General features: G+C 52.9%; 5 protein-coding genes and 1 long non-coding RNA gene across 6 annotated transcripts; all 6 read right to left on the minus strand.

Annotated features, from left to right (window-relative positions):
• Positions 1-1,071: 1,071 nt before the first annotated feature.
• Positions 1,072-51,089, minus strand: LOC100902320 (uncharacterized). The gene is made up of 9 exons (XM_029111999.1): positions 50,994-51,089; positions 35,073-35,129; positions 34,459-34,934; positions 3,185-3,344; positions 2,773-3,022; positions 2,479-2,667; positions 2,234-2,377; positions 1,478-1,976; positions 1,072-1,330 (listed from the first exon to the last, which is right to left on the minus strand). Exons 1-9 carry the CDS (start codon positions 51,087-51,089, stop codon positions 1,114-1,116), a joined length of 2,088 nt encoding a protein of 695 aa, XP_028967832.1. The 3' UTR covers positions 1,072-1,113.
• Positions 51,090-52,254: 1,165 nt separating this feature from the next.
• LOC114828327 (pinin-like) lies at positions 52,255-55,814 on the minus strand. Its single transcript, XM_029112000.1, has 7 exons — positions 55,693-55,814; positions 55,055-55,117; positions 54,551-54,908; positions 54,260-54,454; positions 53,863-54,139; positions 53,015-53,696; positions 52,255-52,441 (listed from the first exon to the last, which is right to left on the minus strand). Exons 1-7 carry the CDS (start codon positions 55,812-55,814, stop codon positions 52,255-52,257), a joined length of 1,884 nt encoding a protein of 627 aa, XP_028967833.1.
• Positions 55,815-60,055: 4,241 nt separating this feature from the next.
• On the minus strand, positions 60,056-61,003 carry LOC100902462 (cAMP-dependent protein kinase catalytic subunit gamma-like). The gene has a single exon (XM_003745186.1). It carries the CDS (start codon positions 61,001-61,003, stop codon positions 60,056-60,058), a length of 948 nt encoding a protein of 315 aa, XP_003745234.1.
• A 2,847-nt stretch (positions 61,004-63,850) lies between these two features.
• LOC100900458 (HIG1 domain family member 1C) lies at positions 63,851-65,238 on the minus strand. Its single transcript, XM_003745171.1, has 3 exons — positions 65,131-65,238; positions 64,593-64,714; positions 63,851-64,318 (listed from the first exon to the last, which is right to left on the minus strand). Exons 2-3 carry the CDS (start codon positions 64,702-64,704, stop codon positions 64,116-64,118), a joined length of 315 nt encoding a protein of 104 aa, XP_003745219.1. The 5' UTR covers positions 64,705-64,714; positions 65,131-65,238; the 3' UTR covers positions 63,851-64,115.
• A 5,000-nt stretch (positions 65,239-70,238) lies between these two features.
• LOC100900599 (uncharacterized) lies at positions 70,239-71,165 on the minus strand. The gene is made up of 3 exons (XR_001951206.1): positions 71,036-71,165; positions 70,575-70,801; positions 70,239-70,473 (listed from the first exon to the last, which is right to left on the minus strand). It is a non-coding gene; the product is annotated as an uncharacterized LOC100900599 (long non-coding RNA).
• A 2,049-nt stretch (positions 71,166-73,214) lies between these two features.
• LOC100902603 (chondroitin sulfate proteoglycan 4-like protein) lies at positions 73,215-107,878 on the minus strand. The gene is made up of 22 exons (XM_003745187.1): positions 107,812-107,878; positions 107,527-107,696; positions 102,065-102,230; positions 96,503-96,679; positions 96,271-96,396; positions 91,941-92,207; positions 84,459-84,596; positions 84,234-84,373; positions 83,509-83,628; positions 82,994-83,196; positions 81,358-82,657; positions 79,904-80,098; positions 79,519-79,709; positions 79,176-79,312; positions 78,829-79,071; positions 77,439-77,597; positions 77,007-77,192; positions 76,521-76,684; positions 76,235-76,391; positions 76,027-76,149; positions 75,637-75,879; positions 73,215-75,466 (listed from the first exon to the last, which is right to left on the minus strand). Exons 1-22 carry the CDS (start codon positions 107,876-107,878, stop codon positions 73,215-73,217), a joined length of 6,924 nt encoding a protein of 2,307 aa, XP_003745235.1.
• Between the last annotated feature and the right edge of the window lie 34,079 nt (positions 107,879-141,957).

The following is a 141,957-nucleotide window of genomic DNA, read 5'->3' on the forward strand; positions in this document are numbered from 1 at the left end:
CCGGGTTGATCGATAAGAAGTCCGCTGAATGCCGATGTCCAACGCAGTCTCGAGCCTCAATGTGAGGTGGCTCGCTTGAGCAAGAAGAAACCAATGACATTATTCGTTCGTTCGTTCGTTCATCCATCTCGTACAAAAATCATATTCCTGCTCCGTAGAGATTATCTGTGGGTGATGTCAGCACGATAATTGGCACTTCGGCCCTCAATGTTGCATGCACGGGACGAGGAGAATAATCCGTGGGTAAATAGAAGGTAAGAAGGTGGGAGCATTCCGTGTCAGTTTTCGCTCTGACAGCCGTCAAAAGAGCTCCGAGAACTGTTCTCCGGAATAGGGCTCGCGCCCGACGGAGGGTTTCTCGGGGGAAAAAAACGGTATCGAATATATGTAACTACTCGGTGGGCGCGCTGCTCTCATGGGACTTCCAAGTACGTTTTGTATAAATAGGTGCTGACCGCGATTCGTCAATCAATGATCACGGTCGACGCTTCTCAAGACGATGAGTATGTCAGCAGATATCTTCACGAATCGGCTTCTGTAGTCGTGCAGCAGATGCGCAAAAAGTCCTCGCTGTTGGGAACTACGGAGATTCTACGTGGATCCAACTTCGCGAGCGAACGTGCGGCCATAATCCGACTGACCGGCCGGCCGGCCGACAGTCCAATCAAGCTAGCGGACGAGCTTGGGATAACCTGGTAGTGGATCAGAGAACGAGAGAACGGACGCTTACGCGTAACCGCAGTAGGTACGTAGAGGTACCTCCTGCGTCGTTTCCTCACGAGTCCATTCCTCTGAGCCGCTCTGCGGGCTCACACTACTTTCCCGCGAACGCTCTCTCTGCTGGAGTTTTTTGGGCAAATAGAATGTGGTTGTTTCGTTGCTGGTCGCGTCCCGCATCTGCAGGAAGCGTCTAAGCTTTTTGTAGGGATGAACTACTGCTTCTGGGGAGGAGGGCTGGGACTCCGGAGGACCGACGCTCTCCTTGTCTTCCTCCTCCTCCTGCGATCGCTGTTGCTGCTGTTCATTGGGAGTGGTTGAACCCGTAGTTTTCTTGATGGTTGACAGCGTTGCACGAACATCTACGTTCTGGTTCTCCACCGAGTTGAGTGTAAGTCACCTCTCCGAGTTATATGGATCGGGATGGCTGTGATCACGTTGGCGCCGGGCAAGCTGGCAGAGTGTCTCGACTGTGATGGGACCTGCTTCTCCTTGAATGGAGCCGTTTATGGCAGCGACGGATTTACTTGAAACGCCGTTGAACGTGCTGGATTTGGCGCCATGGTCGCTGTCTGAGATTTCGTCGACGCCTCCACCGCACTTCGCGCACAATCTGGAAGGGAAAAAGTCCTCTGTTCATCTCCAGCTCGTCGGCAGGGATAAGCATCTGCAGACGAGGAGCGTGGAATTTTTTTCATCTGCTAAGTCGCTGCTGGAGGACCAGCTGTTCCCCTGTTTAGTCTCTTTGTTCTCCACCCACCTGAACAGGGATTCGAGCTGTTCCCAACGGAGTTCGTACTCGCTTGAGCCCGTTCTCACAATTATCGAAACTGGTTGTTGGTTTGTCGGGGGGTCTTGATCTTCGGGACCAATGGGCGACGAGGCGGACGTTCGCGATACCGGCGAAACGGGGACTTCCACGGGAGACGAAGCGCTACTCGCGCGTCTCGACAAGCCGCTCTTAGTACTGAGATCTTGGACGAGCGTAACCTCCTCATCGTCAGCTCCCCGCGTCCTCGGAGAACGACGCGAAGCATCCGAAACGTCGATGTCGGCTTCGCCATCGAACGAGCGGGTCTCAGCGAATCCATTGGACGTGACGACATTCATACTCGTTGTTGTCGACGTCTCGCTTCCGCAGGGCGAAAGCCGCTGACGTTTTGCTTCGGTCGTTCTCAGCAGGCACTCTGGCTCCAGTACACCGCTGGCAGTTGAGTTCGGATTGGAGCCGTTGCTTACACTTCTCGGAGGAGTAATGCCTGCGAGAGGAACGATATAATGAGCGTCGTGGCTCGAGGATCAGGGACGATATCCCCGTGAATACGTGAAATTGAATAATAATTATCCGCCGACGTCTTTCCGAGAATATCCACCGTCGACTTTCCGAGAATATCCTCCGTCGACTTTCCGAGAATATCCACCGTCTTAGGAAACAGGATCAGCAACTCGCTCGTGTCGTACATCGACAACGTAACTCGTGCGTAACCGAGTCAAAGAATGTAACCGAGTCACTTACCATTTTGCACATTATGAGAGAAATGAGATTGCAAGTGCGGAGGCAAGCTACCTGGCGAAAAAGCCCTGCTGGTACCAGCACTCTCGTCGGGCAGAGGGGGAGCGTGAGCCCCCACGAAAGGACGGAATGAAGAAAGACGTTGCCCTGCGAAGAAAAAAATTCTAGCTTCCGAGGCCAGCATCGAGCCGATGGTCATGGGGTGGGAACTTGTTTGATAGGTGAAATGATAATCAATGAGCGCCCACCTAGGAGACTGTCTGGTGAAAAAGGAGGAACAAGCCCGCTACCGTGGAGAGGGGAACCGACTCGCATTTGCGCGAGGAACTCGCTCGGACTTGTCGATGAGGGAACAACTCCGGATAGAGCTCCGGAAATTCCTCCCTGTGCCTGGATGAGCCGAGACAGAAAAGCGTCTGAATTGAGATGGCCCGCCCCTGGAAAAAAAGGGCGATTCAGCGATAAATATGAGTTTTCCGTGACCGTTATCGTGAACAGGTCGAGGAGCTCGATGTTACGCCGTAGGAAAATTCAATACCCACCGGGTAGAAGGAAGGGTAGTCCGGAGAGAAACGGATGGCTGAGTACTCCTCCGGGCACACTACCCGCACGCAAATCCAAAGGTACGGGTGGGGATGCTGAAGGCGTGGACAGCACTGTTTCTGGTGGCGAGTTCGACGACAGCCCGAAGCTTCGTCCACGACCAACGAATTGAGATGAGTGCGGAGGCATCACCGAGGACAAGAGAGGCTTCGAGCTCCGAGCTCCCTTGCGCCGCGGGGCTAATCGATCCTGAAATTCATCATGCTCGTACCGCTCCTGCCGAACTCACTTAAACTCGGAGTATTGTCAAGGAAATCATTCGTCTGGAGATACGAGCCGCTCTGCTCCGGAATCGTCTCGACTCGTCGGCGGTCAATTAGGTAATCATCGGAGACTTCGAACCCGACTTACCTGTCTGCCGAGCCGTTCGGTAACACATATTCTGGTGTTGAGTGAAGCGCCCTCTTCCTGGGGATGATTGTGGATATGCGTGGCAGTCATGATTGCCAATCGTCTTGTCTGAGATCGATACCGCAGGTAGATGTGCGCCTTGCACTGGCCCGAACGGTTGCTGCAAGGAGAAGTTTAGCTCTCTGAATAATTTGAACGAACAAAGCTCAGAAGAGGCTGTGAGCGAAAATGGGCTGTTCAGCAATTCGAGGAGCGGAGCATGTCGAGAGGGCAGTCGCCCTGTCTACCGCTCGCCAACCTAAGGTCATCAACCTAATGGGGAAAAGGAACGGCGTGGAAAGACAGCATCGACGGACACGGAAATCTACGACAGTCCCAGCGTTATGACAGCGAGGCCGTCCCGCGGCCAGACGGTTCTCGAATTGAATACATAGTAACTACATGCTATAGCTAGGCTCGTCGTGACAAGTCATGAGAATCGATTCCTCCGACTACTCGAGACGGATGAGTGGAGGAATTATAAAAATGTTCTCAGACAGAGGATAAAACTTCTCAGGAGCTAGCATATTGAACATCCTCCACAGAACAGAGACTCCCGAGTTGGAACTTTGTTGCAGCTTACGCAACCCTCTTCCCCCGGCACCGCTGAAGCCGACGCTCGATCCCTAACCCCGTCTGGTGAGTGGGACCATGAATCCAGTCCCCCTTCTCCCCTGAGCGCTCGGTGGGCTGGCTGGCTCGCTCGCTCGTGCTGAGTTCGTTTCCTTCCTCCCATCATCCCCGTCTTCCACGTCTTCTCTCGTTCCCCTTGGGCCCTGCCGACGTCCAGAACGGGCTTCCCTCCTCCTCCTCCTCCTCGCTGCTCTCCTCTTATTCCCTTCCTCCCGGACTGCCTCGTGCCGCCTCTGGTGTGGCCGCTGCTGACGCTGCTGCTGCCGCTGCGCCGCCGCCGCGTTGCCGCTGCCGCTGTTGGAGAACACTACCATAACTTCCGTGTGTCTCGCTCCGTGTCCTTGAACTCCGGGACACGCGCAAACCTGACCAACTACCTCCGCTAGCGCCGAGCGAGCGAGAGAGATTTCCCGAATGGTGCGGCGTTTGAGGACGCAAATGGAGCACACGTGCGGCGATGGCGAAGCGCATACGCGAGGGAGGCCGGATAGAACCCCGGCACGTGGCACAGCGTAAACAAATGGTGGGGCTGACACTTTTTTCGCCTCATCGGAGAACACGGCCGATCGATATCGACGTGTGGCGGACCCGACTTCAGACTTCTCCGAGCAACCGCGACGACATGAAAAAATTATTCTCTGTCCAAAAACTTGGCGGGGCGGCATTTGATGAAATGCAGATGAGACGTCAGAACTCAGATCCGCTGTTGCCGAGGCAGCGCTTCCTCGTCAGGCTTTCCTCGGTTCTCTCACGCCGAAAACTCCCCGAAGCTCGCACCGATGCTCCCTGACGTGGTCTGCAGAGCTCTCGCTCTCCCACCCAGAAACCCCACCCAGCGACCGGGAGTCGGGAACCTTTCGCTTCCTCCCTCCCTCCCAGACCTTCCAGGCACTCGTTCTCTAGCGACCCCTCCAACCTGTTATCCATCCTCCCACCTACTCATCCGATACATTGTAGCAGCCTGCAGCTCCCGGTCCCGCTCCCTCTGCTCCCTCCTATTTGCACTACACATGTGTATATCAAGCCAGAGCGCTCCGGAGCAAGCGACCGCGAGCGCTCCCACCCCATTCGAAGACCTAGATATTGCGAGGATCTTCAACGATTCGTTCGAGGGAAATGGAGATGGCCACGAGAACTTCAGAAACAATTCCAGCCCTGGCAAAGTCTCTCCAGCTGACGCTCCGTTATTAGTTCCCGTCCTATTTTCTATCGTCCCGACGTAGATCATGATGGAGAGATAGAGAGCGCTTCCGTCCATCGCCCCGTTTTCGCGCTGCAAACGTCATCGTTACCAGGAGAATTATCCTTCTTCTGAACCGAAAGGACTCTCTCTCAGAAAATGAGCTCCGAATATCCCGCTCGGAGAAGCGCTGTGGGAACCGCGGTCTGGGACCGGCGCATTTCCCTCTTCTCTTCGGAAATCAGCGTAGGGCTTTGTTCACCTGCTTCCACAACACTGAACGCCGGCAGAGTCCACCGCCGTGACGTAACGTGTCGTTCGCGTAGATCGCGCTCTTAGCGCTCTTGGGAGGATGACTCACTTTGATGGAAAACGTAAGAACGAGATGGGAAAGAGTTCGGAGCTCGTAGATCTCTAGGTAAAGAAATTGTACAAGTTTGGTGCGGGAGAGACGACACGCGCAGACGCAAGGTCATTGCCGGGTCTCTCAAGAATGTCATCGAGCTCCCGGGCGGCGACTGAGAACACTGGAGACGATCCTAAGCGCTAGAGTAAACAGTCGATCTTGAAAGGTCAACGAAGTCTACGATCTGAGTATTTGGTGAGATGTTGAGCGGCCAAGCATCGTTGGCGATCAAAAATCGAGTTGTTAACTTCGAAATAAGGAACTCAGCCAGGATCAGAGCCCTATCATGGCGCAGAGGTTCGACCCGCAATACTCCGACCTTCAGCTCCAATACAACGCGGGGAATACTGCTCTCATCCAAGCTGTCTATGAATACATGGGATCAATTCCGAATATTCTGCACAGCAGGTGTTTCTCAGATTAGTCCTGACCGAGTTTCTCTCAGTGCGAGCACCGAGTTGGCACTCAGGACACCGATGGGAATCAGAACGGAGCCTGTCGCGGTTTTCCGTAGCGCATCCAATAATCATAAGGAAACCGATGGAGCAGATCGGAGCTGTCAGAAGTCAGAGAACACTCCGGAGCTCGGGACGAGACTTTTCGGCCGGAATCGAGGCCAGCACTGGGGAGCGTGATAATTTCTCTCGCGAGATCGATTCGAGAGTTTGTTTGTGCAGGCGGGGTCGGCTCTATTACTACCTGTATCTATAGGGCGTTCGAATCGTACGGAGCAAACTTGAAAAAAACGTCAGTACGCATACTCGGAAATCTCCGGCGCGTGTTGTGTTGTTGTGGCAGCCGTTCCGTGGAGGTCTCTAAAGATACACGTATTGTCGATCTTCGCTCGCACGGCATTTCCCCGCAGGATAGCTCACAATTGACAGCCGTACCAGGAGCGGCGGCGGAAGCGGCCGCGGACAGGGGTAGAAGCAGTCTTGGCGAGATGGAGGAGGAGGGTCGGCACGTGTATCGCTCTCGGCCGCTGTAGCGCCAAGGTCGCCACGCGCCTCAGTATTTCCATTCTCAGCCAGGCGGAGGTCGATGAGCTCACGGCAACAGGGAAACGCAGAGCTAGGCAGATGATGACAGTTTGCCGTCGGCGCTAGATATTCCGTGAACGTTTGGAAGTGCAGGATGGGAGACTGCCGCCAGACTTGTACCGTTGCTTAAAACAAGTTTCCGGGCGAAGTATAAATTATAAAATGACAAACGAAATTTACTAGGCGATTTGGAAATCGCAAATACTGATCATAGTCTTTGTTCCGGTAATTATTAGGAATCCATCAGTTACGGTGCTTGATTGAATCCGTTAAGGACTTCAGAATTCGAAATGTGTCAGAAGAGATTGCAAACATCGGTTGCCGTTTCGTGGCGCCGCTCACGCGATAACCATCCCGAACCTGCCTGGCGTGAAATCCGCAGGCGGATCCGATGGACCCCAGGCGTAGTCGGGAGCTCTCAAACAGGAATCGGAAAGAGTCCGTTCGATGCGGAAAAAATATCCTGGTCGAATAGGTTTTGCGAAAATTTCTCGTGAGGTCAAGAGGGGCAGACACCGACGTCATCTGCAGACGGTACTCCCGACGGCTCGTAGTGTTTACAAGAGCCAAACGAGAAGGGGCACATGACTACTGCACTCTGTGAGTCTCCCATGGAAATTCAGTGAGTCCCTTGGGGACAGGGTAGCAGTAGAGAGCGCGTGCCCTCGTTCACAGAGCGATTCAAAGTTTCTTCCCACTTCTCCCTCCGTGTTCCTGAGCGCGTGTCTCGCCCCCGTTGACCCTGGCATTCCAGTGCGGAAGTTCCGCAGGAAGTTCATCGTCTGGCCTTGGAGAAGCCTCAGCGTCCACCCGTGTAGAGGAGGGATTCCACGTGCTCGAGGTCAATCCCTCTCCCGGCTCGAAGAGAACACTGTGAATGATTCTGCGAATAGAAGTAGAGGAGGAGGGCGATAACGGCGTCGCGTCGTCGTCAGCAGCAAGATCGGCCTTTCGTTCCAGCCAAACCATGTATCGGGAAACAGATCCGTTCCAGGATTCGCGAGCGAGGAGTATTTCACAGGTCGGGGCGGAGGGGAGGGGGAGGAGGGGGCGGTGGTTCGAGGGCGAGGGGTTGAACTCCCTCCCCAGCGGGGAAATCCGTGTCGCTTCGTAAACCACTAATACGTGAGTGCAAGAGATGGAACTGTGCGAGCTCAGCAATGCGCTGCGCACGACGGAGCACGTGCGAGTTTCCCTGGGCCGGGGTCCTTCGATCGCGACCTTGTCGGGTTGGAAATCGAAAATCTCGAGCCTGGAAAAGCGCGTGATATCGCGCTTCTGGACCCCATTGGAAGACCGCATCTCGCCGGAGGAATCTTAATCCGGATCGAGGCTCTCCGCTATGCAACGCTCTTGATACTTCCGCGCGCGCTCTGGGCACGTCGTCCGGCGCTCGACACCGACCCACCACGGGAGGCGGGCACGTAATCCCTCTCTCGCATATGAAATACAATGTTGAGAGCGCTGCCCCTGCTGATTACAAAGTTCGATGGCAGGTGAAACCCTCTTTCGTCACCGGCTTAAGTTCAGCATTTGGCTCCAATTCGTCGCGATGGAGTCCACCAGATGTGTAATCGAATGACGAATCGAGTGCCTCGCAAGGCTCGAATATTCATTTTTAGATCGGGACATCCGAGTATGAAAAAAAAACGTCCAGAAAGGGCAGAGCAATACTGACAGAGCGGTCCGAGCCAGAAGCGAAACGAGGGTAGGCTGTTACGTTTCCGCGTTTTTGGAGATGAAGGGCAGCGCCGCCGATGGCTTACCCTCTCTCCTCGACACTGAAGCAATGTGCAACACTGTAGCGGAAACGGAGCGAGCTCGAGCGGGTACGAGTCACCTCAACTGCTACCTCTACCTACATATCCGCCACTACCGAGGGCTCTGGCTGGATCTCTCAATTCAATCCTGGTTATTATCGATCTGCCAGAGATTACGTTCCTGACGGAACGCGCAGCGCAACTATCACTGCAACACCGTTTCTTCGTCAGGATGGCTCTATGACACGGATCAGCTGTCACGTCGTTCAGTCATGTGACGCCCCCAGAAAGACATCGATATACTCTCGATTCCGCCGATCAGAATATTGATCGTGAGTGGGGTTCAGAAAGATGAATGGGGAAATGAATGGCAAGAGTCAGATCAGCTCAGATCTTGTATGAGACGGAAACGAATATTTCGTTCGAAACCTCCGAAAAAAACAGATCTGCGGTAAATCAATCAAGTCTTTAATTCAAGTGGGAGTCGTGGAATGGATCAGGTTGACTTGTACGATACAATACCGGGAAGGTCGGGACAGTAGAACAATTCTGTTCGACAAAGCCTCAGGAACAATATATATATATCGGTGTTCCCAACCTTTACAGAAATGACCTTGAGAGAGCAAGAGGGTTTAGTAAGCGATAGCTCCCGCCGCCTCCATGTCGGCCCTCAATCTACATCAGTCGGGACTGTCTCTTCGAGAGACGTTCATTCAGCAGACTTCTATCCGGAATCTACACGGAGGAGCGGGAAGAGAAACACAGTCTCAGAATTCCAGAGTAATCCCCGGGGATGTTCCTCGTTTAATAGACTCTTGCTCTCACTCGTTCTTTTTTTCTTCTGGTACAAACGTATAGCAGCTTCACACTGCAGCATGAGCCCGAAACGGCCAGGCGAAGGAGCAACGTAGCTGTTCCGGAATTTCTAAATGCGAATCAGCATAGCAACAGCCGCGAATGGGGATCACGGACTCTTTCGCAAGAACGACCCTTCTAGCCCTCTATTCCCCACCTCGACCCCCGTCGCCCCTGTCGAGTTTATGGCGTTTCTCCAGCCAGTCAGAAAACCGGACGCGTGAGTGAGCGGGCGGCTGAGCCTGAGTTGCTGCTGCCGTTGCCTGGTTGGATACAATGTATCTAGTCTGGCCCAGCCTAACTGATAGCGGTGTTGCGAAACAGCCATCACGTTCAAGGACCGCCGTCTTCCTTCACCCAGCAGGCCGACGGGCGGGCGGGCAGGCAGCTACCCTCCAGCCCGCCCGCCCGTCTGCCGGCCACGCTGCAGCCCCGACAAGCGGCTTACCCACCCACCCGCCGCTCGCTGACTCTTTCGTTCGGTGGTTGGTTCGGAAAGACGGACGGACAGGCGGGCAGGCGGGCGGGTGGTTTCTTCTGGACCCCTTCCAACTGTTCTGGACCCTTTCCCACCCTCCCTTGAGCCTACTGGCCGTTGGATGGAACAACACGTACGAGCTCTGTGCGTCTGGTCCCTCTGGCCCGATGGCTGCTGCTGCTGCCGCCGCCGCTGCTGCCCCAACCACCACCGCCGGCGCCGTCGTCTGAGTCCAAGACTCTTACGACATTGAGAGCAGAGCCGCTTTTCGAGACAATGTGACTAGAACTTCTCCCTGGAAATCGCATGACGCGCGCCCTTACAAAACTTAATATAGCGGTTTCTATGTGCGGACGAGCCGCTGGCGGCTCTCTTAGCATTCATGATCGGCTGGTCGGAGCTTTATTTGTCCTTAATTTCCTCCGGATGTTCCTTTCTCAGCCTCGGCGTTCTGGCTCGGCTTCCGCTTTCGCCTATCTTCGGCTCTGGAACAAATTGCGCTCCTTGCGGCGACGCCCATCTTAGTTCCTGACGCTCGATCGAGGCGCGAAAACGAAGCCGAGACAGACTGTCGCGACTAGCTTCTCAGGGGGATTTCTGGACCTTTCGGTCCCTCGCTTTGCGTAACGCTCACGAGCAATCGAGACGTCGGGAGATTCGACCAGAGCGCTCCTCCTTCCCCCATCCTCGCTCGCTCGCCCGTTCGCTCGTTCAATGGGCCAGAGAAGAGCGGGGGTAAGAGGGAGGGCGACGCCGACGGGAGATCCTACAGAGAACGATACTTTGTATCTTCTCGACCTCTGGCTTGCCAAGGCTTCTCCCCGGCAGCCGACCGTCTCACACCGAGATCTCGGCCGGAGAGACCTTGAGACGCGGACTTTCTTCCGGTGCGGGATACACTTTAGACAGACCGAACGCCATTCCGGAAAGTCACCCGACCATTCCTATGCCCGTGCTCTGGATAGACTAGAGTCTTCCCGAAACCCTCAACATTGAGCTTCCACCGTGTGTGCAGGGGAGGAACGCCCGTGCCGCAAAACGAGACACCACAACCAGCTCGTCAGAGCCACGACGGCGGCCGACCCTCCCCACCCTCCGAGGCTTGGGAGCTTTTGGAGGCCATTGGGGGCCGAGTGGGATCGGCGGCGAGGGCACCAGACGGGGTTCTGGCGGGGCCTTGAACGACGTCGAGGAGGGTGTCGAAACTGTGCTGACGGGACTCCGGCAACAAACGGGGTCTCGGGACGTCGGGCGAGATAGAACGTTGCAGAGGAGGCGAAGGGAGGGTGGGGTGGCCAATCCGCTGTTGGGAGTCTATTGCGAAACTCCTGAAGACCGCCTCCCGACCGACAGACCGACCGAAATGGGGGAGGGGGCGACGAGGGCTCTTAGGGAATGGCCAGGACCAGGGCTTCGGCAGCGGTGGGTAAGAGCGGGGACGCGAGCTGGGAGGAACGCGTCCGCTACGAGAGGAAACGTAGGCTCAGAGCGGGGGCCTGGCGGACGGAGGGGTCGACGTCGGGCCGCCCCGTCGGGGGTAAGCTCGGAAAGTTGCGAAAGACGCACGTCACGCCCGAGGAGCTGATATTGGAACTATGTTGAAACTGTGTCTCGGCTACTTTATTGCGAAAATGCAACAATGAAACAAACCAGACACCTTGGTGGGGTGGAAGAGTCCCCTGAGACGTCCGCCATATTGTCCGGATGCGCCCGCCGTTGGCTCGGTGAGCTTACGGCCGCTTCGGAAACGGCTGGAACAATTGAGCGGGCTCCCACCCACGAGTATACTCAGAGCATTCACGTTAGTCCTCTTGAGATCTGAGAGCGGTGGACTGAAACGAAACGAGGCAGCGTCCGGACCCACATGAAGGTTCAGCATAACCCACAACGGTGTCCTTCCACGCGATGCCAACCGTTGACTTCTAGCGACTAAGTATTCAAAATGAACTCAACCGATGAAAATTGATTCGAGGCCCCACGATCGATATATTATTGTTGTTCATCACAAGAAAGTGTGACAGGTTTCTCTGACGTATTCAGACTTTCCGACGTCTAACGTTCGTTCACGTGGAGCCCGGAGTCCCATGGTGTTGGCAAGCTTCTGTATGGAGGCGGACGTGAACGTTTTCGGGAGCAGGGGGGCGAATCTCCCCCTCACGAGAGCCCCCGTCCAGAGCTTTCGAACAGATTCTGGCCCACCGCGGCAAGGGACGTATATCGTACGTGAACAGATCAAGTTCGTGCGGCGCGAGTTCAGCGGGGAATGCGGCCCGTTCGGACGGCTAGAACTGACGTATGCTCTTACCGAGTATCGATAGAGTCTTTTCTCGGGACAAGTAAACGATTGCGTTACAGTGGACTAGCTGAGGCCGATCCCAAGGAAACGCCAGGACCGTGGGGAGCTAGAGGAAGCCTTGGTTGCTTCAGCCGGACGGCTGGCGGGAAAGGATTCGAAGGTCTTCTTGCGCAAGCCGCCTGTTGCTGCCGCCCTATTCGTCGCTGTTGCCGTTGCTACCGGCACCGCCGCCGCCATCATCATCACGTCCGTCCCCGAATGAAACATTGTATAGAAATTGGGAGAGGGCAGAGAGTCGGCTTGCATAGCCTCATCGTGCATCCGGTTCTGTGACGTGAAGAGATAAGAAGCGGCAAGGATTTCAGACTCTGGACGGGAGGGAGAAGCCCTTGATCTAAGGCTTCGATGTGAGCTTACGCAGAGTTTTTGACGGACAACTCAGAGGGAAGGATACGACAACGACGACGAGGTTTTAAGGTCAACTCCGTCGTCGAGGTCGCTAGAAGAAGATCCACAATATTAATTTCCCCCGTCTTCACAGTGGAGGATCAACGGATAATCCTTCCCTCTCTCCGAGAGTTGCCGGCACCGTCTCCATTGTACGTCGTTCCAATCATCATCGGGGATGAAGGATCATTCGGGCTGAAGCTTCCGTTTTCTCCGACAAGGACGAAATGGCGTCGAATCGGAGGCAAGATGCATCGCACATTGAGTTTAGACTGCTGCTCCAGAGTTCCTTGAGCGGGGATTGAGTCATTTAGATTTAGATCATCAGTTCGACCACACTGCGTGGAACCTCTCGTTTGAAATTCGCAAGCGGCGCGGCGCTGTATTTCACAGACTTGGAATTGGACGATGGAGGTTACCGCGAGCCCCGTAAATCTCACTCAGTCAGTGAATCAGTCCCCGATCCGGTCAGAAGAGCGGTCAGAAGATTTAGCGATGGCTCGTTACGATTGCGCGAAGAACTCGGCTGCCGGGGTATGAGAGTTGGCTTCTTGTAGCATCGCCGTTTGACGTTGTTCTTTGATGTCTAACATCGACTTATCAGAGATGGAAGACTCTGCAGAGATTCAGAAACACCGGGGAGTCCCGCGTCTCCAGCGACCGAGATCAAAGGCTGGAGCCTGTGCGTCGATTTTAATTCTCGATGCGATAATTTCTAAAACGATTCGAAAACTCCGAGACCTCGGACGATCATTTGAGGCTTCGCTGAATCGCCCGAGCCCGAAAGAAAGCCGAATAGCGCGGTTACTGAACTGGCTGCGTCAAGATCTGCATTCCATTCTGGTTCTTGAGCTCATCAAGGAACGACAGTAAAACTAACGAAGGGTCCAAAGCGCAGGCGTTCCACCAACATGGGATCCAAAGTCTGAAAGTTCAGATTTGAAGACTAACACCGTAACCGCCAACACTACGGACGCCACACCGTTGCTGAGCCAAGTACGAGTACTGCGTTCTGCGGACAAAGAGTCTGTGCGGCACGAAGCCCACGTACAGGTTGATTTACGCCGCGGTTCCGTGAACCATTCACGAGCTTGTTCCGAACAAGAGTCTAATGCAAAAGGCCGGATAATAACATCTCATGTTCTGAGAAGCCTCACTGTAGGATAGCGCTGCCCCAGCCAGCGCTCCACGAAGACCGAACTCGACGGCCGCGGGTCCATCGACTCACGAATCACGAAAACGAACGGACTGTGCATCCTTTCGGAGTTGTCGGTGACGCTCATCCTTTGGGGAAGAACGTCGACGTCGTCGTCGGAAAAAAAAGAACATACCCCAGTGACCATCAGGGAGTTTTTTCGAGCTCTGCTTGCGACACTACGGATTTCTCCCATATCTGGGCTTCTTGCGTCCCCGTTCCTCCGGACTGGATTCGCTCAGTCGTACAAGTTATTGATATGCTTTGTAGCAGAAACAAAAGGAGCATTTCATCAGTAGAGTGAAACCGTAGAAGCTTCTACCATTTCCCGTGATGGTTATTATTATTACGGTAACCCTCGACGACTCGAACAGTCAGACTGATGGACTGACTGGACGGCAGACGCTCAGAAAAACAAACTGCCGGACAGACGGACGAAGGAACTCAAAATCTAGTCGCTTCAGCGGCCTGTCGTCATGCGTCCGTGCCGCTGCTGTTACTGGAGAAACGAGCGAGCAAACTAGCTGGTCCGAATGCTTGCTGACCAGAAGTTGCAGGGAGAAATGATACAATGTAATAAAAATTCCCTCCGCCGCTAAAGATAACGCGTGCGCAGCGCTAGAATACCCAACGCGCGTCGGCATCGGACTGCAGCTCCGGATTCCGTCCGACGAGAAATACGCCGAATTTCGCAGTCCTGAAGGTGCGAGCGGCGGGGCGGAGAAGTAGTTTTCGATCGCGATTGGCCGCTTGAGTGGCTCGAAAACGAGACGCGCTCCAGTGAATCCGGTGACGAGCGACAACAATTAGGTGGTCAACCGATCGGATTAACGTCAGGCTATCACGGCAGAACCGCCGATTCACTTGCCCTGAAATTTTCTCCCGAAGGGAAATGCATTGAGGGCGGAGTCTCTGTCCGCAGTATCGCTGGAAGAGGCGTGAGGTTCCCCCGCAACACGACACAGCGGATTCATGGTGTCAGGCATAAAGTAGTTTTGTCTACAAGTTTCAGGTAGAGTTGTTCCGGCCGTCCTCTTGGGAGTCGTTGCTTTCCCGGCTGTTCGCTAGAAGTGTGGAAATGGTTTTGCTCTCCCGACCTTCTACTGGTTTTCTTGTCCTTCTCCGCAGACCCGTCTGGGCTTGGTAAGCATTCAGTAGACACTCCCTCACTAATGGCAATCGGATGATGGTGTAACTTGTCTATTATTGAATTTCCATCTAGCATTGATAGTTTCGAGCGATTGTTGCCGTAGCTGTACGAAAGAGCCGGCGAACCTATGTCAATGTTGAATATGTCGATTCTGCATATTATCGTCGACGAGCCTTGCCGATCGCTTCGACAGAGCGAACGACGGACCGGCCTGCCGATCGCGGCCGCCATCGCGATCGCTTAACCAAACTCGTTGCCTGCCGGGCTGGCTGGTTGGTTGGTTGGCTCGGTCGTTCTTCAGACTGACTGTCGCTTGACGAAATCAAGGAGAGTTGCCGATGCTCATCCGGGTCTTTCCCTGAGCGGTTGCGTCTTCGATCAAGCCCGTAGGAGTCCCTGAGTTGTATTCTCCTCCGCAGCGAGGAAAGCGACGCGCTTCCCTACGCGAATCTGTTCCAGCTTTCTAGGGAGCGAGTTCCGATCGGGCTGTCGCTGAACGCGTTGTTCGGACGGCGCGTATCAATTTTCCCCGTCCGGACAGCAAACCGAAATCCGGTTGAGGTCGGAGGTCACGAGGACGGATCGATTCGACGCGAAAACCTATTGAGCGCTTGAATCGCTAGCGGTTCACACCTTCGAAGAGCGTGCCACACCTCCGGGGAGAGATGAATTAATAGAACGTGTCTCAATCGCCCACGAGAAATCTGAGTCGACCAATCAGTCCGATGGGAGCGGACCCTGCACGCAGTCGCTTTGCCGCAATCAAGCACCGCGGGACTGGACTAGAATATCATGCCGATGCGGTCGTTGGTCAAATCGGCGTTGGCTGCTGCAACAGTCTTGGCCGTTGACGATGATGGTGTTGCCGCCGCCGCAGTCCGCCGAAGACGCTTCTGCTTGCAGAGGCGCTTCCAGCGAAAGCCGGAGACTTCGCCGAGCGTCGCCAACCCTTTCCCTCCGTGTTCTTGATGGGTTTACTGACTTCAGTGTGTACACCAGACCCGACAGGCCGGCGGGCGGGCAGGCAGGCTGCCACGAGCACTGCCGACAACACCGCAGACAGCACGAGAGCCGGTTCCCGGTGCCAGTCCGCCTATCCCGGGCACTCTTCGCTTCATTCGAGTTCATCAGAAAAAGCGTCTGCCGCCTCCGCTGCAGACCGCAGCCAAGAAAGAAATAGAACAGAGCTAAGAGTCCATAGATCGCGCAGACTACCCCTGGAAACTTTCGTCGTGGAGTAACGGGACAAGGACTAAAGACTATTGAGAGGCAAAGGGGGAAGAACTCTGCAGTCTGACCGGTGTTATGGCTTTTCTTCATAAACGTCGAACCGACCGACCGAGCGACAGAGGGACTGGAGGAATGACTGACTGACTGAGACGTGCAGCTTCCAGACGAGAGGAAAAAGCATCAGATGAATGATAGACCTAACTAATCCACCGGGGACTGTCTGGGATAACTCTTCGAGGTTTAGGGATCTGTTCCGACGCCGGATTCCTTCTCCCTGAACGTCTGCGCTGAGTGAGATTCAGATGATTGCAGATTGATTATTGGGACCGCTCTCCGGTCAGGAGAATGGCACGACGACGAAGGCGCGTCATTCACGACGACAGCGACGGCGGCAGGATTGGAGACGGCAACAACGGCTTCAGCAACAAAAACGACAGCACTGGAGTGGGGGAATGATAAACCGTTGACGTAAGGAAATTTCGTGAAAGGCAACTCCTCATGGCTCGATCAACAAACGACACCTAGTCTTCATTTCTAGTCAGCTTTGACGGACAGACACATGACTGTTCAGTCAGTCAGTCAGTCAGTCAGTCAGTCAGTCAGTCAGTTAGTCAGTCAGTCAGTCATCAAGCTGGCTGGTCAGTTGGCTTGCCAAGTCAGCATCCCAACAAAGGAGGCAATTTTCACGAGAGGAAAGCTTGCTGAAAAACCGATGCTCGCATGCAGTCGACCAGACAGTCGACAGAGATCCACTATAATGATGACTTCTCCTCACCGAGGAAAGAAGCTCGGACAGAAACGAAATATACGCTGCTTTCAAAAACCACCACCACCACAACAACAACAACAACAACAGCATCCGCCACCACCACCATGGGCAGCGGCAACGAATGCAGCTGCGACAGAACTATCATCCATTTATCTAAATATCCGTGCCGACGGTCTCGCGGACCGGCGAAGATCGACGAACAGACCTCGTGGATTTCATAACCAACACGTCAGTTTGTTCGGAGCTTTTCGGTATCCACTCCTGCCCCTTGGACCACGCTCGCTCTCACTGATTGAAGATGAGCCTTTGTTGGGAGAAACTCCCGAACACCGATTACCTCCTCCCGCGATCGAGCTCGCTGATATTCCCGTGATTCCCGTACCGGGGTCCAATCAGACGTCAACGGGAGCAGACGAAAATCAACCTGCCCGTGGGTAGCACGCTCATCCGCTCAGAGATTCCTGGCGAGACTCTGTACATGTAAGGCGATCGGCGCGCCTGACCTCTCGTCCTCCTTCGCGAAAATTCGCGACGTGAAACGGCCTGTGTTCCCGCGAGAAACCCCTCAAAACAGTCTCCGAGAGAAGTGCTCATGAGAATTACCCTGTGAGGCCGTGCTCATGAGCGACGAAACCGCTCGAATTAGGACACGCCGTTTACTTAATTCCTGACGGACTCAAGCCTCGGGTAGAGGTTATTCGGCGAATCAATCGAACGCTGCGAATTGGAAAGCACACTACTTCAATTGGAGAGTTGCGGTCGGACCTCTCTCTCAGGATGCCGCTAATCTGCATGAAAGGGTCTCAGTTTCGCTACCGATGAGCACCTTTCTGCCGATTTCGCAAGTCGATTATATGATCGGGGAGCATCTCGAAGCATCTAATCTACATTTTGCACCCGCAGGTGGGTTCGCGAGAATTTCGCTCGCTCGGTCAGTTCGTCTGTCGGTCGCTTGCTCGTTGAACCAATTATTTGTTTGTTCACGGGCGTGTACGTGTGTGGGACTTAAAATGGGCGTATGCATTCTCGAGCGGCACTCGTTGACGAATCTAATGGGGGATATTTAGCGATAATTTATGAAGCTGCCACGTTGCTCAAAAACCTCACCGGTTTCGGTTTTGTTCGGATCTGTCGTGACGCCTCCTTCATCGAGTCGAGGTAAAAATAGTTAGTTTACTGAGCGTTCACTGGTTGGCGAGTTGGTTCTGGGCCGCAGCCAGAGTGCATGTCCCGGCATCCTTCGAGAAGCCTATACACTGTTGCAAACCATGAGGGAGACTTCTAAGCTCGGCGCTTAAGCGTTCTCCGCATTCGCCGACTTCATCTCATTTGCCTTCTCGCTCGACGTCTCGCCTTACCGGCGGTGGCCTACGGTTAGCAGAGCTTCTTTTTCCTCAACCGAACTAGTGTACCTTATTTTTCATGTGACACCTCACTCATCGACGTAGGTTCGAGAGCCGACTAGCTGCTAAAACCCGGCGAGAGGAAGGCTCGGAGTTCCGCTAATAGGCCCACGCCCCAAAAAAGCAAGACCTATTCGATACCCTGTATCGATAGCTAGAACTCGGAGACGAGATGGTTTTTTTCCTCTCTCACACGTAAATCATCAACTCTTTCGTCTTCGAACGAGGTTGTTTTCTGCCGACGGAGTTATTATACTCACTCAAATGAGGTTCCTCTTCAAGCGAGTGCGAGCATTAACACCAGTTCACTCGGGCATCGTTTGCAGTGGTAGAACAGAGATATGTCTCGAGTCATCAGGAATGCTTTTTGATTTCTCTAGTGTCTGACAGATATGAAAAGTCCCTCGTTGACCGCCGCACCGGACTGACTTGCTCCGTATACGTCAGCGCCGAAACCCTTGCGATTCATTGCCTGGTTCCACTGCGATAGTATTAGTCGAAACTCGTGCGCTCCCCCAAGGCGAATTCATTATCGAATAGTGAGCATGACGCCGGACTCACTCGGTGGGCACTACAGTCTCTCCCTTGCCATTCAAGATAAATATTTCCCCGTGAAAATGAGAAAACAACTGAGCTGTAATCAGAGGCGAGGCGGTCACTTCGAAAGTATACCGACCATCTCATGTTCTCGGACAGCCTTCCCTGCAGCAGAGGTGCATCCGTAGCTTCATTGATTGCATTCAGAGGCTCGTGGATCAGTTGAGATTGTCCGTTGCAAAAACAATCTCTTTGCAGGCCGCCACGTGCCGACAACGACCGCCACACTGAAATAGCTTGTTGTGGAAGTCCACCGCTTGGCTCAAAGGGTAAGGAACAATAATACGGTAAATATTTCGAGCGAGAAGTCGACCATGGCTCGTCCAGCTGTTGGATATGATAAAATGTAGAATATCATGTTATCATGAGCAGCTCTCTCCGAGAGGCAAGGATCGGCTCCGACGCTGGAAGGCTTCCAGATACTGTTACGATGACTTACGCGAGTCGGATAGCGAGTCCTTGCTGGCTCAGCTAGTGCGGATCGAGTCCGCGGGTCGACGGTCGATGAGTTCGCGCGTGAATCGACGGGCACGCGCCTTCGTTGTCTCTCTCGCCTCGGAGACATCCACGTGGGGAAACGGAGACGTCCCCCGAAGTCATCGAGATACATCTCCGCGAGCGGACTCATTTCGACGGGGAAAATGAGAAGCGGAATTTCCGTCCCCCGTGAATGATCGATGATCGCTCGTGTATTTGAGGGAACAGGAAGCGCAACGATGTAGCTCCAGTTCTCAGACCTTATATCTGTGGACGGACGTTCTCTGAAACACTGAGCCTCCCAGAGAGCTGACCCGAGGCTGACAGGACGCGTATGATGCGCTTCGGATGAGTTGTAGGAAGAGCTGGCCCCGGCCACGAATATACATATATCTCAAGCGGACTCTACTATCTTGACCTTGGGCAACGGAACTAGACAGCAGTGCGAGCCGCTCTGGTCGCGTTATAAAAATAAGACTAGCTTGTCAGATGGGTGCCATCTGTAGCGCGGAATTCTTGGCGTTTCGAAACCGGATTTCCAACCAGAGCGACTCGGATGCTCACGCAGCGTTTCCCCAGAACACTGCGCTCGGAATGTCGCTGTCGTAATGTCTGAGGTTCCTGGTCCCCGCTGAGCCACTGCGAGGATCTTTGATCGTATCGCCTCGGCTTAGTCTGGCGCTAGGGATCTCGGCACGAGTACCGGCGAGGATCGGTAAGAAACTACGGAGATTACCACTGGCTTTCCCCCCGATAGTAATCCCATTTTTCAGCTCGATTGCGTTTTCACAGGTTAAGCTCGTCCCCAGGAGCTAACCGCGTAGAGTTCATGGACTTGACCGCGAAATACGTTTGGTCTGGTCACCTTCGCTCATTCCGTTCCGGGCTCACGCCTCACGCTTCTTCCTCAGGGACGCTGACTTTGAGAATTCCGGGTCGTCGGGGAGGGTTTGAGCTCGCCGTTTGACGAATGCGTTCATTCAAGACGAATCGTTATTCATGAGCACGATGATGATTTAAGACTTTCATGTCGTTGTCGCACTGTGCATGATTGCCAAGATCGCTATGGTTTCATGTGGGTTCACTGAGGTGGGCGACGCAAGGGAATTCGGAAAGCCCGTCGGTGACCGGATCGCGCTGTGTGGAAGGAAGTTCCGTCGAGACGAGAACCCGGCAGGCGGTTACCAACGATAAGGGGAATTCCTCCAGAAGAGACACAGATGAATTATTTCTCTACCCGAAAAAAAATCAAGCGACAGCTCATGAGCCGAGAGTACCCGCATCCAATTCTCGAGTCGTTCGATCCGATTTGAAAAATGGATTCGCATTCAGTGACGTTGCATGTATTAATTGTTGTGTTCGTTTCTGTCGTCCGTGTTGCGGTGGTTTGCGCGGCCAGGCACGACGAGACTGTAACGGCCCCGTGAGATGCTCATTTACGGTCCGATACGCATAAACAGAAGAAGTACTGAACAGGTTTTTCGGTCGAGCCGCCTCTCCCGACTGGAATCATCGAATTTCAGATTCGAGCGGCGGCCACGAGGGCTCCCAATTATCGCGGACCATCTGAGCACGAGTCCAGAACTGTTACTGACCGGAGCTCGGAGCCGGGCTTCACTGTCTTTCGTTCAGACCCACGAAGTGGGGAGCGGCGAACGACGGGAAATCGGAATCTGGAAGTATTGCTTCTCCTTCATCAGCGAATTCCCGATAGGGAGCACACTGAGGAACTGCACAATAAACGCTCCATGCCGCCGCCGAGAGGATTGAAAATCATCTCTGTCGAGGAGTGACCGCCGATAAGGACCAAATAATCAAAATCGATATGCTTGTACCTGCGCATCTCGAAAGCGTCTTCTCAGAACGAATACTGAGAATAGCGAAGTCTCCCGCCCTTGGAAACGAAAATAATCTCACGAATCGGACCGAAATATCTTTGAAGGTCTCGATGTGTCTGACAATCGAGAGCGGCATCAGATCTCACCGTCGCTGAATCATCTAACCGGTCGGGTCGGCGAGTGGACTCCCCTACGAATCAGTCAGTCAGTCTGTCGATGTGAGTAACTCTTCTCTCAGCGGCCTTGACACTGCGTCTGCACTGAGAATGCCCTCGGAGACAGACTGGAAGAGAATTGAGGAGAGGAAGGAGGAGAGAGGGTGTGCGATTTCAAACAAGCGAGTATCCGTCTGGCATCGCGAGTGGGCTCCGCTCAATGTCCACCAGTCGTCCTTCTATCGAGACGACTGCCAGGCGTATCGATACACACTCTGCGGATGCATATCTCGAGAGAGCAGCAAGCTGTTACAAATGTTGCTGCTGAAACAACTCTCCGCGCTATCGACAGCAATGTAAACTCTGGTCCGCGTCGAGACGAGATCGCCCTACCAGTAAGTCAAACAGGCACCGCCAGTCCGCTCGCAAGCCGGCTAGAAAAACCAGACCAAACCAGACGGAGATTGCCATTAGGACAAGAATTATTGGAGAAATGTGCGAGATTTCAGATGTACTCCATTAGGTGTCGTGCGTCACGACTCACGACGAGAGGTCTCGAAGTGATTCGATTTCGTCTTCACCGATCGAGAGCGTATCTATGAATAATAATGTGTTCTCTACGCTTCCGCGCTCTCGAAGTCCCAAGATCGTTATATCCGTCCAGAGATGTTCCCTCCATCTCATCCGTATTACTGCATACCGCCGGGGAACCCGGGATCGCGGACCGCCAAAATTCACCATGAGCGCAGAGGAGACACTCGTGGACCGGTCAATCGATCAGATCATGAATTCACTTTCCAGCCGGTACCTCGAACCGGAGAGAAAGCTCACGCTGGCTCTCCCCTCCACCATGTCCCTCGGTGGCTTCCGTGATCGTTCACAAGGGCAGCCTCGAACGAATTGAGGTCCAGATGAGGTCCTTCTCCTCTCTGACCATACTCTCGTCTGGCTGCTGTCCGAATATATTTATCGCCGCCGCCGCCGCCGCCACCGCCGCTGCTGTCGCTATCTGATCGTCAGAGAGTCAGTATGTTCGTCCGTCTGTCGGGTCAGATGAGGTCATATGAGAGTTCCGACAGCCTCTCCGTCTCGAACTAACAGCTTGAAGGCAACAGGCCGTACAGCTCACAAGTCAACAGTCCTTCAGACGATCGGGCTGGAAGACAGACAGGCAAATCGGCCGGCCGGCCGGCCAAGTGGATACATGACCGGTTAACAGGCGGGAGCAGCTTCGATGCACCACTAGGCTGCGTTGAAGACAGTCTGGGAAACGCGCCACAGGCGGACAGGCTCAGACAGACATCAATCTCATGGAAGAATATACAAAGTATTCAAACGCTCTCTGTCGTAGTATCTAACTGGCCATCGGCTGCCACCACCGCCGCAACGATTGCCGCTGACCGAAGAAAGATCTGGAAAACTATGCGCATTTCGACAAGCACCGGCGCGGACTGCAGTAATTTATGGGCGACCAACGAACCAACCACCGAACCGGTGGATAGATAGATGGATCGATCGATCGTTCGACCGACCGATTGATGTTTCTAACAACAAACTAGATTGCAGTTTTGTCAAGTCGATGCCCGATCGATTGGTGGATGCATTGATCCGCCTGTTCGTCCGTCACTCGGTCGGTCGTTCAGTACTTCCGAACACGTCTGTCTCTCGCCATGCATCCCCGCGTTCTTCATGCATCTTCGCGATCTTTTCTGGCACCGACCTGAATATGTATCCGACTCGATCGATTATGTATTTCATTCGGACAATCAATCGTTAGGTGTTCTTTCTCAATCATCGTTATCATCACGATCGATACGATCACGGTGTTGGTTCGACTCAAGACCAATGAGAGGTAGACGCGGCACACCCGAAATTATAGTATATGCCGTGGAATTATTTCAGTAAGCCACCGCCGCGATCGTGCCGTTCCCGCTCGTGGTAATGCGAATGGTGTCATCGGCAACGAGTTTTCCAAGACTGATAACCGGTTCAGGAATTAGCCGGGAAAACTGCCGCTGAGGCGAGTCGGTTCGGGCGGAGCCGGCGCCGCGGTGGCGACTGCTCGACAGGTGTCACACAGGGAGGGAGTGCTTGCGTAAGAGATCTGGCGACATCTGCGATTATTGGCGCTTTGTTTTAAAGAGCGGCCAGGAATGTCCGCGTTTCGTCTGAGTGTGCTGCACCATTGTCAACGGCTCCGGGGCTGAGAATCCCCTGCGCCAGAGCCGAGGCCGCCGGCTCACTCAGAGTCGGACGTTTCGGATAATCCAGGGTCGACGAGTCTTTCGCTCGTACAGCCGACTATTCGGATGAACGAGAGTGCTTTGCAGAGCGAAAACTCCAGAACGAGTCATCATCTTCGAGTGGTGAGCGCGCCAACCAACCCCCCAAAACAAGTTATTCCGTTTTTTCCTTCGCTTCTGTTTGACTGAGTGAGCGAACGGCCGGCCATCCGGACAAAGAAAGTTACTACCTACTGAAGGAAGCACAGGACCAGCGAGCTAGAAAGGACGAGAATGACACTAACCGACAAAAAACGCGCGGCTAGACGGGCAGACAGACAGACCGACCGACCGAAAAACGGAAAGATAGACCGATAGATAAATAGATATCTGACGAACAGAACGACTTGCGAGCATGGCATGGGTGGACGAATGGCTCTTGATGACAGGCTATTGGGAGACGCTTAGGAGGGAGTTCTTTTTTTCGTCAGCAAGTGAAACATAACCGATAGCTGGTTGCTCGGTACAAGAATCATCAGCCTTAGCACCAGCATTTGCATTCTCGACGATGGCGTCGACAACAACAACCGCAACGACTCCAGCAGACGCGACGTCGTCGACAATGACAACGGTCAGAACAGCAAACGGCCGCGTGTAATCCAGTCTAAATCGTCAATTCTTCCTCAGTTTATAGTGGTCGTCTCTCCCATGCGCCGCAGGTCGTTCCTCACATGAACGGGAACAGATGGAGAACTTCCAATGCGATTTGAACACCGACCGGCCGCAGACACTCCGCGGCAGACAAACGGTCCGACGGACGGACGGCCGGCCGGACTGACATACGGACGACAGGACGGACGGATGGGTGAGTGGACGACTGAATGAATGAATGAATGACTCGAGGGATGAATGGATACACAGGGAAATAAATTCATGAAAACTAGGAGACGGGTGCCATTCATTGCTCGGATACGTTTCCTCCCCTCAACGATAAACGCTCGCAAGCAATGAATGAAATCATAGATTCGACAACGGCGGCGCCTCCGCGGACTGATCAACAGGAAAATGTTGACTGACTGAGTAGGAGGCTGAGAACAGCTATCAAGGAAGGAGGTTCCCGAAGCATTGCCTTTGTGCGAGGGGTCATCAAGCTCAGAGGTGAAACAATGGATCACCTGCGAAAAGATATCCGAGTCGAGGTGAAGATCAAAAACCCTAGAAACCCGAGCCATGCGCGCTTGAAGCTGTCGAAGTGCAAGAGGAAGATGAAGAAGAAAGACCAACTGAATCAGACCTAGAAGATATAATAATAACAATTTCTGAGTTCCTCTCAATGTGACGACGGCTTTAATAGAAATAGTCGCCGCCTGATACCTGCTTTCCCGCTCGCTCGCACGCGCGCGTTCACCACTCGGCTAGCCTGCCTGCCTGCCTGCCATCTATCCTTCCTCCTATCCATACATTCGTTCATTCGTTCGTCAGTCCATCGGTCCGCTCGCCGTCTTAGCGGCCGTTCAGTCAGTCGTCCGGCTAGCCAGTCGGCCTGTTTGAAGAACGATCTGATAGTTCTAGCAGCCCAAGTGAGCGCACATAAAGGCAAACCGTTGTTTCCAGATGTCTTGGTCTAAGACACCTCGCGCTGAGACTCATTCTTTGAAGGAAGACTAACCAAACTAGCCGAAGGAAAAGAGGAAGAACCAACAGAATACGATAAAGACACAACCCGAAACTACAACGAGTGAACATCAACAAAGCAAGCTGCCAAAGAAATCCTGAGACATCGGACCCAGATCACCGTGGCCGGCCACGTGGGGTTCCGCGACATGGGCCTTCCAGTCCTGCGCACCTCCCGCAGACCGGAGAGCCTCTCCATTAGATATGGATGCCTCCGACCGAAGACGAACTCGAGTCATCGCGCGGCCCGCCTCGATCGAGCCCGCATGCCACTCCTTCGTGAGTTCTCCACGAGGTCCCGAATCATTCGGAATACGCGCGGACAGTCGGGATCGAGCGTGGTAATTTTTGTTAAGTTAGTTTTTCCTCGCTGGGTTTGAAGCTTGGAAGAGCGAAGGAAAAAAAGGCCGACACACCAAGATCATCGAGTCATTGATGCGATCGATCGATTCGATTCAAGTCAGGCTCGTTCCAAGCTGCGGTCTGTTCGGCCATGCCCGTCGCAAGCGAGCGCGAGGTAGGTATTCAGTCAGTCAGTTAGAGCGTCACTCAGTCCGTCCAGGCTGGTCGAATATATAGCATGCTACGCAAGTATCAGCGACGAATATCGCCGCCGCCGCTGCGACAAGAGCAACCGCCACAGAAGAAGGGGCGCAAAAAAATAAAAACTTGGACGAAATAGTGGTGGCCGCGCCGAAAACAAATTTCTAGCTTCCAGTCCGAAGCGTCAGAGCTTCACTGGAACGCCTCCAAATAAAAATTCTCTTCGCGCTTGTCTTCTTCTCGTCGTTCAGCGACGGCGGCTGCGACGGACTTCAACGGACTTCTCTAGCCTGCCATCCAACGAGCAGCCAGCCATCCCTCCAGCTTGCTAGTCAACTTGCCAAAAAGCCAAGTCAGCTATCGATGGCTGGTCGGTCTGTCGGTAGGTCGTTCGGCGGGTCGACTGACTGACTGACTAGCCGGCCGGCCGGCCGGCCACCAAGACCGCCAAGTCAATTGTAGCTCTCGGCATCGCATCTTTGCCGTCCCAGTATCGAGTTGCGTCGTCTGTTGATGCATGGCAAGCGCTCGGCAACGATCCGCCTCTATTCGAATTCGCTGCTTGCCGAGCTTGACAGCTGCACAGAAGACGACCATGGCGGCGGCGGCGGCGGCAACAACAACGAGTATCGGGTCTTCAACCTCTGCTGAAGCAAAGCTTCAAAGTCGACGGCGACAACTGCAAAAATCAATTCTTACGTTCTCGATCGATCGGTCGATCGATGGAACGATCCACCATCATGACTCATGACCATCGGGTTCGCGTACACCTGCATCTCCGTGCGAACAGGAGCTCCGAGACGCTCCCGTGACGCCGGGTCTCAGCCGCTCATCTCCCAATGATTCTGGAATTCTTCTCGCAAACTTTAATGACTCGATCAGGCTCTCCTCTCCGGTCGGTATAACCAAGCGCGGAAAGCTTAAGTGCTTTCGGTGTACCTCTGAGTGAGCTCTTCAATCGTCTCGAGGCGCGACTCCTGTGGGTTCGTGTCGGCGCACGCGAGCTTTCACTCGCTCACTCACGCGCTCCTCAGCTCATCAATTGCAAGCATTAAAAACCCTGCTCACGCTTTCCTTATTAAGTTGGTCAATGCCGCGCTTTTGACGAGCTCTCTCTGTTCTCATCTCATTCTTTCCGATCCGCTGGTTTGCGGTCTGTCATTTGACGGAAACTCGGAGCAGAATCGCTGATGGAGCTCGGCGGAATCTTCGTCATGCATTTAACTCAGGTGAATCTTTCGGTCCCCTGTTAGCCGTCTCACGCTTTTTCTGAGTCGTTTGCGATCGCTGGAGGCCCACCAGAAAGCGAGCGTCCCGAGAAAGCGCTGAATCTCGGCATTCCAGTGGTGAGTGGGGCTCCCCCGGCGCCAACGGCTCCCCTGGTCGCTATAACACCGGTATAACATAACATTACGTAACTCGCTCACTGAGCCTGGTTGAAGGTCGGCCAGGCAAGCGAGCAGTCAGGGCCGGCTCGCCACCATGAGACTTCTGTCCCAAGTCACGGCGCGCTTGCTCGCTGGAACACAACGCGTATCGATACCAGAAAGAACGCGTTGGAGCGATCACGTGTTTAGTAAACGTTACAGCAACAAAGATGAAAACCGTACTTTATGATCCGGACCGTTTGACATACAGCACGGATATCAATTATTTCCTTCAACCAGAACTCGGAGCTTCCGAGGGAGAAGTCGGGGAGAACTCGTTCTGCCAGTGCTCGCTGCGTGTGCGACGACAGGCTCACGGGCAGCAGCTCTTACCCCAGTACGAACGAGTACTTCGTTACCTCGTCGAGGCCGTAAGCCTGCGATCTATCCAAACGGATGAAGAGAGAGGAATTAAACACACCTTATGGTTCATATCGCAGCGCACGAGCGGACGCATCGAACCCATCGAGCCCAGCTATAGTCATCATCGACCGAGTGGTTATATCTCGCTAGTTCATCGGTTCGCGTCGCTGTTGGTTCACGAGAAGTAAGAAAAGAAGACGAGCTTTCCTCTCTGAACCGACTCGATTCGCATACGCAGCGTCAGTTTGAGCGGAATAAATGAAGCCGAGAAACAAAAAAAAAAAGAAGGAAAAGAGAAGATGCCGAAAACGAATGACTGCTCCGAACGAATCAACAACAAAATAGGAGGTTATGATGATGATGAGGAGAAGGATCGACAACGGCGACGAATTTAAAAGCACGCCGATCTGAATTGGGAGCGAGCGAACTGACGCGAAAACGAGGAAGTTTCCGAAAGCAACTTTTACTTCCAGCTTTCAGTCGTCTTCCAGAAGCAACTATTACAGTCATGGAGGCCAATGCCATCGGCGATCAGATCTGTCTGTCATTCATTCGTTCCGTTCTTTATCAATTTCCACGTCGCGTCGTCTTTTCCTTTCTTATTCATCTCGACAACAATCATTATCATGCTCATAATCATCATGCTTGTCATCATCGTCATCAGCATCGTCTATTCATCAATCAGTCCATTAATAGATCTTTTCAGCTTGATTCGAACCTCCCTGTCGAACATCCGTGCCTCATTGACAAGGGCGGCTCGCGAGTTGATATGGGAGACAGAGGGAACTTCTTCGTTTCAGTGCATTTTCAAATTAGTTCCGATGGCCTGTTGAAGCTTTCTCGGGCTCGTCCTTTCAGCGCCGGCCAGCAAGTCTGCCGGTCAGTCAGTCTGCCTGTCTGTTTGTCCGTCAGTCACTCACTCAGGAGTCATCAATCTCGAAGAATCGAAAACACTTTCAGAGAAGAAGAATGAGCGCTCGGAAGAAGCAGCCGATGAACAGGCAGGACGCAGATTCGCTGCTCCGGCTTTCTGCGGGGAAGCATCGACAGCCGGACGGCTAGGCCAGTGTTTACGAAACTATCAGGGAGAACCAACACCGCCGGATTTCTTCACCTGCATCACCATCAGCGACGGCAGCAGAAAAAAGAGAATAGAACGCGAACTTGGCATGCGCGTTTCTGAAGACTGCTTCTGCTGCGGAGCCCACCGCACTGGTCGTCGCCATCGTTGCAGACGCAGCGGCTGAATACTGCCGCTTACGCACACCGACACTCGCGCACACACTAGCAGTGACTAACCGGCCCGAAGGTCAGACACGCGTCGGCCGTTGACTAGCGTCAGGAGTCGGGATCAGAGCTGGCATCGTCGTGGATTCTATCGCAGACGATGCTGCAAACTGCAACCAATGCAGCCAACGAGCCGGCCCCAGTTACTGAACCTGGCATGACGCTTAAATGAACGTCGCGCCTCCACTGCGGCCAACCGACGACGTCGGAGCACTGGCACGAGGAAGCATCCGAACCACTGCAGCTTCATCCGCTGATGGCTTCAGAGTTTCGGTCGAAGAGCAGGATTGGGATCTCCGTGAACCAGAACCTTCCGCGCGTGGCTTTGGAGTAAACTTACTTAGCTCTAACGCCAGCGCGTCAGATGGTCAAGTGCTAGCAGAAGATTTAGTTGATGCCGAAGTGGACGATTTTCAGATGGAGGAGAAGATGAGAGGGAGCGGATGATTCGAGTCGTCTGGATCGGAGACATTCCGCGGATGAGAACAACAGTCCGATAATTGAAATGGAGCTGGTTCTGTTTCCCATCAAGCGTTCCGCGTCCACACGGGGGCGGCTCGAGAATGGTGATTGCGGAATCCAGTGATAAACTCGGATGGAATCACTCCTGATAATAATTAGTCCGTCGCTGGATGAATGTACCGGAATTGGCTTGGAAATCGTTTCCAGTGCCAAGTTCCTCTTCCCCCGAGGTTCCGCGATGCGTCAAATGCATTTCATACCGCAGATGGTCTCTTCTGCGTCACGGGAAAAATTCGGTCGGATGGGGGACCTTTCCTTGTGCTCGAGATCGATCGACCCACTCGCTCGCCTGACCGCCTGATCGAGGCTGAAGAAGGGACTGGAGGTCTCTCTGTCAGAAACATAGAATTCACACCGGATCTCAATCCGATGTTTAGTCGCATTGAAGAAAGGGAGCGGCCACCACAACGAGACAACACATACAACATGAACACGAACACCGATGACGAGATCAATTCGGACGAGCAATCGGACAGCCTACAGCATGAGTGCAGGAGGCGAATCCCGCGGCAGAGCGGACATTGTGCGCTTAATGTTGTCATAAATTCGCGGAGAGATCATGTTGTTCACGACGATGTCAGTCTGTGTTGTGTTGTTGCTCAGATGAACCGCAGCTCTGATAACAGATCGTTAGAAATGCACAAAGCTCCAACTTCTTGTTGTTCTTCTCTTCCACGCTCCTCTCGGATCCTTCGAGATCCCTCCGTGGCGAAGTCGGATGGTCTCTCACAATCGTCAAGCGGTGCCGGCGACCAGCAACCAGACCAACGCTAACGGTCATGCTCTCCCGTACCGAAAGGCCAAAACTGGTGATCCATTGCCCGCGTTTGAGCGGGCAGGGTTTATCAGCCAAACGTACCGGTATGCTAGGAGTCCTCTTCTTCTTCTTCTTCTGCGGCTGCTGCTACTGCCGCCGCGTCTTCTTCTTTCGGAGTTGCGGATCCGACCAGAGCGTCGAAGTCTGTTCGACCGACGTTTCCAGCGTGTGTATAGTCGGACGGATCAAACTAGCCAGCCCGACATCATCTTCTCCCGACCAGAAAACGTTTTGCGTTAAAAAACGGAAACCGCCGTTTGGAACGAGTTTGCTCAGACTCCGTCTTTGGCAGAAAATTTCCGGGGACAAGCGTAGTGAAGGATTCGGGAAATTTGAGCGAGCGATTTCCGGGATCAGTAAACTCTCGGCTGTCCCGAGAGCTATTCGGAACCTCGTTCCGATCGGGAATCAGTAAACGAAGGCCCCACACACGGCTCAGAACGATCGCGCGGGAACGTGGTCGATGTGGGGGAGTTGGTGATGATGATGGCTTTCGGCGAGGGAAAGCGTAAAAACTGATTATGACCATTCTTAGAAGCTTGCGGAGTCAATGTTGCGCGAAATATCTCCAATGATTGAGTTTAAATTGGAGGCATTTATCGCCTGAAGTCGCTGCTTTTTCTGTCACTTCTCTCTGTCATGATCTTCATCGCCAGCGTGAAAGTCTTCCACGGATCAGAGCGTCTCAGAATCATTTTTTTCAAAGCTTGCAGGTCCGCCGAAATGTCTCCGGAGCATCCCGAAGCGACTCCGAGCTCTCCTCCTTGTGGTCACCTGGCTGGACACACACATCTGAAGTGTTTCGATTCTTAGTCTACATCTGCTTGCAGCCGCATGTTGCTGCCGAGGGGATCGCCGAAGTCGACCAGGATGCAGGAAAAAGAAGAGCATTGTATCAGTTTATTCAGAACTTAGATATGAATGCTGCCGCGATATGGCGCCATTTTCGTTTATGCTCAAGAAATTTCACCCGAACCACGGCGGGTCCGCTCGGAAAACACCTATAGCGGATGATGATGAAAGAATCATCATCGATGGTCTAGTCGTGGATACCGCCGCCTCAACGTTAACGTTGCGCGACGCCACCGCGCCGCTCGAACGTTGCCGTCTAGAGTGTGTTGGTTGGTTGGTCAGTCAGTCAGTCAGTCAGTCAATCAGTCAGCTGCTTTTTCAGTCATTCACTCAGTCTGTGAGTCCGAAAGACCAAACGGCCGATCGACCAGCTGTGAGTCCGGCCGGCCGGCATTATGGAGGTGCTGAAAACGAATATTCGCTTTTCTTCGGCGTCATGGCTTTCTTCCCTTCTTCATGAACTACTCTGCCTTGGAGTCCTCACTGCGTAGGCAAGGAACTTCAATCTACCACCGTGGCGCCGGCGAGCGATATGGGCATGAACTGGAAACTGCGGCAAGGAAACACACTTGAGGCCGCCGTCGCTACAGCATCCAAAGTCGTCATTGACGTCGTCGGCGGTGCTGCTCCCGCAGTCATCGTTGTCGCTGTCGTTGCGCAGCCATTTTCAGACAACAAAATCTTTTTCAGTTGCTGCTGACTAACCAAGCAACCTAGCGAACGAGCGAGAGATATCCAACCGGCGCGAGAAGAGACTCTGATGAAGACGTCAGGGGAAAAGAGGAAAAAATGCAGCCAGCTCAAAACTCCGCTATGTCGATTTCTTGCGCGAGGAAGAGACGGAGCATCGTTGTTTTGTATGGGTTCGCTCACTAGCTAGCCTGCCGGCTAGCTTGCTTCGAAGTCACGAAGAAGTCATAGAGCAGTCGCGACTCATTGAGTTCAGTCGGTTCAGACCGTCGGCGACTGACGGCTAGCATCGCTTCAACCTCCCTGCGAATTGAAGCCTTCAGGTTTTCCTCTCCAGTTTTCGGTCTTCTTTTCGTCTATCTGTGTGTCTGTCCGTCTATATATCGCTCGCTCGGTCCGTTCTTCGGTCCCACTCCTTCCGCCGACGAAATGAGATGGAATGAGAGAACGAGAGCCCGGCGGATCTCCATCCGTTCGGCTAAAGATCTTCGGCATGGTCCATTGCTCCGAACTCATGAATCAATTATCAAATCAGTTGCCGTCGTCGTCATCCGCATCGCCGTAGAGACGTTGATAGCTGACAGCGATACGGAAGATCTTCGTCGAGTTTCTGTGTCACTGCATACGGTGTAAAATGCTCGGGAATGAGATCGTCGCTTCAGTTTCCACCTTATGTAGCAGATGAAGAGTACGCCGGAAAGATGGAGATTTTTCACTTTCATATCTTGCTTTCCAGCGCCAGTCGGTAGTCGTCGCTGGCTGACTTGCCGGTCGGCATTCGGTTGAGTCAATGCCAAAACTACTGCAGTGAAAGTAACTGACGAAAGTGTTGCCAAACGAACCAGCCGAAACGAAGGCCAACCGACGACGACGACGATGGCTCTGACCAGTGATAGTTAGTCGAAGAACACTTTCGCTCACATTCGGTCAAAATACAGCCACCGGCTATCGAGCCAACAGCCTCCCTGCTCGATCGAGAAGGAAATTCCACCTGGCAGATCTTTCCGTTCCTCCTTCTGACACATTGACTGCTTCCATCAGGGGAAACTATCAGTACGATCGGAAAGTCACCATCTCCTTCATCTTCTGGGGAACTAGAGACAATCCTGGGTTTTTCGCTTCAGATCACGCCGAACGGGACCCGCAATGAAGTTCGCGCTTCGGCAAGTAGTGCATCGTCAACGTAGCAGCCGGAATCAAAATTCTCCGAGATTGGAGATTCGTGGGAGCTGCGCCATGCAGAAAATCCTATGATTCTCGAGGAAAACTTTGGAACGCTCTTTCGGAGCGGTTTTATGTTTCCGAGCGAACTAGCTGAACGATCCATCCAAAGTTAAGTCTCCATAATGATGACTTTTGCCACAAGCTCGGCCAATAGCCGGCACCATAAGACTCGACAGAGGTGTGGCCTCCAAAGTATACGACGCCCACACAGAATCTCCTAGAATCTCCAGGCGCCGCTGCTCTTGCTCTTAGCCGCTACCGCCGCCGACGCCGCCGCTGCTGTTAACCAGCCGGCCAGTCAGTCAGTCAGCTAGTTAGGCAACCTTTCCTCCCTCTTCGTGGACCGAACTCTTCGAGGGTTGGACTACGACGGCTGCTGGATAACTAGTAGACATGCAGATGTCGACAGGAGGGGGAAGGACTAGGGATTCGACCAACCAACGGAACGAGTCTTCGCGAGACGTTTTCCTTCCGAGACAGACCCCTCTCTGGTAGGTGGGGGCTCGGAGGGACCGAGCGACAGCCTTGGCCCACACCCCCATGTCGGAAACCCCGCCCACGTTTTTAACGTCGAGCTGGGCTATAGCTCCACGAGGCGGTCGTTCTTCGCTTGATGGAAAGGAGGCTTCAGTGCATAATGGCACCACAACACTGCAGATTTCGGCTCCGACACTGGGATGCTCCGGCACCGGGAGAACTCTCGCCAGTGGCTTCGCATCTCATTTGCCGAAACGTCGACCCACCGTCGTAGGAGTTACTGATCGTTCCTCAGCCCGCCGCTTCGCCCGTAGGTCGCTAGACAATTACGAATCTGTCTCTCTTCGCCAGGTCGGAGCTTGAGCGATTTAGGCGTTCGTGGTAAATATCACCACCGTTCATTACATTGAGGCAAGTGAGGCGGAGCTTAGCGTTTAAGCTCCACTAGCCGACCGCTGCTCGGCGTCGATCACGTATACGCAGCAAGTGCTCGTAGAAGGTCCGAGATTCTCATGGGAGGACAAACGATCATCGCACCGAACGAATGGGATCGAACTGCTCCTCCCCCCCCTCAAAGCCCAAGACTGCATCGATCCCGTTCGCCCCCGTAAAAAGAGCGACGAAACCGATGATTAAAGCTCTGATTAACTATCCACGGGCGGATGTTCAACCGTGAAGCAGTAAAGGACTTTCAACTGCGATCGACCTCGGTTCCATTCGGATTGCAGTGCGAATTTCTCGACAAGTCTCCGAGATTCGTGAACGCGGAATACTTTCGTGCTTAAGACCCGGCAATCAGGCGGGCGGGCAGGGCGAGCCGGTCGGCCTGCCTGCCTGCCTGCCAGCCCACGGCAAAAATGCCCAAAGCTTCATGGTTTCTTGTTCGACTCCGTTGTTTTTTTTTGCAGGGATTGCTTTCACGTTGATCGTCTTCCCCCACTTCATGGTGCAAGAAACCTTCGTCGAAACGATTCATGAATGGATGGCGAACACCATTACTGCGACCGTCGACGACTGTTGAACCCAGATTCTGCTTTTTCCAGACCTTCAAACGTCGCGGGTAGACTTCGGTGTGACTTTCGTTTCGCGAAGACAGCTATCTCCGCTTTATAAGAATTCTGCCCCCTCTGGAAAACTGGCATGATCTCACGTACGCAGCTGTGCTCATCTGGGGACGATTCCCAGCTCGCGAACCTAAACAAGAATCGAAAGAACTCGGACAACTCACCTCGGCTTGCCATGCCCAAGTTCAGAGTTGACACAGCAAAGGACGAGCCCGGAGTATTTGATGGCCGAATCAATCTGATCCTTCCGCCGGCGGTTTTCAGCCTCCACGCTGGATGAGTTCTTGACGCGGAACAGAAAACGCGAACGTTTCTCGAAACGTGAGAAAAGCTGGCTGAACTCGTCGAACGTTTCGAATTCTTTCTGGCCAAGGAACACCTCTTTGAAGCACGGATACGTGTCGATGTTGACTGAGGATTGAGCTATGCCAGGGGATGGTTGCATGGCTCCGCTGCTCGCTGCGTTGTGCAGGTTGTTGTTAGAGTCCATCGACTCCTCACAGGCTCCCATTGAAGGCGGTGAAGATACGATTTGACTTCTGAGCATCTCACGATAACAGAACTCGGGCTCAGCGTTGGCGATGCCGTAGCTACAGCATGCCGTGTCGTAGTCGCAATTCCAACGGACGGGCCGCGTCACCTGGAATCAAGAAGAGGCTAGTTTGAGAACGCGCCGGGAAGATGGAGCTAATTCGCGAGGAAAGTATTCTTCCATGAGGTCTTGCCTCAACCCTTCCACGATCCCGCTGGGATACAAGCACGAGCTTTCATGATCTACCTTCGCCGGGTTCGCATCGATATCGTGAACGATTGAGATGAGCGAGATGTAGGAGAACTGTAAATTTCAGGCTTGCGGAGCTCCGAATGCTTCAGCTGTTCACAAGGTCGATCAGCGCCAGAGATGTCGATGCCTAATGGTCGAACGGCGGAAATTCATCGATGTATGAATAACTGTGTGTTACCCAGACGGATGATAAGGGCTGAGTGCCCGAAACCCCTCAGAACGAGCGGATAAACTTAGTGGAGAGGGACCAGACTGGAGGAGGGTGCCGAGTTACGCAACAGTTCTCCAACGAACCCCCTACCGTTGCACCCAAGCGCACTCCCGGCCCTGGGGCGGCCAGAAACAGGAGATCGACGACGACGACAACAAAAACGACGACGACAACAAAAACGACGTCGACGACGACGATGAGAAAGAAGAAGGAGGAGGGTGTCCAGACTAGAGGAGGGTCTTTCGGGTGGGGTGATGCGAGTGCGGAAGATCCTCCCAGATTGTAGCAGAGGACCTCCCACGAGCACCAACTGCATACCCCTGACCACGTACCCCGGATCCATGTCGGGGGTGACAAGTTCTGCGAGTTCGTTCGGGAGCTAAGCTGCGGCCCTCGCATAGGCATTCTGTCAGAGGCAAGGGAGCTGAGATCGCCGACAGCGGCGGCGATAGTTGCGGTAGTAGCAAAGTAGTCGACGAAATCCGTACAAGTAGCAGCGGCAGCAGCAACAACCACGGCGCGGTGAAGGTGGCGGGTTCCATCGAAAGTCGCCGTGACAGATAGGCAGCTCCCCTCTGGACTCTGAAGCGATGTATGTCCAGATAGCATCACCACGACTATGGCTGGGCAACATCCGACCATATACTAGAGATAGCAAGTAGTTGCGATAGCGTTTAACTAACCCACCTACAAGCCAGTCGGGCCGGTCAAGCGACCTCGGTCGGTCGCGGAGAACGCGGGCATCGCCGGCCGGCTACCTACGAGCCGGCTCCTCGACTAAACGGACCAGCTCTGCCCGACTGGGGCCTTGCAAGCGATAAGCAGATTAGGGGTCGCTCTGAGCGGCTAACAGCTCGTGCAATCTGCTAAAAACTCTTTGTCTCTTCATTCGAAACATGGCTCCGCGCTGGATATCTCCACGTAACTACTCCAGACAGCGAACGTCGGACGCTATCCTCTTCCACTGGAAGTTCATCTGCTCCGGAAATAACCCTGACGTCAAATTGGATCAGCAGTAATTTCAGACGAGCTGCCCAGATCGAAGGTACGAATCGGCCGATACATAACAACTCACAACAGGAATTCCTCGCAGTCGCGCGCTCGTATCTTGCCAAATGATTTGTTCATACCGTCGCGTGATCCCTCTTCCGATCCTTCACCCACACATCATTTTCTCCCAGTCATCTGACATCGATGGCGCTTTTCATTCTCTCCATGACGGGGGGTTTTCATGGTGGGGGAATCTTGGGCTCATCATCATCATACTTGATCGTGCTGATGACGATGATGATTCTCCATTATTACTACACCATGATTTGAGTTGGATCTGATAACTCGATACGGGAAGGAATCGATCTGGGCTGGCCTATCGAAGGTACATTCTGGGACTGCTCGGATGAAGTTCAAATGAAGAAGTGTCTCAGAACTCACCGACCAATCGCTGATTCCTCTCAACTATCCGGAGAAGATGGTGAAGTGAATTGTCGAACTCCGTCAGACATGTCTGCGGGGCGCAGCCTCTCAAAGCCAGAGGTCCCAAGCTGCCCCGTCTGGCCCGCCTATTCTGGCCAGAGGATTCTACCGACTCTCCTCCTCTGCTCTTGGGTACAAACTAATACTAAGTATTCGAGTCGACCCTCGCAAGAGTTTCGCAAGCGCCGTCCCTTCCTCAATTCCGCTCGGCAGGGGTTCGAGGAGAGTACGATGGGGGAGGGGGCGCACCATTGCAACACCCCGACAGGCACATCGGGACGCCGGGGCCGGGTTCGGTGGCCAGAAAAGAGAGCGAAGGGTGCACCAGGAAGTCAGCTCAGGAGCACGAGTTCGCTCTGAGAGAGCCCGGAGAGATCTCCTGAGCTTCCCGACAGGCGGTGCTTTCACGAAACCAATGGAAGGCAGCCGTGAGCCGTTTCCCGAAAAAAGGGAAACTCGAACTTCCTGATTCCGAAGAACTTACTTGATGTTGGCAGGAAACTGCCAGCGGAGAGCTGCCTACACGAGTCGGAACGACTCGGTGATCTTCGAAAATCGGCGATCGGATAATTCTACGACAGTCTCGACAAGGATTTGTCCAGCTCTGACGAACACATCACAAGAAGCTCACAAATATTGTCACTCGAATAATCGCTTCGCCCGATAAATCACGACAACAGCAGCTCTGATGGCGACGGAAGCGAACACAAATGCTCCCCTGGAACCAACTTATGAGAATGAGATGAAGCGGCTGCACTCATGGCACGCCTCCGGCGGAACAGAAGCGCGCGCTCCGAACTCTCGCTTGTTTAGAGTACGACTGAGTGAGGCAAGACGACAGCTTGCGAGCCTCCGTAAGAGAGTACCCGTTGAGAGCGCCGCAAGCCACTCTCTACCGAGCGACGTAGGGCCCTCTCCGACGCACGTGGCACTTGCTACCCTCCGCTACGAGAGCAGTAGCGGCGGCTGTTATGTCCTAGATTTGAGCAGCCAGGCCGGTCGATCGGTCGATCGGCAGGCCGGCCGGCCGGCCACATTCCCTCCATGAGCCGACTGTAACTGCGAGTCGGCATCGAGGGCTGCCTCACCAAAAGGGAGCAAAGCCACGAGCACATCCTGCAAGGCCATCCGTTCATTCAGAAGGTGGCCATGTGCCGCCTCTCCAAACACTTAGATTGGACGGCCAAGCTCAGTATGGCGAGCTCAAGGCCACCGCAGTAATCGCTGACGACACTGATCGAGGAAAGCCGACGTCTCGTCGATACGAGCGCGTCATGCTCTCGGCTCCGGTATCGTCAGCTGCGCTATCGGGATCAATGTCGTGAGGGGAGCGGGCTCCCGCCACTCCGGAACCTCCGAAGAGGCGAACGGCGCCGCAGTCGACGAACAGACAGAGCGCCGAGATTTTGTCTCGGCAAGAAGACGGCCTGAGAGACGTCGGATCGCCATCAGCTGACATAACTGAGATTCCAGGTCGGCGACGGTTTAACGCACGGAAATATCATCTCAGGATAGCAACACTAAGTAAATACTCGCTGAAGAGATTCGATGGAACAGGAGCTCGTCCAGATGACCGGCGCACTGGTCGCAGCTTTCTCGAGATTCTTGTCTCTCGCATACGGATTCGATATCTCATAAGCGGCCGTTTCAGGCAACGGTTCTCGAATGACCAACGTATGACATGAGTATGATCGTCGTCGCTGTCGTCCAAACGGAATCGATATGAGGTACCTGCAACTTCAATGACACAGATGCTGTCGGATCCGACGACGTCGACTTACGGCGACAGGGAGAGGAAAACAATGAAGTCGATTCTAGCGGCGTACGCGTTGCTCTGGGCGTTGAAATCGTTACTAGCAACAACTCTAAATGTCAATGATGGCAGCAGCGACACGGACGGGCGCTTCATCACCCCCTATAATCCATGATCACTGATCACCTTCGACAGTTTCCCGACAGACGATGGCGACAGCAAAGGAAATACGCGGTCACCCAGCCTTGGCTTACGGGAACTCTCAGAACGCTCAGGGTAACGATAATCATCATTTCTTATTGTTTATGAACAGAATCTGTTCAGGCACGCGTCGGCAGGTAACTTCTGCGGACTTCGATGCGGTACGCCTCCGACAGGTGTTCTTCTTAAGTCGGGAATATCTGGGCTGCTCAGCTCCCGGTCCATGACGTTTTCTAGACACGTGCGGCCGTGGTAGGCATTTTTTGTTGATGTTTGTTCCTCCTGGATCGGTTATCTCCCCGGAGACGTCTCGCCGCGGAGTGAAGCCCTCGCGTAAACCCGAAATCCACGGCAGACTGCACGGCGACCGACAGGGTGGACCGTGAGCCCGTGGATCCCGTGCACGGAGAGAGGCTCAGACGCAAGGCTCATTTCCAGAGCGATGCTCTCGAATTTGTGAGGGCGGCATTCTGGTTCCCATCATCTCACTTGGTTCTCCGGAAAATCCATTCCTATGATTATCGGGCCTTGAATGAACTAGATCTAATGACCTTAACCTGAGAGGAATCTGGACGGAGAATTCAGGTACGTAAGACGATTCTGAAGTCAATCCTCGACGAAGGCACGAAATTCCGTTTGGATTGACGTCATTCCGTTGACCAGACGAGAGTAGCCGACCGCACGTGGATGAACACGAAACCGAGGTGGGAAAGGACTTCGAGGTTTCCTGCTCCGTCGGTCGCTCGAGACTCGGGCGCGACTCTCCTTCGTGGGTTCGAGCGCGAGCTTTGAGGTCGAACTTCCTTTAGAGGGCGGAATCTCCGCGACTCATCGAGTCACGACAATGCTCTTCAATGGCTTTCTTTCGAAAACGTCAGAGGAGCTTCGACCTAGCTCGCACGTGGTAACGATCTGACCGCTCGATTCATGCGCACAGAATTAATCGCATCGCTCTGCTAGAGGACGGCGGCGCGGTCGCATGGGGATGTGTGCTCCACGGGCGTTGGCGATCCGCTGCAAATCCGTCGGCTCTTTGTTTAGAGAGGAGGCTTTGTTTCAACTTCACCACACTGTTACACAACCAACAACAGTAGCTCCGGCAGCGTTGCAGTTCAACGATCCTCAGAGGACGCGAGAAAGAACGTGAACTTTGACAACTGACGTCGATGACAATTTCCGATTCCCGACACGGATTATAAGTATCTGTCCCGTAATCCTCGGAGGAAGACGAGCCTAACTCGATCGTTCACATCTAGGTGATGCGTGAGTTCGACCTTCCGATACTGAGCGGGCAAACAGTGTGCCTTTTGCGTGACGGCAGGGTCGTAATGTGCTCCTCTACAGGTTGATTCGCCCATTGACCGAATTAATCTCAAGCTGTCCGGAATATTTTGAAAGGATTCTCGAGATTTCAACTATGAGATCTGCCTCCCTCTCCTGTTCGCCAGCCAGTCCGCTATTCGAACGAGAATCCTCCGCGATCACAAAGAGTTTTTCTTTTCCTTTGGCACAAAATAGGCAGCGCTCACAATGACTGGGTGGATGGATAGATGAATGAATGAGTGAACGAACGAGCGAACTATCGAATGAATGGATAGAAACGATTGGACGAAAGCCGAAAGCCGCCGTTAAATGTACCATTGACGGATCAGTAAGAATCGCAGAATGGCTTCCCTTGTCACTTGAAGCATGCATAGTCGTCGTGGTACTTAATGCAATGATAGTATTGGATGCGGGAGAAATATTCCCGAAATGCGCATCCTCGATCTTACCTTCGGAACGTAAAGACCTGACCTTTTCGCTCGAAGTTAGCTTGCGTTTTTTACACCTGGCTTTACGTGTTCCACGTTCTACTGACCCGATGCATGTATCTATGGTTCTCGAGATTGAGCTGTCATCCGATAGGAGGCAGGTCAGGTTCTCTGGAAAACTCTCACTGATGCCATCCGACGTGAGCTGCGATCCCAGTCGACTAGTCGAGCGTCCTCGTCCCATAAGCGATCTTTCGATATGATTTCCGTGGCTACCTGACGACACGCGTTTTCTACCTCTGAACTTTCGAGAATATCGTAGGACGCATCATAAAAACCAGATAAATACAGATCGGATTGGAAACCCTGGCCGAAAGGCCGAACTGGTCGAAAGCGACAGATAGGGTGGAGGAGGGGGGGGAATCAAGAACGACACGGTAAAGCCGGGGTTCGGAGGAGGCGAGGAATCGCGGTAGACGAACGAGAAGGATCGGTATTCGTTGTCGAATGACCAGCTTCGAGCCGGAGATGACCACATTCGATCATTTTGTTCGCCGGGATAGACCGAGAAGGCATTTGAGAAAGACCATGTTCCTCGCCATGACCCGTGCGCATTCGAAATAAAAAGAATTTTATTGCGAGACACGCCATCGCATGGATCCTCGCCACGAGTCGCGTTCTCAATAAAATCACCACCACAGCGATGCCGGCGCATCGTGTGAGCAAATTGCATAAATCCAACGACTGGACCATGCAGCAGCAAACACGGCCACTCCTATGCAAGGCGGAATTCGAATCTAATTCAAATTGGGGGACAATGTGCCAACACTCTGAGTGAGCACAGAAACCCACCGCGTATACAATGTCACAGTCGGCGTCGATTGTGGAGCGACGCGACGGCCCGAAGGTGGACGTACAGACTGCACGGAACGCTCTCGCTCCGCCGCAGGATCCCTTCGAGAACCTCGGCTACTATTTCCCTGTTCATTTCTCGGCTCATGAGTCAACTATTCGTTCCCCGTCTCCCCCCCCCTGAGAGCTCCACTATATGTTTTCAATTTCGAGAGCGAGATAGTTCCAAGCCCTGGGGGGCATAGATCGCTACCTGCGATTGAATGGAACACGTGCGCTTCTCGCCGTATCGCGATGGAGTTCTGGGCCGCTGAGAGCCAGTTCTTCTCCGAGAAGAACGGAAGCGAAATCAGAAGAGTGAAACTGGTAAACTAAACCAGTAGATTTTCTGTGGAAATTATCGTTTGACAGACTAACGAACCAATGAAAGCATCGGCGCGGTCCCGCACTCGGAAGTCGTCAGCGATGCACTCCCGATGAGAAAATTTCCAACGATAAACTCTCTCCGCTTGGCATCGTACGAAGCCACCGCCTGATAGTTTCTCTCATGATTTGGCGCCTTAGATACTGGCTCCTCCTCATCGGCTGACGTTTTCGCTCTCCTTGAGTGTCGTTCCGAAGCGGCGCGAATTCCTTCTCCCCACACACCATGACAATCGAGCGCGATCAATATCTCGTACTCAGTCGAGACGCTTTTCACGTCGAGATGCATTTTTCAGTATATGCCACGTCGATCAGCGGTCGGTCGGTCAGGTTCCGGCGGCGTCTCGGGAATCCCGTCGAAGAGCAATTGAGAAAAAATCCTCTCCGCTCGATAATAATTGTCCACTGAGGGCTGAACTCAGAAACATGGCTGTATGACACAAGGAAATCAATGTGGAGCAACGCATGCTCCTTTCTCATATTCATAGCATGATCGATGGTTGGTGCGGGCACATGGCTCTCCACTCATCTCTTCGCCCCTTCCGGCTCTGCTGCAGGCGGTGAGAACGCACGTGGAAAAATCGATTTAAATTTTACCGCTCCTGTGGGCTATTTGAAACGCGTGATGTCCGATATACAGGATGGGAGCGAGCAATTATCAATCCATCTATCTATCTGCCCGTCCATCCAGCTATAAGCCTGATAGAGCCGAACTGGTCGAAAGCGACATTACGGAAACTAGGAGTCTGGTGGACGCAGCTCGTCGGAGCTCTCGATGTTGTGGAGTTACTGTATTCCCGTCATGATCTGCTCAGGTAGCCGATTCGAGTTCATATCCAGTCAGACGCATAAGAAGGAAGCGAATAATCGACGATTCGCATCGATTCCATATTGTGATTCCCTGTCCTCTACGGAGTCTGTCCAAATATCAAAACCTTATGAGATGAGACTGCGTCTGGCCCCGTCTCCCGCAGCTGCCGAGCTCTGCTGAGTGACCTCCTCGAACCATGTGAAATAAACATCTCTGATTTACTCGAAGTGCCCCCGAAGAAAGCGATCGAAAGAAAGTCGGTGATCGGCTAAAACCACGATTCCGGCGAGCTGACGAAACTCCATGAGGAATGGCTGGGATATCTGCGCTCTTGTCAACTCGATGACCATGAACATCTCATCTGATCCTCGACGACTCTTCGAAACTCTTTTCCCTATGAACGGAGGCGGACACCGTGCTCCCCCCCACAGCGAGCGGTTTCCCAAGACACAGAGGAGGAGATTTAGAAATCGATGCGAGCTGAGAGCGATAACGAATTATCGCCGCAGCGGAACTACCGTCGAGGATGATCCTGCACACGCGCGCGTTCTTCTTAGGCTAGTAAAACGAATCACGTTTCGACTCTGATAATTATCCGCATCCCCCCGATCTGCTCCTTACTTCCTTATTCCATTCTCCCGATGCACTGTAGATTGTTTCTTAATCATCAAAGACTGGGAGCTGTAACGGCTAATCTGAATCCGAAAGCAGAACCGAATTCCGTAGGCCGTGGGTCGCAGTCGTCTTGGAGGAGGGGGCATGGGAGAAAATATTACTGAGTGGAGACTCACCTAGGCGCTGTAGCAACGCGTTTAGGCCGGGTTCGAGGACGGTGAGTTTTTCTGTCATATTTCCGAGGGATCCATTTGTCGCGAACAGCAGTTTTTTCCTCTCAGATGGATTTGCCCCAAGGATCCACCTTGCACGAGGCCAACCGCACCACCGATCAATCGATCTATCCACTAATCAACCTACTAATCAGTCGGTTTTTCAATCGGCCAGCCGCTTCTTCCACCGACGAAACACACCACGCACAGCACCTCGTGAGTCTCCTCCGCGAGCGTTTTGGATTTTGGCGACTGGTTAGCTAGCGTCAAGGATGTTACCGCGCCGGCTCTGCTCGCTAGTTCGGCTAGGTTAAATTCCCTCGCCTCCAGACCACTACCACACTACCGCCGCCGCGACGGCCGCTTCTGCTGCTGGAGAGAGGAACATTGGAACGAAATTGCCATTTGTTAACACAAGCCCATACCGAAGCCCTCGGCGTGGGGCAGAGCAGAAGGGATCTCCATCGAGTGTCCGATTAGTGTTGAGCGGGCAGAGCCCGAACCTCGCGGCTCGCGAGACAAGGGGTTTGGACTCCCTTGTCGCGATTTTTTGGCTATTCCAAGTGGATGTTCTAAATATAGTATTCCGTTCAATAATCCTGCTTTGGACTCGGTTCAAGGGGGTTGTCCGTACACTTCTAGCGGAAGAGCTGCCGAACAGGCTATCGAGCTCCTGCACGATATCCGCTGGAATTCAGCCGAATCCAACTAAACTCTTGTTTCGAAAATCGCTATCGGAGTAAATATCGCGGCTTCCAAGATTTATGCTGAAGAAACGATATCAATTATCCCAATGACTGAGTGAGCTCCTGAAGCTCATCGACCGACGGGGAAAACGATGAGATCATCCGTGCTTCTTCGGACTGGACTTAAAGCGTTGGATTCTCCCCGCGAGGGCCATCGGGGTTGGGGGTTACTGAACATCAAGGTACTGATGCGCTTATTATGCATTCCCAATTGTCGATTCGGTATACATTCGTGTCGAGGTCAAGAAGCTTTCAAAGCTTCTCGGAAGCATCCCGGAGAGGGACCGCGAGCCAGGGCCGAAAATCCCCATCTGGGGCGACCCTAGCCCCTGAGAGGTCCATTTAGGGCGGATCCGCGGGGTTTTCGTCTTCAGGCTTGACAGCGGTGCAGGGTGCGTCCTCAGGTGAGTCTCGATGACTCGGATGAAAATCGAAGGCTCTGCGGCATACTTGTCGGAAATTGCAATGGCATCGGCGTCGCGCATTCATGGGCCGTCAGGGGGATGAGTTCAACAACGTTCTCGTTGTGAGCCGATTCTTTGGCGGAACGTTTCAGGCATGTCATTAGACTTCACAAAAGTTACTGGCGGAATTTCTTCTGCTAGCTTTCGCTGCTTTGCTGATTATATCGCCAAGGTTACAGGACAGTGAACTCTCTGTGGCGGCGGCGTTAGCAGCGGCGGACGAACAGTACGCCAGAATACTATCACAGGCCAGCAGCACGTTCATATTTCGTTCGGTGGGCTGCTGTGCAACCGGACCGACCGATGATTCGGTACGTCCTCAGCACTTGGAGCCGAACGTCGAAGAGCGGGCTGGCACTGCGCCCGGACCATCGGCGTCGGAAGAAGATACTGCAATTGAATGCGCGCAAGGTGTGATCTCGACGACCGGCGCAGGCTGCTTCAGATAACGGCAAACGACCCGGAGTCCAAAAATGGTAACTTCCTCCCGATTCTCAGCGCACCGACGCTTGCGTTATGGGTATCTTTCAAGTTGAGAAAGTATTCCCCGGATGGAATTGTTGCGGGAAGCTGCGAATGGAAAAGCCTCATGGCAAACGGCTCGAAAGATGATTCGTGCAGAGGTCCCGAAAATGTCACTGGTAGTTCAATTGTCGTTAGGTGAGAGAAGGAGCGTCGTATTTTGAAGGCGAAAAATTCTACAACGCGCACGAGTCTTTTCCTATTCTTAATAAACCACTGTTGCGTCTACCCCAATCGGCGGGTCGCAAGCAGGATTTCGGTCGACGTCGCCACCGTTTTCAATTTTTCTCTACCAGACAGATCATCAGCGGCGACAACTGAGGAACGTTTGGGTTTTGTGAGAATGTTTCTTTTTTTCCCCACAAAGGGAAAAGGAAACTAGAAGCTTTGCCGAATGGATAGAAATATAGACGCCAGGATTACGGGGTCGACTTCTAAACCTCGAACGTATTCCACGAGCTCGACTGCTACGACAGGCATTCCCTTCCTCCTTATCGGGAGCTGAGACTACGAAACTCCACGCGGACGGGAGCTCCGACTCTTCTCTATTCTTCAATCGAGTTGGGACATCTTTCCCCTCTACCGATAGCCTCCCCGAACCTCTAGTTCGGGATCGATAAAAATTTTAGGACCCTCAGATTCTTTGCTAAACTCTTCAGTCATTGATCAATCATCCTATCTCATCGTGACCGTAAGAGTTGTCGACAAATTCAGTACTTCGTCCGCTCCGATCCGACATTTGTGTGACTCCGTGAAATTTCGAGCGAGAATGGGCATTCCGTTGCAAGTTCCGGGTCCCCTCGGGGGGTTCTGGGAGAGTCCGCCTTGCGCTCTACTTAGGTTTCACTTGGAGCCCGCCGTCGGGTTGTCCTTCACGGATATTCCGCGATCTTCGCGTGGCAACGATACCCCTCCGATGACACGTGGAAGATTCAGTTCGGACCCAGAGAACTTATGCAACAGCACAAGATCCATACAACGAACCGCAAAAGAATGAATTTTCGCAGAATCCTTTGATCATTTTCTGAAATCCCGGTCGGTATCCCGTGTAGCGAATGGTCGAAGAAGTTCGCTACAACGAATGTACATATCGACGAAAAGTTTCTCGCTGCCGCCTGCTTGTTCGTTATAACGGAACTATACTGTATCACCCCGTTCGCCACTCATCAGCTATCACGTTATTTTCGTCCGACGAGGAAAGACATTGCATCCGAGAAACGATTCCCGAGCTTGTCGTTCGAGTTAGGGGAAGAATATTCCCGACTCGAGTATCAGATTCGAATGCCCACAAAATTTACGTTCGCAAACGCCGCTCACATATCTAGCAAGATAATTACGCCGAGCGAATCCATCACGATCAAGTGACGTTATCAATCATGAAATTTCCAAAATGAATGCGCGATAAATATCCCAAAATCGAATCGGCTGCTCGGCGAAGAACGACCCATTGCCGGAATGATCCTCCGGATTAAACCAGTGAAATCCAAGTTGAGGGCATTCGCCTTTCCAGTATACGAGCGAACAAGAGTGAGCGGTTGTTGCCTGTGTCGCTTCGGAAGAGGAGGAGGACGCGAGAACGATCGGATCGAGGAGCGAGCTGAGTTCGCGCGTGTGCAATGCAATTGTGGTCAGATTTTTCTTGCAACCTCATGGTAACCAGTTCTGGCACTGACTTCTGAAACGACTTGTGCCTGTGGTGGCGGTGGTGGTGGTGGCATCATCAACGTGCCGGCATCATTCCGCCGCCGACCCACGGAATAGCCAACGATCGTTCAGTATACTTCAAACCAACCACTAAACAACGTCGACGACACTCTCTGAACCGAAAAACACCATTACGTTGTTTCCATCCCCAACGACGTTTTTCACATTGAACATCTCGCCAACAACTGTAGAGTTCAGATGGGTTTGCTAGATGGAACTTTTACCCGCTAGCCCTCTGAGCGGTCAGAGTCTCTTCCACGGACGGCGACGACTACGACTATTACTCTTATTTATTTTCTGAATTCACTGCTTGAATCCCATCGAATGCTTTCCGTCCCGTCACCGCCCACAGGTCTCGAGTTCGGCTTTCTAGAATCAATTCGCAGGGGCGAGCATTGAAAGCGCGTTCTTCCGAGCCCGATCTTGACGAAAGTCGAGGGAAGAAATACCATTTCATCTCAGATGAAATTAAACTCCGCCGAATTCCAGGTCTGATGAAGGCCCAGACGGTTCCTGTCAGCGACACATGACTCGTCTCAAGGCTGGGAGTGGTGGAAAGAAGTTAATGCTCAGCGGAGAAAAATGTCCTCAGTCTTCAATTTCCGACGCAGCATTCGCATGGATCGCTCGCATTCGGGACTCGATTCCGGGTATCCGTGCTACCTCAGGCGGTCGCAGTAAAGAAGCGGGGCCAATGAACAGGGCGCGGGACTTTCCGGGAAATCGCTCTCCGAGAATTTGGTCGCGAACGATGATGATCCCTGCAGAGCCCAGACGGCTCAGAGTAATCGGCAGTGGCAGCCGTCGCGTCGTTGACAAAGACTTTGTTATTCTGTAATGTTGTATGCATGTGTTAATGTCCGCGTCAGGTCGGCTGGGTTTCCAAACGGCCGGCCGGTCGCTCTGTAGCTGGCTGGTCACTTGTTCGCTTGCTAGTCTGTTGGCTCCGAGTAAACCAACCACCAGCAACCGAGCAAGCAACCAACCAACCAACAATATTTATAGAGACAAGAACACTGGAATTGCGCCTTCGTCGTCGACGTCTGGAGAAAGAGGCGCCCGCTAGACTGCTGACTGACTGCGACTGAACAGTTCATGTTTGCTGGTTACCCGGTACTTTTGCTCGCTAGTCCGCCGGTCGGTCTGTGCGTCTGCCTATCCCTCGGTCCGTCCGTCCCTCCGCTGCTTCGACGTTTGCCGGTCGGCTATGCAGAACGCCCGCTTCGGTGGTCCATCGGACGACGCCAGAAAGCGAGCCAGTGAACGGACTAGCTGCGAGCAGATAGTTGGCCTGCCTGTGGCTGGCTCGTTTGTTCCTTCACCAGAGTAACTCGTTCGTTCGCTCGCTCGCTGGTGCTCTGTCTGTCCAGAGCGCAGCCGCGACGATGGCGCCAAAAGCAGTAACCGACTCGACCTTGACAATTCTGGGTTTGATTTTCACTGCTGTCTAGTTGGTTCACTCCCTCGGCTCAGTCCGTACATATATCCGTTCGACTGTCGACTGGCTGCTCGCCTAGTCCATCTCGGTGGGCCGGCATCAGTTCCAACAACCATCTGGATTTCTGGCTCGAGGGGAATTTTTCTCACGGACGAACTGCAAACATCGAGCGTCTCGAAATGCAGCTCTCTGACTGGGTGAGCGAGCCCTTGATCCTTCCCCTCCGTGGTGGGTGATCAAGTTCAAAAGCTGGAAGCGGATCAAAGACTTTCAAAGACCTCGTGTAAATCGGGTAGTCAGTATTGGGACGATGGACACATTCCAGCAGATAGGCATTCCGGAGCTATAGGAATGTGATTATGAGAGCTGTGGTTCGTCTCGTTCCCAACCAGCGAACCCTCCGTACGAACATGGCACCGGGGACCTGTATCGAGCTCTCCATAGATTGGCTTAATGCAATCTCGCTGTTGACAGTGATTTCCAGGCGCGATTTCCACATACCGGAAATAATGTGAGATAGTAATCGAAGACAAGATTAATCATGGTATTTCGATGCTGATCTTGCTCAACCTTTTCTTAAAAAAAACGCAAGCTACAGACTGAGTCTATAACTCAGTCGGGTAATGGGCGTATGACTACACTTTCCCCCAATCGGCTTCCTCCTCCAAGTGCCTCACGGGTCCGAATATTTGTTCCACGAAACATAGCAACCAGAAGGTCGGCGGAACTGGAGTACGTAGACTGAAGTACATATGAAATGTATCGTAGGGTTGAGCTTTACCACTGCCTCCATGATTCCAGCCGACGAAATCCCGGGATAAGATCAGGAGAGTTTTTCTGACTGGTCTGCTCTCTCATATCTCCTAGAGATGGAGTAGGGTTCCCAAATCATCGACATCAGCTTTCACTTCGATTTTATAATTGGACTACATCGTTCAAGGGTTTCTGGGAAGGCGATTGGTACGCTTAAGGTAGTGACATAAAGTGACATCTTCGGGCGAGGAAACCATCACACTATGAGGTTCGCTGACTGCTATATCTGCTCACAGTAAAAATCGTTTTCACCATGAAATGATGAGATAACTTCGTATGAATGAGAGACGCCATTTCGAGCTGTCGCGAATATCCTTGAATTTTCACGCTTGACCGTAGTGGAAATCATGCTCCTATGCGTGCAATCGTAGTTTTCCCCATCAGAGAATGGGAATACTTCGCTCGAATGTTTCTGTGGAAGCGAATTGCGTCTATGAAGGCACGATTGGATTTCGAAGTGTGAGACCGCCTCCTTTTTCATAAGTAGTTGACGGGATCGAGCCGCTATCGTCTGGCCCAGTGGTTCCCGAACTTTTTCCGCGCGGAACCCTTACAGCCCCTGGGATAAGCCGCGGAGCCCCTAGCGAACTAAATATACGAGTTCCTCTGACTGGTCGCTGGAATGAGGCCCTAGGTATCGCAAAACACCTCCACGAGCAGCTCTGAAGCTCCGATGTTTATGAGCAGCTGCATGATAAGTACACCTCTCGAACTTAGACTCCCTCAACTATTTCTTAAGGAGGATTCCCTTCGATGCGACGGATGCATCTGGCATCCGGACAAAATTTCAGCGAAGCTTGGTGTCTTTCCTGACAGTTGTAGTCTCATTTCTGGTTCGGCCTCTAAACGGTTCCAATACTTGTTCTTGGTCGCGACGTAGATCGAAAATCTCCACTCGCAGAGATACGTTCTTATAGTCAGAATTTGAAGTTTCATTGTGTAGTCAAGCCCGGAAAATATTGTTTTAGCACACAACAATTCAATCGCATCCCATGCACTCTGAGGTCGATGGCTGGCGCTCTTCAAACTAACTGCACGGGGGTGCTTCGCACCACCGAGTCTTGTTCGCGCGGGTCTTGAGGTGGAAAACTCATGTATCTCTGAGAATGAACCCGGAGCATTAAGTGGGAGACGTCATATAGATGTTTTCGAGCACGGGGGTAACTGGAGAGCTCCCTGTCGAAGCCGCAGAAAGCGCCCGGCGGAACCCCAGGGCTCCCCGGTTGGATTTATGCGGAGCTCAGTTTGGGAACCACTGGTCTAGCCGTTCGAGACTGCCGAAGCTGAACATTTCTTGCCATCATGATATTTGTGCTAGGACGCGTGGTTCTCGAACATTTCAGACCCGAGCCTGTATTATGGCCTATTTCAACCTGAAGGAAGATTTCGAGTTCGGGATGACCTTCTGACGATGCCTCACGAGCAGTCCCACATATTGGACCATGACAATTTTCCTCATGAAATGCTTTGTTAAAGGGGATTTTGACGATCAAGTTTGTGACCCTCTTTACACGATTCGCACCCTATATTGTCCACCCACCGGGGGCTAAAGCATAGTTCAACGCTAATACTCGCTCCGGAAGATAGGATTGTCTCGTATTTTCCGATCACCTACGTCGAGGCTTCACTCGATATACGCACGTGCTGAGACGGCTTGAGGGTAGAACTTTTCGGAGTAGTTTTGAGAGACAATCTGAACTCTCGATTTCCCTTCTTCGAAAGGGGCTCTAACTCAAAGACCTGGTTGCGATACGACCCCTCCATCAGTAGCGCGTACGATAAGCTCCCGTCTTTCGCACGACTTCTGACCCTGTTTACTTTATCCTCAGAAACATCTTAATTTACCGAGCGCCGGAAATTTTATGGGCCTAATTTCGGAAAGATGTTCCAAGCGACGGAAGATGGGACGGGGAGCCGAGGTTTTACCGTCGGGTGATAGCTCCGACCACCTGCCAAAGTGGCTTCATTGATCGGTTTTCTCTCCACGGTTTTCTGCCCACTCCGCTTCTTGGGCAGCTCCATTCGGACATGACATACCGTGGGAAAATTAATCGACAGACATACGCGATGATGATTGAGGTATCCTTTTACTAGAAACTGAATTCTTCTTGGAAACTACCCGCCCATGAGATTGTTCACGGAGAATCCAATCGAACGCCGTGTGTCGTACTGCTCCGATTACTCATCTTACAGCTGCTTTATTGGGCCTGCACAGGATCTTACGTGGGATTTTTGCGTACGGGGAGGGCAAAAGTGTATCATGCTTACGGTATCCTGAGGTTCCTGGTAGGTATGCCTGATCACCGTGAGAAGATGATCATTGGGGGATGGATCCTGGCTTGCACAGAAGAGCTCCAGGGCGACTTACCAATCTCGTCCTTACCCATCACCTTGGAGGGCCTGTTCATTTTGCCGGCTAATAGAAGCATCGCTGTCCAGTATTCATCCCGAGATGCGTGAAATACGGTTCATCGAAGAAGCACTAACTCAATCGATATTCCCAGCAATGAAAGCGGGTTGTGACAAATCCTGGCAAGCGATTCGCACCACCGGATCGACCGCGAGAGTCATTCATCAGAGTAGCTTGGCGGTCCAGGCTATTAAGTAATTTGGGCAGGATGCAAGGATTCATGTAAAGGTCAGATGGAAGAGAACGCCCGAGTCCTTGCATTGTCCATCCTGTGAGCAGCCAAGCTCTGTATCGATATCCATTGAGGCTCGAAAATGATACAAGCCCGGGGATATTCGGGGTGTCTCTGAGTAATTCTGGAGTATTGCTTTGCCTCAAAATAAACAGGGTATCGGGCCCTGCTCATATTCGTTCGGAGTCTTCGAAAATGTCGATCGGTGCTCGTGCATAGAATTATCGGCGAAATCAGTCCCTTCCAGCCCCCCTCCTTACCCGAATCAAACGAAAACCCTCGCATTCCGAGTCAATCGAAGGTATCTCTCGAGTTGCTTAGGTGCCAAAGGCTCCCTAAGTTGAAGTATTCCCACGAATCTCTCCACGGTCAGAGTTCAGCCATTGTAGCGATAGCCTTCGATCCGTCGATAACTGATTGCCGTTTTTTTCAAGCGAGAGAGAGCTCTGGTTCGGAAAAGATAGTAAGTTTCTCTTGGTCAAATCGGTAATGCTCATTCACCCGAGGGGGAGTAGCGAGCGGTTCCATCCGATCGAGAATGAGTCTCACAGTGACCGGGAGACTTCCATGTTGCCAAACGGAACTTGAGTTCTCGACTCGACAAACTGAAGCGGAATCGCGACTTTGAGCGCCAAAGCCCCTCGAAGATAGGGATTGTGCGCGTTTCTCCGCTCATGGCTCTCGGATTTCTCTTGATTAGACTTGACCAAATTCGGAATCGTCGGACTGCTCCTGCTGGGAGTGATGGGACAGTCCAGATAATGGACAATACTGACAGCAAGACTCCTCTGTATTCTTCGCGTACCGCGCACCGTACGCGTTCCGCGGATTGAATATTCGATGTACTGAGAAACAAGCAATTCAGCGGGGAACACGAATCATCGCCGAGTTCACGTCGAAGGGAACGAACCGTGTTCATATCGTGCAATTCTTGTATACGTATATACAGCCTTTATTAGGGTAGATGCTTGAAGCAGTTTTCTCTTTTCTCATTTCCATTGACAAAGACTCATTTCCTCCATTTCCATTCTTAATTACGGAAAAATTGAAGTAACCAGGAGCTGATCGTCCTATCGTCTCCGGCGGGGAGACCTGGACCTACGCACTCTCCTCGGGCTACGAGATCGTCGTCTCGGCGAAGGGCTTCGCCTGCGGTCTATCTTCTTCGAGTGAGGACTGACGCTGCGGCGTTTCGGACTGGAGCTCCGAGATCTTTTTGCACGCCGGCCTGACGGGCTGGGGGATCTCCTCCGGAAGGCTGGTGAGCGGCTCCTCGGCTTTGGGCTCCTCGGAGGCCTCCGTGACGGAGCGACTGCCGATGAGGGCGCTCTCCGTTTCGGTGACCCGTCGCTGCTGCTTCCGCTACTGCTGCCGCCGCCGCTGGCACTCCTTCGCTGCCCGGGATGTCTACTGGGCAGTGCGTCAACTCGAGAAGCCCGTTTCGGCGACGGGGACTCTTTCTTGGGAGAAGGAGAGCGTTCCGCGCGAGCGGGCGGCGGAGTTTTCTTGGGGGGTGATCCTTGTATCGCCCGCGGACTGGGAGAGCGCTTCTTGGTGACCGCCGGTTCCTTCTTCTCGACGGATTGATCCGACGACGATGAAGACGAGGACGACGATGAACTCGATGATGAACTAGATCGCGAGCCTTTCTTCGTGGCAGGACGTGCACGCGAAGACGAGCTGTCTTTCTGCTTTTCGCCGCTCGTTCTCCGTGACGACACCGGGGAGCGTCGCGCAGACTTCTCCTGAGCGTTTCGTCCGGAGTCTGCGCTTGCGCTCGATGGGCTCGGCGAGGTTTTTTTCAGCGCCTGAGATTCATCAGCAGAGACGCCACTTTCGAGTTTTGTCGGTTGTCTTTGGTCTCCGTTCAACCCCTTCGATGATGCCATGTCATTCTCAATGACAATCTTGATGTTCTTGAGGTCGGCATCCGTCTGTTTATGATCGCTATCACCGTTAGCCTCGCCGCTGCCAGGTTCTTTGTGGTCTGAAAAACAGTTTTTATTTGATTATTTTCCGCCAGAATCCTGTCGCAAGCATCATGCCATTTATTTCGCGCCCATCCGGCAGCGTCATTATCCAATTCAGGCCATCTGTCGAACGGTCATCGGCTCCCCTCGAGCGGGAGGAATAGCGGAGGTCTTATGTCTCACCATGTCTGACCACGACAGCGACGCTGCTCGGTAAATGAGAATTTTCCTTCTCGTCTGGCTCTCCGTCTGATGCTCGTGTGATGCCTTCGATTCTCTCGACTTCCAGCAGCATCCTCTCCTCTTCTTTCTGTATGATGGCCTCGATCTTGGATTTGCTCCAACCGAGGAGTTTCTCTGTTTCCTCGGTGTGAACTTTCGGCAACCACATGATTGGTGGTTTCGCAGCCGTATGTATGAAATTCATCATGTATCTGTGACGCTTTGAGAACTCTTCGAACTGAAAGGATATCGGAAGAGAATTTAAAACTCGCATTAGCGACAGCCAAATGGGGGTCAGATGTTGGGGCGCCTTCCCATTATTTTTCGCGAGAGACCCTGTATCTCGCCTTCAACTCACAGCTCCAACCACCTCCATTTTCGACTGGAGCTTCTTCAGCTGCGTAATTTTCTCCCGCTTTTCGGTGAGAAGTTCACGCCGCTGCCGGATTTCTTCTTCGCGTTCTTTCTGTTTCATCTCTTCGACCTTCTGCTCCTTTTCCACCTTCTTGTCGACTTGTTCCTTCCTCTTGGTGGTTTCCTCCTTCTCGAAACTCTGCAAGAAAATTATTGCAGTCTTTGTTCAGCACTGAGCTTTCGGGAGTTTGAATCCGCGGAGGGTGTCCGGCCCCCAGACTCTAGGTCCACTAACCTTCAAAGTTCCGAGGATCATGCCGAACATGCGTTTGTTCCTCTCTTTGCCGCTCGTGTCGCTCCGCTGCTCGTTCAGGAGTTCCGTGCGGCTCTTTTGCTTGACGGTCATCGTCGAGGCCCCGATCAAGGACTGGAGGCCGATCTTTCGCGGGGGTTCATCGTCCTCGTCTTCTTCTTCCTTAGGTTCTTCTTTTTTCACAGTCTTATCTCGTTCGGCAGGCGGCTCCTCGCGCTGACGTTTCAAACTTTTGTGGAACCCATGGTTGGGGCTCGGCCCCATATCTCTGGCTTCGTTCGCATTGAGTTGCCGACCGAGGCGACTGAACGCTCCTCCCTGATGTCTTCTGAAGGGTCCACTGAAAACGAAAAAAAAACACTTTCCATTACCCGAGGGGATCCCTGATGACTTTGTTTCGTCGGTGATATGACCTAACAGAATTTGTGTAGTGTCTGTTCGATTCGAGGGCTTGATCGATGATCAATACCAAGGACTTGGACCTACTCATCGAGCCTGTTGGCAAGCTGACTGCGGATTCCGGCGGGGGCGTCTAATCTCGGTTTGAGCCTAAGGACCGGAACGTTCAAGTTCGTTAGAGAGCAACCTATCTTGAAGCGTCGCGCAAAGACGAACACTATCGATCTACATTGCTGTGCACACTAAAGAAAGCGGGGCTTTGTGGTAACTATTCGAGGGAGGAGATACGGAACGTCGGAGCTCTGATGCTTTCGTTCGAATTGGAGCGCCCTCTCGACGAGACAGACCAGAAACTTCGCTTAGCGTAGGAGCGTCGATGGAGCGCCTCCCCAGCTCAAGCCGTCGCGTTGCCGAGACTACGATGCGAGAAGCTGGAACACACAGAGCTGGTGGAGACTAAGCTCGAAAGCGAAGGCGCCGGGAGTCCAAAATTAGTCCACGCCCGCGAACCGACCACGCCGGTCATAGTACAGCCATGGCGCTCCGCGTATATCTGCGGAAATTTCGCCTGGCGTGTAAACGTAAACCAGGAGCAGAACTGTAACCAGCCAACGGAGAGACGCCGCAACGGGAATCACTGGAGTTCTTCATTACCGAGGAACTTCCAGTTCTAGAACTTTTCCGGAATGATCGCTTGTTGTTTGGTCGATCGCTCGAATAGGTACCTTTGCTGCAGTGAGGGGCGACCCGTGTGTTTCTGGATTCCTTCTTCAACTTGTTTGAGTCGTTTCTTGGCCTCCTGGAACTCCTCGGTCAATGATGACAGAGAAAGTCCTCCCGCCGCCATTCCGGGCTCAATAAGTCCGCACAAAACGTATTATACACTCAAATCTCAGATGGGAGCAGCGATTTTCAGCCGCTCGCAGACAGCACAACTCTGCGGGAACAACACTCTCTCTCTGGTATACAAAACACAGACACGGACAGACGTTAGCAGACGGACGAGCTCAGTAGATACTTCTGAACCATCAATTATAATCGGCTCTCAAGCGATCAGAAGTCTCGAACTGTCCACTAAGCGGGTTCGTTCAGTATAAGACGAGAGGAGGGAAGAAGCGTCCACAAAGTATGCAGGATGCGGACCCTGCGGTCTGAGCTCCCTCACGAAACATCTCTCTTTCTTCGCATCATATCGTCCATTTCTGACCGAGAGCCCGGTCTTCAAGCATCAATGGAGTAGTCAACTCGAAGCCCGACCTGAAAGTCGACTTGTACGGTTGTCCATGTTTTCTTGAGCACCGTGGTCTTCGTGAAGCTGCACAATTCGTACGATTGAACATTTCTTCAGCCTGACGAGCAGAGCGGGAAGAAACTGGAGACGATAGAACAAAAGGGGAGGCTCTTGATGACAGTAACTGCCAATGGTGGGAGTGTTCTCTTCATTTTTCCCTCCGGCTCCACGTTCCCGGTCCTATGGATTTCATCCGTATGTCCGCAGACTGCATGGAGGCGGGAAATCGTATTCGGCGGAATAAATGGGAGGAACCGCCCGCAACCACCAGCAAAGATCACCGACATCATCTTCGTCCCTCCCCCGTCGAGAGCTTTCGATTCAATTTGTCCCGCGGACTCCTCAGACGAGTTTCCCGTAGACTCGGAGAACGTATCTCTGCACGGTATCTTGAGCATACGTGCGTCCGAACAAAAATTTTGACGGTCGGACTCGCATCCGCGCGTGTCGAACCCTAGGCCTTAAAATCCCGAGTGAACAATCAATCTGGCGGAGTCGATTCCAACGAATATGATTTAAAAATGACCGACGATCGAAGAGTTACTCGTCAGGGACTCTCTTGTCGGAGAGTTGTCGAATCGGAACATGACGAGAGTCCGAAGCTCCGGTCCGCTTCCAGGATTGCGCTTAGACAGCGTCAGAAAGCTCTGTCGAGCCCTCCTCTCCCCTACCTCCGTTCACATCAATCATCAGCAGACTCAGCCGGCTCATTTATCTACTTTGCCCCTGTTCCCACTACCTCGTTACTCCTTTACTGACTACCTGTCTACCACCATCATTCCCACCGTGGTCCGCTTCAGCCCGTGAGAGAAGAGCAGAGCGCGATCCGTCGTCTGCTTCTTTCTGGGCATGAGTGTGGGTGAAAGCGGGAGAGTGTCTGCGCGCTCAGAATAATTAGTTCTGCAAAATTCCTCCACGATCCTTCCTGATGATCAATAGACTATTCCTAAGGACTAATTGGTGGCATGGATGCTCGCGATGAACTCAGGTACATCTAGAGAGAGAGCGACTGAGGGGGCTTCTCGCTAGATCACAGGGACCCGGCAGAGTGAACAGGGGCTCGAGCGGATCGTGAGGACTAGAGGTTCCCCCACCTCCTTCCAGGAATATGGACTCTTAGGCTCCCGATCGTTTGCGGGCATCCATGCGTCGAGGAATCGGCAAGCGGGTATTGTGAAGTTCCAGCGTAAGTGCGGAGTGCAGAGAACGGCTGACCGCGATCCGAACATCCGTCAGTCATCGATCGGGAAGTCTGATACAGACAAGCTCTTTGGGACTGCTCGCAGTTAGCAGGGCCTGACATTAAAGTTCTCTCCTATACATCGTGAGGGAAGCTAATGGATCCTGATATAGAAGAAGTGAATTCGCAGAAATTCGAAGCGGAGCTCGAGAGGACCCTCTCAGTCTCAGAAGCGCAGGTGAGTCGAATTAGCGCTCTCCGAAGCGCCGGTTCGATCGTTTTAATTAGGCGGATCTCATATAATGACCCTTCGACATATGCCTATGTGAAATATGCATACGTGTATGTGAACGAAATATACGATATAGGCGTGGGCCCCATGCGGAGAACCGATCTAGCCCCCCTGCGCGGGAAATCCTGCGAGCGTCTTTGGCTATAGGTAGGCATGTACGAGTAGTCGAAGATTCGTGATCGCTCCTAATCGGACCATATTCCACAGCACATAGATCTTCAAAGTTCGCCAGCCGACTGCGGCCTACAAATCGAGGAAATCGATTCGTCCGAGTCCCACGATGATTCACCGATCGAAAGCGAGAAAAATCCGGTGATAGATCCAGCATCGGTAGGAGTCTCGTGGTCGACGAGCATCGGGAAAGACAACTGTTCGAAGCAAAGTGACAATGCTCCGCGGGAAGGTATATTTCCTCAACAGTGAACAACCATAGCTTTTCGGTGGAACCCACCATTAGATATCAGCTCAAGTATTGAGCGGCGCCCTGTAACAGGAATAACTCCAGTTTGAGGCTTTCTCCTAGATGGTCGCACACCCAGAGCGAAAGCAAACGTCTTCGCCGATTTGCCCAGGCGGCTCCGCGACGCAGAGTCCAGATACCAGTCATCACGGAGCATGCAATCGTCTCTCGCAAACTCCACATTGTACAATTCGAGAGGATTACGGCTCACGGTGTCGGGCATCCATCAATCCTGTGGGAGTTTCTATGTCGAGGCTTTCGATGAGAAGGGTGAGTCCGAGACAGAGAACCATCTGGCGCCATGAAACTTATAGAGCGACCTATGATCCAGAGTCTGGGTGTGAATATATGAAAAGGCCCTTAGAATCGAAGTCTTCACAGCTTGCCATCTTATAGATTCGTACTTGGTGCACCTCGCGCGCGATGCGAACGCGTCTTCGTTCCAGCTGGGCTGTGTCATCGTCGTGGATGGATCCTATACCCGCCGCAAGCTCAGAGATCGCTGGTTGCTGTCAATGGTTGTCAGCGCGACAGCTGTTCAAGAAAAATCCCGATAACTCGGACGAATTCCTGGAGGAAGAATTCCTCGAGGGCTGATGGCTGGGAATATATGTACATCTATCCGAGATCGTACGTGCATTGAGGGCGAGATCGGGTGCCCATCAGAAGGGTGTCGCGTTGATCGAACATCGGTCTCATCCCGTTTCTTTTTCTCTAATACACTTCCTTAAAACTTAAGCTAAATTTCCGGAGCAAATCGAAGAGGAAGACCACTCAATTATATATTGACTGTTCGTTTCTTGGAGTCACGCTGCTCAATAATTGAAATATTTCCGGGTAGTATGCCAATAGCCGAACCGTGGAACCCTTTCGAGATGCTTTGACTGAGTTTCGCCGGTCGGAGCGACGAACAGGAATCCGATCATTGGAGATGTGAAAGCAGGATATCAGATATACCGACTACAATCCTGCAGGAGAAGAATGATTGGTCGAGCATAACCTGAGAGGACCATTAAATCCCCCTCAACAAATCCCCGTCAGACAATGCTCTTCAAGTCAGGGACTCGAGATGAGAGCCCAATCGCGGAGGCTCGTGGCGTTGGATTAAGCGAGCGATAAACTCGAGAATTGCGATAAGCATCGACAGAGCTCGGCCGAGGAATACAAGCGATCGATTCGGAACTCGGTCAGAATAATTGGAGCGACTCCATCGTCACCGCGAAATCTACTGAAGGGCACGAAAATCGACGCCCTTGACGTCGTTGAGCCGAAGCCGGAGGTGTATTCGTGACACCGCATTATTGCCGAGAAATTTCCAGGAAACTTTGCAGCTCTTTTTCAGGAATTCGCTCGTCTGTGATCCTATCGATGGAAGACCCCTGCTTTTCAGAGTCAAACTAGTAATTGAAAGGCCGAATTCGAGCCCGAGCTCGCCAGCGCCCGCTTCTCTTCCTCCCCCTGTCCCTCCCGGAGGGACCGAAAGCATATGAATGGGCTCGGTCTTATGTCTCCGGGATATCTGCCAATTTTTTCTCCATTTTGCCCGCTTTCCTCCAAATAGGTCATGTAATTCTTCCTCTCTTAACTTGGCGATAAGTCGGGAATGATTTTGAATGATGATTTCCCTTGTCTTCCCCTCGCTTCTGTCGACAGGGCTTGCTTCTTTGCGCTTCAGAAACCGTCGAAGGCATTCAATGGAACGTCGAAACTTATGGGAGGGACGACGTCATCGCGGGCGACTGCTTGGCACGGCAATGGGGGGATATTAACTTCGAATTTGACTCGTTTTTGATGAATGCTCACGAACGACATACCGTCGAAATAAACATGCTGTTTTATATCTGGCCCCCGTCTGCCCAGACGCTTCAGAGGATTTTTCTGAGTAGACCAGCGAGAAATTGCTCAGTCGGGTTTAGCTCACCATCCTCCTCTACACCGGGAAAAAGCAAATGACATGTTCGAGCCCGCTCGAGGATCTCCCGTTCCGTAAAGGCTCCGTGGTCTGGTCTGAATGGATGCATGTTGTACGCGAGCCGATAAAGGAGTATGCCCAGAGCCCAGAAATCCACTTCCAGACCGTACCCATTCTCTGAATCTGCCATTTCTGGAGCCATGTTGTCGGGCGTTCCCACTAATGAATGTGCGCGTCCTCCATAACGTCTCGACAAGCCGAAGTCTCCGATCTTCACGTATCCGTCAGAGAAAACGAGGACGTTCTGAACTTTCAGGTCGCGGTATATCACGTCACAACCATGGATGAATTCTAGGCCCAAGACCAGCTGTGCGGCAATGAGTTTGATGGTGTTCTCGCTCAGGGAGTTCGGCTTCGTGATGAATCTGTCGAGGCTTCCGTACTTTGCGTACTCCATGACTAGATAGAGATTTACAGGGTCCTGGTATGCACTGTACAGAGCAACGACGAAATCGCTCACTAAGGCGAAGTGCAGTTTTTTCTCCTTCACCCTGAGTTCCTTATCCTCGTTGCTTATATTCGTGATTTTTGGTATGACTTTGATCGCGTAGCTCCCTTCTTCTTTATTGTGTTTCGCCTTGAAAACTTTACCCCAAGCGCCGCGGCTCAAGAAACCCTTGATTTTGTAGTTTCCCTTGATTTCCTCATGCGGGCATGAGTTGAGGTCGTATTTAACGTCAAAGTGCCGTTTCCCTCTAATGAGGTGCACTCTGTAGAGATCAGGATCGAGTCCGCGACCGATAGCCGATCGTCTTTGCCTTCCCACCTCTCGCGCTTCCCTCAAAGTTCGGAACGATCCACCGGAAAATATGTCCTTGGCCGTGGAAAATATGATGCCCATCGTTGTTCTTTTCTTGCACTCGACGCGATTTCACCCATGGGAGGAGCTTTTGATGGAGGCTCGTGGTCTCGCGGATTTCGTGCGAATGATACAGCCCTCGCAAATCATGTTAGTGACGTTATCGGAAGCCGACGAGATGCTTCCAGTGGAAAGTTGGTCGACAAAAATGCATTCCCGACGGCTCATGGTGAAAGATTCGCACTCTCAAAAGCGTCTTCTCTAGAGTTCGTGATATTTCTGTGCGTCATATCACGATCGTTTGAATTTGTGTCAGCATCGAGTTCACGACAACAGAGTACTCGAGTCTCTGCGCTCACTCCCCTTCATGACTACCCTGGTAGTGTAGGACGTGTATCCCCTAGCTTCGTTCCCCGGCAGCTCCACAAGTCGGTCGGCTCATAATCAGTTGGCAAGTTCTTGATTTTAACGGGATCTCAACGATGATCCGTTTGCCTCGAGCTTCTGCGCAACTTATTCCTTCCAAGGGTGCGTCGGGGATCTATGCAGGTGCGTCCGCAAAGGGGGGCTAAGGGGCTACAGCCCCCTCCCAGATTGAGGGTACGTAATACTGATCTATAGGAGCGGGTCGCAATGTTGGGAACCAGCCCCATGCGAGGACCCGATCTCGCCCCCCCCTCCAAGAAGAATCCTGTGGACGCCACTGGATCTATGTATGTATGTGTGCTGATTCGTGCGACCGGGACTCGATCCCGTCCTTGAATCGCCAACCCTAGGTCCGGACTCTGGAGGAGGTCATACGCTTATCCCGTTGCTGGTCGCACCTCAGCCGGCCACCGTAAATCGATTGAGTCGGATGTCATCGTTCCGCTGATCTTCCGGCCGGTGGAAGAGAGATATAATGTTAAGGGCGCCTCAAATCTTGACACGCCTGCTCTCGGTAGACAAGGTGAGCCGTCGGTAGGATCGAATCCCGCATGGGAAAATAACTTTCATTCCGGAAGAGGCTAAAGTTCCTGGCAGACGGTGCGAAGCGTCTTCCTTCAGTACATAGATATGTCATGAGCTCATGAGAGTTTGGCATGTTTTATAGGAGAATTCTAGAATTAACTACTTGGTCGCTTCTCTTTGCATTGGCTCTTTCAAGAAATTCTGCCAAGCGGATTTGAACGATCTCGCAACGAAATCCCGCACGAGCTCTCGGAAGCTTCCAGCAATATATTTCCTCGCTCTTCTGCGAGTGAATACGGGATATCTGTAGAGCTTGTTACACGTGAAATCAGCCAGCGGTGGGAACTAGAACGTACAGAGTCCTCAGAGTTCCAGCAATTAAGGACCAGAAGATCTTGGCTCGGAATGCACCACATCCGCGGTCATTGGAGGACTCGCCTTCATTCGTAGTACGGTCATGATCTCTGCCGGAGGCATAGGCAAGGTCGTCGCGAATTCGAAGTCGTACTCATCGATGTAGCAAATGAAGGATTCGGCGGGGAACTTCCGACTCCATGTAGCAGAGCCTCGGTAAACTGCCTGTGACATCCGTAGGTTTCCGTGGACGTAAGGAGGATCCGCTGAGGATTCGATGGAAATGGTTGTGATCCTACGACTCGCAAATGGCCACTGCTCTCGATCATGCCGCCCGATTGATATTTACCGTCCGAGTAAACCGAGAGGGGCCCGTGTCTTCTTATATTGTCCGTACCTATCAGGAAGAAATTGGCAAAGCCGAACATGTCACGACCTCGCTTGTCTTTGTCTACCAACGGAAAGTAGTATCCTCCAGAAACATTCTTTATGTGCGCGCTCGAGTTCGCAAGAGTTACATCTACTCTCTTCTCTATTTCCTGTAACTTGGGAGCTATATAAACTCTCGTCAGCCTCTGAGGGAGAGGTCCTTCAGAGGACAAGTTTTGAATCGATGCGATGGTAAACCTTCTGGAAATCTCGGGGTGACAATGTTTTTCACCGTGTTCCCCTACCTCGAAGCGTGGTGCCCGGCAGACTGTCGGACTGCGATGTTTCGGATATCGTCGGCTTCGATTCTATCGCAGATCTTGCCATCGACACGATCCAGATGATCACGAAAGTGATCATGGTCGCGGTGGAAGCCTCTCTCAGAGACCACCGCGCAAGAGCGAGGGGTTGTATCGACGCTGCACTGCAGCTCTGTGCCTTCTCGGGAATCTCCGTAGGGGATATTACTGTTGCTATACTCGATGAGTCAGTCTCCTTTGGCACGGATGTTGGAGAATCTTCGACTCCCGCATGGTTCGGTGGTCCTGGAGAATTCACTCCACTATACGAGTCGGAATACTTTCGATAGATAGTGATATAGATTCGCGATGGGGGAAAGCATCGGGAGGTTAAATCAGTGATGATTAGGTGCGGGGACCGTGTTTTTCTAGGTTATATGAAGCATTGATTAGGCTTGTTTGAGGGCGGGGTTTTGCTATACGGTGATGCTGAGATGTCGAGCCCGGGCTAGAGACCTTCAAGAGAAAGATCCCTCGAGGCTGGATTTTCGCCATCGGACTTGGCACTCGCTGCCTCTGGTCGAGACATAAGTTTCTTAGGCGGTTCGTCGTCTCTCGAGCATAGTCATCGAGCGATTCTTAGGGGAATGAATTGTGCTCCCATCGAGAGTTCATGTGCTCGCCTACCGAGGATTCCTGACATGAGAGAGCATGGGCCGCAGCTTCGCGTCAGCCCTGAGGGACGGTTGTCCATGAGAACTCACCCTTCAATCTGTCCGCGCTTTCCCTGAAGCTGGTTGCCTGCCGATTCTAGCTTTTTCGTCCCTGGAATCGTTCTGGCTCCGTCTTGGACGGGAAGGATGCAATAGGTGTATTTTATTCTCACGTCTCCAGGAAAACTTCTTCCTCGCTGAGATTTCTCCTTTCTTGGAATAGTTTATTATCCGTAACAACAACAACATCAACAAGAGTCATCAGCAATTTACAGTTTAAACATGTCTGGCCATGCGTGAAATCTAAAAGATTGGGCATGCACGATCCCGACCAAGAGCGGGATAGCCCCGGTGAACGCGTTTCGAGAGCTCCGACGATGCTATATCGATCATATTTCGTCTCATGAGGGAACGAAAACGAGTTTTGGTTTTCCGTAATACGATATATCACTGCTGCTACTGATAAGCCTATTTCTCTCCATTGTCAGCCGACTCGTAATATTTCTTCTTCAGAGTTCCGAACAACTCGACGGCTGCACCCCCGACCAAGCAGAACACTAAGCTGCCTTGAGCAGCTACTCGTAGTTGCAGAAGATATATAGAAGGTCTCATTTTCCTATTTTTCATATTGTATAATCCATAGGAGGCGATCCCGACGAGACAGGTGAGTCCTGGAATGGAGGAACGGCAGAGACCAATTACTCCTTAACCTTTCGTGCTCTCATCAAGGTACTGCACATCAATATTCCGCCGCGCGGTCTCCGCAGCGCATCGCGAAGACCCGATCGATGCCGAAGGTCAACGCCGAAGCCACGAGGAAGGTCTCGGATACATACGAATCAAACCGCGCCACGCGAATTATCAGCTCCTCGTATTGAGACTCCTATGGCTCCATCGTCCGAGCTCTCACGGCTCATGAAGCTCAGGCGAAGAGCCGGGACTTACCCGCGATCATGAATGGGTTCTCTCGGATCTTCTTCTTGAGTCGTCCCTCCTGAACTTCGGCATCTTGGAGACTCTCGCTCAGACCGCTCAGCGTGTTGGGGTCGGAGGCCATTGTCACCTGACTGAAAGAGCAATCAACACACCGTCGTATACAGGATATCTTTCAGGTGGGTCGCCCGGGGATATTCACCCCCCTCCCCCTCTCCTGCCGAGACTGAAAGTTATCCAGGCGCTAAAGACGATTCGGTGATGTGAATGTCCGGACGTAACGCATCGTAGGACGAAACTGCGCATACGTTGGGGAAAAGCTTCTCCAGCTGAGCCTGGCAGAAGGCAGCCTCGAAAGTTTCGTAGAGATGCTTATGCATGACAGGATAGTCTTCGTGGGAGGGAGAAAATTAGTGCACGGCTATTTTCAAGGGCAGTGAGCACTACTCCATCAAGCACCGCTCAGTAGCCGAATGGCACTCAAATCCCACTGGAGTCAATTGAGATGGTCGTCAGAGGACCGCGTGAGATGTGAGGCAGCTCTACTCACGTTCACGGAGTCAGGAGTCAGTAGGACACGCAAAATTTCGAATGAAGTGTTCGAATGCGGAGCACACACGGAGAGAAAACTGCAGCCGACAGCGAGCAGACGACAAGGTGACACTGGCACAGCAGCGCGGCGAGAGAGATGTCGGCCCTTTGGCGCGGCATCGCAAGGGTCGTCGCGGCGGCGGCGGTGGTCAGCTCAGCATCAGACCGCGGTGTTCGTCTACTAGCGGAGCGCATTCTTTCGCAAAGCGGAGGGGTGCTGCGGGCGCGAGGATTCAAAAACAGGGGGACCGTCGGTACGAATGAGATTTCGGAGTTCCGGCAGTGCTGTGCGCGACGTCCGGCCCCCTCTCCCCGGAAAGCTCTGTAAATTGGTAGATGGGAACAAGAATGATGATGATCTATCCCTGGCGCCAGACCCAAATCGAAGCCTCCTTTCGGCTCTTCTCAGAGTCTCAATGATGTCCCTGAAGCGGTATCCGAGATAAGCAGAAGACCGTTACGGACTGATTAATTATCTACGTGTGTTCCTTTGCGTGTCCGGTGCATTAATTGAGAGTTGGAGCACACGAAATCGGAGAATGATCAGGCTTCGTGAAGCGAGCGGGGCCCCGGGTGTCCACTCGCGCTTCCAACAGACTCGCTGGGTTTCTTTATTCTGTTCTCCCTTGATGCTCTGCGATCCGTGGAATAGCGATGGATCCTCCGAGATTGCGAAGAATCGCGGTGGATTCCGCGGGATCAGGCCCCTTCGAGTGACTGTAGAATAACGCTCCACAGTCCTTCACGATCCTGTCGAAGCTCCCTCATGATTCTTCCAGATGCCGCCTAGGACCACGATATATCGCACATACTGATGTCAGCATGGAGTCGCGCTGCGGGACCCGTTTTAACGCTGGTGCGAGAGCTCTGTATAGTAGTACTTGACATTTTGGGGAATAGGAGATGATTTAATAATTCATGGAGAATCTTTGCTGCGACTACGGTCGATTTGAACTCGGTCTGGAACTGCATTCCAGCCCAAACACATGCTACCTACCTTCATATGCAAGTTTCACGACGGAATCACGTATCGATATCCGCACCACGAATGAAAACGAGATCGTTGCAGACGTCGTAGAGTGGTGGCCAGGCCCGTCCTCCGGGAAGTCTCGCAGCAGAGGAGGAATTCAGCCCTGCAGCTGGAGCTTTCGATGAGTGAAATGCGATACCTCGATCTGGATTTCGGGTTTCAGATGCTGGGCGATGGGGTATTCCGTCGATATCTCATATGCTTGCAATGTGCTGATATCGCACAACATGATTTGGAAACACATAATCCTTTCTAGTCCTGAAGCATCGATGCGAATTCCGGAAGGGTTGTTGCACTCGGACAGATTGATGATGACGTTCCGAGTGCGACAGTCGCTCTCTCTCGTATGATAATCTACTCGCTCGAAAGCGCGAAATTTAGAACATTCGGCTTCGCTCGCATGCGTAATCCAGGGAACCGTTCAGACCTGGGATTTTTCGTAAGCTTCACTCCGAGACCCCGAAGTCGATGGAGTCGAAAAATCCGACTAAACCTAAATCGCGGACAATCGTGACAGAATCGTGGATACTCGCTTCCTGGCTCTGCAGCCTAAGGAAAAGATTGACCCCCTGCGACTCCTTGCAGGCCTCCGAATCCATTTAGCTCCGAATCCATCCGCCAGGGGTTAGCTGTCGCTAACCTCTGGCGGATCATCACGGACCTCCAGGATTCCATACGGACCACTCTGAGAACGTCTGCATGAGGCTGATCACTGATCAGACGCTTTATGGCCCGGATACTGTGTGGTCGCCTTCGAGAACTTAGGCCCTATCCGTCGCGTTCGAGGGCGCGATGTTCTCCGTTAGAACCGCTCTGGATCTGAGGTGTACGGAGTTATCAAGAATCTGATCTGTTCGTCAACAGTTCTTTCCTCGCTCACCCACGGTTCGATAAATCCCGTACCCAAGTGTTACGCACAACTTCGAAAGAGAATCTTGAAATACCATGGAATACGTGATCTCTGGGATGACGAGGAGAGAATTAGTTGAGTTCGAGATTTTCTTCACCGGGAATCGTTTTTTCTTTTCGTTCTACGTTTCATATGCTTTCCCAGCCATATCGTGTTTACCTGTCATATTTCTCCAAAGTCTTCGCGGTAGTTCCCCCGGCCAGGTAGACAGGCCCCTGAGTCCCGGCAGCGAGAAGGACGACGTGGTCGTAGGTCGCCCTCGCCAGAGGCTCCGCCGCCCTAAGATGAAGCAGGAAAAGACATAGCGGACACCTGGCAAGGAAGCCAGGACATTAGGAATACAACACCTGCTCGAAGCGTAGCGGACCTTGAAACAAGCCGTGTTAGACTCGATTCGAGAAGGAAAATTGGATACTCACTGGAACTTCGGCATTGACGCTCCTTCGGTGGACAACACGGCAAGTATGGAAACGGAGCATAAGTTGAGCTCGGGTTCTAGATGCTCCTAAGTTCGAATCGGACGTGTATACATATAGAATCCCGATACTCCGCTCCCTAACTCCGAATGAAGTCGCAACGGCGCCGTTTGGTAAGTGTATGATCTGACTGAGTGAGAGATTTTGCGTATATGCAGGGAGCACTATAAGCAGACCACCGAGGCCGAAACGTTGGCAAGCAAATCAGCAGGCATGCGAGCAAAAGAAAGAGCCTCCGTCATGGCCCACAAAAGCAACCGACCAGCAGAAAGCTTCATCCGAGAGCAATCATCGCGGCCTTACCCAAATTGAGAAGTCGTCGAACGGCCTAGGCAAAGGCTCAGGGACAGGCGTGAACCATCTCCTTAGCTATCCAAAACGTCGAGCGAGCCGATTACCGTAAGCTTCACAAGATATAATGTTATCGGAAAGCCCCGGAAAGTATGACCGAGCTGTCTCGTCGACTCTTCAGGTGCAGCAGACAAAAGGGAGCTCCGCAAGAAGCTTCTCAAGAGCGAACATTGGGCGTTCACGTAGACAGATCAGTCGAAAAACGACGTTCATAGTTGATTGATAGGATATAGCAACGAGGGCCGCATGGACTGTCGTCTTTAGACGAGATACGTTTTCACACCCCAGCCTCCCTCTGGAGCGACGAGTTGCCCCTAGGCGGTCCCGGAACCGCGGTTCCAGAATCGCAAAACCCGCAAATAGTTTGCGGGTCTGGAACCGCAGAGTGAATATCACTCAATTTTGGAACGAGGAGACGAGCAGGTCTCGGAACTACCAATCATTCCAAAGTCATCAAGAGTTCCGATGATTATTCCGAGCGCGTAGGGCTTCTTCCGAGGCCCCTGCATTGGAGCACGCTGCTCCTCTCTCACCCGAGCTCAGTAGTAGAGAACCGTCGGGCTCCGCTCGAGCAATTCGGCCTAAACGGTCGGAGAGCGATTCTCTCCCGGGATCTGAGATACGAGACAACTTGGCCCGCAGATGAGGCTACTCGGATAGGATTCCTGTCCGGATACCAGAAGAATAAAAAACTCCGACTGAACCTGATTTATAAACAATCGTGACAGAATCGTGAATCGTTCGAACTTCGAACTTATGCGCCCCGACTGTGCATCTCTGCAGCCGAGGGAAATGATTTCGACGATCCATGCCTGAGCGATCATCGCGCTCCTGCCGCGCAGAAGTCGTCTATGAGCTTGTCATAAGACATCAGATTTTCCAGAGTTCTCGGGATCGCTTAGGAGACCCTGCTGCTGAGATCCGGTATGTATTCGGGAGGACGCAAAGCTCCTCTGCTTCGAAAATAAGCCCGATCAATAAAAATCAAAAGAGCTCGAGAGGCTCATTCTCGAGTTACTCATTTCGAGGCGGCAAGCATGCTCGTTCCCGAAGTACCTGATCACGATCGATAGATAGACAGACACACCACGTGATCCGAAGGAAAAACGAGCGCTGTTTGCTCGATCGTTCACAATATTGGAATGCATTTCGAGGTCCCAGGAAGCGAGACTCGATCCCTCTCAATTGAGCTTACCCCAAAAAAAGGCAAAAAATTTGGGGTTGAACCGAAGCGTTCTCCAAGAAACATCGAAGGACCTGCAGTATCTGACTCGCCCTCAAGATACTGGAATCATGGATCATATTGCTCACTTATGTTATCACCGGCCTATACTGACGCTCCTCCGCTGAATCATCATCCCTCACTGACCATATCGAGCTAATTCTGAACGAAATCCGTCTCTTCCTAATCCATTTCGCCTAATGTGGTCCACGAAAGACTAGGGTTGGTTCCCAGCCGAAGCGGCCTAGAAGTTTTCGAGAAGAAATAACATCTTATCATGGCCGTATTGTCTTAGGCACAGATAGGCGTGTGTTGTACGACCAGAGGGCTTGTCTTGCATACGCGCCGAAAAATTGTTCACTACGTTTTAAAAAACTTCAGCAAGGAATTTTACCTAACGTACCTCACAAGGAGGGGGAGCTGATGGGCTAGCAGTAGCGTATTCGGGGGGGGGGCTACGGAGGCGATGGCCCCCTCTAAGATTTTGAGTAGTTCTGGGCTGCTCCAGGAACTTGTCGATTTTCCAAGTCCGTCAATAAGCTTATGGAACGATCTCCACGCTCCTTACCAGTTTCTCTTTCCTCAAAACACCAACACTCAATAGGCCGTCTATATACACCTTCGATTCCCGGGGTAGGATGAGGGAAGCTTCAACGCAGAGCCTCTGATTCCTGGGCCTACAAGTTTCATCAGCAGTCGGACAGTGTAGATCGTGTCAAAAGCGCGACTTATGTCGCAGAAAATGGCTATGCGGTGCTTCTTCGCCTCGGTGGCCTCCGCCACATAGCTCATTAAAACGCAGAGAGCGTCTTCACATACCTTCCCTGCCAAACGATGTGACTACCCTAAGAAGGAAACTGATCGAACTCCTACTATGAACTCCTCTCCTGACCGGCTAGTTGGAAAATATTGAATTGTAGAATTTACAACGAGCTCCGACTAGGTAATTCAACGGTATTCATTCAGTTTACAACATTGCGCAGATTATGGCACTGCTGATGTTAGCCGCCGGTGTGATCTCCTAGAGGAAATCAGCAGCCAGCCCCACCAGGGATCGCACGGAGGAGAGAAGCCAGAGCTCAGATCGGAGTGGATATTTTTTATTCGTGCAGTTTCCAGTTATACAAATAGGTTCGAGTAAAAACAAACATTATGTCCCTTCGAGTGTAGGATCCTTTTGTAGGTATTGACCTCGTGTCCATCGATTCTTCCAGTGAATTCCCCGTCGGCTCGGGGGTGTACTTCAGGCGGAGGGATTAGAGACCGGCGCCGCTTCTTCAGCGGATTCTCTGGCAATCACCACGACTGGAGGACTGGAAAAATAATTGGCGAAGTCACGGATGAGTGTTCGCTACAGTTGCTTCCGAACGAGGGACGCCCGGAGATATTGGCAGTGATTCGGCAGAAAACTCACGGCGTGGTCGCAGGGGGTTGGATTTTTACGTTTACAGAGGCGGCGGCAGCGATGAGGATCGGAGGTATCGGCGTTGTCAAGATGGGTGCGGCAGTCACGGGCAGCGCCTTGGATTCGAAAATCCGATCGAGCCCGAACATCTTCGCCAGCTGAGATAGCGAACGTTTTGACACAATGTGACTGCTTTCTAGGCTCCCGCTGGGAGGGGCACTCTCACTTACAACTCCCTGAAACGATGTCGGAATTTGGCTAGTGAGCAAAATCAGAATAGGGAGTCCCGTTTGCGCTCCGAGTAAAGAAGCTGAGGACTTCGCGCCTATCGGCGACCAGGCCCCGGCGCGACCGATGATTGCGGTAGTGCCCGTTCCACGGTAATCGAATCAGTTCTCGGATGGCCTGTCGTAGCTCATGAAGGGATCGAACGGAACTTCGGACAAGCTCGCGAGAAGAACGTGATTTACCTGCGCTAAAACGCTCAGAAAGACCACCACACACAAAATATAACACTTCATGGTTGCGAGCGGTCCTAACGCGGTGATAGAAATCAAAGCGTGTCGAGCACGCGCACGCTTCTTAAACTGAGGTACCTCGGTCGACAACGTGTCCGATCGATATGGAGGTTTCCTCGAATGGGTGACCGTTCCACATTGATTCTCTCTATCTGCCAGCTCTTCGCCCTGTAAGTTTCTTTGGAAGAATCGAGGGTAGGTGGGAACCGAAACGCATCAAGAGCTGCGAATGTGAGAGAGCGGAAGACGCACAGCGACATAACCGAATTCTATCAGGAATTCGCCGGCAAGATCTACATGGTCGGGATCAAACCCCGGCCTACTCCGAGTTCAGCCGATGGGCCGGCACGTCCGTCGGTATTCGGTACCGGTGTCGTCTCTCGTATCGAGCTGGCCTCCATCGAGAGCTTGGTGGGAGTGCCGCGGGACGGTACCTGGGATCCTGTCCCGCAATCCTTTCCACTTCTGCGTCACGTCGGCTCATGATGGGAACCGGAACGTCGTATCCGCGACCTCACCGAAAATTAGAGTCCGTATGCGGTATTGTCGGGTCCATCTGAGAGACGATATCCTAACATCGAGCCGGCTGCTCCAATCACCTAAAACATGACTCAAGCCGAGCTCACAGGAACACGCGTAGGTACGGGGACGCGTATCGTCGTATAGTCCCGCGTGACTCTACGCAGAGAAAGCGGGAGTGTTCCCGGGACAGAGGTGCAGAGACTACATGGCAGAGGGAGGGCCGGGGGCTCGTGGACCGAATTCTCGCCCTGGAACCTGGATCAATCGTAAGATTCCTGGAAGCTGGTCAGCGAATGCGCGATCTCCGTGTTGTTGTGCGAAGAATTGGAATTGAGTTTCCTCGCTCCGATCATTCCGATCCAGGAGGCCGATTAGCCCACCAGTGGAGCTCGGATGCTCGTAGAGAGATCGCGATGATCGCCTAGCTGCGAATGGCACTTAAACCGATAGGAGCCAATCGAAGAATCATCTATATAGAGTCGGGTACAAAAATTATTCATTTATTCTTCTCATTCATTAATTCCGATTAAGTGGTAGTGTCAGTGACGATGACGCAGATGACTGAAATCGTCCATCTGGACATCATGCTCGTAATGATTCTTGTAATACGTTATCACAGTGGGTGTAAGTTATAAACATTAAATGCCGTCAGCTCCAGAAACTTGAACATCAATTCCCTCTTCTCATAATTGTCTCAGCCTAAGTTTCTCCCTCTCCATTCTTGCAGTGATTCGACTATAAACACAATATTTCGTCTTATACCTCGAGTTACTCGCGCTTAAGGTGAACTGTGTGCCACCACGTTCCCACTCAACACTCGTCGTGAAAAAACTAGAGGAAAACCATCGAAGAAAAAAGTTTCACACTAGCCGTGTGCAAACCCGCTTCAGTAAGTTGATTGTGAAAAGCTGCTTAGAAGGGCTATGGAGCCACAACCGGATCTGGTTATGACCTACATACTTATGAGCTATGATCGTGTGTCTGACTACCAGTACAAATATCTAGGTGCACAGAAAAATATATATATCTCTGACTCGGCGAACTTTGTGAGCCGATATCTCTCTCGTTGGAATGAGCGCGATATCGTTCCGACTGTTCGCTGAAATTCCATTATTGCAAGTGAGGACGTCAACCGTGACGGTGGGCCAAAGTACTGCGGCCCGTGCGTGCAGCAGTGATTTCGAGAGAAGACCTCCGGCTTCGAGTTGAATTCTGGGATTGACTCCCATTGCTACGGTCCAGGGCAGGAACAAAGCTGAGGCGAAGTTTTCCGAGCGCCCGTAGTGCAGCGGGCGTTTCGGTGTGAGCTGAGGATATGCTGATTGGGTTCGTTGATGTGATTCTCTACAGATCGACTAACTAAGAGTGATGTACTTTCTCGGGTGCTTCATCTGTTGCCACGACAATCTCAAAACATACATGGAGGAGCCCGCGTTCTCCTCGAATGAGAAGTTTTCCAAATCTAGAACCCTCAAGGTGTCATCTACACGACACTCGGTATTCCCAACCATTCCGCTTCGGGCTCCTCGATAATTTCGGCGCAAACCTCAAACGACGGCGCGCCGTATTCCCTATATACACTATCGGACCCCGGAGGGTCCTCTAAACATCAAACCCAATACTGGTTCTTACGCAGGACAGGGATAGGGGAAGAGGTCGCGCCCTCCTTGGAGTCGGTTTCCTCGTTGCCGCTCGCGCAGTCCTGCAGGCTCATTTCTTGCAGTGACGACGTATAATCGAGAATGACGGGCTCCAGCATGGGCGTGACCCTGCACTGGGGTGGGGGAGGGGGCGCTGTTTGAGCAATAAATCTATCGACCTCGTCTTGTTCCAGAAATCCGCTGTTGGACACGTACGTGCTGCTGTTGCTGGCCCCACCCTGACTCTTGCAGCTGGAAGAGCTGGACATTCGAATCACCCGGCACAAAAGGATCGCGAACGCGACGGTGATAACGATCACCGCGATGAAGACCAACGAAAACAAGAGAATGACCTGATGCATCTGGCCGCGGTCGAGTTCGAGCAGAGAAACACTTGTCGTCGAAGCGATCGGGACCTCGATCGTGGGGATGACGTCCCTAGGCGTTGTCGATGGCGGCTCGGACGCACCGACGGGCCGAGTGATCACGATAATCAATTGACCCTTGCCCGGTTGCACTCCAGGAGAACAAAGTTTGAATTCGAAACTGTCCTCTGAAGGAGCGTCGCCACCCCGAGATTGGTAATAGACGAGCGAATTTAGGACATCTTCATGGCTGAACTGATCCACAGGGCCCACGCCGACTTTGCCGACGATTCCGTTCGACGGTTTCCTCGTGACGTGGAATCGGGGGTTGCTCTGGTGTTTCGTGGCGATTTTCGTTGCGTCCAGATGCCTCTTCCCAATGATTCCCCTACTGTTGAGAGGAACCTCCAACAGACGCTCCTGGTTCACCAGAGCGATTACGCTCACGTTGACTCTGACGCCTTTGAGCGATGAACTCTGACAATGGACATCGACAATGAAAAAGTCGTCCGTCGCCGACATGTTATTCACTTGGACGTACTGGACGTTGCCCATGTCGATGTCATCCTGCCGGAAGAGCGTTGTGTTGTTCCCGTACGTATGCACGTGCCCGTTCTCCGGCGGCTGTACGACGTCGTACCAACATTCTTCGCGTTTACTGTCGGTCTCGACGTCTAGTTCGAAAGCCGTTATCTCTCGGTAGAACGAGCCCTGAGTTAGAATCACCTCGGAGTTCTTGGCCATGCTCACCGACGGCGGTCTGACCGTTACGGTCAGCACAGCTTTCCGGGCGTCGTGCATGCCGTCGTCGACCTGGAACTTTATTTCGAAAATGGCGTTCGCTTCGGTGTTGTTGCACGAAACCGAGATTCTCATCTCGTCGACGTCCTGTTGGGTGAACGTCCAGACCGGGTTCGAGTCGTTCTTGACAAATGTCACCAGGTCGGTGTACTCGAGGTTGTAGACGATTTGAGAGGATATGTTATCGGCATCTGCCGTGTACAGCATTTCAGGAGTCAGCGTTGTCGATTGACCCTCGACGATCTCGATTGATGGTGACTCTGTTTTCAATACCGGGGGTTGATCGTTGACGGGAGCGATCTCCACTAAAATCGATATATTCAACGGTTCCACTCCGGGTTTGTCGAGTTTTTGCACCGACACGACAAATTTGTCCTCGAAAGTCTCGCTGTCGTCGTGATTATACCACACCCGACGATGGTTTATGTCGTCGTCGGTGAACGTTTCGGTGGGCTGCACTCCTTTCGGCCCGTCTAGACCAATCCAACCGTGCGACGGCTGACGGATCACGGTGACGTTGGCTTTCGGTAGTTCGATCCCCATGGCAAGGACTTCATTTTCCAGAGCTACGAAATCTCCTTCTTTGGCTTGCACGACTACCGGGGAGTCGATGATACTTTTCGGTGATACATCTATCGTGAATATATGCGTTTTCAAATTGAGCTTTCCCTTGTTTGTCGAGACGCTGAACGTGAAAGAATCGTTTTTGGTCGTGTCCGTGTTCTCGTAGAGAACGAGCGTTTGGTCGATTTCGGCCTGAGTAAACTCCAGTATCGGTTCAAGGGTACCGTCGAGCTTCTCGCGGACGATTCTGCCGAATTTCGGTGGCTCGTTCAACGTATAGATGATTTGGGCGTTCGTTTCGCTGAGGGGAAGGCTGCTGACAGCCTGCAGATGATCCGTTGTTATGCTTTGTTGACCGCGAGGTTCGACCCTTAGTTTCTCGTTCCGGGAAACCTCGACCGTTATTTCCTTCGCTCGAACGACGAATTCCTGACCGCTGAGAGTGTTGACTCCGTCGTCAACTTGGAATTTGAAGCCTCCGGCCTCCGCACCTGAGACATGGATGGAGAATGTTGCGTTATCTCCACATGGAATTCCCTGACGGCGACACTGCCATGAGTCATTCATAAATCACTATCTTATCATTATCCGCACTCAGTCGAGATTTGAGGGATTTTGCATTCGCCGGAACACTCTGACATATCGGCGCGCGAAGTCTCACCTGTATGTGTGAATACAATGACGTTCCGATTGATTTCTGCTTGTGTGAAGCTGAGTACAGGCTGCATCTGGTTGTTGACTGCCACGAACCCATTGGAAGGTGGTTGGGTCAGCATGAAGCGCAGGTCTTCCGGGGGTGTGTCTTCATCGATCACTGCCAGGTGGTCACTCGATATGATGGCCCATTCGCCCTCCCAGAGCTCAAGTCCCGTGTTCTCTACCATCTGAGGTACTTCGTCATTGACTGTGAACATGGAGTGTTCACGGACGTTAGCTGGGACCGAGGTTCGCCGGTACTCCGTCGGAATCGACAGAGCTCGGGGAAGGGGGAAGATAAACCTGCGAATCAGATTGGTCGCGCACCGTGGAGCGAAGAATCCGAGGTTTTTACCTGGTTGTACTTTGACATGAATAGTGGCCGGCGCCGTCTCCTTGCCCATGGCACTGGCTCTGCCGATAACGGTGAAAAAATCCACGAGACTCTCATCTCCGTTATGGTCGTACTCGATCTCGCCTATGAATTTTTTATTTTCTCAGTAATCTCTCCGAGTGCTGCTGCATATAAAAACTGTGAAATATGTCCCAGCGAACTTATGTACCTTTTTGTACTTGGATGGGCTGGAAGCTATTCACGACATCTTTGCTCTTTGAGACGATTGCACCATGCTTCGGGGGCTCAATTATGAGATATTCGCTGATAACGTCAAGGCTGCCCGTCTCAGCCGGCAAGGAGAGGTATTCCACCGTGATAGTCACCTGATGATCACAGCGCCGCCGTTAACGCACGGCCACTCACAAACAGCGTCGAGGTATGTTCATTCGAGGGGAAGATAAGATTCGAGCAGCCGGCCGTCGGCTCATTGAATGAAAGAACGAGCAGCCTACCTTCGATCCCTCGTCGACGGTGAGATTTTGAGTTCGGAGGGAGATCTCCCGGAGAACTACTCCGATACGGACTTCGATTCCCGTCATCTGACTGAAACCGTTCGTGACATCGACCACAAACGAGTCCTGTCCTGCCTGGGCCACGTGAGCGTATTTGAGTTTCCCTGTAAGCAAACGAAACTAGTGAGGATCATCCGATTTGCTACACCTCTGGGGAATTCAATTTTCTTTTTCCGTTCGTGGTCGGCCCCGGCCGAACGGAAACCGAGTCGCTGCCAACACCGCGAGACTGTTCAGAGCGGGATTTCCACACGTCGCCTCTCTTGGATTCCGTACTTCGCTGGGGCGCTGATTCTTGAGGGTTCCTCGGAGCTCCCATGGGATCCGGGTCATGCGCGAGGATCATTTTGGAATTAATTTAGCCTGCCGAAATCAATCCCTAAACGACGAATCCCCCCTATTGTATCTATATCGCGGTTCACTAACCTTTATTCACGTCAGCCTGAGTGAATGTCGAAACGATTTTGCCTTCGAGTTGCAGTTTCCCCAAATGAGGCTTCCTGATCACGGTGAAAATTATGTCCTCTGGTTCGATAGTTTCGTGGACGACGTTCAAGAATGTCCGGCTGACTGTTGCTATGGATGCGACGTCCAGGAACAATGTTTGATTGCCTATATCGTGAATGAAGTTATCGAATTACGATTCTCTTCTCGGTATCGGAAATTTCGTCACAACTCGGGTTGGGATTCCCTGGAGGATCTACATGTTTATTCATTTTGGATTGCGGGAAATTTCCCAGAACAGGGATCTCTTGAGGTCCCGCGATCAATTCGCCAAGCTCCGATAATGCCGTCTCCAGCAGAATGAATAATAATTAATCAGTGATAATAATTTCGATAATTCTGAGCGGAACTCACCTCCGCCTGCTCTCACTTCCATGGGGGTCCAGAAAGTTGTGGGGTACACCGTGATTCTGAATGAGGCTTCCCTGCGGACTCCCAGAGCGACCGCCACGAAATCGAAAACATCGTTGTGGGCGTTTTTATTACTCGACAAATGAACGTACTCGATGATGCCTGCGAGGAAACAGCAGCTCTATGAGCGAGAGGAACCACGAGCCGCGCTCGGAGCTACTTGGAGCACCGTGGACATCAGCCCGGAAAAAAGTTCGCTCCGAGAACGGCGAACCCAGCGAAGTTACGCCACGTATTAGAGACCACCATCCGGGATTTTCATTGAGGGCAACGTGAGGCTGAAAGCCTTGTTCCACCGCGCCGCGTGATGGTGCGGCACACGTCGTCATTAGCCACCTCTGACGCTCCCGGTAACGGTAGCGACATCGTTACAGTTAATTGGCTTCGATCCTTGGTAAACAGGAATGGATAGTTCCTGAATTAACGCCTCAGAAGGCGCAGCAACAATGAGGTCAGCCAGGAGAACACAATGATGGTGAAATCCTGATTTTGTGCGATAAACGAGACGTTCAGACAATGGATGAGCGAACGGCTGCCAAGGAGAGGCCTGCGATCAGAGTTTTTCTCTCTTGTGAACGGACGGCCGGCTGGATGGCTGACTGGTAAGCGACCGGATGGCTCGCAGCCTCCCTCTTTTTCATCAGCGTTCAAGGCGTCATTACCCAAGCGCCAGGCTCGGGACGGGAATCGCCGAGATGTGGCATGCTCCTCGTCTGGCTGCTTGCCGCGTGCGTTTTAGAGCTCGCGCCTTTTTAAGGTCCGCCAGCCGGCGAGCCCGCCACCTGAGTCCTCTCTGGTGGCTGTCGGCTCGACGTTGTTGTATGACAAGGCCTTTTAGCGGCGGCGGCGATGCGGCGAGAACTCGGGGTCAGCTCCGAGGAGCAGGACGAGGAGGAGCGGGACACTTAAACCCACATACAGGCTCCGTGCGAGCGAATGATGAGAGGAAGCCCGGCAAGAATAGAAGCGAGAAATGCAGAGCGCTAGGAATCCATTAGGCGGCAGTGGGCCTCCCCCGTGAGGACCGAACGTCGTGGACCAGTTCCGCGCACAAGTCATCCCCAACGTGCGCTGTTAGACGGACCGTCTGTCGTCGAGACGCGAACTGAGCACGGAGTCACACCATGAGCACGAAGACGGCTCATTTCGAGTCGATCCATGGGAACGAGCGACGTAACTTGACTTTTGAGACTCCCGGACCCCTTGCCCGACCTCAGCCTTCCGGGGGGAATACGTGGGCGGCGATTTTTCCCGGGTGACGATCCGCTGGGAGCGGATCCGGGATTCAAGCGCTGTAGGTATGTACATTGATTGAAAGTGAGTTCGTGCTTGCCTTCTTGAATATCGCGTAGGGTGAACTTGTCGATGAACTCATCGGAACTCTGCGCGAAACGAAGTTTCCCCAGAGAGGGTGGTCTTGTCACTATGAAAACAACTTCTGACGGCTTGACGTTTAGGTTCGTGTCTAGCGAAAGGTTGCTCGGGAGCAGCAGAGCCGACGATCCTTGCTCCAGCAGCAGACCCGTGTTTGTTGTAATGTTCAGGTACGGGGGCGAGGCGACGATTTCCAAAATACCTGAGTGGGACAGAGAGAATGTTCTCAGACAGTGAGATTAGATCTGCGGAAGGGGTTCTCTCCGGCAGGAGGCTCTGCCTGAACAAGATAAACGAGACGCCCACCTGTGGCGTAAAATTGTCCGTCCGAAACCCAGAACACCGCTCGACCGTAATCTCCTCCGGTGTGTCGGATTAATATCATCTCGTCGTCGATGTCTTTCTGCGTGAACTGCTGAACCTCTTTTCTGCTGTCGTCATTTCTGCGAAAAGGGACGAACTAACGTTAATCTCATACGGACTCTCGGCGACCCGGAGAGAAGGTCAAATAATGGAAATCGGTGTCGAGCGGCAGAGAGCAGGCGCTAAATATTCGTTTCTCGGAGAATTAATTCGGGATCGGGGTCGTCCACAGCGTCTCTGCTCGAAAGACGACACTCTGAGTGAATATCGGAACCTAGCAACTAACCTGACGAGCATCGCGTTCGGAATCTCTTTGCGACTGATGGAAATTTTGCTCGGATCGGTGTCGGTGTCAGCATCTTCGTACCTCAGATAGATATTCGAGAGAATTTTTTCTGCTTGGTAAGCAATATGGAATACTTGCTCCTGTGTTCGTTTGGGCGGGTTGTCGTTCTTGAGGGAAATGTCGATGTTTATCTGCGGATCAAAATGATCTGAATCTTCTTTTTTTCCTAAGATCCGACGGTGAATCAATTTTTTTCGCCTAGAATCGCGACCGCAAATTCCAGCCGCTCGCGAAATCTAGCGTGGACTTCCCGATGGGGCTGAATCTCTAGCATGAGGAACGTCTCTTCGGAGACAGAATAATATTCAACGGACTGACTGCCTACCTCTCCCTTCTGGAAAGCTTCGGAAGCCTTGTCCTTGTACAGCTCGTAGATAACTTTGTCATGCATCGATTCGCTGTCGTCGTGCTTGTAAAAGATTTGTCCGTTACCCACATCGTCGGTGGGGAATTCGAGAACAGCGCGGAATGCGCCGCCCTCCGATCGCTCGATGCTGCCGTGCTTCGGATGGCCGGAGATCTGCGAGGAGAGGAAGAGGTCACCCTTGAATGTTTTCCGGCCGTAACACCTAACGATGGCTCATTGGCCGAATGGCGATTGGCTACTGAGCCGCGTTGTTATCTTGACGCTTATGAGTCCGCTATCAATCGCAGTTGTCTACCATCGCGGGAGCACGGACGGGAGAAAGCCTTTCGCGGAACATGCCCGCCGGTCGTCGGGCTAACCAGCGGATGAGCAGGAATCCCAACGACCGAGCTCTGCCCGCCGGACCCACGGCCGCTCGGGCTCGACGTCGGTCGGGGCATCGAACGGAGAACGTCGCGTACTCGCGTTTCGGGGAAAAAAAGAAAATTCCACGAATCCTCGAAAAACGAGCAATCGGTCCGCGATAATTGCGAGATAATTCCATTGTCCGCGCACGGAGGGAGCCACGCTCGGGAAGAGGTCCGCGAGACTCAGTCCGTGTTCAAACGAGTACACATAAAGGAGAGAGCAAAGAGTCCTTGGCGGCCTTCGGGCTTCCTCTTGCCGCGGCTGGCAGCGGTGTTGTTGGCCAATCCTTCAAGCGGAGGCGCATCGTTGGAGTTTATCGCGCTGCCATCCTGCGTGCCAGAGAGAACACCATTCAGAACTGGTCTTCCTCCTGGCAATGTCCCTCCTAGCTGCGCTGGTGACTCGCTCGCTGCGCTAGAGGCCATGGACGGCGTCGACTACGGCGGTGGGCTTTCTATCGTGCTCCTATCTCGACCGATATTTCCTCCTTTGTGGTATTGCTGGTGGTAGGCGAGCCCGGCCGCGGTGGGGGCCGCCATCGCCGAAGCTGCCGCCGGTCTTGGCTACTGGGCGCCCGGCGTCGGTCATGGCCGCGAGAAGCCATGAAGGCAAGCCGAGTTCACTGAGGCGGAGCTGACTCAGGACCGGACGCCCTGTCAACTTTAATATCCAAGCCGACCGAGCAATACATAATAGAAGCGGCCATAGCCCACTCTCTCGAAGGAAGCGTCCCCCGTCTCTCCCCGTTTCTCCCGCTGCTCTGTTGACTATTTCCCGAACCTTAACTGTTTCGAACGGACTTAGAACGGGCGGGATGCGAACCCTTGTTCGGGGACCCTCCCTGTTCCGCGCACGCTCCCAATCTCTCACACGGGCGCCTCGTCCCGGCCGGAATCTCGGGAGCTCGATTTCGCACGGAATTCAATGCGGTGGTGAGGGGAATCCGATCGGAGGAATCATCTCGGGAACGGATCTATGCGGAAAATAAAACGCGTCGGACTCACCTTGACCGAGTATTTATTTTTGTGAGCCGGCTTTGCGAGTTTGAGCGCGAGACGTTCTCCTTCAGGAACCCTCATGTTGGCCACAATCAGCGAATCACTGTTGGCTGACCGGAGGGTGAACGCTTGTCCTAGAAGGTTCGAGGACGAGCCGCTGGAGTACACGTTGAACTTGAAAGTGTCTTCGAAAAAAATCACCGACTTTGAGGGACGGTATACGAGATTTCTTTGTGCGAGGTGACGCTGGGTGAAGTTCGAGCCGACCGTCAGAACCACTCCGTTGAGCAGGAGTCTACCGAGCTTCGGAGTGGCCGTTAGCGTATAGGTTATTCTCGCTTCAGCACCATCGACGTATTTGAGATCTTTTTCGGTCAGGGTGATTTGCTTGGTATCGTGAATGATTCTCGTGTTGTTCGTCGTGACGAAAATCCTATCGGTGGTGAAGTAGAGTTTGAATGCGTATTGCGTAGACAGTTTGGCCTTCTCGCAGGACACGACGAAGCCTATGATGTCCTCGAGCGGTTGATCCCGAGCGGCTCGAGGATTCGGCACGTACCGTACCTTGTGGCGGGTCAACTGTCGCTGTGAGAAGTGGCTCGTGTTCGTCCAAACCGAATTGTTTTTCAGTCGTTGGATTGTGCCGTATTGCGGAAGGTTCACCATGTCGAAACGAATATCGAGACCTTGTTCCGGTGCGTTGGTGACGAATGCCAACATCTGATTGGTCATGATCGTCGGCGTGACGTACGAGGCCCTCACGCCCGTATTGTTGACCATTCGGATTTCCAGAGGAAAAGTCTGAACATTGATAAGCAGCTCTTTGGTTTGAGCCGGTGAGGTGTAGGTCAGTCCAAAGGATGTCGATGTCGAGTTGCCTCGGTGATTAAACCAGATGACGCCTTGTTTCATTTCTTGGAAAGTGAAACTCTCGATCGCTTGACCCGGATTCTTGAAGTTGTCCACGAATCCCGTTCCCTCCGGATCCTCGATATGCACCATGAACTTGGCCGCAGTCTCGTCGACAAATTGCACGTCGTCCACTTTCAGGAGTTCATTGGTTATCACTTTCTTCGTGAGACGAGCTAGATTCAAGCTCGCCTGATAATCGTAGTTGTGACTGCTAGGTGAATTCTGAGGTGTCAGGATTGCGATGTGCAGCATGAATTGCATTTTTTCCGCCAAGGCTTTCGGCAGCCTCTGCAACAGCAATGTGGATGGCTCCACGCTCATCTCAAGAACCAATGTATCGTTCGCGGTCTCACTTCCATCGTGGGTGTACACAACTCTGTAACGCGTGACATCCCTGAAATCCACAGAGAACACCAAGGTTAACATCACCTCGGTCCTCGGTCAGGTACCTCATCAGTACCGCTCTTGGATCCGTTGCTCCGCGAAGCCATTCCGAACAGACGTTTCAGAAATGGAACGGCCGCATTCTCGAATTTCCAAACTCCCACATCGCATCCATGGCAAGCGGAGTTTTCATCAAATCGATTTTATTCTGAGGCCCTTCGCTTTCTTCCCGGTATGAGTGACCGTTGCAGAAGATTAGAGGTCTCATAATATTTCATTCACAAGATTCGGAGGACTCGACCAACCGACGAGACCCGAGGCTGAACTCCGCCTTGAACGCAATTACCTGTAGGTAAACGTAGTTATTTCGCTTGCGGTTTTGACCCGCTCGTTGGAGAGCATGCCATGGTTCGGGCCCACGAGAACGGTGAAGTGTATGTCGCCTGGACGCAAGCCCAACTTCGGCAGGTCTACCAGAAGCTGGATGTGGTCTGGACTGAGGTGTTCGACTCCGCCGTCGTGAACCACCACTGGGGTTACGGCAAGCACCTACGGGAGAAAATGACGCATTGGACTAACGGGAATCGCCGAACCACTCTGACCAGGTCGTCGCGGGATGATGAAGCAATTTTTCTCCAGAGCATTAATGAGGCAAACTTTCTTTTTGACTTTTTACAGCGCGATCCCCTCCTGCCAGGAAGCTCGGAAGGAGCAGGATCCTTCGAAAAATAAGATCATTCCCTCCGAAGCTCCCAGACACACAGATGGGGCAGGATTAAGATTTTTCTTCTTACGACCGGCTTTCAGGGTTGGGTAACGGTTTTCTTCGAGAGAAAAAGTTGGGTATGGCTCCAGTCTTACGTTTTCGCCGGGAGACTCCTCGTCGGCGCTCGTGGCGTAAGTTTCCTTGTAGTTGGCGGTGAAACTTTTCTTCGTGCAGATCTTCTTATCGCAGACGCACTGGAAGCTGTCGATCCCGACCTGGAATTCAGACGAGCTTCAGCGCTGCTCTTGTACCGGCGTCCGACTCGTTGCGCAGGAAGGCACACTCAGAGAAGTGTCTACGGTGGGCAAGCGCGCGCTAAAGATATTAGCGCCTGTTGTCGCAGTTGTATAATCTGCATAACATTCTTACCGAGAATACGCGCAATGCATGGTGTCAGCCTCACAGGCAGCACAACGTACGTTAGATCGTATGATGTGCTAAAGAAATGCTGCCAGCAGCTGCGGCCGTGTGATTACGAATGCGCGCTAACATAAGCCCTCTCATTAACTTCGAGTAGCCGGCTCTGTAGCCCGCTGTGCCGTCTGTCGGTTCGCCGGGCTCGCCGGGCTCGCCGGTGTTCGTACGAACGAGAGTCATGCGGGAACCAAACGAGGAAACAAAGGACCCGAACGAGCAGAGATGCGACACAAAAGAAACTGAGGGCATACAATACTTTCCACGCGCAATGAGTTACTAATAGGCAGCTCCGTTGCAAAGGAAATGAAGGAAAACTGGGAGAGAAACTCCCTCTCGAAGGGGCACATCTCGCACAACAGAGCCGAGCTCTTTCGAACACCATGCGGGATAATGCTCCACTCACCTGTAAGCAATCGGCTTCCGAGAGACACGGTTCTTTCAGGCACGGATACTTCCAAACACAGTCCTTGGAGACCGCTTTCGTCACCAGCGCGTCTTCTAAACCGACAGGCTTGCTATTCAACCTCATGTAGTGGACACAACCTGCAGCAGTGATAACGGCATGAACGATCGAGCGTTCTCTTCGACTTCTATCGATCGGATATCGGAACGAGTTTCGCGAGCTCACCGGCGAGAGAGTACTGGAACGGTTTGACCCCTTGTGCTTGTGCGCGAGCCCGATTTTTGGCGTCAACACCCCCCACGTAGAAGTGAGTGTCGAAGTTGCAGTCCTCATTGAGAGTCTGAGCTGAACGTGTGCTGTTGGCTGGAATAAAAAAACTGATTGATGCGCCCGTATCTGTAGAACTTCTCGGGCGAGCCTTTGACACTTTGGCATCTTGGCAAGGTCTCGCTCGTATAGCCTACTCCACTCTGGTGTCCGCCGTCGTCGGCAGGTAGGTCGTCACTCAATCCGTGGAATCTCTCGAGGAATTCCCGCGTAATATGTTCTCCATCCGCAGTCCTTGGGGCACTCCTATATCTCGTACCTAGTTCCGGGGGAATTAAGCGGAACCGTTCCTCTCTACCGGTAATCCCTAGCAAGGATTCTGATTTGAGTTGGACAATTCGAACCATCGCGCGTACAGTGTCGGAAGGGGAACACTCGGATTTTACCTCATGTGGAGAACACTCTCTGGTCCGTGACGCACAAAAGTGTGACGTGGCTGTAAACTCATACATTGCGAGTTTGTGATTGAAAATTGATAGATATCTCAAGCGCGGGGCCCAGGCCAAAGTTTGACGTCCGGAATCACCATGCGGCGCCCCTCATGGGGAGATGAGCAAACGAGGCTCGCCGTTTGTAGATCTCGAAGAATGAAGTCTTTGAAGTCGTTAATCTTCCGAAAGAAATCGTCAACTGATGGTCGAGATGGAGGGAAACCCACAAACAGAGAACCATGGCACGATTCCTCCCCTGTGTTCCGCCCATTGCTCTGAGCTTCTCCAACATAGCTTCTCAATCCAGTTCCTCTGGGCTTTTTTTGAATGGGGCTCCTGATTGCGTTCCGACAGTGGAATAGCATCGATTGCGAAGGGACACAGATTTTCACTCTGTTTCGGAAGCAGAATCCTGATCCTAGACCGGGCAGCTTCACCGCTTCGCAGGGATCACCTTCCCGAAGTACAGTCGAACGCTGCAACTCCGATGGTGGTGCTCGTAGCAGCGGAGGCGGCCTAATGTATTGACCCTTTCAGCAGCGAACATAAAAATCGCACGCTGCTCTAGGCATCGATCAATCACGGGGTGTTTGATTTTTTCCGCCTAGGTCAACTCCGAAGATCATCGCGCCCGAGGCTTGCGGAAGTCACGATTGGTGGCGGAGTGGAGGAGACTCCATTGATTCATTCGGTCGGTCGGGCCGAAATCGCGTCATTTGGAACACGATCCATGAAAATACGCGGAGTGATCCATTGCGGGCCCATAGCCGCTGGGGGCGAACGCGATGGCTGCCACCATGCCGAGTCGTCGTGCCTTTCGATGTTTTTTTGTAAACATCGGTCGAATCGATGCATTGATCAAAGTCTCAATAACGATGCATCTGATATCCGCTCGATCTGACTTTCATGAGGCGAACACCCGCTTCGATCGGGGAGATCTAGGTAGTCGAGTATCATGGATGGATTATGGCTCCGCACCGAGCAGAAAAGCCTTCGCAATGTTATGCCAGTACGCCGTCGTTGAGCTCGCTCTTCCGCATGGCTGTCGTTCAGGACGCTGAAAACGATGATTCTGTAGCCTATCATCATCACGTCGAGATAAATCCGCTCCAGCGGCGTGAATATCTCATGAACGCGTAGGCGTCGGTATTCACGGTCATGGCGTCTGCCAAGCGACGCAAAAAACGGCTCTTGGAAATCATGACCTTGTTGAATAACGCCAACGACGACAACGCGCAGCGGCGACATTGACAATGAAAAGCAGCACTTTGGAAAACGAAGGTTTTTCCGACGTCACATCCGAGCGAGGGGAAGTTGCCCGCTCATTGTACCAGAACAAAAACTTAACAGTAGTTCCTGGGCGAGAGCCCGCCGAATGCCCACGAGCTTCCTCCGTTCGTGTTTACGCCGGCAGCCTCCACTCAAACATTCTCCTGGGGCGAAGGTACATATACAAACGGCAAGCGACCCCTTCCTACTCCTGCGTCGAACGAAGCGTGATCCTGATGTAGGATAGGCCTCTCTGCCGAGGTTCAATTCCCGAGTCTGACGACGCCTCACGTTGAACCAGAACTGGTTCATCGAGATCGAGAAATTCCCTCAGAACCCGAAGCTTACGAATTTCTGATTTCTTACAAGCTCTGGAGAGATATTTCCTAGAACATTCGATCGGGAATCACTAGGAACAAGTCGGCAGCCTAAGATTCTGTTCATCGTATTGCTTTTCGGTGTGCCCGATCATACGTCTGTCCGATATATCTGATACGAGGCGAAGTTGGCTATTTCTCACCCGCTCATTGGTTCGTCCATTCGTACGCTCCGTTCGGCGGGTCGATCGTCCTTCCGCTTGCCCGGTTATTAAACGGGATAGATAGCGCGGCGAATAGCATCAAACAACCAAGTTTTCGGAGTGTTCTATGAAGCGTGAAGAGGCTATAAGTGCGATTTATGTATTGCCGTGTATCCTCCGATCTCCTCGATCTGTCTCTCCGGTACTATGTTACCGTCAAGAGACTGTCAGGATACACCCTCGTCTAAACTCATCGAAAATGTTAAGTACAGCCGCCTCCAGCTCGATGGTGACATTTTTTCATAATCATCGCAGCTTCGAAGCGCATAGTCCCTCTCGGCGGAGTCAGCGGCCTATCTCGTCGGGATATCGCGAGCTTATCTCTTCAAGCCTTCTCATTCTCTGAATGCAGCAATCCGCCTGATTCCCGAACAAAAGCCCCGGAGCTGGACTCCGCAGCGGGAAAACCACTTGAGCAGCAACGATGATGACAACGGCGACTACGACATCGACGTCACAAGGCGGCGTCGATATCCTCAAAGAGATATAAACGCCCCCGTCAACCGCAGACTCAAGACGTCACCTCGACCCTTATCTTGTCCTCGATTCTCCTCACCAACAGGATCCAATTATCTCATGATCAGAATTCTTCCTTTCTTTCCCCCGGCGGACCGACAGGCTTTTGCTTCTCCGCTCATCGGATTCGACTTATGACTTTGCCTCGAACGAACTTCGTCTCTGGCGTCTTTCTCAACGAGCGGCACTCGATCATTGTTCACTATACGAGTGTGCTCGCTGTGATTAAGTACTTGCAAGACTGAGAATATCTCCAGCCCGCGCCGAAGCCTCAGCCATCACCCGTTCACCGAAGACAGCCGCATTGTTCCGAGCGGCAGCGACGCTCCCACCGCTCGGGCTGAAAGGAAGTTCGGGTCAGCAGGTGTCCGTCTCCACATCGTAATTGCTTCGACAGAAACACGACGGACGAGCGTGCTCCGGGGACGCTCATTCGGAGCTGAGCGCGCCGTTGATGATCCTGCGAGTCCTTCAGGGGCGTAGGTGTTCGTAGCAGAAACCGTTCGCAGACGGTAAATAAAAGAAGGAAGAACAGAAAAAGCCCTTCTGGGCAACCTCAAAACTGTCGAGAAAGCCTCTGAGGCAAATCGTCCGCCGCCGCAGGTCGAACAGACGGAGGGGCGGTCGGCCGGCGGGCTCCCCCTCGTTCAGAGTGTCACTCGGCTTCTTGCACTCCTCTCCCCCTCTGGCTCCGTCGAAGTTAATTTGTTCCTCGAAGTTGCCCACCCGTCCACTCGCCTTTCCACGGGGCTCTCGCCGACGGCAACAAAGACTTCGATATTGAAGTCCAAAGTGCTCTTCTCGAGCTCCGGCTTTCAATTCGGACCGCCGATCCCTCGGCTTGACCCATCGCCGCTCATTGACAAGTTTATCACCGAATCTCCAGCCATTTCAGTACAGTGACACTTTCATGCCACCTACGTAGAATCGATCCGAGCGGCATCCGTGCGCCGCTGTCGTTCCGTTTGTCCGAACTGACGAATGCTTCGACAAATTGACGAATCAATGGGACGAATATCTGTTTGAGCGCTCATCGCAAGGCCATTTATCAATTATCGCTTATCGGGCTCCGCGATTGTGTAAATTGAAGAAGAAAAACTGCTCTCCGCTGTGAACCACATCGTTCGTGGAGAGGAAGCCGCGGATTAATTCAGAGCTCGATTTCTTCCGGAAGAGTGTCGGTTTGCGATCGGCAGACCGTCAGCTCGAGCTCCAGAGGAGCGTCGTGTCTCAAAAGCGACGGGATAGTTTACGGGGTGGCGTTTCAATCGGAGACGGATTGGGTGGGAGTGGGCATTTCTCGCGGGTTCCAGAACTCGATGGTTTTCTCCCGATAGGGCTTGCGATTCCATGAAATCATCCGTAGAGATGACTCGTCCCATCGTCGTCTCAGTGCGGTATACGAGACGCAATGATGAGATTCTTTGGAAGAGAGTTTTCCGCCCACAAGATACGTGATATTTCCCCGGGAGACGGACGGACTCTTGTCTGCAACTGCTCCAAACAAGCGGAGGCAAGCACGGCTTTCCAACAGGATTGGCAGCCAGCGAGTGTAGTTATTTTTTCCCTAAAAACTTTCAGATGAAGACTCTCCTCACAAGCGTGGCGCTTGCGTGTTTCCCCAACGTCGTCATGAATAGTCGGCTCACCACTCAAGAGACCTCGAGCTCTGCTCCTGACCCCGATGACGCCGACGAAAAAGCTTGGCAAGACAAGGATCTCGAAAAAGCACTTCAGGAGATTTTGTATCAAGGAGACGACCAGGCCCTGCAGGTAGGTCTCTCGACCCAAGTATTTTCAATGCAAGTTTCCAACGTACACTACCCCGTACGGATCACCGGAAGCCCGACCGCTGGACTTGGCGAGCCGAGCGTCCTTACGTATAGGCAGCTCTCGATTTTCAATTGAGAAATTTGAGCGAGCGGGAAACCCACCACCTCGCAGTGTCAATGGGCTCTCCCGAACGTGACCGGTGTTATCGGCTATTCCAACGAAGAACATCCCTGCGTGGCGTCCTGCGAGTACCGATACACGACCTAGTCAAGCTGGCGAAAGGTTGAATGTGAGTGCTGTTAATTTTTTCCTCAATCTCCTTTCCTTCCGTATCGCCCACGCGTCGGCCGGTCAGCTTACGGAAAGGGTTATCGTGTTCCTGCTCACCCAGGGGCGATCGTAATGTGAATCGTGGGTCTTCACGTCAATTTGTAAGCATACTTCTATCTGGTCGACGGAGCGAGCGCGCTGCAAGTGGTCCATATACTCTTCGCCAGTGAGCGAGCGGACGCTTGAGCGGACCGGAAGATGTGCACGGAAGATCGTGAGAAGATGTATTTAAGGCCATTAGGCCAAATCTAGCGGAAGTTCGCTGCCGACCAGCCACAGCAGCCCATCGCAGCTGAAGACACGGCCCGAGGCTAACAGAGAAGGGTCTATCCGTCTACCGTGTGCAACAACCCCCTCCGGGAGCAGCCTGCGTAACGCAGCTCTCACCGCAGCCTGGACGAGCCTGCAGTGAGGGTGGTGACGACGACGACGACGACAGTAACAACAACAGAGCACACCGCGATGAGAGCGGCGACAAGAACAACAACGACTACGGGATGAGGACCAAGACTAATTCGATTTGTTATCGCTCTAATATGATCTCTCTACAGAAAAGACGAAGATTGTCTCGTTACGAGCAAACATTTGGCAGTCATTGCTCCTCCCTCATCTATAGTTCTCGCCCTTCCGGGACCGGTTGAACACACAACCGGGCTCTGGATGGGTCCCACGCTCCAGGCGAACTACTGGCTGCGTCTGACAGTCGACGCGACTGAGAGCTCGCGCGTTGACGACGTCACCAAATCGTAGTTCATCGTTTGGGTAGTTACGCTTTGCGAGAACTAATTGGCTCAAGCCTCCCATCTCGGTCCGTGCGGGAATCAGCTCGGAGACTATCTCGCTGCTCCTGGGCGAATGGACGCATCCGCTAGGATTTCCACGTTTTTGAAGAACGTGGGATGCTTGGCGGTCATTGGCACCTACTCTCCACTCCCGGACCACCGGTGCTTCATACATCGTCCTCTTCGTCGTTGGACCTCACAAACTATCAAACTATGCGAGGACAACGGTCTGTATAACAAACACAACAAGAGCGTCGCCAACTCGGAAAGACGGATCGCAGTGCACCTATCGCGGCCAGCGAGGAAGCTGCTTGAATAGACTTCGCCCGCTCATGAAGGTTTGATCTCATCCAACACAAATAATTGGCTACGGAATGTCCTCCTCGTTCTTTTTTTTGCTAGGTATCGATCGCGAAATACTACCGAACCCCCAGATCCTCGAGAAAATTAGTACCCCTCCCCATATCGATGTGGAAGCCGCAAGATATCTGGTGCAGTACCCTCCGGGTCGACATGAAATAGCCCTCTCTTCAGAATCGCCGATTCGATTCGGACCATGATCCGTGCATAGATCATTCACCCGGCGACGTAAAGTAAAAAATCGTACCCCCGAAGGAAATTATAAGTCCACTGGAAATAGACTCTTTGTGGTGCGGCGATCTTGATCGGGAATTCCCTTCTTTGCGCCTCATGGGGGAAGGTTCGAGTCGAGCTCATTGAACTCGAGATTTGCCAACGAGCCGTGAGGAAGGCTTCGCGCAGAGTTCGTGATGCCAGTACAACGGCAATCGGGGAACTACACTCAGAGTGTTCTTCGGAGTTCCCTTCTTCATTTCTCGTTCGATGTTCAGTTTGTTCCCTCCCCTCCTCCCTCCATTCCTCACTGGCCGCCACCGCCAAACTCTCACGGAGGGGAGGCTCTATTTGCTTTTTAGGTGTACTTCCTAGAGTTCCGACAGGAATTCTCATTCTCGTCGAATCGATTCGTTCCCCATTCGGTGGTGAAGGTCTGCTGCTGTCGCAAGACTCGCTCGCTGTTCTGCTGATCAGGGCTGGTCATCCGACTTGGCGTTCCTGCTCCAATTAGCTCATCCTATAGGTCCATCCGATCCCATTAGGAGTCGCCTGGGTCATTACTACGATGCAGGCGAGCTCAAGTAGCAGAAGGCAGATTAGGCGCCTTCCTCACTCGTTCTAGACGGAATCGGGCGAGGAGATCAACATCAACGACTTGGAGGGATTCCACAAAAAGGTTCGCAGAAAATTCTCGACGCCGTGCCGGCGCCCGCCGGTTCATTCCCGCTCCTCCGAGGTCGGACACGGGGAGAGTGGTCTCGGCGGTCTGCTCACGGTACATTCTACACCGGGTCGGTGTTCAGCCATAGGCTGATGCGACAGAAAAAGTTAGTCATTTCTGCTGAACTCATTCGTCCCACCTGTTCTCCGGCACGAGCAAAAATCCCCGCGATACCTTCTATATTTAGTCGTAGAATCCCGCTCGGCCGTTTTTAGGAAAAACGATGATCTTAACGCGAACGGAAATACCGCATCGTTAGCCTTTTTCTCCCCGTCACTCACGGATTGAAGACCCCTGATGCACCAGCCGATGTTGGACTTCACGTCCATGACGCCTCGTTGCTCACAGAAGCAGAAGCGCCGCGTGACACGGAAGCGAATCTCTCTTATAGAAGACACTTACCATCCCAAGTGATTTTGTTCGTGTCAACGTAGAAGACAACACTTCCGTTCGCTTGCAGTTCCACTTGCAGTTTGTGCCAGTGAGCGTCGGTGACTCTGTGAGGACTTGTCAAAGTGTGCAGTTCCCCACCGAATTTGAAAAGAAGATTCACCCGTCCGTCGTCGAGCTCGAGTGCCAAGACGCTTCGACGGCCCGATTGGTAAGCCAACAGGCCCCGTGACGTGCTGCTTTGGAACTGCATGTTCAACTGGAGTCCTCGGGAACAATCTGGAACGGAACGAACGGTCATCCATTATTCGACCTAAAAACCGGCAACGCTGTGACCTGTCAGCGAAATTTTTCATTCTGCACTCCAATATTTTCGGTGCACTCTGAAGCTTTTCTCGGTCGCCGAGGTCGGAGTTCGAGGCTCTCATGCTCGACTCAGAGGATTCGGACAGGGAGGCCCGCGGGTGAAAATACAGTCATCCAGATGATTTTCTCGATAATTATCCTTCAAGGACACGCCAGGTCTCCGTCTGCGCGAGAATCACACAGTAGTTTCATTTCGTCGTTGCATTTTTTCTGTGCGATCCGAGCGGGAAATTCACGGGAACGATAACTTTTCGACTGAGGTCCGGAGGGATCCTGTACAACGAGGTATCAGAGTTCCGGTCATATAAATAACTAGGCATTTCTTTCACTTCCTCTCAACGCGATACGAGATCGGCGAACAAATGTGGGAGTCGGCTCACGTCGTCTGGACGGCAGATAATCTGGTTAGTTCCGTGAAAGAAACGACCGAAGACGTCGGCAGGTGGACTTGCAAGTAGCTCGGTCCGGTCGACGCCGACGGGTCGAGCGACCGATGACAATAAATTCCATCGTGCAACGGGACGGAACATACAAAGATGACTTCGATCGCTGTGACTTAAGTCCGGCGGCTGGTCCTGCGACCGTCAGAGAGCGTACAGGACCATGCTAACAAGCAAGTCACGTGTCGTACGGGAGGTAAGTTTGCGCCTCGGAGCCTAACTGCAGCGGGTCGGCCCGCGGAGCAAACCGGGCGTCAAACCCTCTGGCTCTCCTCCACCCTCGACGTGCGCTCGTTGGAAAGAAGAGTCGACCGAAGCTCTGTGCAAACAACGGAGGAAGCCACCCTGACGTACAGAAAGGGAAAAACACACGAGAAAGAACGAAAGTAGAGAGAGGCACGCTTTTCAGGAATCTGGAGAGGACAGGAGGAGGACGACGAGGAAAAAGAGGATGAACCCGGTGAGGCATTGTTTGAATCTGCTCGAGCGAACCAGCCACTCAACCAGGCCGAGGGAGAGCCATTCGACAAGAGTATACTGTCAGACCTGGAAACAGAGCTCAGAACGATCTCTCGTCTCTATGAGACGACCTGAACGCCAGACAAGCTCGATGGCGACAATGACGATAAGCCACTCCCAGTGCGCAGGCTATGCGGAAAGAGTTTCCCTCCGGATGCTCTCGGAGGCAGAACTAACAAGCCTTCCGTGTAGAAGGAGCTCACGTCCAGCTTAGACATCGTCTCGATTGCTTGCTCCTGACGAAATCGACTTCACGACAGGAGGGGAAGAGCATGGGAGCTGATCATGGAAAGGGACGCAGTGCAACAGCTGTTGCCGATCAGAACTTTCTGATGGGGATATGATGGAACACAAGGATAGGTACATGCATTTTGAATATCATTGTCCGAACTATCGTTGAATCTCGTTTGCTCCCACCGAATCAGCCCCCACCTACAGCTCGTTTATATGGACCAATTCCGGAACTTGTCTGACATCGCTATTCCGCCGAATGGAGCAAATGTCAATGCTGATTGGTGGGCTTTGCATCCAACGAGTTTGCGAAAAGATACCTCCCTGCAGGAAAGCTCGAGAAGAAGAGGTGAAGCGAGATCAATCAAGGGATGCGATTGGAAAAAGGTAAGCGGGAGAAAGTGAAACCCCGCTTTCACTTTCTTTTCGATTCACTTAGAAAGTGAATCTAAGAGATGAGGAAGAGCACACCATGGAAGGCGAGCTCGAAAGGACCGGATGGGGAAAATGGGGGTGGAAGCAGAGCACAAGGAAATGCGAATCGCGCGACATGGAAGTTTCTCGGTACATCCATAGATCCGACAGACCGTCTATATGACTGACGAGAAGGATAAAGCTCAAACTTTCGCATGGTCCGCTGAGTCGCATTTTCCTGACAGCCGTTTTTCACTTTGTCATCCGCCCTGAGCTCCCGAACGGCATCTCCGTCTCGTCATGTTCTCCTCGGACTTGTTTCCCCCTCCCTACCATGTGCTCCCTCCAGCTCGGACGCTATACGAGGCTCGTATTTCCGCTCCCGCATGTTCCGTCCCACAGGTCTCTAACACGAACAGTTTACTTTGAGTCGATGCTGCCTGTCTGCCTGTTTGCCAGCTTGTGAGTTTTCCCCTTCTCTCAGACGTGAGTCTTTCCCTAGTCGCCGGAACGCTGGTCATCCGCTGAATCAGTCCGTAGCTTCCCTTCTCCGAAGCTTCCCTCCATCGCCCGCCAACGAAGGGCGAACTTGAACGAGCTCGATGCTTGAGGAGGATGTCAGAAAAAACGAACAGATGTCTCGACAAGAGGCTGGTTCGAGTCGCCCAATCTCTTGCCGACTTTGTCGCTTTACCCCCCAGCCGCATTCCCTCGCTTTGGTCCTTGTCCAGTGCCTGCTTTCACCAAGCTGGGGGTCGCCTCGATGTCCTCTATCGGAGACACTCATGACATGCGTCTCTCATCGGCATTAGTAGTGCAACTACTTTTGTCGCGGAGAACGTCTCGGCCATGGTGCGGTCTACGACGATATGGGACGATACTCACTTTCCAAGTTACATATAGACCGAGCAGCGAGGGGGACAAGATCGACAAAGGGAAACGCCGGGCCTCGATACAAAGGCGTCTCCGTCCGGTCAACGCCTCATGATGCCGGCTGATCCCTCTCTCGACCCACAACAATACAGACGTGAGGAGGGTAGATTCACGATAGCGAGAAACGACGGATGTGCGGAGAGAAAAGGGCTCGCCATCGATCCGGAGTAGCATAGGCCCCCTCCGACTCGCATCGCAAGTCCGCGGGAAAGCGGAACGACTGGCTGACGAAGACCAGGAGGGAATCGCATGGAAGGGGAACTGACGGTGCCGGCCGGCGTTTGCCAGCAGTTGTCCGCCCGTAGGAATCTGCAAAAAAACACGCGAGCCAAAGCTCCGCCGGAGTTTGCGAATAACTCGCATAGAGTTCCCCAACGGAATCTGCAGGGAGTTCGCAACGCGTCTTCCAGCAAGATCCCCAATAAGCCCCTGTCTTATAGGTGCCTCTCGAAGAGTCTCCCCGCGGGGGCGACCCGGACTGCCGCTCCGTCGGAGTCTGGCCGGATCGCGGAGGCGAGGATTGAGGAGGAGAGACAAGACGAGAAAAGAACGGAGACTTGTGAAGGCGCTGAGCAATAAAAGTTCAAGCCAATATCGTTGCCAGTCAGTTCGCAGCCTACGGCGCAAACTATCGAGCCATCCGATGGAGCCGAGTCAGTTTCGATATTTGGGAAAAGCAGGCCGCAACTGTTAAAGGCTCCTGGGAACCGCCAGCAGGAGGGGCAGAATGCGGCCGAGAGAAAGAGGGACCAATCGTACCGCGGGAAAAAATCGAAAATGATGCTCCGTCCGTCCATCGACGCTCCTTGAGGAGACGAGGAAAAAAATAATTTCCCTCTTATCGGGGATCTCATCCGATAGCGGAGTCCCGAGGAAGCCTCAAAGCGCGAAAAGCGGAAAGTCGGGAAAATATGCGTAAGCCAGAACCCATACGCGTCCGCGGACGAGCATGAGTGGCATTCGATACGCATTGTGGACCTATTCCCACAAACGTGTTTATGCAAATCCTCAAACAGTGCCATCGTACGGCATTTTCGAATGCTCAAAACTCCGAGCCATCCGGCGCGACTCGTGGTTGATTCCTCCGAGAACATCCGGAGGTATCCCGAATGAAGGTTGGAATTACTTGATCTTGGCGGTTGGATTTCGAGGATTTCCAGATTGCGTCACGGGAAAAGCTTATGTCACTGTCATACAATCTTCGAATCGGACCCCACGTTCGCATATCTTTGGAGCTGCAGGTACAAAGTCGACTCGATTGGTGGGAACCCGCATCACAGAATCAGACGTGACCGATTGGACACACGTAAAGTATGCGACCGAGTGGGATTTCCGTCTTCCTAACAACCCGAGCCCGAGGCCAACGAGGACGCTCTCCAGTCTGAAATTTCGCGATAAAACGATCATTAGCGTTAAGCTCGAGACGTTAATCTCCTTACCCGGCAAGGTAGGCAGCGCGATGAATGATTGCTGGGCGTCCGTGAACGAAATGGCGTCCGTATTGGAGGCTTCAAAGAGCGTGGGACATCGGTGCTCAAATTCGAGTTCATACAACACTCCACCACCTGAGAACGAAAGGATGGATATTCATCTATGTGAACCGGTTCCGGAAATGGAGAAGCCACGAGATAACGTCAGATATCTCTGCCGCGAGACTATTGACGGACGTACCAGTTTTCTTGTTCGCTTGGACCCTGTGGAAAACGTTGATGTTGTTGTAATAGAGAGATTCGAGACAGCCCCGGAAATTGGGGGGTCTTCCGGTGGACAGAGGTCCCGCATATCCGCCGAGGCTCCCGACATAAATTGTAGTTTTTTGTCCAGGATGATCCAAAGATGATAAAGCCCCTGGAAAGTGAAGTCCCTCCACGTTAACAGAAGAGAAGAGCCATCCGACACGAATCCCTCTCCTCAGGAATACCGGAGTAACCAAGAATGAACTGGGTCGTTCGCGGGGCCCCCTGCCGTCTGAGGGCTGCAACAGGCAACGGGAAAGAAAGCGATCCAGGATCAGAACTCATTCACCTCGACACAAGCCGAGCGCTGTCTCCACAAAATCCCCATCGAACAGCGCAGAAGCAGCAGTTGGAGCACTATCAGCAACGAGGCGTACCGCGGACCGTTGCTTCCGCTGAGTCGGACGTATCAAAATAATGGCTTATCTTGCTCACAATAAATCATGTCCCGATGCAACCAAATTTTATTCGCTCTTCCATCTATCAGAGGGCGTAGAGGAAGACCCGCTTGTCTCGTTGTTGAAGCCTTCCTCTGCTTGTGCTCTGAGCTGTGATTATCTCCCACGTCACTTCGGACAAACGAACCCTCCCCAGCTCCTCCGCGAAAAGTTTCTTCCCGCCAGAGATGGAAAAGCAGATAAGAGTTGCTTCAAACTGACCTCCTCTCCTCTTTAAGAACTCCCTCAACGCTTGATCAGAATCTTCAGGTTTTTGCGTTCGGGCGCACCCTCGCAAGCAGAGATCTTGTTGCGATGTTCGAGCACGGGACGGAGCAACGTCGGCGTCGCAGGCTATTGGCGCACCGACAGACCGAGAGGGTCTCTGCGAGGCAACAACTCGGTCTCCCGTCAGGTGTCGGGGGCCAATTTCCGTTAGGGCTAGCCGGAAGCTGGATGTAGTCCGCCATGTCGGAGGAACTTGACTTCCATACCCGGCATGCGCGGGATATGCGTCGGCTTCGCACCCGAGATCGACGGCGACCTACCCTCCGCTTTCGCCCCGTCCTCTGGCCCTGCGGGTCCCGCAGTGTGATGTCGAGCTATTACGATGTCGTTGTAGCCAGTGTAATGACGTTGCGGCGCGATTTCCCTGGAAGCTCCAATCCGTTGCGGGTCATGGACATGCGGGGCGCATGGGCCCGCGGATGGGTTTCCACACACTGTCTTTGATGATGACGAGAGTAAGCAATGGCTGAGCGGGTGGAAGTGTGGCTCGATATTTGCTCACCTCTCTCCAAGAGAGCAAACAGTCTGTCTTTCGGAGCGGTCCGCGACCTTCACCCACCGCTGGACGACGTCGACGACAACGACGGGAGGGTGGCCGCGGGGAGAAGACTTTGATGGGCCACAGACCCGGGGCGAGCGACGCAAGGCAAACTTGCAAACCAAGTAGAGAAGCAAGCTGGCAAACAAGTGAGCACTTGGTCGACTTTCTCGTCTGCGACTCGCATGAATAGGATGGAACGAAGCGTCAGTCAGCATGGCGGCCCGACGAACGGCTAGAAGGACTCCGCGAGTGACTATCACGATCCGCAATAACAAGGTGAAGACAACAGGAAGGGCCTCCATCGTGTTGTTATCGGTCACCTCCTCGAAGGGTTGAGAGCCGTTCCCGCGGGTTCACGCGATCAGTCACGTAAACGAAAGCCCCTCGAAAAAAATTCCTCACGACCGTGGGGGATGTGGCAGGGATTGCTAAATACGGAAGGCGAGCTGCATCAGGGATCGCCCGGAGGAAAATATCTGGACCACATCAAGCGGCAGCTCTCGTATGAGCTCCAGCCATTCAGCAATAGCGCTTGATTTCGCAAGGGCCGATATGCTGGATCGAGACGTCCTCATCCTCTTCGAGCGTGTTCGCGCTTCGCACACTCGCGAAACACGGATAATGAGCGATGAGGAATTAGATGCGCGAGAGATGAATAGCTCCTTAGTCTGTTATCAGCAGCGAGACGACGCCCTCACCGAAAATTGACTTCGCTTTCGGTGGGTCTGTACTTTTGCCCGTTAGAACGGCCATCCAAGAGCTCATTCATTTGTCAGAAACTCGACCGGAGATTCGGACCAGGATCGGGAGCCTGCTCGGATGCAAGGTTCCGGCTAATGTCGGCACGCTGCATCGGGGCTCTAAATGGGGCGAGTGGCGCTCCCTGGGAGGAGACAGGCCGAGAGAGACCGTGAGCGTTCGTAGTTGGCGATGATTTATGTTCTCACCCTCACGCGACGGCCTGTATAGAATGGCCACCGCAAGCACCGTTTATTGCATGCCATTCGTGCCGCACGGCGTTGTATCGAGCAGAGAGATCATCATTTCCGTGTTTCCGTGTACCGGCTACCTTTCTCGGGTTCCCAGTCGGCACTCCGGAACTCGAGGAGAAAGGAGAACAGAAGTCTCGATCTTCGAAATCGCTCGATTTACGGGAGAGCGTCACGATGATAGATTACGGGTGGCTAAGCGTATGATGAGTCAGCGTCATCTCCCAATCTCTGAAGGGAGCCCACGACTCGTTCCGGCTTCTCGCAGCGATGGGTGCACCGGAACGGGTTGCCGGGAATAGACGTGAGACCCCGAGCCATAGAGATCGCGATACCGATGCAGATAGCGCGGAAGCGGCAGAGGTGCTTTGTGGGAGGAAACGTGGGAGAGAAAGCGACTGAGCCTCTTCTGGAAACGACAAAGCGAACCATGTGACAGATTTATTGTACTATTACGTTTTTCGCTGGCGGAGAGGAACAGCGTAACGGCTCAGGAGGAGGAGGCCGAGCGCGGATGGGAGGAAAATGAGCAGAAGGACGGAGACAAGCCCTTAAGGTGCGACTGAACACCCATCGGAGCGAGCGCCGACTGCCAGCGACGGAGTCCCTCTCTTCGTAGGTACGTATCTCGCCGGAAGAGGCGAACAGACACGGAGCATGCACTCGGCGAGCTGCGGGACGAGTCAGGCGAGCCAGTCGGATACGACGTTGCAATCATCCCGATCCGAGGTCTATGAGATCTTCGTTGAACGTTCTCTCAAACTATATGAGCATGTGCACCAACAAAGAAGAGGAGGGTAATGGCATGGGAGTGCAAATTCCGTTTTCGCACCGGGGACCGAAACGTCAATGAACAAGCGACTCCTTGTGTTTCCCAGCCTGTCGGATCCACATAGTTGAGCGATACTTCTAGCGTGCATAAACTTCCGGCTCTCGGACTAGAAAAACAGAAGCTCCCGAAAAGCATCTGAACACGTTATCAGCACGGCCTGCATCTAGGATAGCTCGGAGTGGCTCGTCATCATGGCGCAAGAGTATGGTAACTAGTATGCACCGCTCGATGCATACTACCGAATATCTTTTGCCAAGGTCCCGCCGCTAAAGCATATTCTTCTCGTCTCTCATTCCAGATGAGAGGGGAAGGAGCGGCTGTTCCGCTTGCCTCCACCCCGCCAGATCGGTGGCTGTCTGCCTTGCTTGCTCATTCGGTCGTCTGCCCGGCTCGACGGTTGAGTGAGGCCAGATGGGACTGTCTGCACTTGCAGCTGGTTCGTCCGTCCGAACGAACTTCTCAGAGCGTCCGTTCCCACGGAGGAATGAAGACGCTGGCGGTAGAAGGCTGGCGGCAATAGGGTTATAGGAAGCGGATTTGATATACGGGTCAACCAGTCCTCGAGGTCTGCGCCTCTGCACTTGCGCGCCGTCCTCCCCCGATTTAGGCAAGCCATGACTGGAGTTATTTGTCAGGGCTTGCAAGGGAACGGTTCACGAACTCGGAGCAAAAAAATCGGAATCGATGAACCCAGCCGGCTGCTCCGTCCTACGGGTGGGACAGGATCCGCAGTGGAGCTATTGTGTGGAGCGCAGAGTGACACGAGAGCAAATCCTCTCCAGACCCATTCCGTGTATAAGCGTCTTCAAATGCTCCGATCCCTTCCCGAGGCTGATAACTCAAGGGACTCTCATCATTCCCATCAATGGAATGTGTGGTGGCCCGTAGTTCTATTCGGACGAAATTCGACAACCGATCCCGGAGTGTGTTAGCATGGCTCCCCCCTACTCGCCATGTCTCCCCGCTGAAGATTGATTCGATTCCTCCGCCAGTCTAAAGATTTTCTTCCCCAAGACCGCTCCGCCTCCGGACTCTTCTGTCAAGGAATTTTTCCAGCGCTTGTTCCGGGTATCCTGCAGTCTTCCCGAGAAATAATGGGAGGCTTCTCCCCGCCCAAGAGATACACCCTCCGAATCGCTTGCAGTTTTGTTCTCATTCCGCTGTATTCGAACTTCCAGCAAAGGAAGCTCAGAGCAGTCAGATTCTCAGCTAAACTGACTCTACCGTCAGAAACGCGCATCTAGCTCCGTGGAACGGTGCTACTTGTGCGAGGCAGGTTATGTGCGCGAGGGCTTCTTCCGGATTTCCGAACGATTCCCTCCCAGGATGCGTTCAGCCTCTCCCGGAGAACTCGCTGGCTCCCGCCTTCACTCGCGAATATTGGGACCTTGGCGAGCGGTAGCGCAAGGCAACGACTACCGCGGATGTTTCGCCTAATTCATTCACGTGTTTTCTCCGCTCATTTCTTGATGAGCTTCCTCTCCCATGAGATTCTGACTTTCACCCCGTGTCTCACCTGTCCCCGATCCACCCCCCGATCCTTGCCCCCTACGTCTCAGACCCATCGTTTACGCCATCTATGCCCTGCTCTCTCTCGCTGGCTCGCCACACTCTCCTCCATCTCCCCGTTTCCCCCCTCAGGGTGATTCGTGGAAGGCCTGTGCGGTGTAAATCCCGGCAAGTTCGGCTGGTTTCCAGCTCAATTCGATCTTCTCGCCATGCCCAGGGCTTCTTCGAGCCCAGCTATTTTTCTCCTTTCAGGAAGAAGTAAGCAAGGAGTTCGGGAAGTTGGAGGAATGTTTGAGAGACAAGCTGCGCGCTCACGCCGACGCTTAGGCGGTGAGAAAGGAAGACAAATATTCACGTACTACGGCCGACCAGCAAGTAAGTCAGGCCACCCAGCTACCCGTCAGTCAACTAACTCGCCTAGTCGACCAGCTTTCCACGGCAAAGCGGATTACGGCTTCGGTCGTTGACGTTGACGTCGTTGATGTCGTCAGTTCCAAACGAGCAGACTGCGGGAACTAACGTGGAGCAATTCGTTTCCCTGTCCGCCAGCCGCACTAAGGCGGAATTTTCTCTCGGAACGTCAGTGAGCTTCATTCCAGGATCTCCAGTGGTGGCTCAAGTGAGAAGCTCGGAGGGGTTCTCGACGAAGGCCTTGGAGAGTTATCTCAAACGGAGTCCCGCTTCTCACTTCCATCAGTTTTTCGCGAGTAACCCCGAAATCTCGCCGAGAGGGTGATCGAATCAGCCTCCGCTGTCAGCCCTTGACCCGACGAAATGGCCCGGCGACGGGCCCCGAATACATTATCATCCGAGCTCGAGCGTATCGGAACTTTGAACCCCCAAGATTTAGGAAAACCGAGGGGGTAGACTTGGCGCCTGTGCGAGATTCGTTCGGACTCACCGTTCGCGATTGGCAGATGATGCGTTGTGTATTGCTGATCCAGAGCCATGCTCACGTTGTGCCCGGACTTATAGAACACCATCACTTCATGCCATCGGAGATCACTGATTTTCTCCTGACCGCCTAGACTGAATTCCTTGGAGATGCTCGCGAGTTTCAGCCGAACCTGCAATGAGTATCTCTCTTAAGTCATGTCGTCTTCGGAGGATTCAGCTCCATCTGGGGGAGTCTTATCAAGCGCATTATCTACGTTTTAGGAGCACCTATCGGTAGTGTTATCCGCGGATATGGGTCCGCGCTACTCATGAGGGAGACTTGACTTAGCGTGAAGAAAAAAGGGAAGCGACGAAGGATTTTAATCATGATGCTGCCGGAGTAGCCGATGGGAAGTGCGTTCGGCAAAATAATTACCGATGAAACTCGGCTCGATTGTACTCTGCCATCGAAGGCAGCCACTCCTGCACAGGGTGACATTGATCCCGGACTCGGGTAACTCAAGACCGTTATGATTCACTACAGCGCTATAAGAAAGCTTCTGTATTGCCCTCCCTTGTGAAGACTTAAGGTCGGCGTTCACCTTAATCGAGTTGTTCCATTAGGGCAGTATCGGAGGCGAGGGACTCGTCGGCCGCGACGGGTTCGACGCGGGTCGTCTCGCAAACACGCTGCCTTCAAGCAGTAGACGCAAGGACTTATCGACTGGCATTCCCAGGTTATGTATATGATGCTATTAGCCTAGCACGCAACCTACGCGAGATTAATGTTCGATCATGAAGTAAAGGGAAGAGAAAACTTTCTCGAGTCGCGTGCGGGGCTTCGGCAACCTCTAGGGATCCGGTGCGTCTCAGGACCCATCGGAAACATGGCGATGCCGTCTCGGAAAACACGATTCCAGTCTGTATGCTGCGTGGCTCGGGAGTATGATCCCGGAATCCGAGGAGCGGAGCCGGAACGGATGGGTTAAATGGGGGAGAAACCCCCGAGGAACAAGCGAGGCTGCCGCTCGAGGCTCCAAGGGGAAAGTTTCAATCAGGGAACTCCCTCTTAGAGGAAGATGTCATCTGGTGGCGATCTCTTCCTTGCACCGAGCGCACCGCTCAGCAACTCGAATCGGCTGAACGGAAAAGTGAATTGATGAGCCGGCGATGGGGTGGAGGCTCGCGTAGAAAACGGAGAGAAAATAACAACGACCGTCGAGCGGATGCTTTCGTTGTCTCTGTTTTATGAGAATGACGACCGAGTGGGAAACCAGACGACCACTTCGGTTGCGAGCGGCTATCACAGGCGTTTTTCCCGAGCGTGAAGTTTCTTGTGGGGGACGTTTTTTCCGTGAGAAGGATCGGCGCCACCTTTCTCTCTGGGAGCATCGCGTTCAGTCTCTTGGAAAAACACGAGCGATGCACTGGCTGAGAAACAATGGCAGCAAGCAGCGGAAATGGAGTCTCGCATTTCCTCCGAACATTCTGAGTTCTCGAAGTTCACCGAGGGATGCGACAAAAGTCATGAGCAGAGATGAAAGAAAACGACCCGCTCGGATTCGGGACAGATAATAGAAATTCGGTGCAATCGGATCTCGGAAGGATCAATTGCTCTATATCTCGTTTTCTTGATTGATAAGAGTCGTATCGAATGATTGGAATGTTTATGCATCGATCACATGAGAATTATTCGAGCCGCAGAAGCCCGCGACTCCTGGTCTGGGAGCACGAAAGTAGCGACTCCATGAATAACGAGCGAGTAGAGAGTTGTCCGGGGTTGAGATCAGAAAAGACAATGGGTGGATGAATGGAAAGGACCTGTCTTCATTCCACGCAGCCAAGCGGCGGGAATTGACTGAAGTTGCCGAGATCAGGAGATGGTCTTGCTCTTCCGCAGGCGCTTCATAGTCGTTCGGGGCAAGTGAGGCCTCTCTCGTCGCTGTGTTCAAGATCTTCCTTTTGAGGTCGACAAGACATACTCTTATCTTGAAATTAGTCCTCGCGCAGCCAGTGCTGCCGGCGCTTTCTTCGCTGTCTTGCTCGCCCGGCTGCCTGTCTGCCCGACCGACCGCCTGCCTGTTCCCACCATCGGCGGCCGCAGCCATTTTCATCCAGGATGTCGAATAGGAAGAAAAATCCTTGTTCTCCCGATCGGCCGTCTGCTCACAGCACCGCGCTTTTCTTCTTGTCCATGTCCTGCTTACCTCGCCGCATTGGTGTTTTTTTCCGTGCTCATTTTTCCTTCCTCCCTGCTCCTTATCCCAATCCAGATTCGGGAAGACCGGAATTCGGCTTCACCCTTCTCTTTTTAAGGAACGAGAATAGGTCTATCGAACTCCACGATTTTCTTTCAAGCCACAGCTCAACGGAGCCGGAAGCTACGTCGAAGAACGAGACGGAAAGTCGTAAGTTTCGCGGTGGGTCTTCGTCTCGGAACATCGAGCGCTCACCCAGCGCTCAATGATTGTTTCCGCTTCGATTTCTGAGAAATACTTTCGGACAAGGGAATCCCTCGCAGAGTTTCGTGGCTACTCGCTATGATTCGGTCAGAGGGTTGCAATAAATGAAAACTTGCTAATGATCTCGGCAAGTTGTTCGCGGCGAGAATGTTGCAATGATTAAGTGTCGTAATGTCAGATCTCTCTTCTTAATGGCATGTCCGGGAAGCGTTCGCCCAACGGTACGCATGGCGCGCTCCGCGAGTCCGGTGACGTACAGCGTAGGACGGCAGACGACGGCCCGTCTGAATGAGTGAATGACGCACGAATGTCAACACGATTGAAATATTCCTCCCAGGAGACCTTCTCGCTGTCCATCTTGTTGTCTCAATTTTTCGTTTGTCCCCTCGATCTGTCGTTCGGTTGGATGGCGGGTCGAATAAGTTGGATGGTGGGCGGCTGACTGTTAGTCCTGCCTTTCCCCAGCTGCGGCGGCCGGCGTCTGCACCGACGACACTTCCATGAATGGAAGAAGAAACACACAAAAAAGTCTCTAGAGACCGGCCGATAGGATCGGGACGTTCTCTTTCAATCCCCGCCTCAGGTTGTAGTTTGACACTCCGTTTCCAGATCATGACATTTGATCGGCTGCAGCGTCCCTACCACCACGCGGAGAAGAAACGCTCGTTACAGAGTTTCGTCCTGTCTCGACCGCTTCCCGACGAGGGGTTTGTCTTAAAATCATTCACGTCGTCCCGTCGAGCTCAGTGAACTAAGAGCCGGTTTCTCCGAGCCTGTACCGATTGTCTTTCATCGGGTATTCTAAAACCGAGTGTCTCCCGTACTGGAGCGAAAAACACACCGTCACAAAGCGGACTCGCAGAACTTCTGAAAAACGAGCGGAACACAGACGTCTCCCACTTCGAGTGCGGAGGTCGACGTCAATCGCAGGCGCGTTCGACTTGTATCGAATTCCGCCGACTCGCTCGAACCTCGAACTCGCTCCTTTCAACACAGTGTCTTTCGAGTAAGAGTTCCGAGACGATTCCTGCATCCGGGAACTCAAGCCAATCGGGGAATTAAACCTGGCGATTCGGGAGGAGAAATTCGCTGGCTGATGGCGAAACCGAGCCTGAATTCATCTATGTGGACAGGAAAGCGGATAAATTGTGCCGTATGCTCGTGGGTCGGGCGCGTACCGGACATTCAACTTCCATCCCATAGGTAAAATGAGGTGAAGAATATCCACTGCGCGAAGTCGAGTTTATTCACGATGCGTTGCGCAGCACCGGGGTCGAGTCGTTCCGAGGATAATCCCCCCCCTACGAAAGCATCGAGCATACGTCCCTCCACCGAAGCGGAACTCCGGCGCAGCGCCAATGCAACGGATCCAAGGAGTCAACGATAGGCTGAGTAAATCATGAAGACGTCAGGTCGCACCAGAGAGTAAAGTACCGGAAGCTAAGGTGGGAGACGCATCGGCACCGGTGAGCGTTTTTTCCTCGCGACCCCCCCTCTTATCATTGAACTTGGGTCAATGGTGATTGGGCTCCAAGAACGGAGAGCGATTACCTTTCCGGCGCGCCGGGACAGCAGCATATTTTTCCTTCCATTGCGAGAGAGAATTCAGTTTCGCTTCCCTGAACCAGCTTCACGTACGAATGCTCCTGAGGTCGCTGCGGGGCTTTAGCGCGCAATTATTGAGCGCCGGTGTCGTAGACCCAAGCTCTTCGGAAAGGACGATCTCAGTAATTGGCAGAACTCCTTCGTTCATGATCCTCATACCGGGAGTCGCTGTACATGTCCTTATAGCCCCCTTCCCATAGGCTCTCAGCCGACCCGCCCCGTGCTCTCTTACTTCCCCAGAGAGCCCATTCGCTCGTTGGGAAGTAGTTTTCAGAAGTTGAGAGTCCCCACTCTTTCGGTCAGTGGGGACACATACATGTCTCGTCGATTTTAGTCGTGCTAGCGACCAATAAGAGTTTATGACCCCGGGACTTTAGTCATCGTTTGGGCAGGTGGTGGCAGCGCCTGCTGCCGTCTCCTAAGTAAAAGCGGTGGGCAAATGTGAGTATATGGCTCTGGCTCTCCTGCGCGCTTGCTGGCGCGTCATAAGCGCTGGACCGTCAACACTGACTGTCCAGGCGAGCGAGCGGCCGGCCGGCCGGTACCCTCGCCTTAGCATGAGCGGAGAACATCACTGCAATTCTTGGGCCCAATATACGATGTTGTCCTACCAGGACACGGAGCGTGTCGAGCCCTTGATGGAAAGTCCGCTTTTGCCTTGGGCTCACCGAAGCGAACGAGCGCCGCTCTGAGCGAGCAGGCCGGACCGGCGAGCATACGTTCGAAGAGCGGCTCGCGCTGCCATTCGTGATACCTCTCGATTTTTCAGGTTGGACTTCAGCGACGACGAGTAACAACAAACACATTGTTCCGCAAGCGGCGGCGGCTTTCGCGAGTTATCGCCATGCGAGACGTCCATCATACGTTTTGCATAACAGGTGCTCGTCCTTCTCCTGCCAACTGGCGGGTCGGCGCGGCGCTCAGTCCGGGATCCGGAGGCTGGGACCACTCGCTTAACACTTCCACGTGTGTGTACCTTGTGCTATGCTCGAGTCGAATGGCAACGCCTGGCAACCAGTCCCCTTATTTAGAAAGCTGCTTCTGGTTCCAGGGGGAATTCGTCCATGGGAAGCCAAGGCAGGCTACAGGGGAATGACCGGAGATTTCGAAATCTCGAACGGTCCACGCATACGTGGAAAAACATTGTGATATATTCGTCCGTCAGAGAGTCGAGGTCCCCTTGACAAGGAACAGGACGAGCGTTCTTAGGGACGGATATCGCCACTTTTCGAACGAGAGGAAAAATTCTTTTGCAGGTTGCGGAATTTGCTTGTGAGAGGAAAGCTCGACGACGACTGTCGAATATCGATTTCTTCCTCGAGTTCTAGCTGTGCGAAGCGAGTAATCCGAGAATGGAATCGAAAGGTGAACTTCTGGTATCCGGGAGGTTTCTCGTTCGAGAAAGGAGTCTGAGATTTACCTTTAGAGTCCCGCGTTTGAGTTCTATGATACAGTAGTCAGCTCCGCTGGCGGCCAGGAGGAGAAGTGCGTCCTCGCTGCGTGTTTTGAAGCGGAACCTCGTGTCAACTCCAGAGCCCGAGCTCGAGTCCTGCAGTACGAGCGATGCGAAGCTGCTTCCGTAGAATGCCGCTGTAAGGAGAGCAAAAAAAAGAAAACTTAGAAAAGCTTCACATAATGCGTTCCACGTCTGTGAGAGAAGCCGCTCCCGGAGGTTGCCTCCTCTGTACGGTCACTCAGCGCTCACAATCTTCGCACCGCTGAAGATCTTCTCCGCTGCTCCCGGTCTTGAAAGTCGAAACAAAATGAGGCATGGTCGCTGATGATCCGAGCGAGGATGGCGATGGAGGTGTTTGTTCCCACAGAGAGACTTGCGGAAGACGAGCACTCAGCGTCTTCGCTCGCCTTGCTCTGTTTCTCGACGGCCTCCATTACAGGCGCGGTCATTGACATGGCCAATGTAACGACGGATGCCTCGTGTCGCCGAGACAGGGACACTCAGGACGCAGGCCCACCAGCACTGCTTACACTCATTACGACATGCAAATGACGGGCGCATACACTTGCAGCCAAAGGACAATTTCAGCGGTGACATGCCCCGGCCCCGAGCCGGCTCCTGTGTGCAAAGGAGGGCTTCATGGGAGTTAATTAAAGAAATATACAAAAGCACTTTCCCAGCGAAGATCAAGGTAGCCGACATGTCTTGCCATGTTTGCTCGCCCGGTCGCTCGTTTGCTCAAACGTAGGCGCGCGCGATGTTTGTGGCCACCCTGCTCCTGCCATTTTCGGGAACGATATTACACACTCGCACCTGAGCTTGCACCTAATGAATTCTCCAGGGGTATGGTGCTGTTCGCCGAACCCGGGCTCGAAGGGCGGCTGGAACTCCGTACGTCAAGCATCGCCGGATTCGGATTACAGCGAAGGGTCGACAACCGTTATGCGCGCCTTCCATCCTCAAGTCTTCAACACGTAATTCCATCAGATCTTCGGACAGCGGCGGGTGGTGCATGTCTCCGTCGTACTCTAGTTTTTCCTCTTTGACCAGAGCGTGCCGCACGGAACGACTGATAGCATGAGACCGGCGCTTTGTTCGTTCACACTGTTTAGTCAGGCGTGTTCGCGCTCATGGTTTCAGAGGTAGAGTTCGAACCGCCGCCGCGCCGCCTCTCCAAGATTCTTCTATGATGATAGAGGCGGTTCTTGGGAGGAAGGCGTGAATAACAACGAAACAACTTTCCTTTGCGACTCTGAGATCATGCTTCTTTTCAAAAGCATCAATCGCGTTCGTTTTTCTTCGCTCCATCATTCATAAGCGTCATGCTCTAGCTGCTTATCGAGTTTTTTGAATGAGAGTTTTTCTTCGCTACTCCGAAAGCATACTTCCCACGCGAAGAGGGCGCGGGAGTTTCCCGTGGAACTCAACGGCTCTGAGGGGATGTGCCAACGGCCCGGAGCGGAGCTTTCCCCTTTTCGAGCTGAAGCCGACAATAATCCTTCGTGCTGATCACGACGAAGAAGACCGCGGGATGATCCCGGAGTGAAGACTCTTCACGATCGATTTGGAAACTCGACTCACTAGGGGGCTTTCGCTGAAGATCTCAGGACCGGAGTGCAGGATGGTACGAGAGCCAAACTCCGATCGCCGTAAATAGTGTTCCATTATCGACAGCTGCTCAGAATCAAGCATCGCAGGTGAAGGCAAGCTGTCCTCAAATAATTTCGGCAAGTGCTCTCCATGGGTGTCGTGGTATGTCCTTCGACGCTCGGATCCCCGTCACCTTGCCAGACGTGTCCTCCGACCGTTGGCGCCGGTTCTGTTCTAAGGAAACGTTTGAATGTACCGAACGATGGTGATTCTCATGATAATTTTCATTTAAAAGCTTTCTTCCCAAGACGGACTCCAACATCCGGTCTTTGTCAGCGGGTTATTGTCTCTTAACTCAACAATGGCCACGACACCAGAATCTGACAGGCCAGTCGGCCTGCCCAGGCCCAGCCGTATGTGTTTAGTTAAACGTTCGGGGATGGACGTCATAAAGTAAAAAGAAAGCGTCTCTCCGCGATTCTCTCTCTCTCTTCTCCCGCTCTTCCCTGCTCGATCTGAGCTCATCCACTCCGACTTCTCTGTCCGGGCTTTGTAACATGGAGCGAATGGAAAAACAGAAGAACACACAGTGGAGGGAACGGAGAGGGCATCGCTATATTTGGAGCTATCGCAGTCGTTACCGATTGTTGATTCAGGGAGAATTTTCAGAAGCCGTTCGTTTCTTGAAAACTCTGACTCGTCGCCCTCGATGCGCAGAGCCGCACGCGTAGGCAATCGAGTTCGGGTGTTCTATGACAGTTGTCCGGAGGCGAGTGACTACGGAATAGAGGAGAATCTGGGAAACAGCCTACATAGAATCGATTCCAGTACGTCCGCGGGTTATGATCGAACAACGGGACGACGCCGTCCCCTCTTCGCTGCTAACTGGTTGCTCACTGGTCGGACCTCCTCGATCTGCGACGTCGTCGTTCGACGAAATTAAAAAATTCGTTCTCGAAACGTCAATCATCACTCGCTCAGAATATTCAAGCCGAGACCTCGGCTCCGCTATCTCAGGATTCTTATCGCTGTTCTGCTGACGTAGCAATTGAGCTATGCGCTCAGCCGTCCTCGATGTTTCGAAGGAAGGTTCCCCGATCAAATTCTGCTGGAGAAGCCGTCTACGCAGACCCTCTCTGGACCCCCTCACGATCGAGTCCCAGAGCTCGAACTGTTCTCTCCTCTCTACAGCGATGCTCATTGTGGAAGCTCTCGGATAGGAGGGAATAACCAATTTTTAATTTCGCCCATTCAAAAAACTCCGGAGTCGCTTCTTCCGGAACAAGTCCGTCGTTCCCTCTTATCCAATCATCGCGGCGCAGCGAACTCATCGAATTCAGAAACTCCTCAGGCTATCGGTCTGGGGCGGGCGGATTCCGCGTTTGGCAGTGTCAATACGAGCCCGAATACGAGTGGGGGTCTTGACGTCTGCCAGCACGTTCCGAAAGCGAAAGAAAGAGAAGAGCGGGAAAGGAAGTCACGATGAGGAACGTTTTCAAGCTGCAGCCGTCGAGCCAACAGCAGAAGCCAACTTCTTGAATCGTTGCTGAGCGGTCCTTTTTCCAGATTCCCAATAGAGAGCGCATGCGACACAGACCCTCGTCACGGTCCGGAGTGGTTTTGGTAGCATGCGCTCGTACCGAAACCTAGGCGAACGAGCGACCGAGCGAACGGAAGCCTATATATAGAAAATGGAAGTGGCGTCGAAACATGGGAGCTGTCGCTTTACGAGCTCCGAGACCGTTGCTTCTAGTGCGGCATCGGCGACTGCTTAGCCCTTAACCTAAGAAGCGACTAACACAGAGATTGTTTTCATACTCGCTCTCTCAGCACTCGACTAACTAAAACATATCCACACTCGACAAGCGAGTTTGCGATGCATTACTGGAAACATTGCTGAGTGGCATTCGATTCCAGGATCTAGTCTGACTGAGAGTCTCTGAATAATCAGCCTCACCGGGACGGTGACGACATAGGTTTACGCAGAATATTTCGCCTCCGGATAGTTTCGACAATGAGGCGACGGGAAACAGTCATTCGACGGTCAGCTGATGCTATTTGGCGACCGAAAGTCACAGCCTTCACCCAGAATGCTGGAGCCTTCACGCTGGAGTATCTCGTTGCTCGATGTCGTCTTCCTTTCATTCAGCGAGGATCTGGGTGGCGACAGATATGACTGAAGGGGGATAGTGACGGTCCGCTTGGGCAGGGGATATCGTGGGAAAACAGGCTAAGTGAAGAGACGTGTCTGGTCTCACAATAGCTTTGATTCAGTCGAACGTCCAACGCTCACTCAAATGTCCATTGGTCTGCTCCCTTGTCTCCTCTTCCCAGGAGATGAACGCTTCGGACCGCTCTAACAATGACGTTGAATGAATCGACGCAGAATAATGAAGCTACACAGCAAGAAATTCCTTCTCCGTCTCGCTTCTAAATGCTGCTCGGGAGCCTTTCCGTTTCATTCGTCTTTTCCGAGCTCATAACAAGGGATTTTGAACCTTCTCAGGTTGCCAGAGAGACCACAGCGTTCGTTTGCCCATTTCGGAAACATCCAGAGGTGAGTTCGCGATGATCGCTTCTTCCCTTTAGAAGAATCTCTTCCGGAAGATATCCCGAGCGGAGATGAATCAGGCTCCGGATAAGTCCACGAAAAGCTTCGAAAAATCATTCACGTATTTAATAAATGCACGGAATAAGTTTCGAAGAGCGACAGGACGGAGAAGCTTCAAGACGGAAGCTCTGAGATGTGAAGCGAGATTGCGAGCTTTAGGCATTTCTCGTTAACATAATCTCCCGCGTGATCAGGAGGGAGTTTGATAAATTCAATCAGAACTTCTCTCCTGGATCTCCTCGTTAGGAGAAACTCGAGGTGAAATGAGTGCAAGCCCGGGAAGACCAGGGAAATGATGATGAGCCAAATGGGCCAAATCCGAAGTGAGTAGAAGACGTTCATATCCTGGAGCAGCTGGTGTTCGCCGTGATCTTCTCCGTTTTTAACTCCGTTTTTCCCCGACTTTGACTCCATAGAAACGTGTCAGCCACCTGAGAGCAAGAGCAGCAGGGTCATAAATCTTGCCTTCGGTCCACTTCGACTAGTCAGTCAGTCAAGCAAGCTCGCCCGGAGCCTGACGGACTGACCGACCGACCGACCAAGTGGACGGGAAGCGTGCGAGTGGATGGGGTATAGCGAGCAGCAGTCAGTCAAGTAGACAACCAAACCTCTGTCTGGCTATTGAATTAGCTGGTGGTCGCCGCGAAACAGGGGAACTTTCATATGCAAACTCTCCCAAGGTCGCTCGGTGGAATCTTCTAGGGAAATCTCATGCTACGCTCAGAAGCCGGTCGAAAGGAAAAGTCTCCGCTGAGCCACCAGCAATCCCCTCGCGCAAAGTCGTTGCTTGTGCCGTCGCTCGTTCGATCCACTGGGAGCAAGCTCTTCCAAAGTACAGGGCTCGTTCTCCGCGCTCTGACTCCGTCTCAAAGCAACAAGGCCCAGAAGCAGCATAAAACAATTTCTTCTACCCTCTCGCACGTATGCAGGAAATGACTTCGGAGTCGCTCCGTTGAACGAGAAAAACACCAGGCGCCGGTGGCTTGCCCAGCCTCGACCTTGATGAATGCTTGACTTTTGAATCGACATCTTCTTCCCGGACTCGACGATTCCGCTCGCTTTCGACGGGCTAAGGTATCTCTGCTTCCATCACAAATTTCCGGCGGAAGAAAGGGCAGGCGTTATCTCCCGTCTACATTCCGCATTGCGGCAAGCGTGTCTCGGCGTCCCGGCTCTCTCGGAGGGTGGAAACGCTTCTTCCTTTTGCTTCCTAACGAATTTGTTTAAGTAAAGCGATTCGCTCCTTTCCTCTGTGCTGAGCCGGACGAGAGCGAGGAATGCTCCCTCGGAGGGAGCTTGAGGGAAGTCAGATACCTAGGTTTGCTCTTCCTCCTCCATCCCCTTCGCTCTTCCGCTCGACGATGGAATGAACGCGGAATTCTAATCCATTCCCTTAAGTATGGTTTTTCTTCTTTCGGGCGTTCGCTCCCGGTCTCACCGGAGCTCATGAGTGAGATATGGATTCAGAGACCGTCGATACCGGCCGAGAAATGGGGGAAAAGTCGAATCTCGATGCATTTTTCAAGGGTCGCGAAATACAATTTCATTTCTCTCACCTTGCCGCCATCTCGAGCTTCCGTATCCTCCTCCTCCCTCCAGTACATACTGAGTCGGTAGCAGAGAGATCGTGCGGAAGCAAAAGGCCCCAAGCCCAAGCCGGGGCGCGGGGCCTGGACTCGGGCCATTTTGATCCTATCCAACAAATATACATATGTGAGCCCTTATTCTTGCAGGCATTTTCGAAGTGGTGACGGCGTTCAAAGCGAGTTCCGCATATTCCTGAGGAATTGCCTCTATATCCCGCAGAGTCCATTCGAACGGAGCTACACCTAAGGCACGCCAAGAAAAGGTTCCGACATCCCGACTTACCGACCGCATGCGGGTGAGTGAGGAAAAAAACAAACGGTCAGGAGGACTCGCATCTACGATCACTCGTTACTGCTGCTAGTGCAGCGTGAGTGCCGGGTGTCATCGATTTCCGATGAGATCACTTCCAGAAAGAGAACAAAAGAGGGGGCGGCTAGAGGGAAGATAGAAAAGGCGGAATCTCTCCCCAACCCCTGACTGTTCGGCACCCACATTTCTCACGTTGCTCCTATTTCCGAGGGAGTCGTTCACCGCAGCACACGTTCTCCGTCCCTCCTGCGATTTTACTCCGTGTCATCTTCTCGCGGAATCGAGAGGAGAGCTCCCGAATAGTGATTATTGCGACAACTTCCGACGGCTCCGGCTCTGATTCGATAGCTCTCAAATTGAAATTTCGCCGACGAGCCGAACGGCTGGGCACAAGATGGTGCGACGAGGATTCGAGACGCTCAGCGAATCGAGCATCGCAGCCCGAACGCTCCTCGGGGCGATTCCTGAATCGCTCCCGAACAAGGTTCAGTGGCCTTTCCAGTCTTTTTTGGAGTTCCGCCCGCTCACACAGAAGCTCTCGTCGACGTCCGTCCCTACGAGTTCCGAGATGCTTCGGAATTGAATACCCTCGGCGCCGATTTATCAACTCAATGAGCGTGAACTGCAAACGACCGCTTATCAAAGAGGAAGCGAGAGCGTCAAAAGAAATCGCGAACTCCTTCGCGTCTGGGCTCGCCGATGTTTTCCAGCGGGGGCTCGAGCCCGGGGCTTCGCGTTCACTTCAGTACTCGATCCAACGTTCCAGACGGCGAAGTGGCTCTGCGCGCACGATTATGTTCGTGGCCCCGAGCGCGCACGGGAAGGCGTAGGACGCAAGACAGCAGAATGCGATATCGTCATCAGCGGGATGAAGCGGAGGAACAGAGCATCCTCATGCTCCACATTCACCCCCTACCGCCACCGTCCGGACGCGCGAGCGGAGCACACCGCAGGCTGCTCGTCGGGCATGTCCACCGATCGATCGCTGCCTCCCAACCATTGAGAGACTTGCGTTATGCGCTGTCTACACAGAAATATCGATAATGCACCGAGTTCCCTTCGACCCATCTCGAGTATTCGGGGAAACTTCGGGGATTCGGGCGCTTGATTTCGAATCAATCTAATGTAAAGTACCGCCTCGTCTCCAGAAAAGATGCAGGCGTCTAAAAAGAATTTGAAGGCTCCGAGAAAGACAACTCGGAGGGGACCTCAGAGGAGCGCGGGAGGCGTTTGGATGGGTGCCAATGATCGATTCGGCCGGTTTTCCTGAAAAGTCCCCCCCGAAAGATTGTCAGCGTACCCACGACCGACCTGGTCCCTCAGCGGGTAAGTCGTAATCGACTACTTCAGTCCGATAGCGAAGGTTCCCGGAGCGAATCATTCTCCCAAGCTTCGTTTCCTCCGTATATCTCATTCGGCTTAGAAAGTTCATCCTTTCGAGGCCGTAGCCCGCTCATGGTCACGTTCCACGCCGGCTGTCGTGGACGAAGAATGCGATTTTCGCGGCTCCACCGAATCCCCATGACGTCGTCGGCTCGCACCGCAGAACAAGAAGCGGCCCGAGCGGATAGCGGAACGCCTGCGTTCTTTCGCAAAAGGAGAAGCATAAATCTGTTTTCAACCGCTCGACTCGGATCCGGACGGAATAAGATGCGACACAAAACGCCGGTCCTCTCGGATCGGCATTGGTACTCCGGGACCCGCTGCCGCTTTCGGTCGACTCCGCGGAGATCGGGAGAGGTTGAAGAGGAACATTCGTTCGGGGGCGGCTCAGCGACTTCTGCAGGCACGGGGCGCATTCGAGTATATCTCCACTCAGGGAACTCGGGCACTACGCTATCGCAAATGTTGGTTCAGCCGCAGCGCAAGGATACGAAGCACGTCAATAATCGGCGGCAATCGGACAAGGAGGCTGGAGGAGGCTCAAAGAGAAGGAGAACACGACGACTCTTTGAACTTCACCGATTCTGGCGGTTTCCCGAGTTCCGATGAATCACTCCGATGATGAGCTATTTCTCTGCCGCTGCTGTTGCCGCCGCCGCTCGTCCTCGCCGCCATCTCTGTTTTTTGGTTTCCTTTGCCTTTCTGTACTCGGCCCGGCTCCGGTCCCATTCTAGTCGAATCATCCATACCGACATCGAACCGATACGGCAACAAACGAACCTATGGGGGAAGACTTCCTCGCTCCTGTGCGCTCGGGCCGAGCTCGCCAGGCGTGGCTCTGACACAGAGAAGCCGCGGCGGGCCAAGCCAAAGGGAAATTTGCAATTCTGAAGAGGGATAACTTAAACGCAAGCCAGGAGCAGCAGCAGCACACGGAAGGACAACAAACCGGCCTACTCCGGAGCCGCCTCTTCGGTGCCTTCGATGTTAGGTCGCCACGAGTCGAGGCTCTCATCTCTGAACGAGAACTACGATTGTCTGACGTCCTCGATTTCCGCCTGTGCTGTATGTCCGGCAGAATAGACTCGGCGAATCCTAGACTTGTGCACGTCTCTCGCGACTTTTCCACGATTGTATGCTTTGTTTCTCGATACGAGTTGGTTTTTCTCATCGCTCGATACTACAGTATCTTAGGAACAGAACGGAAATCGGAAGAGCAGGAGAACCGGCAGGACATCTGCGCAAGGGATCGACTCCGTCCCTCGATCAACGCACGCTGTCCGATACAGGTGTTCCACCCCGGAAGCGTGAGACCTGACTATGATCGATTGGGTGTGATCGTTGATTCCTCATGTCCTTCTGTTCTCTGATTCTAAGTTTTCCTTCGGCTGCGAGCACTGCCTGCGAAAACATTGCCTGTTTTGATTGCCGACGGTGGACGTCGGGTCTCAAGCACTTCGAGGCAAAGAAAACCTCGGCTCTGGTCTCGGACAAGGCGAGAATCACCTGAGGAAGACTGCTTCTCACCATGACCGTAATTCGTTCAGTCGTCCTCCGAGTTTGATTGCATCCATACTGCTTGGGAGGCTGCCTTTGACATGGATATCCCTCCCTCGGTCAGTATGGAGATGGATCCGAGCCTCATGGATGCAGACCCTACCAGGGATCTAGATCCCAGATGGGTGCCGGAAAAATCCCGATCAGTCGCATCGCTGCAGTCTACATCCTTGGAGTCGTCCCGAAACGGGATTCCAGAGAATTTCCCTAACAAGATTGCTGTTCCCGATATCTTGATGCGATCTCTGATGATCTGATCGGCGTGTAGTTTTCATCCATCGTAAGCCATGCCGGGCTCATGGGAGACCACGGATCCCCTCCGATAGCATAATGATACTCGCACCGGTTCCCATTAAGAGCATACATCGGACTTTTCATACTTGAAGGGATTCTATTGGGATCTCGATGCCAAGGCCGATGCGATTCCGAGACACCCAGAAATGGACTCGAGAAGAAGCATTGCGCGCAGCGTTGGCAGTCTGGCCTAACACGACTGACTTGCCGTCTGACATACTCAACCCGCAAGAGACCGCTCTCCGTAATATCGAGCAACCAAGAGCGAGCTCGAGATTACGAAACATGTTCACCTCGGCGGGATCGGAAATCTTCGCCTAGGAATATGGTTCTCCGTTTCGGATTCGATCCGAAAATGGATGATCTCGGCAGTCCCATAAGAGCTACTACGGAAGACCTACTTACGAACCCCATAAGACCTACGCAAGTGTATTATTTGATTCGTTACTCTCGTAAGCCGAATATTGTACATTTAGTCCTTGGATTGAAAGTCCTTCAGAATATGTCGGGGTTCGGGTGTGATATGTTCTTTAGATTGCCGTCTTCCGCCACGGAGACGACTGTGGAGGAGTCTCTTATAACACAAGGCATCATCCATCATTTCACGGTGGACATGGCGCCAGCCATTGTCTAACAGAATGAAAGTGTCGTCTCTAATGAATTTGACATACGCTCTCGAAAGACATGGGACTCAAATCATACGTTCCGCGCTTTCATTCGAGCATTATTTTGGGAGAGTCGGGTCTATTGCCCCTGACGGGTGCCATTCTCCGGGAGTCTCAGCGAGATCCACGCGGTCACGGATTGATCCGCATCGATTCCCCTCGCGTCTTTTGCAACGGCGAATAATTTGAATGCGAATCGGTCTGTGGACGTGTTCCTCGAAAGCCAAATCCTTCTCGATTCATCCCTCTTCAGGCAGCTCAGAGTTCGTCTTCGGAATCAGGATTTGCGTCAACAAGTGAGATTCTCGCAGCTTTCCGGAAAGAATCGTAATTTGAGAATTGAATTAATTTGGCAGCCCCTCGACTCCGAATTGAAACAAGCAGCGCGCTAGGAAAGAGCTCCCAGGCTCAATCTCGGCTTGCTCCCGAGAAGGAATCCGCTCCCCGTGTGATGAAACTTCCACAACAGCCTTATTCTGTCTCGCAAGAACGAGAGCCATAAAAACTAAATAGGAAAGAATTTATGCTCAGCCACGAGGTGGCGTTTTTTTTCTCCACGTTTTCCTTCCCGCCTCCTTGCTCAGCTACGAGCCAATTAACACCTCCTTGTTCCTTCCGGTTCAATTCCTTTTGTCCACGTTTTTCCCGCGTTCACAATATATATCCCTTGCGTTTTTGTTCCGGAGCGGAGACGACGTGACTACGATTTTTTCCGTTGTTTACTCATGCCCTCTCCATTCGTCACGCTTATCCCAGTGATTTCGTAGTGCTCTTCAGAAACCGAGTATCGGGCATTTCCCGGCGAATCGAAGAGTGATCCCGGACCGGCGGTGTTCGCCGAAGGGATCCCACGATCATGTTGCGGGACCCAATTCGAATTATTCATCGAACGTCGAGGAGACGATCGTGGAACGCATGGAAGGAATTGAAGCAGAAAGCAGGAGTGATGTGAGGACACAAACATCATTTGAGTCAACAGTGTCAACGACGACAAGAGTTCCGCGAGCTGCCGCTCGTAGATCGGCAGCTCTCACAATCAGATGAGACGAGCCGAAGTAGTGGTTGATGGAAGTGGGAACGTTTGCCAAAAAAACGGCGCGGGGCAGAAGCACTGTGTTTGTGAATCAACACGTTCGTGTCCCCTCAACCCACTCAACCAATCTTCCGCCACGTCTTTTTTCGCGCGACCGCTCCCGTTTTCATTGACATCGAGAGGGCGACAGCCGCCGGGCCCTCAGGACCGCGCTCGTTCGCTGTGTTTTCTTTTCTCGTCGAAAGCTCCCTCTCTCGCGAGGACGGAAATGCTCGCCTCGATTGTTGCGCTCGAGCTCCGGACGTGAATAAATTCGTAACCGAAACGAACAATTATCATTACCGCCGTTCCTGTCTTCGTTCATGTATGTACATTATTTCGTGGAAATTCCGGAGAGTGCGGGTTCTAACCAATCGAAATCGGTGGAGGAGAGTACGTATGGTTCATGTTGTCACTCGTAGTTCATGTAGTCGATCTAATTGTAAGCCTCACTGTGCCTGGAAGTCGGCCTCATGTCACGTGATTGCCCGATTTCAAAATCCTTCCGGAAAAAGGGGTCAGGCCCCAGAGCGTTCAGCGCGGCAAGAATGGGTTTCAGAACGTCTGTGATGCGGTTAGAGCAAGCGAGCCTGGCCCCCGGTCTCGTGCTCTCGATTTCCATGGAAAGCGAAACTCGGCATTTTTTGGTCATCGAGTTGACATCACTTGAGATTCGTCACTCGAGGAAGTCGGATGTCCGACGATCTCGGAATGCTCACATATGAGGGCGGTTATTGTCTGACAAGCGGCGATTGTGGATGATCCCGAAGTGCAGCAGGAATATTCACGAATAACGACCATGACGCATCATTTTCGATAGGTAGATCGCCTCCATCGAGAGAAATTCAAGTGTCTCCAAATAGATCATCGTTTTTTTGGCTCGTTATCCGACTCCCCGATCATATCCAGTATGGTTCCACGACAGGTATTCCGCTGCAGAAGAAAGTGTCGTCCACAAACACTCGACATTGTTGTCAGAAATCGAATTCCTCGGAGAATGAGGGCCTGGTTTCCGTCCACCGCGATCGCGGAGAAAACAACGACGACGACGATTCTGATGATATAGCGGTCGAGCAGAGCAGAGCTGAACCGAGAAGTCAAGCTCGAGGAGGGGCCCAATGGCATTCTTTATATGGCAAAAGACTCCAACGACAGTCACGGCACCAGGTACCTTTCGGCAGAGTAGAGAAAGCGGCTTCTCCCTCCGCGTGTGCCGCCTGCGGTCGCTCGTGGCGAGTGTGCATTCGACATGTTTTTCTACTCATGATAGGCAGCTTCTTTGGCTGAGTAACTTCGGGAAGAGAACTTGCTTTTTAGAGGGGAAATACTTGGAGCTCAAGTTTCTCGAGAGTAAACATAGCGAGCGACGATTCCGGCGCTTCTCCTATCGTAGCCCGATCCGCGCTACGAACGGAAAGCCGGAGCTGGATCGAGTTCGCTGAGAAGGGACAAAACGATTCATTCAACATTCTGTTCGACCAGAGTCTCACCGTCAATGATCACCCATTAAAAGCAGCGTGAGTGACGCAGCCTGCCGTCGACGGCCTCAAAAGATGACGAAATTCCAGTATCATCGCTGCTTCGGGGAAGTCGGCTCCGTCCGTCCTCATCCTGGTGTCTAGGCAGAGAGCTTTACGATGACGTCGTCGAATTTTTTCCCTCCGAGAAGAAGCGCGCCCGTGCGTCCGCACATTGAGTCATTACTTGACTTCGGTGGCGTATCCGTGGCCACTCTCACAGACACCGATCACCTACGAATATTTCCCCACCGCGTGATTCTATTCGGTTCCGCTTCCCTGGTGATCTACGTTCCTCTTTTCCCAGACGGGGTTCTCCGACCTCGACAGCCGCCATCATGATCAGCGTCGGGATTTTCGTTTCTTCCGTCGCCGAAGTATGACGGAACGAACTCACGAGACTCTGTCGGAGTTTTCCCGTGAAAATAGGTGCTCCGAATGTCTGGAGATTTCGGGGCCAGGGAGAAGGATTCAAGGAGCGCCTTCCGCATTTTGGGGGTCCCGGGAACGAGCGACCCTCGAGTAATGCGCTAAGATTCCGCTGCTCTTGTGTGAAGCTTCGAAATTACTGTCTAGAGTCCCAGGTATGGATCGAGCACTCCCTTGAGAAAGTTCGGGTCGCGAACCGGTAGTGTTCTCTCGTTCCGTCATCGTTCGGAGCCCTCATCGGAAAAATAAGAAATTGTGAAGAGCATATCGAACAAGTAATCAGGCTGCTCGATCGAATCGGATGCGGCGCTCTAAGGGCGTTCCGCTTTCCTGGCGAATGCACCTGATGGCATTTGTCATCCGACGACGTCGCGTCTTCCAATGAATCGACGCCAATGAATCGACAACCGTTCGCCATCACAGTAAGTCGTTCCCATTGTTTTCCGGTTGAATGGCGAAGAATGGTAAGAACCGAAATCGAATGGAACACGCTCCCCCGCGGCTGAGTGACTTGCTCTTCTCATTTCTGACGGACTGGTTTCGGCTGGTTGACTGGTGAGTGTCACACGTACAGTCCCAATGGTGATGTGACGGGCCTGGAACTGGATCGGCTAGTTGGCTGACTGACTGACTGACTGACTGGCAGACTGCTGGTGGTCGCGATATTCAGATCGAGTCTTTAAGCATTGATTTCCATCGTCTTCCATTCACCCAACACGGTGGGAAGCACATGGCGCAGCATCTGGAACTCTCCGGCGAGCCTTTGACCTGTGCTCCACGAGTCGGGCTCATTCATCCGCATCGAATAAGCGAGTGAGTCCCGCTGTCGCTCTCTCGATCGGACCTTCCTGCCTCACGCGCTCAGCTTCTTTAATTTCCTCAAGAGTCGATCTATTCTCTCCGTTCTCTCTCTCGACCGCAGACATAATTCAATCAGAATTGAGTCTTCCCTTGCTAGAGCCGATGCGGCCTCGGTTTCAGTCCTGTCTTCTCAGTTCTCACACGCTGGTGCACCGGCTGCGAAATGAGGTTAGCGGATACAGCGGCTGCTGCCGTCACTAAAAATGGGGGAGCCGGGTAGAGAGGAATCAAAGAAGAACTTGTGAGGGATAGACGTGGGAGGAAGAGCAGGCAGAGGAAGGGAAGGGGAGAGAGAAACACGCGAAGGACCAGTGAATGAAAGCCACCATACTCCTCTACCAATGGAGACGACGGATCGATTTTCCGGGCGACAGCGGCCCGGGTATCGAACAACTAAGCGAGTATACCATATTTCATTCCTCCGAACCCCAATCAGACCTCTCGAGCGCTGAACGGCGCTCGGCAGGAGCACCCGCCGAGCAAGAGGTTCCTCTGAAGCATCATGTCATGTTGCATTCGCATGTGGGACGTGGACGAGGGTCCAGAGGTCCGGCCTTCGATTCCAGGCCGGACCTCTGGGGAATCGTTCTCGACCCTCTGCGAGGTAACAATAGTGCTCACGGAATCCGTCGATTGGTGCTAAAACACCGAATGGATATCCACTCTTCCGCCTCTCGTTCCCCCAAATGTTCACCTCCGGTTGAATGAATAGTTCCCCACGCTCGATGACATCGTATCGCTGCTCATTCCGGAATCGCAGAAGCTCCGCATGTCAACTTCGTGGAGATCGATACACAGCGGATCATGGAGTCATCAAAAGTCCTCAAGGACTCTTATGATGGCCCTCAATTTTGCTGTGGCTGATATTCCTTAATAGCCAAATGTCAGTGTCAGCTGTTTACATAGCAGGAAGACGTGAACCAGCGACCCGAAAGGTCTGACGGACAAGCTGCTCGGACTTCGTTGATTCCTTGGCGAGATCACGTCCATCTGCCTTCCGTCGACTTTCTCGAGAAGGCTCCCAATCCTCCACAGAGATGCAACGGAGGCCGCGGAACCACGCGAATTTCGGCGAAAATAATCGCGAAAATCCCCAGCCTCGATCATGATCCATAATGCCATGGAGGGCAACGCATCGAAAGGAAAAGTCGAAAAAGAAAGTGAATTTACTTCAAGGTCTCGTCGGTGCCTTGCGGATCATGGAGGGGGGGGGGGGCGAACACTCCAGAATATTCCGAGCAGGACCCCGCGAGATGATGTAGCTACCGGGTCTTTGTCCGGAAAGAATTCCAGCCCGGAGCCGAGTCGAAATCGGAAAGTCCGTGCTGTATAGGCGTCTACCCACATTAGAACAGATTCAGAGTTTCCGAGTGTTCGGAATGACCTGGAAGTTTCGGATTATCATGAAGGAAGTCTGGCTCAATGAGTCTTCCGGCCCTGGAGAAAATTGAAAACCGAAGAATATTTGGTTCGCTCGTTCTTCCTGCGCTCGTGGACGGCCTTGTCGACAATTCTGCGATTTGAAGGCATCAAGCAGTGAAAGAGGTACCGTCAGAGTGAAAATAGAAGGATTTCCCCCCTTCCTTCCATCTGGCACAGCGCCGCCTCCTCCACATCCCTTCCTCCGAACGATGTGAAAGGCACCTTCGAAGTTGGTTGCAATTTCTGTTCTCCAGGTCGCATCACACCTTCTAGCTGACTGAGATATTGGATATGGTCGATCGGTTCGACTTTCTCCCGGCCTAATAGCATTTTCCTCCTTGAGCTCAGACTACTCCCCACAGGAAGAGTTTCTATTGAGTCTCAGTGGCAAGGGTACGCTCCCCGACCTGGCAATTTTTTTCAGGGCTGCTCGCATCCATCGCCGCAAAACGAAAATCTTCACGAATTCCTTTAAATGGAGAAATTCTCTCGGCCCCAAGACCCCGATTTCGAAGCTGTCGCTCGGACTCGGATCTACTTCCCGCGATATGCCGCGCACAGCGTGGAACATTCCAGGTGGCGACATCGACGAGGGTCGCCGATCGCTCGAACGTTCTTTCTCCCATGCTCGGCTGCTCCCTACGGCCGCCCTCGCGCACAGGACCGGCGGACCTTCATGACTGTCGAGTTCAATGATCCCGATATTATTTGTGGATTTTTGGAAGAAAAGAGTGAAGTTGCGACGGCGAGAGCAGTTGCCAGACAATGCAGCCTCTTTGATGTTGAGCTCTTTGCTTCAGCCTGATTAGAATCACGAAGGAACAAATATGGTACAGCGATGAGCTCACCCTCCGTGGTTCCGCAGTGCTCACATAAGAGGCTCGAGCGCCTGTTCACAACGAAGACGAAAAATAAGTTTACCGGCTCATTGTATGTTTGCGGTGGAGAGAACGGGATCGAACTGGAGTTTTCGGAAAAAAAATCCAACCGATCCCGTGTGTTTCGAGCCTTCGAGTAACTGACTGAATAACGGGGAGCAAACGTGGCTCAGCGGGGCGAGATAGCCCCTTGCCTGGGAGGATTTATTCAATGTTTTCTTTGTGTTTTTGGCTCTCGGAAAAGGCGAAGCCGGGCAGGGAGAAGATCGAAAACTTTTTTTCCACGAAAACATCGGCTGAATTCGCTGCAAGTTTGACGGGAGGCGTCCCGGAGGCGACCAATCCTCAAAGAGGTCGCAGCGACGGAGTCGACTCCAGTCGAAAATAGATCTACAAAATTCGAGAATGGAAGTATCAGATTCACGGGAATATTACCGAAGCCAAAACTCTCCGGCTGCTCTATGCATAATGCCCACGAGAAGTTCCGTTTCCGGAGACCAGCGGTCCCCGAGTACCAACGGCTTGGTAAAGAGAATTTGAAGGTGTTCGAGGCTGCCTTTTGAGAACCGTTTGTGTCACCCTGTCGCAGACCTCTCGGAAACCTTATGGGGAAGCTCTCGAAAACCCCAACGGAAACCCTCACGAGACCTCGAGGGGTGCCGTCACGGAGACCCCAACGGATTCATGCACCGGCGGTGACGCTACCGCATATTTTCCACACAGAACGGGATGCATGTACAACTCGTATGGACTTTCAGATCCCCTCAATGAGGACTCGGTACTGCATCAGAGTACCTATCTCGAGGCTCGCGCTGTTGGCGCCAGAGCAGGGTCAGAGCTCCACAGGTCTACTCTCTTGCTTCCCTGATATTTCTGTTTAGAATTGATGCGATCGCCGACGAGCAGTGTGACTGAACATGGTCGCATAAATCGTCGAAGTCACGCAGCGTCACGTCTCGATATCGGTAGGGTAATAATAATCGCTCTAAATTGCTCGCCTGGTTTCTCATATCGTACGTTGTGGGTAACGAATCGCAGGGGATAATCAGTCCGTTTCATGAATTCTCGCTTCGATTCGCTTCAATAGCTCCCACCCGAACCGGAAGTTCTGTCAAGGTCTCTTGTGAATGTCTGACGTGACCACCGTCTCGCATCGGAATGACGAGGGAAAACATCTCGGAAGAAAGTCGATTATCAAAGTCGAGTGCTGAACTTCTGACTTCAAGGACGTAAGTAGTTTTTCTCTCGTCTCATCGAATATTGGCAAGATGCGCGTCGAGCACGCTCGTTTCATTCCTGGCGCCATCGGATCAGATTCGGGAGAATTCCATTGCAGAAACTGCGATCCGGGCCCCTGTTCCCTTGCGCTCATAAGCCCCTCAATTGAATCGGCCCGTGGCTCAACTCTGGGTTTCTGCATCTCAGATTCCGTCCGCGCTGCCGTCTAGTCCTCGTCTTTCCGTCAAGATCGACTGCCCTCTTCTCTTTCTGCTAGTTTACGATGATGGCATTCGGTGATCCATCAGATAAAGCGAGCCGGCTGCCAGGCAACTACGCAAACCAGTGCAGGCTCGGCGGACGATGAATACCATCGGGAAGCTGTGCCCATAGTTTCGGAGCGATCATCGAGATGCTTTCTGCCGTCATCGCGAAGAGAACGACCCATATCGTGTTTCCATAATCTGAGGACGGGCTGGGGAGTCGAGGGCTAACGTGGGCGGGAAGCGCGGGCAAAGCGAAGATGCATCGCCGATCCGTCGTACCCGTGGAGGATCTCGTATTCCGAAGAAGAGGTTCGCCAGCCGACGGACGGGCCGACGGCCAAGCGACCGACCGCGCGCTCGGGTGAAAGAGCCGAGACGGTGATAGCGCGGAGAAACCCTCAGAAAAAGGGAGGCGGGAAACTGAGACAAGAACTGCAGCCGAATAAAAATACCGCGAACGCAAACAATACGTGGGAGCGATATTATAATACATGGAGGGATGTCAATACATCTTCTCTCGAGCAATATACCCGACGTAACTCGCGCAACCCGTCATTCATAAAAGGTCACAGGCCTTATGAGCGCTCAACGGAGCCGCCCGCCTCCGCTTGCCGGAGTTCGACGACGAGTTCAAGGAAAAGCTCCACAATCGAGAGCGAGCCCATAAGATTCTACTTGGAGCGCATTTGATGTTGAACGGTGAAGTCGCAGGATGGATTCCCTGCTTTTCTCGCCGTAGCGGGCGCAGAACAGATGTGCGTGAAATTCAGAGGGTCGTCATGGAAGCCGCCTTCCACCCGCCTCTATAACCTTACTTTCGGGGGAAGATCGAGCAAAAGAGCTCTCGCGCTATAAATTCCGCTCCGAAATGGAGTGACGGGAGTCGGAGGAACGGCGGGGGGCGGGGTACGCTCTAGAGATCCGCGACATCGATGAAGCTGTTGGCCACGTCTCGGCGACAGCCATTTCGGAGAAGTTCCGGTACTGGGGCTCCCCGAACGAGAGTTTATTGGCCGGTGTTCTATTATCTCTCGAATTCAATCCCACCCTCGACGCAATCGGAAAGCACGACACCGCGACTGTGTCGCAATCGAGTTGAGATGTTTCTAGTCAAGAGTGGAATCCTAAGATCTGTGGCTAGACTCTCTCCTGGAACTTTCCATTGGGACCGGGAATTGTTTCACTATTAATCACTGACTCGATCCATCTGCGAAGGGGAAGGGTGTTTTTTTGCGTTTTCTAGCGAAAAAGTTGCGAAATGACTGATTCGATATCCTCGTCACGAAGATCAAGAACCAGCTCTATCGGGGGAGGATTTCGTTCTGTCATCTTGGACAAACGAGAAATTGTGGACGCGCGGCGCAGCAACACGAGTGCGAGCTAAAAGGAAATATACGAGTCACTATATAAAGCCCAGATCCGGACTCCGAGGCGAAAGAAAGAAGAGAGAGTGTTTCGGAATGGCGACCGAGGCTTTGCGACAGGAAAGGTAGAATTTCGCTTGTGAGCGGTCGGCTTTAGAGGAGTGAAACGGGGAGAGGAAACCATCTGTTATACGGAGTAGCACTCGGAGAATCTGCAGCAGTCGTTCCCCAATTCCTTTCTCGAGATTCTTCTTCTTCGGTTCCCTCGTTAGGTCGACGTCCATTTGTCGAAGGGAAGTAGATCAGGCAGCAATGCGTCGAGTAATTGCCAGGATTATCTACCCTTACCCTCTAGGGTAATGTCTAGCTCCGAGAGCAGATGAATCAGATTCGATATTTCTCGCGCGGCATCGTCCTAATAGCGTGACCGAAGGCAGGACGGCCACGGGGACGGACTGCAGTCGTGTGGGGAAGCTAGGGGAATACCGCTTTGAAGTCGGAATAGGGAAGGGGTCAAGATACCGAACGCTCGGAATGAAGACGCTGTTTCCACTGAACGACAGCTCGCTCCCGGGCCGAAAAAGAATGGAGCCTTGAACAGGGACACCGCTACCCTGGCTTCAACGGCCGCACGGATATAAGCGTCGCGGGGAGCCGCCCACGCAGCATGAATACTTACGAACAGGAACTCCGGAGACGTTTCCCGGCAAGCAATTCCAATGCGCAAATATGATGGAAATGTCGCAGAAAATAAAACATATATGCACGTATGCATGCGACTGACCGTGCGAGGGACCGGCTCTCCTAATGGCTGGTCTACCCGAAGGGCTGGCAAGTGCGCGGGGAGTCTCTTCCGAAAAAGCAAGCAGGCATTACCCCTGAGCTGAGACAGGAGGAGAACTTCGTTCATGGCGGCTCCAAGCGCCGCCACCCTCCTGCGAAGCATAAAGATGAGCGAGCGAGACGACGAACGAGAGCTGAAAGAGTTCAGGCGAAAATGACTGACGCTAGACGTCAAAGTGCCACTTCTCCTGCTTACTCCTCGCTGCCGCCTTCGCCACCGACGTCGTCCTAAGCTCTCCTTTCAGCGTCTTCCTCTCGCTAATTTTCCTCTCCGCTCCCCCGCCTGCTTTTTTTTCTTCCTGGGCTGCATCTCTCCTGCGTGTTCGGCTGGCCGGCTCGCTCGCAAGCAGACAGGCTTAGGGACAAACAGACAAACTGGCAGGCATGCAGTCTTTACGCTGTGGATCTTCCGTTGTTCTTCGTCCTCTGTCGTAGACGACGCGACGTTTGATGCCTCGGTGGATGGGTGGCTGGCTGGCTGGAGGTTTAGCTCTTTTGCTTCCCTTGCGGTCGCTCCCCCTCCCGAGATGATGAACTGTCACGGAATGACCTCTATAGTCACCGACCTCGCGAAGCGAACGGTTCAACGGTGGCCGGTAGATCTACAGGTACCTCTGGACTGAGCTCCACATTCGGCGGTTGGCCTCTTGCACGTCGTTCGAGGCGCTCCAGCTCTTCGTCTGTGAGTATTATGATCCGAGTCGGTGACTGACGAATGGGCGATATGCGCCGTTCATCCTGGCCGCTCCCGGGAGACGTTTTTTCCCGTTCCCCTGAGACCGGGCGAACTCCCATCTCTCTATCGATCGTCCTCGGATCCGCGTCGTTGTTGATGCTGGATAGCACCGACGACACTTCGGCAGCGATTTACGACGACAAGTACAGCCATTCGAATTGAATTGAGACCAACTGAGGAACCGATGGACGAATAACTCTGCGCAGGTTGGCACGCTGCTGGGCAGGCTGAACGTTGCGGAGACTACGGAAAAAAGACGATTGAAAGACACGCTTCGTTTGAGTCGGAAGCGGGGCGAGTGTGAGAAGCAGAAAGAGGGAAACGGAGAGAAAAAGAACACGGGACAGCGTTGAGAAAGTGACGTCGATGGTAACAACGAAGACGACGGCCTTGTCGTCAACGACATGCGAACGATCTATGGTTCTCGTTGTCGTCGTTGACGTCGCTGTACTTGTCGTATGTTGATATCCCTCCGACGATTGAAGCAATATCCTCATTCTCCTCATCTTCGCTCGCTCCTCTCGTCGTTCTCTCCGTCCCGTCTCGACTCTGTATCGATGCCTTCCAAGTGTACCATTGCTTTCACTCCAATCGTCCGTCACGAGCTCGGCGTCGACGCCGCGCCGCCCGGCTCCGCCGGTCGGAGCACATCAACGTCTCGGCGACGGCCGCGGTAGTGACGCCGACGAGGACGGACGCAACGGCGATAACAAGTGACGTGAAGGAGTAAAGCTCCGGAAGAAAGAGAACGGGAGCCGCAAAAGGAGTCCCCGGCTGCTTCTGATGGAATGTCCGAAATCAATGGATGACTTCTGCTTCCGATCGCCTCCCGTTTTCGATCGAGATCCGCTTCCACAATCACACTGACTGAGGCTCTAACGAGTCGGATGTCCATCGCTACCCGAGCGCCATCACCGGAACTTCTTCGGCTCTGTGAGGGTTCACGGGGGCGGATTTTCACGGAGCTTCATTTGTGAGTCCGCCCTAAATTAAATCAAGGGCTCTCTAGTAGCCGACACTCGACCGTCACATATGGCGAAGCCGTCCTAGTTCGTCGTCCGGACGGGGAGTAGCCATGGAATCAACAACGAGCGCTCCTCGTGGCCGTCGGTCCGTTCTGGCAACCGCCCATCTACTCATCCACGCACTCACTCAGCTGGTCGTTGGAAGAATCAATTTGAGCAGTCGTCGGGCTTCGCATTCGATCTACATCCGAAATGCCGAAGCCGAAAGCAATCAAACATGGATGAGCAGATGGATCGGAGCCCGGAGACGCCTCCGCTGACCGTCGGCGGGTAGACTCGGGACTCCGCTCCGTAGTTCGCTCCTTCGTATGTGTAGTGTGCTCACTTATTGCTCGCCTACGCCAGAGTAGTATTCTCTTTCAGCGGGAGCGCTTCTCTTCGGATCTGGGAATCGTCAACCAGCGCTATCCGCAAGGTCTTTTGTCTGCCGCTTCGGTGCGTGCCTCCGAGAGGATACACAGTCGGGAACAAGTTGTAAATTAATTGGGGCCGCGCAGGGTTGGAAACGACTCAATGCAAATGCCGAAACCTCGGCTCGCGCATACGCATGAAGAGATGCAGCCGAAGGCAACAGCAGAGAGGCCGCAGAAGAATTTCATGAAATGCAGTGGGATTCCTGATCACAGAGAGAATACTTGACCGAGTGAGCATTTGATTGTTAGTTGTGTCCAGATGCACAGCCGAGCTATCCGAGCCCGTGATTTCGTGGAGGGCTCGATTTGGTCACACCAAAAAGTAAATGAGACCATTCGACTGAAGGTCGCGGTTACACTCGCGCTGGCGACGACGCGACGCCGAGAATACTGCGTCTAGGAGTGTAGTCTTTTCTCGGACTCAAGGCTTTTGAGTCGCAATTAATCAACGAATTCGTCCCCGAAATCGATCAAGCAGGGGGAGAATTCTTCTGTTCCGGACTTCGATAGGAAGCTATGACGCTTGGCAGGTGAATTTCCGGAGACGCCTTTCTTCTCGAGTCGAAGATGCGGTTCTGCTTCCACTCTGTTCTTCTGACACAATACGTGCTTAAACTGCATGAGATGCGTTCCTGGTCCTGTCATCACGACCCCCCTTTTCTATTATTTCGTGTCGGCGTCGCGACGCTTGAATTTTCCCGGAACTTGCCGTTGCGCCGCGGGCCCACCAGCTGGAGGTTGGATTCGCGGATAATCCGGGACCTCATGTGGGACCGGAGCCGCATGACAAGGAGAAGATAATCTGGAGCCCTGGGCTCGCATGCGTTGCGCGTCGTCGGAAACTCCCCTCAATTCTGGCTATGTCTAGCGTGTTTGTACTCCGACTTGAAGATTCAAAAGACGTCATGCATAGATGAAACGAGCACCTGGCGAAGATCTGATAAGCGCATTGAGGGGAGCAGCTTCTGGACACCGGAGAGGAGGCACTGAGGAGTAATTATTGCTTCCCCCCCCCCCCTCAAAAGTAAGACAAATCGAATCTGACATCGTATCTGGGCGCGAGGATTCGTCAGTTCATTAGCGTCGCGGCTGCGGGAATCGGCTCTCGGGAACCTGGTTGTTTCGAACTGCAGTACGCCACGCCATACCCTAAGCCCATTCATTTTTTCCGTTCCGTTGTGAGTAGTTTGGCTGCAGTCTGCTGTGAGCACCGCCGATGCTTCCGCTCAATTGTGAGCGATATCCATAGGCCCATAGGCTTACCATCTCGGAATAGATGAGATGAGGCTCCCTTGCCTCCACTTCTCATCTCGCTTTTGTTCTGCGTTTCCACCTCTGCCATTTGTGGTGGAGGCGGTGAACATCGTATCGAGGCCGCTTTGCCGGAGCATCGGAGCAAGCCAACGTTCCATCATCCGCCGCCACGTCGCATTGCGTCGGGATCTGGCGTACTTCTTATTCCTATGTGTAGAACTGCTCGTTGTCCGTCCGTGTTCCGTCGAGCCTGACCGTCTTGCCGTCGTCGGTCGGTCGGTCCTGCTCGCTCGCTCGCTCGGACGTTCCTGGTGCAGTGAGAGCCGACAGCTGCATTTGAATGCATTCCGTACTCAGTGATTGCCGTACTGAGTTCGGTGGGTTCCACGAGCATCACGGAGACCTTACAGTATTATTACCCACTAAGGTCCGGGCCCCGGCTCTCCTCGCGTGCTTGAGTCGAGGAGTAATTCATCAGTTCCGTTCTTCTCGAATGACCACCGGAACACGGCCGGCGCGGCCTCTGAAATCGGCGCTCTGAATATCTTATCGCACCGGGATCCGCAAACGCCGCCAAAGGAACAACGCTGGAACCATGGTTCCGATTTTCGTATTTCCTCACCTACCGTCGCAGATGTTGCGTGGGTCGCACAACCGGGAACGGATGGGCGATAATTACTGATCATGAAACTGATCGCGAGCAGATTCGCCTCGGTCGGAAGTGGCGCGTGTCATAATGGAATAATATTCTTTGTACTGGACTTCTAGTAGAGAACATCCAAGTTGTAATCTCGGCTCAGCGAGCTTATAGGCACCCAGTCCATGATTTATAATCTCCTGAGGCATTATCACGTCACGAGGAACGATATGCTCGAATTGCAGCAGTTCCACAAGAGCAACAGAATCGTGGTTGGCACAGAGACAATGTCGTTGCGCAACGCGGAGAACAATGACATTCAGCCACCAGGGATCACATTCGGTCCGTTCACGCGAGCTCCTAATAGAAATGACGTAACGTGCGGCTATCGCAGAGCGCGTACCATTGCGAGACTCGCCGTATCTCTTCCCGTCGCCATCGTTTCTCCTCGACTTGTTCCTTCCGAAGAGCGTTCCGTTGGCGGATACTTCCAGGGTTCCAATTACTATCCTCAGTGAATATTCGTGGCGCCCGAGTTCCCTACGCAACTCGATCGCGGCTCTGGCGAGCGAGCAAGGAGCGCTGCTGGGCGAAAAACTCAAATCAGATCTGTATACGAATCGGGTGCAAACAGACGCTTTCCCGGCGACGGGAGAAACCGAGGCAGAGCTAAGGAAAAACGAAGTGTTGTTATTGCCTTTCGGTCCTGCATATAGAATATATTCGCGGAGAGCTCCCTCCCAGTGAAATGAGGGGAAGTTTAGAAGGCGAGAAGAACTGCTCCGTAGGCAGCAACGGCGGCAACAACGGCTGACGACTGCCGAGAGGTGCTTGCGCTCATGTGTGAACGGGACCGACGGGGAGGTCGAGAAGAGTGTGACAAAGAGAGTGGGCGGCAAAGAGGGCAAAAGCACTAGTGGCAGTGGCAGCCCCGCCAACCGCCGCCGCTGATGCCGCCGCCGCCGCCACCACCGCCGCCACCACCACGCCGACCGCCTCTGCCACCGAAGAAAGTACGGCAAAAGAAACGCTGTGTGATTGTGATTAAAATGAGCCGCTCTCTCGCATTCGCTCGGAGCCGCTTCTGTTTCCGTTCCCTCTTCGCGCCGCCGATGCTCCGTTCGCCGTTCAGAGCACTCAGACCGAAAACTAGCAAAGCTGGCTCACCGGGTCACCGGAGCACTGCGAGTTGGTCCTCAGACTGACCAACCTCTAGCGTGGGGCCTGGAATGAATGGAGAAAACGGGACCGATTGAACGAGGGTGCGGTCCGAGAGCCCCAGCTGTGGCCTCTCCTTTCATGTCTGAGGCTGTGAATTGCCCTTATGACAAACAGTCGTCTGATCATCGGTCTGTTCGATTGACCTCTCGTTCATTTATCACCACTCGGGAGGGCTCCTTGTGTTATCGCTCCCGCGGCACAGCGCCGGGTTGTTGCCGACTCCCCATCCGCGAGAAAAAAATTATTTCCCGAGTTCTCGGCTTCCTCGCGAGCTTGGTAAGCCTTTCATCAATCGTTTCTTTCGCAATCCGCAGGTCGAGCCGCAAACTCCCGTACCGTTTCGGAGCTCTCGTCCGATACGTCGTAGGGAAACGCTCGAGAGTACTCTCCAGCATGATCGTCCCCCTTACCCGCAAGGACCTTAGACCTCATGAATAGCTGCGAACCCATCAGTCTGACAAGCGACTCGAGACTACTTCGAAATCTCATCGATCCTGTGAAGAGCGTACCAATACGCTGGATTGGCTTGCCGCGGATGACTCGGAACGATGAGCCAGGCCAAGTGAGGGGATAAGGCAAGCCAAGCGATCGAGCACATTAGCCGCTTCGGTGACAGCGACGACGATCACAAAGATGAGCGGAGGAGAAGAGAAAAAAATCGACGGGAGGCGGAATGGGAAGACACGTCAATATTCTTGCCGTCGTTCGCTTTTTCTCCTCCATCCTGCCGCCAACGTCGCCCTGTCGTAGCCATGTCCATACCCAGCAACGACACACGCTCCCCGCTAGACCCAGGAAGACACAGATGGGACCTTCGGAGGAAAAAAAGAATCGCTCACTTGCCACTTCAACGACAAAGCCAGCAAGGACGCGTCGTTGGTAATGACGAGGAGAAAGGAGTCGATGGTCGCTCGCTCGCTTGAGGCTTCCTCGTCAGACATCGAAACTCAACGCAGCCGACGGTGTCGGAGAAAACGGAAGGAGACCACTTCTTGGGCCACCGAGCCAACTATACGGAAGAAGACTTCCGAGCTCGTCGTCCGCCGGCCGTAAAGAAAAAACTCGGCTGCGAGCGGATTGAGGGAGCGGAATTGTGTAGGTGAGCCAGGGAGTTCCGAATGTCCGTCGCGAATGCACATGAGGGTCCCATCGGCCGAGAGAATATTTTTGGCGGGAGTAAAAACGTCGAAACTAGTTATTTTCAAACGAATAATTATTATCAAACGAGTCCAAACTTCTCCCCCATACGGACACTGCAATTTTTTTCCCTCTCCTCGGATCAACTCAAGCACCGTTCCCCAAGTCCGGAACTTGAAAGCGGGTCTCTTTTTCTTTTGGCGCGACGTTCCGCGACCCGTGTCAGGAACCAGGTATCGCAAGCCTGGGACTCCCAAGGGTCGAAGGACAACAACGCCCGAATATTCGATGCCTAGCTAGATGCGATAATCGAGGAACATTGCCTCACATCAACTTCGCTGAGATCTGCGGGTGAGCCTCGGACGGTGGGACGGGAAACTACGGCTTCGACGGGAGCGGAAGTCTCCCATTCATGGAACGTCCTTAGTATGGTAATATCGGATGATTATTCGGTGGTTCGGACTAAAGATTCAAAGTTCCCATTCGTTCTCGAGGTATCGTATACACACCTCGGAGATGCTTCAGCAGACCTTGTCAAAGCGTAATATTTTCGGATGATGTTTGTTCACAATGAACGAATCCGCATACCAATGTCGAGAAAACCGTATTTCCGATCTTCTCCAAGGCTGAGGGTCGTCGATCGCCCATGAGTTCGTGGTAAGGCAAGGTGGGAGTTCGATGTAGAAGGCCGACGGAAGATTCTCTGCAGGAACCCTGGGCGAGAAACTTTGAAACCATTCGGAGCGAGCTTGTCACTTGGAATGGAGCACTCCGCTCCCTCAATCAAGTTCATCCGTAAGGCGGAGAAGCTCACCGGGGAAGACGCCGGGCAGGATCGAGGATCGGTGCTCTTGAATTATTGTTCCCATAATGAGGAGAATCAGGACTTCTCCCGGACGAGACGAGCCGGGAACTAGCATCATTGTATCGGAGGGGAGCTGAATGTGGGAGGTTCTCTCCTCCATTTTCATGTATCCCAGATGGTTCTTCTGTGTAAGCGTTCCATCTCCCTTGTCTTTCCATATCTTCCAGCGCAGCGGTTCGAGGAGCATTAGTTGATTTCCAGGATCTCTTCTTCCCAGGCTGATGTCTTGCTTCCATGAAGACGTCAACAGTCAAGCGATCGACGTCCCTCGGCTAATTTCAGGAACATTGTTTGAGGTCTCCTGGGGAGTCACTTCCTTCCACTCCCGCGCTTTGTATCCTCAAGACCTGATGTCGCTGCGCGCTGTTCTGACGGGAAAGTTTCTGCCAGTTTTCTGCCACGTGACCACACACCACGCTCTCCTAGAGAGGGGCTCCTCAGATTTCCGGATTGGAAAATCCCATCGACCAAACACTGGGTTGTGACTAGAGGAGGAACCAATCGACAAAGTGCTTACTCGGGGTCTGTCCGGGCCCGGACCTAGGGAGCCTTGATCTGCTCGGAAAGCCTTCCTATTTGTTTCACGGGGAGGAATCCATGTCTCCTTCACTTTCCCATGCGCAAAGCATACTTTCGAATTTTGGACCTGCACTCGCGAATAACTCGTGTGGAGAAGGGAGATCGTCACGAAATGTGGGCTCTCGCTTCAGTTTTCGTCACAACGACGCGGCGACCTCGAGAACGAATGAAAATTTCAGGAGGCTCCGAGAGCCTAGCTTGCCCCGGTATCTCGTCGCTTCACCGCCTAGCGAGGCAATGGAAGTTGACCGAGGAATTTCTTGGTGTGGACGACTCTGGAACTAGCCGGCACGGCGCAAGGGAAGCAGCGATGGACACGAGGACATGAAAAAGTTGGAAAGCATAAAAGAGGCAAGCCAAAAGCACGGAACGGTGGAGGGGAGTTGGCTTTGCAAGTCGGCTTACGACTTGACATACATGCCACCTGTGAAGGCTCAAACAACCGCCGTAGCGGTAGGGAAGTCGAATGCCGAGCTGAAGGAACGCCGACCGGTACCGACTTGAACGAATTTCCGCACGAAAGTTTCTCCGGATTCTCCAGCGGCTGAGTGCGATCAGGTCTCTTTACGAACTCACTCCACGTCAGTCGACCAGAGAGGCAGTGCGAGTTGAAAGCTCGGTCGTCAAAGCCTCGCGAGCTTTGCGATCTGACTGGGCGTCCTCGTCGATATGTGAACAGAGCTCGACTCCAATCCGGTGAGAATTCGACATCGATCCGATCGGCTCATCCTGAGCGAAAGAAGCGCCGCGTATACTGTTTCCGTTCTTCAAGAGCATCCCCTTAATGAATATGGTTGGGAAGATTCCAATTCGTCAGATCCTTTTGTTCCGACGGTTCTTGATTTATCTGTTCTTTCAGGTAAGAGTCCGGTGCGCTGAACCCACGGAGAAGCTCACCAGTAAGGCTGACGTCTGACCGAACGACCGTCTGAGCGAACGTCGTGAACCACGGTCGCAAGTTCCCTGATACCGAGCGAGCAGGCGATCGGGGAACACATGGCGTTTGCCTCTCCGGTGCGGGGAGAAGCCGCTGCGACCGTTTCCGAGAACAGCGAGGGCGATCTTCCTCTCACCGAGCATTTCGAGCGCAAGCGGTGTCGCACGTGTTTTTTTGTTGTTCCGCGGTCGAGCGTCGAGACATTCGAACTTACACGAGGTTCGTATTATTCCTCGAGTGTTTCGCGTCGCTAAGTTCCCTCTTCCCCTTATTTTCCGCAGGCTCATCTCGCGACTTTAGATCATTCTTAGGCCGATACATATATGTGTCCGGAGACGCATTGTTCGAGGTTTCCAGGGGCCTGCTGGCTCCCCTATCCGGGATGGCGGCTGGTCTGCCTCTCAGCGTGGAGCCGAAGTCTTTCTCCAGCAGCTGAACACAACTGCCGACACCTGTGGGCGACGTGCACATGCCGTCTTATATTAGCATACTGGAAGTCTGGTTGCTCCGCTGTGTGCCTCACACGTCCCCTTGGCTACTTAAGCGATAGGTTGGTCGCACACCGGATCTTGCTTAGACGGCAGACGAGATTGGAAATAGATTTAGCTATTGGACTCAGGAGAGTTTTTTCCCTTCCTCCCCCTGCCCCAACCTATGACTCGATGAGCAGGAAGCGAAACAGCAGCACTCTACGCGAGATGTTCCCGTTGCGAAACGAGCGACATAACGACTCTTTCATCGCCTGCACACCGCGACCGGATATGACAGCCCGCGTGATGTGCGAAGAAACTTCTGGTGAGCGTTTCGGATCATCCGTGCTACCAGTGGTTCCTGTTTGCAGCGTGCTTACTGGAAGCGAAGTCTCAGTGCTCTGTTCGTCCGACTCCGGAGATTCGATCGTCCGGGAGCCTGTTCTGAATCTGCCTGGGAAGCAGAAGTGAGTTTTCGCTCCATGTTCACCCGGGTGGTTCCTGGCGCGTCTTTCGCGAAAGTCTCGTTGACGAAGCTCCCGTGGCTACGAGTACGAAGCTGTAGCCGGAACGACCGGAGCTACAAGGATGAACGCCATGGGGTAGACACAAATCCCACGCTGTCGTTAATTCTTCACTCACCGCGAGCCGGCAGCGACTACGATATATACGTAGAACGCGGCTCTGAAACGACGCGACGCCGCGCCGTTAGTGAGTCTGAACGAGGTCCATCGACATGAGTCATCTTCCGAGTACCGCGCGCTCCTGTTATGGTTGTCGAGAGCCATGAATTTGTGCTCTGTTGGTCTGCAGACTCACGATTTTTTCCCATCTACCCGCCGAGCTGATATGAGCTCTTTCCGGGTAACCCCTGAAATTCCCACCAGAGGTATCTGAGAATTTCCGAAATCCTACTCCCTCCTCGGCACGAATTGAAATCGTGGAGAAACGTTTCTCACTCAGAGAATCGGAGCGTCATCATGCTCCATTCAGGCTCCGCAACAGATCGAGTTGATGCAAAACAACGGCGGCGAGCAGCATGGCTGCGGGACAGCTAGGAGTTGAAGCAGCTCATGGAGAAGTAAAACCGAGCGGAGCCCTCGAGGCATCCGACCGGATGAGTCTCCGAGAGTCTGGAAACGCTTCCAGGGAAAGTTAAGAGAGAGAGGACGACGATGAAGACGCGAATGCCGAGGGAAGGAGATGCGGTACCCGACGAGGGTATGCATCGGAATTCGGAGCCGCTCTTGAGAAGTTGCCGTCGGTCTATTCAGCTAGTACGCAACATGCGGATCCGATTGCTGCGCATTCCAACAGCAGTCGAGTCGAGACCGCAAGGGGATTCTCAACTTCATAGGGCCTGCACTGTTTTGTGCCGACAGAACGAAGTCCGAGAGATATGTAAGAACCGAACCCGCGACGGAAGTTGAGAGCAGGAGTCAGAGGCAACTGGGGAAGCGCTCGAATGAGCGGAAACTCTGCGCTCAATGTCGATCGTCAAGTCAGTTCGGCCCGAAGCAGAGACGATCGGCATGCGTCGAGCATCCGTTCTGGAGTCGCACCGGACTTCGCTGAGCCCACCAGGAATTTCGCACAGAATACCACGAGCGATTGAGCTGGAAACGTTGCGAGACCTTGACCTCTTTCTGATTTTTTCGAGCCTCGCAACTTAATTCGATCGCCCCCGAACACGGAGCTCGGATCGGAGCGCTCACGATTATTCGATTGCGGGATCGCCCGCGGATGTTGCCTCGAAGACCGCGATCGCAGCGTCGAAAGTATTGCACTAAACGCCTAGGACGCTGATTTGTGCGTCGAAACTTGTCCTCGGGCGAAAGCGGATCTGTGGGATCCGAGCGGTGGAAATCGAGACCTGGGGTACCGAAACGCGACGGTGGGGGATCTCTCTACCCTGTTGAACTCCACGAGAGGGATTCCGGGGCTCAACAATCCAGCCTGGTCCCTCCAGCGGACGATTCTCGAATCAGGGCAAAAGAGGAATTCAGAAGATTATTCAGACGGACTTCTCTCAAGCGGACGGAGCACAAACAATGACTCCCTCGAGGTCCAGGAAGGAGAGCTCGGCAGCGGTAGTCACTCCTCGCCGGAGGATCCAATCAGGTTATCGAACAGGAGGGAGCGGTGATCGATAGTTTGCTCATGTCTTCATTTTTCACCCGCATCACAAATTACGAGTCACATACTATGCAGGCTGATTGACGGATGTGGGGAAAGTGTCGGAGCAGGAATTTCATCGACAGTCCTAATCTTCTCCGGAATTCCTCGAGAGGGCAGCTATTAAGACGTCATTTCAGCTCTTTCCAGCATTTCCCCCGAGGTAAGCGTTCCCGATGCCGGAAATCACTCCGCTGGTTTTAGCCCCCGATATCTCAACGTGCCTTACGGCCAAGAGCGAGGGATACGGATACCGATTTGCGATCGGCGGCCCTGTCTGTTTAGAACCGTCGGGACGCGGATCGTATATATGCTTTCGTGTTTCGAATTTCCAAGTTATCGGGTTTGAGGAGCGGCAGAAATCTCCGGAAGGAGCATGTCTATAGGGAAACAAGAAACTCCGACATTTTGTGGGCGCCACATGCGGGGGATGCGGCTGCTCTCAATTGATAAGAGTTCATTATGTGGACAGCCTAATCTTCCAACGGAAAACCTTTGAAACAAGAGTAAAATGATGCCGCAGCCTTCCGGCATGTTCCTCTCGTCGCGTCGTCTCCTACGGATCGAAACTGGTATTGCTGTTGTAGCCCCCGAGATGAATCACCTTGTTTCTCTTCGAATTCGATATGTAGTTCACAAAGTTTTCTCCGCAATAGATTCCAAGTGTCGGCCTCCCTTCCATTCGTGTGTGCTAATGGGCTGGGATATGACTGCGGAAAGTCTTCCTCCAGTGGGGGCCGCGCGACGGATTTCACGAATAATTCAAACTTCGATCGGATATTCCTGGTTCGCTGGCGGGGGAGAACTCCATCATTCTCGGGCCCGCTCCGAGAGCAGATTCCAAAACTGCCCGGGGAGAACATCGCTGAGAGCAGCTGAGAGCTGGCATTGCTGGCGGATCGAGTTCTGCGGAATTCCGCGTATGTTCCGCAAAGCAGCCAGGACCGGGAGAACGACAAATGCAGCTACGCTTTGTTTTCCACAAATCCTGACGTCGATAACAACTAACACACCTCACACGCCTTGTGCGACGGTGCGTGCCGCAGCTCGACATCCCAGCAAAAAGTCAGGAAGTCCGTGCCTTTCACAGCGGATCCGCGTGACGTTCCCCGATGACGAATCCATCCAATTAAGCGGCTTTCGTTGCTCCTGCTCGAGAGTGGGGACGCAGTGAGTCTCATTGCGACGATCGACGGCAGAACCGATAAAACATTTCACCGCCCCGCTCCTCTACGGCTGGAGACGTTTTCCTGTCCCGTGAGGCTGAAGCGAGGAACCGAATTTCGTGCATCGCGAGGAGATCACCTACACGATTTGAGGATTCACTGTGTATAATCTGACCACAAGGTACGGGGAAAACGTCAGAGGAGGCCGATGGGACGTCGGCGCAGCGCTTCCCTCCGATGCTCAATTTGAATACATCATCGGCCGAGTTGTTCACTCTCCCTATCGGGTCCTACTGGCTGGATGAGGACGATAGAGAATGATCAGAAGAGCCCGCGGCGTATACATTACACGATGAACGGATTCTACGGCCTGCCTCACGACCAGCCGACCCCCCGAATGACAGACCGATTGAGAATCGAAATGAGCCGTACGAGCAGGAACGGAGCGAACCCTTTCATCCGGACGAACCACCACCGAACGGAATCGACGGAAGGAATCCAACGCCGAGGAGAACTCGCAGTTGGGGGGGAGGGGGTACTTCCCCCGCTTCTCCTTTCTCCCATATGGGCCGCCCCCTCTCATGGGCCGCTCTCGAGAGTGACGAACTGCCTGACTGGTTCGACCGCTTACTCGCTTCGTGGGTGACCGGCTGGCAGAGTAAGTCGAGGTAACGAGAACGTCTATAATCTATTTCCCATATCCCATTCCGCTCTCACAAAGCTCGGTCGCTGCCCAGTCGACCGACCGACAGCCTCTCTTCCTGAAAGAATGTTCACCTCCGTGAGCGTAAACGCCTCACCGCCACGTCTGGAGGTGATTTCGGTGGCGTCTGCCGCCTTCGTTCCGCTGTTGGAAACCGATGCGAAAGTTCGTTCCGAGAAAGCGACTCTCAGCCAACTTTGACCCCATCATCACGTCTCGCGCAGAATTTCTCTTGATAGCTCACCGCTGCTGCGAATTTCCCAGACGACCCGGCGACTGATTGTTCTGCCGAGAGTGAAGTTGAGCGCCACGGTGCACCCGTCAACACATCCTGGCGGTCGGGGCGAGGGAAGCCCGACCAGCCGACGTTCTCGCACCGGAATTCCTTCCTTCAATTATGACTCGGGCAACGAACGCAAGTGCACCAAAGGTTTTCTCTCTTTCTCTGTATGAGTGGGCCTTCACTTGATGGAATTATGGAATTATCACACTTCCGAGCGCGTCAAGAAGCGAACTCGATATCTGCCGGGTCTCCCGATCGCGCCTCGCTCCATGGGGGCATAGCGAACGTACGGCCCCAATTACACGGGGCGGCTGAGAATACGTATTCAGTGTACCGTTTTAGATCCGTCGTCATTTGCAACAAGTTCATTTATCAGCTGTCCGATCAACTTCCCTCACGGAGACTTAGTCGGCAACAATAGATAAGATAAATGGACAAGAAATAATAGAGGGCTTGATTTGAGAAAGAGGATGAGCGTAGGCACTAAACTAAGACGGGAATAGCGACTGAAGACAGCATCGTGGGTGATTTAGCCTCATTGGCCGAGTCCGTTATCACATCAGCTCTCGGAGAGACACCCACTCACCGAGTCGATGTGGAGCCCCTGCTCGTAGGTCGTAGAGACTCTATATCCATCCTGATTGAATTCCGATTCCTTCAAGATCGGGAGAAAGCCGCGTACCGTTCTTGAGGAGTCCCGATCCGAATCAAGCCCCGACGTTGCCAAGAGAGAGAACTTCAATAATTGGAGAGAATTCCCACGCAGCGGATAACGAGAACGTTTACGATCTCACTCGCGCGAAAGGATCATGACATGCAATAGTTGGCATTCATTCCTGGAATTCCCGAGCCTCAAGTTCACAAGATTTCTCCGAGGCAGGCTGTCGTCCCATGCGCGTCATTCTAATCTCCACAGGGAGAGCCCTCT

This window comes from Galendromus occidentalis, unplaced genomic scaffold (assembly GCF_000255335.2).
Source record: "Galendromus occidentalis unplaced genomic scaffold, Mocc_1.1 scf7180000077478, whole genome shotgun sequence".
Taxonomy (NCBI): domain Eukaryota; kingdom Metazoa; phylum Arthropoda; class Arachnida; order Mesostigmata; family Phytoseiidae; genus Galendromus; species Galendromus occidentalis.

Excerpts from the sequence above, each read along its gene's own strand:
- LOC100902320 (XM_029111999.1), bottom strand. The coding sequence starts at position 51,089 with ATGGAGCTGCCCAAGAAGCGGAGTGGGCAGAAAACCGTGGAGAGAAAA. Across the intron at positions 3,345-34,458 it reads CTTGGGCATGGCAAGCCGAG|CAACCGTTCGGGCCAGTGCA; the intron begins GTGAGTTGTCCG and ends TTCTCCTTGCAG. Across the intron at positions 2,668-2,772 it reads ACTACCCTTCCTTCTACCCG|GGGCGGGCCATCTCAATTCA; the intron begins GTGGGTATTGAA and ends CTTTTTTTCCAG.
- LOC114828327 (XM_029112000.1), bottom strand. The coding sequence starts at position 55,814 with ATGGCGGCGGGAGGACTTTCTCTGTCATCATTGACCGAGGAGTTCCAG. Across the intron at positions 55,118-55,692 it reads CGCCCCTCACTGCAGCAAAG|GCTCAAACCGAGATTAGACG; the intron begins GTACCTATTCGA and ends TCCGGTCCTTAG. Across the intron at positions 54,140-54,259 it reads AAATGGAGGTGGTTGGAGCT|TTCGAAGAGTTCTCAAAGCG; the intron begins GTGAGTTGAAGG and ends ATATCCTTTCAG.
- LOC100902462 (XM_003745186.1), bottom strand. The coding sequence starts at position 61,003 with ATGGGCATCATATTTTCCACGGCCAAGGACATATTTTCCGGTGGATCG.
- LOC100900458 (XM_003745171.1), bottom strand. The coding sequence starts at position 64,704 with ATGGCCTCCGACCCCAACACGCTGAGCGGTCTGAGCGAGAGTCTCCAA. Across the intron at positions 64,319-64,592 it reads GAACCCATTCATGATCGCGG|GACTCACCTGTCTCGTCGGG; the intron begins GTAAGTCCCGGC and ends CCTCCATTCCAG.
- LOC100902603 (XM_003745187.1), bottom strand. The coding sequence starts at position 107,878 with ATGCCTCATTTTGTTTCGACTTTCAAGACCGGGAGCAGCGGAGAAGAT. Across the intron at positions 76,685-77,006 it reads TCAGGCTGACGTGAATAAAG|GGAAACTCAAATACGCTCAC; the intron begins GTTAGTGAACCG and ends GTTTGCTTACAG. Across the intron at positions 75,880-76,026 it reads TCATGTCAAAGTACAACCAG|TCAATGACGAAGTACCTCAG; the intron begins GTAAAAACCTCG and ends CCATGTTCACAG.